The 102146-nt window shown below is 45.5% G+C and overlaps 3 protein-coding genes, 1 long non-coding RNA gene and 1 other non-coding gene across 16 annotated transcripts; 1 reads left to right on the forward strand and 4 right to left on the reverse strand.

The window, feature by feature from the left end:
* Nucleotides 1-1920: 1920 nt before the first annotated feature.
* Nucleotides 1921-54056, reverse strand: FBXW11 (F-box and WD repeat domain containing 11). 12 transcript variants are annotated; one of them, XM_085518954.1, is made up of 17 exons: nucleotides 53960-54056; nucleotides 47214-47287; nucleotides 44710-44818; nucleotides 41376-41529; nucleotides 40048-40149; nucleotides 24118-24180; nucleotides 22806-23031; nucleotides 16262-16448; nucleotides 15651-15741; nucleotides 9945-10082; nucleotides 9537-9655; nucleotides 8854-9103; nucleotides 7585-7703; nucleotides 6918-7028; nucleotides 6523-6601; nucleotides 5865-6053; nucleotides 1921-4355 (listed from the first exon to the last, which is right to left on the reverse strand). In XM_085518954.1, the coding sequence occupies exons 5-16, from the start codon at nucleotides 40096-40098 to the stop codon at nucleotides 5892-5894; spliced, it is 1596 nt and encodes a 531-aa protein (XP_085375080.1). In that variant the 5' UTR covers nucleotides 40099-40149; nucleotides 41376-41529; nucleotides 44710-44818; nucleotides 47214-47287; nucleotides 53960-54056; the 3' UTR covers nucleotides 1921-4355; nucleotides 5865-5891. The 12 variants fall into 12 exon arrangements, with proteins under 12 accessions (XP_085375080.1, XP_085375078.1, XP_085375077.1 ...); XM_085518952.1 differs by lacking the exon at nucleotides 44710-44818 and having other exon boundaries at nucleotides 41385-41529; XM_085518951.1 differs by lacking the exon at nucleotides 44710-44818.
* A 152-nt stretch (nucleotides 54057-54208) lies between these two features.
* LOC107320393 (uncharacterized) lies at nucleotides 54209-55886 on the forward strand. Its single transcript, XR_001558237.3, has 2 exons — nucleotides 54209-55346; nucleotides 55450-55886. It is a non-coding gene; the product is annotated as an uncharacterized LOC107320393 (long non-coding RNA).
* Nucleotides 55887-59550: 3664 nt separating this feature from the next.
* Nucleotides 59551-81064, reverse strand: ETF1 (eukaryotic translation termination factor 1). Its single transcript, XM_015876198.2, has 11 exons — nucleotides 80953-81064; nucleotides 80734-80857; nucleotides 70001-70176; nucleotides 69636-69775; nucleotides 66943-67081; nucleotides 65956-66146; nucleotides 65520-65649; nucleotides 64630-64785; nucleotides 64045-64109; nucleotides 62829-62976; nucleotides 59551-61668 (listed from the first exon to the last, which is right to left on the reverse strand). Exons 2-11 carry the CDS (start codon nucleotides 80817-80819, stop codon nucleotides 61586-61588), a joined length of 1314 nt encoding a protein of 437 aa, XP_015731684.1. The 5' UTR covers nucleotides 80820-80857; nucleotides 80953-81064; the 3' UTR covers nucleotides 59551-61585.
* Nucleotides 81065-81856: 792 nt separating this feature from the next.
* Nucleotides 81857-97769, reverse strand: HSPA9 (heat shock protein family A (Hsp70) member 9). Its single transcript, XM_015876197.3, has 17 exons — nucleotides 97633-97769; nucleotides 96875-96933; nucleotides 95538-95625; nucleotides 95258-95439; nucleotides 94599-94723; nucleotides 94076-94149; nucleotides 93883-93989; nucleotides 93215-93377; nucleotides 92114-92206; nucleotides 90916-91125; nucleotides 88479-88706; nucleotides 87657-87761; nucleotides 86716-86833; nucleotides 85958-86052; nucleotides 84773-84865; nucleotides 83282-83422; nucleotides 81857-82589 (listed from the first exon to the last, which is right to left on the reverse strand). Exons 1-17 carry the CDS (start codon nucleotides 97714-97716, stop codon nucleotides 82530-82532), a joined length of 2025 nt encoding a protein of 674 aa, XP_015731683.1. The 5' UTR covers nucleotides 97717-97769; the 3' UTR covers nucleotides 81857-82529.
* Nucleotides 88187-88250, reverse strand: LOC116654078 (small nucleolar RNA SNORD63). Its single transcript, XR_004308954.1, has one exon. It is a non-coding gene; the product is annotated as a small nucleolar RNA SNORD63 (small nucleolar RNA).
* Nucleotides 97770-102146: the final 4377 nt, after the last annotated feature.

The following is a 102146-nucleotide window of genomic DNA, read 5'->3' on the forward strand; positions in this document are numbered from 1 at the left end:
AGATCTTTCCCATATTTTCTTTTGGCATTTTATCTATGATCATCCTGATCCCAGGATTTCCTTCCAGGTGAAAGATTTAAACCCAACAGGCTCATCTAGTAAAGCCTGAGCCCCCATCCCAGCTCTGCTGCTCCTCCAGCAAAGAAGTGCCAGCCCGTCTCAGGGGAAAATATACAGAAAAGAAGTGATCTTTCCCTCCAAGCGTGTGTTTGGAAATTACAAATAAAACCTTCAAAGGATTCCTTCAAAGGAAAAAGGAGGAAAAGAAAACAGAAGATTTTAGACTGTGGCAAGAGAGTAGTCAAGAGATACAAACGCATCTCCCTTTATTTGTACTGAGCTGTGCCAAGGAAAAGATGAAATCGCAGCTCTTTAAGTTATTCAGACAAGTGAAGCTGTTTCTACTTCAGCCCAAGACCTGCCTGCAGATATTAGGAATAAAAAAAAGGAGAAGAAAAAAGGGCCACCCACGAGGGGCTGACTTACCACATTGGCCAGCAGGAGCTTTGGGTGCAATTTATGGTGCCTGGCAGCCCCAGCACCTTGTTTGTGCTCCTGGATGAAAGCAGAATGGTTCCTGCACTGACACATTTCACATGAGGATGTCATCTCTGAGCAGCAGCTCAATGTGGGGCATCCACAAACAGTGGGGACGTCTATCTGATGATCCATTCATTCCTAAAGCTGCTCTCAAATAACCCACTGACCCACACTGACCTCTCAGACTCTGGAAGGTGCAGCCCTCCATCCAGAATGTGGACTTATATCAGCAAACCCATGAATGTGAGCTCAAAAAGAGCAATAAGGGGGAATAACAGCTGTAAAAACCAGCCTGGGAAGCACAAGGCACTTGCACTGAGGGGAGCTCACCTCTGCACATTGAAGGTCATCTTCTGCTCCATGCTCATCAATCCGAGTCATTCTGCTCTCCTTAGGTCAGTTCCAGCCCCAGGAGCAAACAGGCTCATCCCTGCTCCCTAAAAGAGTAGAGGGATAACATCTGCTAATTCTTTGGACACACGAAGGTTTTGTAATGCTTCCTGCATGTGTTTGCACAATTTGCTATAAAGCTTCGGAAAGAAAGGCCAAAAAAACCCCATTCCAGATGCTCCCTTCATTCAGCCCAATAGATAAATGCTGCAGAAATGGTTATTCGTAGCAGGGCAAGAGCTCCAAGGGTCACCTCCGGGCTGGTAACCAACACCTGCTCTGTTAGAAAGCAGCTCCCAGCTCCAGACAAGCAAAGAGGTTTGGTGTCTGCCCAGCATACGCTGCAGGGCAGCATCGGGCAGCCCTGCCAGTGAGCAAGGAAAGAGCAAACACCTGAAACTCATCAGCTGTAATTGCTGCCATCCCTGGTAGGTGCTGACCCACAGCAGGAGATGTGGCACAAGCAGGTTCTGCAGAAATACAAGAGCTAAGCAGGACAGGACAGCAAGGTGTAACCCTGCATCCAAGTCCTCTCTGCACACACTGTTCCCCTCCAGTTATTCTATCTCCACAAGTGTTCCCAGCGGGTAACCACCACCCTCCCAAAGCCCAGGCCGTCCCGCTCACACTCCCCACTTGGATTTCTGCATCTCACAGCTGCTCAGAGACAGGAAAAAAACTATTAGAGCTTCTGGACATGGTGAGAAGCAGAGGTAAATGAAGAACAGACATCTGCAAAGGAAAAACACACTGCAGCAGAGGAGAGTCAGCAAGTCCAGACATAGAACCTGGAGCACTCAGCTCTAGAGCTGCCAAGGAGGAAGCTCGGGGCAGTTTGTAGCATCCAGCCCCACTGCTCAGTCAGACCTGGCAGCGATACTGCAGGTACATGTAGATGCCTCTCAGAGCTCTGAGGGCTTAACTGGGTAATGATCCCCAGCAAGGCATTCACAATGGCACATCACCCATCCATTTATCGGACAAGTTAAGTTCAAAGTCGTTTTGTTTTTTTATTAAGCACATTCCACAGTACAAAGCTTTAGATCATGAACGATATCTGTACAATTTAACAGTTTCAATAAGCTGTTCATACACCAACTTTCCAAACAGGTAATTGGCAAACATAATTACAAGTTAGAATTAGACTATCCCAGTGCTTTGAAACATTAATATAGCAGTAATGTACAGTTGCTCAATTATGTCAGCAAATCAAAGTCCAGAGTGCGGCCAGGATCTCTACCGTGAATCCCAGGAGCCGAGTTCCTTGGGTGCCAATCACAAAAGTCCACTGCTATGTTACACAAAGCACAAAGAAGTTCAGACCGCATGTTCAAATACCATCATCTCCCCAGGAAAAAACAGGAATTTCAATCTTACACATGCACCTAAAAAAAAAGAGGACTCCGTTCTTAGCTTTGTTGGTTGGTTGGTTGGTTGTCTTCAGGGCTGCAACAGATTTTAAACCATTTGATATTAAAGCTATCAGACAAGGAGGGGAAGGGAGATACCTTCACACAGCACTGCCACCATCAGGAGCCGTTTTTAGCCTTCTGTACTTCGTCACGTTGGGTTCATCTTGGGGAAGGGAAGACGTCGCAGTAACACGTGAATGGGAGTTTAACACTGACCCCAACACTTCTCAATGTGAAGAGGAGAGAACCTTACAGATGCTCTGCTGTACCACCCTGGCAATGTCTTGATTCACACTTTCTCTGAGCTGGTTTGACACAAAGTGATGCCTCCCTGCACTCAGGAACCTGACAGCCCTCAGCCTTCCTGATGGTCCGGAGGAGAAACTCCAACCCAACAGAGTGCAGCCAGGGGACACAAACACACAGCAATCCGTGGTGATCCATCCCTGTGCCAACACACGTCTTCACCAGGAAAACGGGAGCGCTCCATGCTGAGATTGACTGAAGCACTGAAGAAAAGCCAGCAGCAGAGTCACACACGGCTAACGAAGGTACGATATTCAAGTCTGCATCTGTCCACGGCTTACTCCAATGTAAGAGAAATGCAGTAGCGTTCATGTGAGCACATAAATTAGAGGGGAGGCTGAGACAACATAAAAAGGAACTACCGAGATTCCCAAATAAAAGCATGCTAACAAAGAGAAACCATGACCAGGACGCTGCAATATGGTTACAGCTGAGAGCTACGGGTAAGGAACCCTGCAGGGCGATCAGAGCATTGACCTGAAGGGTTCTCCACCATGAGGAAGGGTTACAAACTGAATATAAATAAACTTCGCTTTGGCCCATGGCACCTCCTCCACTGAGCAGCCAAACTAATGCTAAAGGACGTCAGCAGGCGGCCGTGAGAACCTACTGGTGGTAAAAGAAAGACAACTGTAAATACTGCGGCACAAAATATAAGATACAGAACATAAATTAAACTTCTTCTTGGTTTGTCTGTTTTTTTCGGTTTTTTTAATTTTTAAAAAGTTTAGAAATTACATTTTAAAATACGTAGTTCCCATTAAAAAAATCCTAACGAATACTGAAAACCTCCTTTTTGCAGAGAAAATGTCTAGGTAATTCATATTAACCCCTACAGTGCCAGTAGTTAGAACATCCTGCTGCCAAGTGCTACCACAGCTTGCGTTAGTGTGCAGTGCCAGGAAACCCTGACTCCCAGCACCCGGAGGTTACACTGTTATGTACATCATATCTACATGCTTATACAGTATTTGAAATGAGGCAAGCACACACGGAAAGGTTTTTACTATACCAAACATTAGGAAGCGCAGGACGGCTGTCGTACAGAGCACAGTTAAAAGGAAAAGACGGTGCTATACAACTAGTTTAGATAACCTAGCCTGAATTACAGGAAATCTTTAATTTAAAAGAAATTATCGGAGCAGAAACAAGTAAACTGTAATCCAAAAATATTACTGAGCAACTCAGAAATATTTCTAAGAGTCCAACGTACACTCCTATCAAACAAACCAGGCTCTGAATCTGCCATAAGAGCAAAGTCTAAAGGACAGCGATGACTTTGAAAGCAAAGCTCTGTACATTCTGGGTATGTGTTTGGCACCCAAATTTCATCGGAGAATGTTTTTTTTCTTTAAAGTCAGACAAAAGTGCAAAGCAATATAAATTAGGCCAAGTCCTTTCTTGACGTCTGATTTATTTCTGAAAAACAAGCCATCTGAGTTCAGGTTCTACGGACAATATACATGTGAAGCTTTGGATTTCTCACTGCAGGGAAGGGAAGGCTTCTGAAATTCATCTACTCGAAGTCAGTGAATTTGTAGTAAATTCAAAGACGACCACTGAGAGCAGGAAAGATTAAGAAATTTAGATATAGAATCGTGCTGCTTTGCATCTACACAGCATCTAGAACCAATTCTGACTTTAGCTGTCGATCAACATCTTCAGGCATGTAGGAGCCAAAATCCAGTAGTTCAAGACTGTGAAACCCTGAAAGAGACAAAAGACAAACTGAACTCACAGGACACGCAAGTCAAAAAGCACCTTTTGGAGACATACGGAGAAGGTTAAGCACCATCTTAGGCACTCCAGGCTGAAACTACAAAACACCTGTGAGGAGTACAGTGCTTATCATGTGAAGGAGGTACACAGCTTTAAACCATTCTGTGCTTTAAGTCCTTCCTCCAAGGATGGATGGATGGAACACGGGACACTGCCTTTGCTGCAGAATATGTTCTGAACATTTGAGCATCTTTCTTACATACCTTTGGGGGAACTAAAAGTTGAACCACCTGCTCATCTTGCTAAATGCTGAGTACTTAATTGAAGGAGTGACAACGGAACCTTCTTTCCCCCCATGCTGCAGAGGAACAAGCTTTGCTCAGGATATAAATTTCACTTCCAGTAAATGGGATTTTAAGAAAACACAACACACCAAAACTAGTTTTAGACTCCGTTTCCCCCATCCAGTCACATCATGTAAATATTTGGCATAATTAAACCCAAATTTCAGTCCTACTTGCCACTTTTCAAAATCACTTTTCTGGACTATGGTGAACCACCCCGTTCTGATATGAAATTGCCATCAAAGGTTAAAACATCTTTAGACCAATGGCTTCCCTTCCCCCTAGCACAAGACCTAGTGCTTAATATAAGAATATCAGACTATCATATGGTAACAATTTTTATCATGTTACAATAAACAACAGGAATTCAACAGAAAGCAATAAAACTCTCACAGCCAACTGCCAGGACTGTCAAAAATGATCTGCTTTGAAGAGGCACAACATTGCAAGCCTTGTAAAAAACCAAGGGCGCGGGGCTGTTTCAAAACACAGAAAACTATAATGTTTGAAAGCATATAAAACTGTTTCATTAAGTGTCATAATGAAATATTAGCTGTTTGACCATAATTGTATGTAGATTTATGCTTTGTGGATTCTGATTTCAGAAAAACCCTTCAGAAAATGATATCACAGCATCTCTCCTGTACAGGAAATATCATTAAGGGACAGTCATTTATCAACACTAGCAATTCCTTGGATCATATCCCTGCATGTTTTTAGTTGTGCATCACAGGACAAGTCAGACATAAGCTGCTCAAAATTGTCAAGTGTGCAGAATTTGAAAGGAAGAACACACCGCCAAAGGCTCTTCATATTTCACCCACTGATCTCCTTGACAGCAGATCTTGCAGGTCACAGGTGGCAGGAAAGAAGATAAGTCACCAACATATTCCTCTTGCGCTTAAGACAAACCACGTATAGCTTTTCCATAAATCAAAACTAGTAACCATTCAACTCCAACAAGCCTCGGAGTTTCCACAGTAAGAGTTCACCTAGGTATTGCTCCATGTGGCATAGCAGCCAACGGGAGCATCTCTGTCTATAGGGTATGGGGACACAACCAGTGATGGCACCAAGCTTTCCGCAACAAGAACACAACTATGCCACACAGGTGAAGTGATAAACTTATATATGTGAAGAGACAAAGACTTACCTTCTGAGGGTAGTAAAGTGCAGACTGTTATCTGGAGATGTAAGTGTATGTTCTAGATGGAGAGCGAGTCTCGTTTGGGGCACTGGGTGGCACATTTAAGAAATCCCAAATCAGAATTGTATCGTCATGGGAACTACTAATGATCTGAAATTCATCGAACTGGAGCCTAAAGACACGTCCTGAATGTTCCTGTGAGTAATGGACATCAGTTAGCAGGCCAAGAAGAGGATAACAATTCATTATGTTTGTACTCAGACCTGGATGCAGAATGGTGTATTAAAATTTCGGTGCTCTGTTTAAGAAGCCCTTAGTTATAATCACACTTGACTCTAAAGAAAAGCAGTTTTCATACATAAACGTTGTTCAGCATAACACACAGCTTTCAAATAAAGTACTCATAAGCCCTGCCTCTCCCCTGCAGGGGCCCACTGCACATGTTGAGAGTGACATTATTAAGACTAACACAGTCTATCAGGAAGCATCGATCTACAAAGACTGGCTGGCAATAACAGTCCACACCAGGGGTTCCATCTTACATAACATTTCACATTCAACACTGCTGCTAACCCAGTTTTTGTACAGCACTAACACACCACATCATGACTTCACCTAGGACACACTGCTCAAATCCTCAAATTAATTAATTAATTATACATACCACTAACGTACGCAAGCATAATGTACTTGCTGGGGCACGGGGGTCAAGAGCAGCTTGCAAGTCCCAAACTTTAATTTTGCTATAAAGAAAGATAAGAAGGTTAAAAGCATTGTTTCAAGTGTAAGCACAGAATCTTCTAAAAGCAATGGACAGAATATTCCAGATCTTCCCTTCAGCTGATTTATCAGCATCGAGCAAAATGTTATAATTTATCTTCACTAATTTACTAAAGCTGAATCTCGTAAAACACGGGCAGTTTTGTATTTCTTTTTAGCAGCAAATACAGTGATGTCTTTGTGATGGTCCAAGTGGGTTGTTTATACTCAAGACCAACTAACTACATTTGTATACACAAGTCAGTTTGGAATCTTTTGAAACAGCTCTTAGAAACATACCCATCATAGGCTCCACTAACAATCCTCTTATTGTCGAACCTGATGCATCGGACCAGTTCTTCATGGCCTTCTAATACCCTTAAACAGGCACCACATTCAATGTCCCATAACCTTAAAAGAACAGAAGAAAGCCTGAGCATTTCAGGTTCAGTGCCATCCCTTTACCTTACACACAGTGATTTCAGCATGCTACTGAATGGCTTCCTGCAGAAAATACCACAATTTGCTAAAAAGAGCAGCTGGTAGAACTAGATTTTCCTTGTATGCAATTCAGAGAAAACTGCATTGCAGCTGCAGTACATAAAAACTAATCTAGACATTCAAAATTACATATAAGTAAAGGTTGTACACTTGCTAGATTATTTTAAGAAACCTTAACATACTTTTCTGTCCTGCATAAATCAGTAATTACTAGAGGTTCAGAAAGCATGAAAACCAGTGACCAATGTCTCCATCTCTCAAGTAGAAAACAAAGTCATAAACTACAGGGATAGAGGGTTTTGTTTCCCTCCATCTGAACATCACAGTCTCACTTTTTCACATGGATGCGACATATTAACTAGTTGTACGGCATCTGCTTCAATGGCAAGACATACTGAAAATGGTTTGCATGAGTTATCATGTCTAAATGTACATAGGTACATACCGACAGCCTGCTGGCACCCACCTAATGGTATTGTCAGAAGATCCACTGACAACCAGTCGATCCCTGTACTGCAGGCATGCGATGCCACGCTTGTGCCCATTTAGCGTACGAACAAACTCGCACGTACTTGTACTCCAGACCTACGAAACATGAGAATCATGCTCAATAAAGGTTTCTGACTTCCAACAGAAGCTGTTACAAACTCATAAGCAGAAGCCTGAGGCTGACTTCTGCTGGACAGCAGAATGAAATCTTCCATAGTGTTTTTACAGGCAAAGAGGAGGCACGTGGTGTTAGTGAAGGATGGCATTACAGAGCCTAGCAATGACAAGAGCCATCAGCTCTGCTATTGTACATAGTGTCAATGAGAAAGACTGGGAGGCTGGAAGTAGAGGGCTTACATAAAATATTTTCAAGCGGCAGATGATACTGGTCCAAACGACCTTGAAAGGCTGATGACACTTAGATCTTGGTAAGTTAGTAATCCTTTAAAAGAGAGGATGTTACCTCATATGCAAAAATAAGCTGTAATTTTTACCAAATAAACTGCTAGCAATCTGCTTCTAAGAGAAGACCAAAGCCACGGCCTATTAAAGCCTGGTGGCTACTTCTTCTTTTAATGTTTTTGATGAAATTTGTTCACTTTTTAATGAACTGTTATTGAAGTTGTAACATAAAGGGCTCATGTAAAGTAGCTCCTTTTCCAAAAGAAGTGCAGTGGGTTTCTTGGCACATATTCAGACACGGAACTGCCAAGAGCTTTTTGGCACATTCCAGGGTAGCTCTGGTGGTAGAGAAGGAAGGGTGGAAACGCTTTTGTTATACTGATACACTCTGGGTAACTCAAATTTTCTGGTATGTAAATTTTTCAAAATACAGCATTTTAATTCTTTAAACACAGCAAAGTCTGGTTTAGCTGGGAAGGTGTGGAATGGAAAAGCAACTGCTGATAAATTTCATGTCTGGAACAGGACTGCCAATTGAAATAAAAAAGCTGACGTTTGGAAAAAGGCACAAAATGTGCCACATTTAACAAACAAATCCAACTTGAGATTAGAGTAGGCTTTACTTTTTTGGAGCTGTACAACAGTTACAACAAAAACGTTACAAGACTTGTTATGAGCAAGAAGACATTAACAACTAGTAGGAGGAAGCAGCCAGCTGAATGCTAAGGAGAAAGGCACAGAACTGTTTGCAAAAACCTTGGCTACTCCAATTTGAATTGTAACTTTCAGAAGCTTTTCTGGCTTAGTAGGCATTCAGACCCACAGGAGAGTTCAGCCAACTTACTTTAATGGTCCTGTCACCTGATGCTGACACAATATACTTGTCATCGAAGTCTACCACATTAACAGCAGCACGATGGCCAACCAAGACACGGCGCAGGGTGATGTCAGTAGGTGATGCCATATCCCAGACAGCAATGGATCTGTCCTTTGAGCATGTCACCATTAAGCCATTACTGAACCTCAAATGAAGCACTGCTTCATTGTGGTGAATCAACGTGTTCAGAACTTCACCTGTATTTACATCCCAAACCCTGCAAAAGAAAAGAATTTTATCCCAAATGAAGGAACTACATTATGCATATTTGAAGTCTTGTGTTTGTTGCTCCACATACAAAACGTCCTTTCATTATAGGTCATAACTAAAGTATGTCAGAAGTTGATGTAAGAAACCTAAATGAGGTATTCACCATGGAACTGATGCATCAGCCATTCTACTTCATGTTGTGCTTTGAATGACAGGGTCACATTCCTTCACAATGCTTAACACCACAAAGCATGAGACAGACTGGGGAAAAAAATGACTGAACATGATGCTTTCCCACGTGCAAACACCTTATTTTTGGAATAACGGTATCACACTCACACGAGGGATGTTTTCTGATATTTGGAGATTATTACAAATATTCCCAACCCCGATTTCACTTTTTTTTAGGTTTTTTTTTTGCCCCAAAACTTAACACTCACCTCACTGTAGAATCTGAAGATCCAGTTACAATGACCCTTTCATCATACTGCAGACAAAGAACTGAGCCAGTATGTCCTGTTAATACTTTCAAACATTCCAAGCTTGTTTTGTCCCAAATCTGTCAAAAAAATAAAAATAAAATCTATAAACATCTTGCCAAGAACACGGGTTCAAAAAACTTGAATACTGCTGCTACTGAGAGGAAATGAAGAAACCTGGACACAGCAGCAAGAACCCTTGGCTGCATGTCCAGACAGCAACTTTTGTCCTCTCTTCTAACTTGGGGAGTCTCCTTGATGGAAGCTTTTGGCATTACAGCAAAACCAAGGATCGTGAAAAGACAAAAACCTGTTTTACAAGAAGAAATGCTGGGGCACTTATAAAGGAAAGACCAAAAAAGCATTTACCTTAATGGAGTTATCTCGTAGGCCACTGATTATCTTTTCATCATCATACTGTAAACAGTAGACACCTTTGCTGTTTTCAGAGCGGCACTGAATCCTTTGCAAATTATGTCGCCCACATCGCCAGTTAGATTCTATAGTCTAACAAGAGGTGAAACAACGGGAGTTAGGCACAAGGCTGCATGATCCAGCATGATTACTCCAACAGAAGCCCAGCAAATCTATTCTCACTGTTACAGAGTTCACCCTTAAGATTTAAATGCAAAATTCACATACATTTTTCTTCCACCCACCCATAAAAGCACTTATGACACTGTGACTTTAGACCTCGATATTTTGCCATGACAAAAGCAGCGTTCAGTGCTGAAAATCACACTCAAGCAGCCTTCATCAGAGCATTCAGAGTAACCATCAGAAAGATACATTTCAGTTTCGCCTTGTATGTATGCAGTCATCTGATAGCAAAGAACTTGTATGGTGTGTGCTCAGCACCACTGAGTAACCAGCTTACAGATCAATCCCTGCACCTTCCTGCCCCTGCCCAGCCATTTCCTGCATTAGCTGTCATGCATCCAAGGGACTGAGATACGGAAGCTTCTGCTAACTTACTCTTTTTAATTCTCCTTTTAGGTAACAGACAGGACACCTTAAAAGGAGACAAACTATTTCATGGCAGAACAAGAATTAACTCCATCTTGTGATCAGCTTTTTCCTGCTTGTGAAAAGACCAATGTTGGCTTCAAAGACACATGAGATAAGGGATTTTGGTCAGAAGGTCTGCACGCAGCTCTGCAACAACACCAGCAGTACCCCACAGGCTGGAACACCTTTCATCTTCCAGCACGGGCACCGGAACAGTCCAGTTGCAGAACATTGCAACTACGACCTCCCAATTCCAAGAAAATATGCCTGTTTTAGCAGAAAACAGTGTATTGCTTTGTTTTCCATGTGCTTACTCCTTCAATTGTCTCCCATTACGCAACTCGGAGAGAATTATCCACAATTATAATACAAACCTGATGTATCACGGGAATTTGTCTAAATTAGAAGTACTAAAGGAAGCTTCTGGAAGAGCATGCTGACAAGTTATTCATCCCCACTCATTCTCTTCCAATTTGTTGGGGAAGCTAATGAAATTAAGATAGAAAGTCATCTCCCAGTTTGGGATCAGCTTTTCCAGACAGCTAGCACGACTGAACCAGGCTCAGGCTGTTCAGATCTGACATTGGCTCCACTTGGGCTCCTGCTCTGAAGGTACTAGACTGCTCATTTTGCTACTTCCTCAGCATGGGATGGATGTGTCAGGAAGGAAGGGCTCTCAAGCTTCAGCTGAAGATTTATCATCTGTGCTTGGAGGGCAGAACTGCAACTCGTTAATTCCTTCACTGTTATAGAGCTCATAGACCAGCCTTGGAAACAGCAGAGAATTTAAGACACTAATAGCACGAGCCATTCTAACTAGAGATCTGAAGGTAAGATATTTAACAGTGCAATAACTAACACTGAATACACTGGAGATAAAGTATCTCGGATCCAAGTCATCCAATTTAAATAGCTTCAGAAACCATTTATATTCAGTTCTAAGAAGTCGCCTAAGGGAGAGTTTCCCTACAGGAACGTTCTTGAAAAGGTCAGAAATGAGCAGTTTTATGTACCACGTGCTGGATTACTCAGACCTCCAGGCACTGCAACACCATTTGAGCACCTCCACAACTCAGGCTCCTGTGGCAGCCATTACCAATAGCTACAGAACACATTAAGAACAGCAGCAATCAGCTGTCTCTAGCAGTTTTCTAATCAGAGCAGCAGTCGGTAGCAGTGTGCTGACCAAACATTTTGGGACTAGTGTTGGCTTAACTCTTAGCAGCTCACTGTAGGAAGCGACATAATAAGCTTACCACAAGAAAAGGCTGGCGTCAGATAAAAGAAACGAAGGTATTGTTTAACATCTACACGAAGGCACCATAAAGCAGCAAGTCACATGCAGGTGCACATTTTAATTCTGCGAGTAGATATCATTTCATTTCTACGTTAAATACTGTGGCTACTGTGGGAAAATACTTCATGTTTTTCGAGAACTTGTAAAATCCCCTTACACTGTGTAAATTTTCAGTGTGCTGGGAAAGTAGCCACAATACACAGAGAACATACAGCAGCATTTAAATTAGCAACAGAGTGAAAACAGATGTGTACGTATAGAGGAATAACATTATTCTAGATGACTAAATGCAGCTGAGTGGGTGGGCAACCTGGAGGACCCTTTGAAAAGGAACATGTTTAATACAATACTGCCAACCACATAAAAGCTTCTGCTAGAGGAGATTCCTGGTTGTTACCAAATAGTGCAGTTAATAGGTTTTCAGCTGCAGCTCCTTCCAGGAGATATCTCAATACACTACGTACACATTCAGTAGGTATGCATGTGCAGAGAGGAAGAAACTACTCTGTTTTATAGACTGTTACAAGCACCATGGGGTCAATGTTGAGAGACTCCATTTATTTGCATGCTTACAGCAACAAACCTAACACCAATTCATGAAGCACTCTACTGCATTTTCTGTAGCAAGTCTCCAAGGTAACAGCCCCTCTACATGGGCTTCACAGCTAAAAGTGAGTAGTGCAGAACACTGTCTCCTTGGCTTACAGGCACGGCTGACAGTTTCACACACTTCACTAATGCTCACTTAGGGTGATAGCAGCAAGTATGCTACACAGCCAACAGTATGGACACAAGGGATAGGGAACAAATGTGAAGATAAAACCTCTGCTATGCGGAGAGCCAGTTTGCAGCTGAGGAACTGCAGAACTGGACAGAAAAGCACTTAGAAAAACTCCCAGAGAAGCCCAAAATACAGAGGAATAGCCAAGTCTTAACCACTCCAAGATAAGTCCACTGGTACAAGGACAATAAAAAAGATGCAATCCGTCTGAACTAGCAGTTGGAACATTTGCTATACTTCAGTTAAGGATAATCTATTAAGAGCAGGGTCTTTTTTCCCCATGCTTAATGATGTACTCTGTGTTCAGTTCCTTGGCTAAATATGGGACTTTTATCCTTGCAAATATTATTGCAAAGCAGGTTTATCTTTACCCCCAAAACCAAGGGGACTGCTCGCTGAACAATGTAAGTTGATGAAGTGTTGTCCTCCTGCATGCAACCAACCCGATACACAAGAAGCTGTTCAGTGGTCCACTAGGTAACACTATCCCCAAGTCTCACTGGAGCCTTGCAGAACCCATTTTAAAGCCACAGAAAGAACACATTGGATGTTGAGTGAGATAGATATGGACAACGGAATAGGCTCACTTGTTACAGAGGAAGAGAAGGAGGCCTGCAGAAACTGTATTAAAGGCCTTGGTTGCCTATTTATGGAAAGCAGGAGTAGTATAGACAAAGGGAATGAAAAAAGCCCAGCTGAGGACCTGCCCTGTAGCATGGAGACCCAAAAGCAGCTTTCTGCCCTTCTCAGCTATAAGTCAAGGCCTGTGCCAGTTACAATCTGCCTGTTTGCAGGCCAGTTTCACATTAAGATGTGCCTTTCGAGTGGCTCAAGTCTGAAAATGCAGAGCAAAAATCACACTTTAATTCTCATCTGAATAAGGTTGACCTACGTTTCCACGGAACCAAGATGAGAACTTGTTCCCCTTAACTTCGAGAACATGACATTTCTGAAACAGTCTTCTCAACTCATCACATGGATACTTGTGCTAGAACTGCAGGGAAAACCAAATAGTTGGCCGGGCTTCACAAATAATATGGAAAAAATCCAGGGACTTGGGGTTCTGCAATCAGCAGTATTAAGCTTCCCATCTTGTCACGCTGCCCATTAACACAACCCACTCCAAACAGCTGACCTTCATGCAGTGCTTCAGGACTGCACCCAGTCACAGGACACCTTGCAGCAAAAAAAATTCTGTAAACAAGTCTCACAAACCCAAATTCCATTTGCTAAGATATGCCCACAAATGGGTTTTCCCCTAAATATATATATATATTATCCTACAGGAGCTTGGCAATCCAACATGGAACTTGGAGACATTTAGCACTGCTGGACCACCTCTTGTGAAATGAAACCTTATTAAATATTTGGCTTCACAGTGGAGGGAGAGACCTCTTTCCAAGAATTTGGTTTCAGATCTCTAAATGTCCTCTTCTTTTCGAATCCGATGACTTCAGAAGTGACATTATGTTCCTAAAATGTGTTTGGCATGAAATAAATAGACACTGGCACTAATAAACCTTCAGAGAGGCAAGGGAGCCTCATCTGCTGAATCACAGCCTGTCCTACCTTGCAGTTAACGACACTTCATGGCTGCGTGGACTTTTGACCTAGAATGCAAATAGAGTCCGAGGAAAACAATTCACATTCGCTACGTATCGTTCCTCAGATTCCCTTCCAATCATTAATTCAAGCCTTGGATTACTTTTCAGTTCTCTCAGTCAACCAGAAGAATGGAGGACATTACTTGTAGAGCTCATCTCCACTCACAGAGCCAGTGCAGCATCAGCTTCTGTAAACTGGTACCTCCTCACATCAGTAACAGCATAGCAAAACGTATTCCATCTTTGCTCTCCACAGGTACAATACTGACTGATTAGATTTTCTGTCACATCAAATAGCTATTACTATATTAAAAATAAAGAAATTGGGCCCCTTGGATGCAAGATAATATAGATACTAAGTTGATCACACTGCAGTGCTAATACAGTAGCCTTGGTAGGAGGACAAATGGAGCGTCTGCATCACTGGCTCATCATGCCTAAGCTCTGACAGAAAATGAAGATCTCATTAAAGGCCCAGACAAATATTTAAAGAAAAAACATCTTGATATTCAGAGATAGAAACCTCTTCAACTCTGCTAAAATGAAAGTCTTATTCCGCATATTGCTTTGAAAAGTGAAGAAACTGGAGAAGTATGAAAGTAAGGGCAAGTGTAACTTTAGGCTTAAAAAGCCCAAACAGATGCAAAATCAAAACCAAGCAGAAGAAAGTTAGGAAGTGTTCCAAGCCTTACAGTTAGCTCTTGTTGCCATTGTTACCCACCTTTTTAAACAAAGTTAAAAGCTTCCTTTGACAGTTCTTTAGAGAAGCAATTTGTGAAAAAAGTTTTAAAAGGGTGATTTATAAGAAAAGAAAAATCTAATATACCCTTGGAAGCAGATGAATTATAGGGGACCCTGGGCTATTAGCAAAAACACCAACCCCACTCCAGGATGGAAACCTAAAAACAGCAGTGTTTCAAAAGCCTAAAGCACTGACATGGTACAACACCACCCATCACTTACCATCACTATATTGTCACTGCCCTTCCTTACACATACAACTCCTTTCAAATACTAAGATGTGCATTGTTCAGCTAGCAAGCATCAAATTTGATCTGTCTTCACCTGTGTGACATTTAACCCTTAGTTCTGCACCTTTAGATGTTCATTAATTGTGTAACAGGGGCTAAAAATATTTAAAAATTGGATTATATTCTGCAGCAGTTACGTTTTACAGGTAGACTAAGAGCTCTGAATGATTTTACAGAGTGCCAAGCAACACAGACTCACGTTTGCCATAGCGGAATGATTCCATTAGATCACATCTGCCTTAAACATCAGAACACATTTCCCCACTAATGAACTTCAGACCAAAACTTTATACCCATCACGTGGCTGAAATAAATATAAATTCTACTGCAGATATGACATGTCAGAAAACATACCTCTATGTCCTGTATTATCTTTGGGTATAAGGACCTGTAAAACGAATTTGGGGGGCCATCTGTTGGCCTGTTTTTAAACAGGTACTGATCCCTAGAAAGAACCAGAAACATATTTTTCAGTTAATCACAAAGAAACCAAACCGCAAAGGAATTTAAAATCTGCACAGAACAAGAACTTACAATACATTCTTACAGAATACTTGTCATAATTTGTAGTATTGAAATTATAACCCTTGTGACTTTACAATTTGACAGCTATATTTGAAAAGAAACAGGTGTTTTCCTTATGGCTTTCTGATTGAGGGTCCTCTGCTTCACAAGGCTTTGACCAGCAGGGTGTCCTCCTCTTGCACAGCTCCTTACAGCATGCCTTGCATTTTCTTAGGCACACCACTAGAGAGCACAGACAAACACATTTCTAAAGCAGAACACCTGATACCTTCAGTATCCTTGTGAAGGATGAAAAGCTTCTTTGCTGCTGCTGCCCCAGCAGTCCACAGGAGGGATAAGAGCTGCAGTGATACTATCAATTGCTCTTTGGTAATGCTCACGATTAGTTTAATTTATCAAGGGAAACACAGTAAGAGATGAATTATTGTCTGGGTACTTACCAACCCCTTCTTTCTGACAGTCCCTTCCACAGCGGATCTGTGCGTACCATTCTTTCAATCAATTTTTTCCATAGCATTCCCTCAGAGATGACTCTCTGCCACTCCTTGCATACCAGCTCTGCTGCACAGAGTGATCTGGCATCAAGATAGGAAAGGATGTTTTCTGCTATGTGATCTAAGCCTTGCTCTACAAAGAAATAAAAGCAATCAACACGTCAATCACTTCGCAGTAAACTACTAAACATGTTTTACAGTACAGAGAGCTAACACAGCTTTATATTTAAGGCACCGGAGCAAATGTGATTAATCATATCATACACAGAAGTATCAGTCACAAATAAATCCCACCAGATACACCAAAATACCTCTCTCCTTAGTCCTTTCCTACTACTAGGCTGTTCCATTTTCACAGAAAGAATGAGAGCAAACTAAGCTTCACTGCTGTGCATCAGCAGCAGAAGCACTTTCCTGCTTCTCAGCACAGAATGTTGGATGTTTTAAGCACATAATCCATGGGGCTACATGGCCCAAGAAGCAGGTATTCCTCAAGATCTGTAATACAAGGTTGTAATATTGATTCCTGCTGCCTTATGTGTAACATTAGATAACTTAGCAGAAGATAGACTCAACATCAAAGAATACAGACATCCCAGGTGCCAATGCCTCTCCTTAATTTCAGGTATGCTCCATGCCCTGAAGCCTGGTGTAAGCAGGAGAAAGCAGCAGGAATGCATCGGACAAATGCATTACATGAACGTGGTGCTTTAACAGCTCAGGCAGTTGTGCTGATTCACAGGTGGCTGCCACCAGTCTCCATGCTCAGGGAAGTTATTACTGAAGGACTACACCAGCAGCAGAGGGCAGCTGCAGCTTCTCTGAAGCTACAGAAAAATTCAAGAGGAATAATTCATTTTTAAATAACTTCAGGTTTAACACAGCCACATTCAATGCAGCACTTAATTTTGTATCCCGGCAATGTGATTGTTTCTAAGTGTAAGATTCAACTGAAGCCAGCTCAGGGTCCCCAGGAGTCAAGTACTTCTGAAATACTGACAGGTGGCGGCTCAGCTTCTGAACCATACATTCTAGTCCAAAGTAATGCTAGTTTAGCTTCAAAGATTTCACAACATATGTAAAACAGCCGTAATAACAGATGGTATCTTTGCATCTCCTCTTCACCTGCTGGGATAGGCTATGGATGCTCCATCCCTGAAGGCATTCAAGGCCAGGCTGGATGCGGCTCTGGGCACACTGTTCTGCTGGTTGGTGACCCTGCACATAGCAGGGGGGGTTGAAACTGGGTGATCATTGTGGTCCTTTTCAATCCAGGTTGAAACCTGTGATTCTACAATTCTCCCAGTGGGTCTCCAACCCAAGTAATCCCAAAGTCAAGGAACCCTCTCCCAACAATGGAGCATCTCAGTGCAGCTATGAGCAGCAGCACCTCCTGCACTAATAGCAGCTTGTATCTGTACACATTGTGAAAGCTGTCTTACAGTCTGCTCCACCCCAACCTTGCTAGTAACTATCAAGGATTCAAAGCGCTGTTTACTGAGGATACATTGAAGTTACTGTGATTTGGCAACTATCCCAAGGATTCTCTGGGCAATGTAATCACTGCAAGGTCCTTCCCCAATGTTAAAGGCACAAAACCACTGGGAATCAAGACGATAACTCCACTCACAGTGAAAAGCAGGACATATATTGTGAAAACAAGACAGCTCTGCTGAGTGAGCAGCTCTGTGATGCTGAAGGTTACAGGTGTTACCAACAGGGCACAGAACAGCTTTTGCTCTTCTTCAGGCACCACAGTGTGGGGCTGCTGGTGCATTATGATTTGCACAAGGATCCTTAGTCAAATCACTAGGCAATAAGACTAAGGAATGCTAGGAAATTACAGAATTGATAGCATGGCCAGGATCAGGCTGCTATGTTTCAAGCTTAAAAAGGGATGTAAACATTGATGCCAACAGAATGTCTGTAAAACAGCAGGACAAGAGCACTGACTTTCAGTGCTCTGCCAGCCCAGAGCTACAGGATGCTGTCCTGTCTCTGCCACGTGAAAAATGGGTTTAATCAGCTGCAGCCTGCCCGAAGAGCAGAGGCACACACAAAGCTAATCTTCTCAGATGACCTTAATTTCTCTTTATGTTAGAGGAATAACCCACTCTGGCTATGCCTGGGTTCCATAAAAACCAGCAGCATGTGAATGATGACAGGCAAATGTTTCATCATCTGCACCCTTAAGGTGTGAAAGAAATCCTTCACTTGAGCACCTGAAAGCCTGCAGCTGAACGAGCAAAAGAATCATGTGAAGTTCATCAAATAACCTAGCTGTGCCACCAAGGGAACAGCCGTCCTCAGCAGACACGCTCTGGTCAGAGTCTCACTGTGTATCTCTCATCACAAAGATGGGACAGCAGGATCCATGCTGAACAAACCCTCCTATTGGATGCTCCTGTAATTCCAGGCCTGAGAAGTGTAACGCTGCCAGACTGGCTAAACTTAAATGAAAAAAGCCACCACATGGGCAGACTAACACTCACAGATGGGGAAAGTTAAATGTTCTCAGCTAACTAGTTTCAAGCAAACCCTAACTCCGCAGTTTTTTCAACCACACCCTCAAAAATGAAGGGTATGGGACAAAGTCTCCTTGCTGGCATCCATCTGTTGCTAACACCTTGCTCATGGCTCTCAGCAGTCTCTGCAATGTAAAGTCCCAGTTCCTAAGGCAGAACGTGACAGATAACACAGGACATCCAAGCACTGTTCATATGCACTTATACTACTATAAAAGTTTATCTGTTACTGCCATCTCCTGGCAATGAACTAAATAATTACCCCACCACAAAGCAAGACAAGAATGCCAAGGGGCTGTGAAGTTACCAGTAGCTAATCCAATGAACAAGCCACACTGCAAAGCATCCTCTGAACTGAATAAATGCACACATTGGCTTCAGCCCTTGTTGTACCATACCTAGATCATCTTCAGATAACACCAAACAGACCTAGGTCTGCTCTAAGCAGAACTGAAATGCCTTTCAGAGTGAGGAAGGCAGTACCCCCTTGCTTTCCAGCAGCAGGTTAAGCATTATAGAATCAAGTACAAGCAGCAAACAGCACACTCCCTTATTGGAAATCCAGACGTGCTATTTGAAATCCTTTGTGTAAGAACTTCAGTGTCACTGAGGCAGTTTTGGCAGTTTGATTCCCATTGCTGTTTTGAGACCAATAAAGAGCATCAGGTTCCCAGCCATAACAGCAGGCAGCAAACACCATGCTGGCTCTCCATCTTATCTCTTGTGGTGCTAAGCAAATACAGGATTGTCAAAGCCCAAGGTTTTGTAATTCCCTATTTAAAAACGTGATCAAGTAATACAATGTGCTCATTCATCAGCTGCTCTAATCCAAGGGCTTTTACTTTTCTTTTCCTTGTGAAATACTATTTTTTCCAAATGATAGTTCTCCACATTAAACGCCATTGTGCAGAACTGACTAAGAAAAATGACAGGCAAAAGCAGAAATGCTTCATAATTGTTCAGTCTTCAAACAACTACATTTGAAAGGGCAGTAACACTCCTTTGAAAAGCAGCTGTGAAAACCTGGATCCAAATCCACCTCATGCTGCAAGTCCAGAAATGCAATCAAATTAAGAAGACAAATGCAACCTCATTAAATAAATATGATGGTTAACAGACAATAAAATCTACTTTAAGGTATTCAAAATACATGGCGTGCTTTCTAGCAGGCAATAAAGCCAGCCAAGATGAGGGCAAGGCAGCAACCATCTGCCAGCACATTGACCTCAAGCTGCAGCCTGAAGGCCCAACAGTCTCTCCAGAACCTGTGCTGACCTCCAGGGGGATGATGAGCTTTGCCACCAAGTCTATTCTTCCAATTCTTTCTGCTTGCAAAGACATACAGATTGACCTCACTCTCACCAAAGCCGTGTCAAGTGAAATATTTATGTGGAGCTGCACAATGGGACCTGCTAGTTACACTTCAGCTCAGATGGGCCTGTGATAATCCCATCAGACAACATGCAGGACTTCACTTTCTGACAACTTAAAGCCCAAAGTGGCTGCAAACGCCTGTTTTGTATTAAAAGTCTCTGAACATTTAGTGTGAAAAGCAGATTCTAAATTAGGGACTAAAACCTTTGAATTTTCTTCAGCAAAATGCATCCAGCAGTTATTGGTGTGCTTACTTAACAGCGAATCATGTTATTCCCCACCCTCACATCTCTTCCAGAGCCTTTGCAGTGTTATGGAAGATGGTGGAAAAAAAACCAGCTGTTGTTCATTATAGGTACCAGATGGTTGAATTTCAATAGTAAATTAAAAAAAAAAAAAAATTAAATCCACAGGAATTTGTAAACTCAATGAGCAAATATCACTTCGTATGTCAAGGGAACACAAAAATGGGATGTCAGCTCTATGAACCTGACCAGCACTAGACACAAAGCAGTCACTTGGCTCATGCAATTGCACTGACTTTGATCACTGCAGAGATCCGGGTGGGATCTGCAGGAACTGAGGCAGCAGGAAAGATCCTGAGCACAGCCTGACCTGTAGGGACAGAGTCATTCTACAATGGCATTGATTTCAATTGTGTCAAATTAAGCTCTTGGGTAAATCTACACAGTAACACCACACGTTCAAATCCACTTCTCCTTGCGCCTGATGGTAAGGGAAGAATTAATGAATCCTTTCTTCTGCTCTCACAGCAACTGATGTGTCCTAATGCAACCCAAGAAGTAACAAATCTGCACCGACAGCGCAGAGTTCCCATCTAAATGCTGGAGATTTGGGATAAAGACAAAAGGCAACAAACACCACTATTCTCTGCAGAGACACTTTGGACAGGTGCCTGCACAGGGCAGCTCCCTGCTCAGCAGCCCAGCCAGCAGCACTGCAGCACAGCATCACATGGAAACTTGGCTTCTATCGGCCATTCTGAGAAACTGCATTTTCTACCATGAGTATCTGCAGAAAAATAACTTTTCTAAATGAATAAAAACATCATAAAGCCCCTCATGACACGAGGCAGCTGCTGCTTCTCAGAGCGTTGTAGGTAGTGCCAAACATAAGCAAACCAATGCAAGGTAACTGAAAACAGCAAATCATCCCCAGCGAAGCATCTCTTTTTACAATATTACCTTTAAGAAAAGCTGACACAGGAAATAGGAACAGCTTCCAATATTCACATTTTCCAAACAACAAAAGTTGTCAAAATAAATATCTATTTGTTACATATATAAATGCAGTAAAAACAACTGTCAGCTACGAAGCTCCCAGAAACATCTCAGCAATACAAATGTAATACAAAAGAACTATGCATCTCCATTATATCCGCCTTGACATGTAACATAAAGGCAAACAAAAGTATAATTGAAGCTCATGCTTGCACATGATGACTGTGATGGTCTATTTCACTTTATTATTTTTTTGTTACATCTCAGATATTCCCCCAGAGAAATCAGGAAATCAAGAGCAAAGCGAGCTGAAAGAAACATCCACTACTGAAAGGAGTTAGAATGAGGAGCACCTTTCTATGCATGTGCCTTGATAAGCTAAGCCTACTTTTAAAAGAGATTCTATGAAATGGAGATGTGAGAGAAAAGGCAATTTCCTCCCTTTCATGGCCTCCATTCTTATTTCGAAGACTTTTTTTTTAATAAAAAGGAACGAGAGCACATGAGATTCTGTATTATTCTATGTCCTACCCCATACTCTTCATCCTCCTACTTCATCCCTCTGGCTACTAAGAATTTCATTTCAACCATGCTTGACAGATGAGTCAAAATCCCATCACTACTTCCAAAAGTTGAGTTCCTCCAGCCACAGACCACTCACTGCAGGTGTCAGTCTGTGCTATTTTACAGCCAGTGGCAAACAGAATATATTTGACTGCTTATGTGATGCATATTTCTCATTCTGAGAATGACACCCACGTATTTACCTTCCAGAAGAAATCCTTCCATAAATTAATGGGAAGAAAACCCCACAATTTTCCAGGAAATTTAAAAGTGAGTGATTTTGTGTACCTACTTATTAATGCTCCATATTTTCAAATATGAATACCTTAAGGGAAAGAATATATTTCATATTCAAACTGTTGACAAAGTTATACTCTGATCTGTGGCACTGGAGGTTCTGAACAAGTGAAGAAAGAAATCAAAGCTGGACAACACACAGAAATCCCCAATTGTTTCTGCTCTTGAGTCAGCAACAGGATCAGACAAACCAGATTCGTTTATCTGTGCAGGCAGCATTTCATTCAGGATTTGGAAAACCTGCTGCTCTTCAGGATATCCAACTCAAACTACTCTTCATGGAACAACACTGGCATCCAGTGGCCAATTCAAATAATCCCAGAATTGAATTACTCAGCTGTCCTCCTGAGTTTCCTTTGACCAGGAGACATCACATTATTTAAAGCAGCCAATCTACATCTAGAGGATGTTCACAAAGCCTGCATATATTCAGTGTACCAGAAAAACGCTTTCATAAACACGCTTCTTGTAAAATGAGTAATAATTTACCTGGTAATGCAGTGATGAAGTCCCGTTGTAACATGGGCTTCAAGTAAGAGTTAATATGTCCATGCTGATAGTGACACATTCGTGAAATAAGGTGTTCCACAAATTCAACTTGATCTGATTCAGACCACTGGTCAAAATATTTAATACACAAGTCTTTCTCCTTTTCGTAGTTTCCTTCTGATGGTCTTTTTCTTGAGACAATCACAGATGAAGTTCCATTACTTATCTGTTTATAGAAACAAAACGTCAGTACTTAAAATGAACAAAAGCAGCCTTCTAAGAACTCTCCAATGAAGAGAACATGAGAAGAAACAAAGACAATAACCAAGCTTTTAAACATTGTTCAAGCTACGAGCGATACATTGTTCAAGCTACAAGCAATGCTGTGCGCACCTCATCTTCCATAGATAAAGCCAAGCGAAAGGCTCTTCTTCCAAACCAGAAGTTATTAGCTAAGCTGAGACTTGAATTCGCCTACCTCTTACAATTTTAACTTCAAAAACTTAACCTGTTTTAGAACAAATTTTTCCAACTAAGTGGTTTCTTCTGCACACGCCAGTTTGCCTTTGCTGCACACTGCAGTCTGCCCCCACAAATGCTTTACAGAGGCTCTAGCACTTAAAATAATACACGCTCAGTTATGTACAAAAGCTGGCTACAACTTCCCCAATTAACATAAAAACCATCAAGACCATCCATGTCGCTGTCGCACTGTTTGCCCACAAATAAGGCCCAAGAATGATGTGATGTCAAGCAGCAATGCTTGTTTTGGTTCTGGAAAAACAGCTCATCTCAATGTTTGAGGCATCCACATAAAATAAACCCTAGGAGCTTTAGCGACAAATAAGGATGCTTCAGAACACCACCCCACGACTCACTACTTATCAGTAAAGAGAATCAAAGGCTCATGCCACGGTCTTCTGAGCAATTTATGACATCAAAAAGTGCTGCTGAGGCTCTCCTAAATATTCCCAAAATAGTCCAAAGCCAACTGGTTGCAGTTCCCTTCTATAAGCAAGTGCTGGATTTTTCCTTTTAAACAAAGGTGACCTGCTCTGAAAGGCTGCACCGTATTCACGCATATTCTTTGAAGCACAACTGTGTCATTTCAAGGTCAGCACAAACCACAGAACTTAAGATCCAATCATTTCTTAAGCATTGCTCATTGATGTCATCCTTCAGTTGAATACTGAGCTTATTTCAGGATGATAGTCAACCACATATAAGGATGATTATGTATCTGCGGACACAAGCATGTGGAAGCTTCCCAAAGAAAACCACAGCCTACCTCTCCCCATGCACACAGACCTACCTGCCATAGGGTATTTTTCTTTGGAGACTCATCTTCATTCTGATCCTCCATCACTGACGTGTTCTAGGAAAAACAGAATTCAGACTTTAATTTTCTGTTTTTCATACTATGGCAAATCCTCGCTATACAAGCATGATGGAAAAGCAAATTAATTGAACAGGTAAAATTAATTTTCCCTGTGAATGGAATTAGCAGAGATTTCTGGCCACAAAACCTGCATCTTGTAAATAAATTCCCCTTCTAACTGACAGGTTTATCAAACCCACTTACTGTAAAGACAACTCCCCAGCCCCTCTTCAATTTCTTTGAAGGGTTTTCATGCAGCCTTTCAACGCTTTTCTCAGTGGGAAACAAATTCACTTGCATCCTACTCAGGCCAAAGTAATTAAACCTGTCAAAGCAATCAAGTAGCACTTTCTGCCAAAGCAAAATTACACACATCCAGTTGAAAATAAAATAAAATAAAAAAAATCATGATATTCTGCTTGCATGCAACAGAGCATTAACTCCTCTTTGCAGACGTAGCTCAGCATGAGAGGAGGGATCGCTCTCTGCAGAACATCCTTGCAGCTTGCAGTCAGTTTGTGGTCATGGCCCCTTGGCAGTCAGCAGCTTCCTTCACCCCAATTTAACTTCAAGGCTCGCCCTCCTTCACCACTGCTCCTCATCTTCCCTTTTGCTCAGGAACAACAGATGGAAGAATTTCTAACAACATTCAGCCACAGATATTTCTTTTTAGAGGTCACTTGACTTCATAAGAATCTTTCCTTCTTTTAATTACCTGCTCATTTCTGCTGTCATTACCCCAGCTGCCATTTCTTTCTGCCTGCTCACTGGTGCTCCACACTTGAGCTTCCCACCAGTCTGCCCTCCCCACTGCAAGCTGAATAACTGCCAGATGGCCATCAAGAAAACCTGACATTGCCTTTAGTTTTTTTTCAATCTTTCTTCCCCTCTCTCAGCGGAAAGAGGAACAATACAGTCCAGTCAAACACATGATGAAATAAGTCACACATCTCCTTTACACTTGCCATTGCTGATTATGGATTAACTCCTTAACAGCTACATTCCCAAATCAAAACACTCCTCCACATCAATAAACATTTGGCACTTCGTCTCCCCATCCCTCTCTTATTAGGAGTGAACCACACCGAAATCAGCAAACTTGAAACCAAAAATTAGCAGCATTATCCCTACAGTCAAGCCCTGCTCCACCACTCGACTCCTGGGCTGGTCCTGAAGCCTACCCTGAGCCCCCTCCTGCCTTGCTGTTACATATGAAAATCACATCTCACACAGAGGCAAGATGTCATTATGAAAACTGTCTGCTGGGTGACAGAACACTCCAGTCTGTCTGGTTACGGCACAAACAGCAACACCAAATACGAGTTCAGGAGATGCAAGCAGGGAATCCAGAGTTGGACAAAGGCAGTAAAGGTACTTCTGCTACTCCCAACATAGGTGTGTTCCAGTGCTTCTGGACACACATGAACAGTAACATTAGAGAAGTACGTCCCACTTCCCATTTATGGTCTCTACAGAAGCACACCCCGGGCCCCAGCAGAGCTGTGCCCATGGGACTCTGTGCTGCACAGCCCATTGCAGCCCTCCTGGCACCCAGCAGGTCCACGCCAACTAGCCTGGCCCTAAAGGCAGGCACGGCTCCAGGGAATCACACCGGGCAAGTTTGTCAGTTTAAAATCATAAATATTAAAACACTACTTAGAAATTCCCACTTATTTCTGACAGTGCTTTCAGTTAGTACGCACCTACACGAGTAAGGAACATCACCATTTCTTCTGATGTTTAAGGTTAAAAACATGCACTGATTCTATGAGCTGCCATTACCTAAGAGCCACGAAGAAGAACTCTCAGAGTATCAAACCTTGAAGTTTCCCACTGCCATGCCTGGCTCGGGTACTGCAGAAATCCCAGCTTCTATCAGTTCAGCCCAACCTCACTTTCCTTCAGTATGTTACGCAGTGTCTGTCACTGCTTTCTTCTGTTTCTTCACTGGGAAAATTCTCAGCGGTCACCATTATCTTTTTCTGGGATGTAGGCTATGAATAAAGCTCTAAATGCAATGCTTTTCATTCCAGGAACACACAACAGAGCTAGAGCAGAGCAGAGCTCTAACATAAAGCACACAAGAAAAACTTGACCAAGATGTTCAGACTTCCACACTGTGCTGACTACAAAGCAAGCTCTTATTACACAAATTCTGCTCTGGCTCTGACGCTGCTCGGTTCAAGGGTAGCAGGCTTTCAGAGCAGTGCTGTGTCCTGTACAGCGCTGTACTGGAGCAATAGGAACGCTGCATTACTTCAACCCCTCTCCACTTGTCCCTCGTTCTTCAGGGGGTCAGCACAGTTCTGGCCCAGAACAGTTTCTTGGTTCCACAGCAACTACCTGGCACACACAGCAGTGCTGCTGACAGGCACATCCACGTCCTTTTGATGTCTGAGCTGCAGAGATGAGGGCAGACCGCACGGATCCACTTTTAGCTGGAAATTTAACTCTTTCTATGAGACTGTACTTAACACACAGCTACGTTAATTTGATGGTATCTACTACAGCGTTAATTGTGTCGTCTTCTCCTATCCCAAACTTGCTCCAAATTGCTCCCTATTATCTTCTCTTCCTGATACATCCTTTCTACTTCTGCCCTTTACCATACTGAACTTTTCTGGCTATTCCCAGATCACGTATGTCCCAGCTCACATGGGATTTTCACACTGTTCCCAGACTAACACATCAGAACACAAGATGCCAAGGCGGATCCTGTCCTGGTGCCTGGAAGAAGCAATCAGACAGCTCTAATTTGTCCTACACATCCACAGTGCCCATCAGAAGAATTCCAGAACCCATAACAGCTGGTGTCACCAGTCCATGCATGGGAAGGTCTCCAACTATTGAGCAAGAAGGCAGATAGGCATCTACAAGTTGGACACTCCTCCTTATCATGCCATTCATTCCCTGCTCTCCACCTGTGTCTTGCTGCCTACCCCACCCAGCCTCAACACCCAGCTTCCTGCTGCCCTCCTGCACAGCTTCCCGGCAGCTCCCAAGCACCAGGAACTTCACCCACACCCTGTTTCCCCACAACATGAACACAGGTACAGGCACTGAACTCCTTCCTGCTCAGCTGTGCAGCCCTGAGTCCCTACAATGGGGCTGAGCAGCGTTCACAGACAGAACAGGCGGGATGTGCTATTGCCAGGACCACAGAAGCCCATCAGCTCCTCACAATAGAAGCCGAGCTTCTGAATACTGTCAATTAATCCCGCTTGTAAGTTCATTTTTTTTTTCCAGAAATTCTTGTTAACTTACTCATAGCTCTTGCAAAATTAGAATGATATTTCAAACCAGCTGTCATTCCTTAATTAGTCAGCCTGGAACAAGCACTCTCCATCCCCTACCAGGAAAGGCAGCGACAGCGACACAGTAACAATGGCTCTGAACAGACATTTCATGCTGCCCTACGGTCACGCTCAGCTGAATAAAGTCACTCCATGAACAGCCCGTCTCCATTCCCACTAACAGTAAATCAGCAGCTGCAACAAAGTGCATGAGCTGCTTTCCATGCTGCAGCATCCCATGTTCTTCCAATAGCCCTGCAAGAACTCCAAGCTTCCTTCAACTTGAACTTTCTTTTCTGCATGCAGTGCTTCCAGCCCTTGGATTTCCACCCTTCTGTGGGATGCAGGTGGACGTGGCGAAAGTCTTTTGCGGTGAAGAAAGAGATGCTGACAAGGAACATCATTATGTAAAGCTCATTTCCTTCAGAAATCTGATTCCAAAAAGTTCAAAAAAAATAAAAGCAATCATCAACGTTTCCAAAAGGGAAAAATATTGCAGGTATCAAAGAAACATTATAAATCAGTGTCAATCAAGATCCTCACATACCTGGTAGCAACTAAACTCTGGCATCTCCCCAGGATTTACAGTTCCACAGCCATGTAAACGTACAGCACTTCCATTTCCCTGCCAGGTCTCACTCCCTGAACCCAAGAGAAGAGGTTCCCAGCACAAAGCTATTTCGTCTTCTACCAGCTGTGCCAGCTACAGGCAGGTAGAGCTGAGAGCTCTGCACCAAGCTACTGCATTTGGAAGTGCTTTTAGACACTTAATCGACTGAACAGCAGCAGCACGATGCAGCTTTGTTCTTTAACCCAGTTTTAGTTCCAGTGCCGACAGAGCAATTACAGAGGTGATAGCAATAACCCTGGGAACTGGGACGAGACTCACAATCAGCTGCAGCAGCTCCCAGCCAGGAAAACAACATTGCTGAGACTCTCCAGTAACTCCTCCCTGCTGAAGGATGGATCTGTTTAGCCAAAACTAGACAGGAGCTGTGCTACCTTGAGAAATGGAAGAGCAGTATTACGGTGAAATGGAAAGCGGTGACCAACAGGAGCTTTCATTGCCCCAACGTTAGATCAGCAATTTGAATCTGAGACCAAGTAAGCCAAGTATTTCAAGTTCTCATTTCTGACAAAGTTCCCATTCACTGAAGGAATATTAGTTAAACTACGAAATGAACAAAACCAATCAAAGCAGTTTAGCTCTGATTTCCTTCAGCAAATCATGCCTACGTTTAGCCTTAGAGAAGTTGAAGAAATGACAGCAGTAACTACATACATACTTGGATACTCAGAAGTTGAACACAGAGGCTGAAGTTGGCTCCCCGCAGACTCACACTGCCTTCTGAAACCAGCTCTGCCAGGCAGAGACTGCTGAAGGCACTAATTATCAGCACCCAGGGGAGGAGAGGCATCCACCACCCAGCACGACAATGGGACCACATCAGGAAGGGGATGAGGAAGAAAAGCAGCATGAAATTTCTAACATCTGAAAGTGATGGCTGTGTCTCTCATGGATTCCTGCTTTTGAAATAGCCAGGAAGCCCCAGATGGCTTAAGAGTACTTTAAAATGAACACAAGTCCATCTTTAGGAAGTGACTGATCACTAATTTCTGATCCAGGAATCTGTTAAATGATGTTTATTAGAAACACCTTGACACTTGACATCTTTTAACTACTGAGAGCCCAAGCACTAAGTGAAGCAGGAGAACCACATAAAACATGCAGCAGCTCTTCTCACATCAAGGACAAAATCTCTTCTCCAAATCTGCAGAGGAATGCAAAATACTCTGATGGCTCTGAATTCCAGCTCAGAAATAGGCAGCCACTGAAATAACGTGCCTATGTTAACAACTGGAAAGACTCAGAACCTCAAAAAGATCTCTGCAAGTATAGCCAAAGGCTATTAGGGAGGAAGCACATAAAAGATTCTTGTATCAACAGAGTAATAAAAGGTTAGGAACAGTTACTGAGAGCAGGGCAACAAAGATGTCTGGCTTCACAGAGGAGATGGCCAACACCGCAGCTCCAGGTCTCGGCTCAGGATACCTATAATAAATGGGGCCATGCACCATCTCTTTTTGTCATTCACTGTTGTTCATTCTGATTTTCAACTTAGTCAGACAACTAAGCCCTACCTGCATGAAAACAGTCCCCTGAGATGAAAAGCAGACAGTGGAGCCCACAGCCAAATAATGTGCCAAATAAAAGAGATTCAGAAAACACATGATGGCAGAGAAAACTCTTCATCCACAGCTCCGTCGCTATAAAGCACTATGAAAACAAAGCTCTAAGGGTCAGTGAGTTCAACTTGAAGGGTTTCAAGTAGATTGAAAGTTGGTTCTGCTGATCACGGTCATACCTGTATCTGAGATCTGTACTAATTTCTTCTTTCAGCTTAAACTGAACTGTTTATGTAAGCATTAAGTAACCATACAAATCATGCTCAGTTCCGTTCAGTCCTCCCCTAGCAGCCAGGCTCCCCAGTTGCCAGGTAGTGCAGTTATTGCTGGAAGTTCAACTGAAAATATACTTGAAATACTGAGAGCGTACCAAGATCTAACAGCTGAAGGCAAAATTAGAAGGAAATCCTCGCACTGGAAATAAAGCATCGCTTTTATTAGCCTCTGAGTAACCACAGAAAGGTTTGCAAGAAGACTCAGTACCAGCAGATACCTTAAACACCAACAGGGTAACAGGGTGAGAACAAACACTTGTGAGAACAAACCCTGCTCGGAGCACAGCTCACAGGCTGAACATTAGATAAGGATACTTGATGCTTTTATGCTGCCGTTTGTACATCTCCCAGGGGCCTGATTTCCAGGAAGCTCTGCCTGATCAATAAGAGCTCCCAGTACCCAGCTGTTCTATCGCTGCTCAGAGATAGAAAAACCTCAACTGTCTCTGCACTTCAAGCGCTCTAGAACAGTTATTCTGAAGGTGAGAACACAAATGGCTACTAACAACAGGTTATCCTGATTAATCATGAATGCTTTCAGGACTGCAATTAGTACCAGTATTCCAACTCGGCTTCTAAAGTATCATTCTTTGCCTTACATCACTGCAAAATTAATTTGCTGTTCTTCAGTCAATACATGGTTGTGCATCTCTTAATATTTAGCACGTCTGATCCAACATTAAGTTAACTTCAGAAGTCAGTGTGGGGCGCAGTCAGTTTAGGCTGGAACAAGAGAAAACCCTGCTACTTCTGTCCAAACTACCAGCTGTTTTCCAGCACGCGTGTATTTTCACTCAATAGATGTTACTAGAAAAAAAAACATATAATTACTGCGATCCCAGGAGACACCAGTGTTTCCAGCAGCAGGTGTAATTGCTAACATTAGACAGGGAGGAGAATGCTTTTGATCTGTCAGATGATTTAAATTGCCTGAGCACTCCCCTATTTTTTTTTAATAATATGCAACAGCTTTGCACTTCTTAGGGCAGCGTTTACCCCACCAGGTACTAAGGGGATGGTGCCTAAAATGTTCCTTGTGTAACTGTCCCAAACACACCCTGATCCCATTTAATTTTCTGAGTGTCTGGAGCAAAGACTCGGTAACCAAAAGCTGCCTGCATCCATCACATCTTAACACGCTGTATGCATAAGGACAGAGAGCACTGAGTTGTGTAATTGTGGCTCAGATGAGTCAGCCCTGCACTGTTCTGAGCACCATAATGCAGGCTTGCCCAACACAGACATCAGGCAAACTGCTTCCCTGCACATAAGGATGAGAGCCCTGCAGAAGGGCAGGTGAGAGCCCACAGCCCCCACCAAGCAGCTCCTGCCCTCCAAACCCACGCATTAATTTAGGGCTTTCGCTCTCACTTCTATAGCTTAACTTTGCTACGCACTGATCGCATTTTCCTTTCAGCTGAAAAGTGGCTTTATCTTCAACCAGCTGGACTGCGCAGCGCTCTGCCAGCCCACTCAGAGGCTGAATTATACCTTCAGCTCACAAGCCCTGCCTGTTTTTAGCCGGGCACCCAGCCCTCCTTGGCAGGCTCTGTGCTGCATGCAGCCGGCTGCATTCCTGCCCACAGCAAAAACATCTCAGTGCTTTGCAGTGTGCTACAGAGCTCCGGCTTATTGCCGACACTGCTGAAAATCCCTCGAACTGTGGATGCTGGGAATCTCTGAACTAACTGAATTAAAAGCAGCTGAAGTTGTCAGAGCTTCCACTACATCACAGGCACTTGTCCTGAGCGGCCAGAGAACAAACCACACGCTCTCCTACACAACTCCCATCCCTCCTATAAGTTTTTCAGATTACAGGTGGGATGAGGAGCGTCTCAGAAGCAAATTTCAGATCTAGTTGGTAAGCAGGTCACCCTCAGACGCCTTCAGATTCATCCAAAATAAATCAGCCTATGTACAGATTAAGCATGTTTGCAATTTGGTTGCCTGCTGCAAAGCTAAAATACTCTGAGGGTTATTCCTGGATGCCCAGAGGGAATTTAGGTTCAGACTTCTGCTTCTGGATCCACGTGAAACCCACTCTTACCCAAATTTAGTTACCTCAGTGTGCCAGACAGCAGCTGAGCCCAGCTCCCAGCACAAAGGTGCCTAAAAAGCCATACAAAGAACACAAGTGGGCATCAAAGACTTCAGTCTATTAAAAGAACCTCAATCACCAAGTCATTCTTAAAAATCCAATTCTCCTCCCATCCCCACTGTCATATATATATTTATTTTATATTAGAATCGCCTGGGTTGAAAAGGACCACAATGATCATTTCAACTCCCCTGCTGTGTGCAGGGTCACCAACCAGCAGCCCAGGCTGCCCAGAGCCACATCCAGCCTGGCCTTGAATGCCTGCAGGGATGGGGCATCCTCAGCCTCCTTGGGCAACCTGTTCCAGTGCGTCACCACCCTCTGAGTGAAAAACTTCCTCCTAAGATCCAACTTAAACCTCCCCTGTCTCAGTTTAAAACCATTCCCTATTCCACCCTCATAAATAGCCATTCCCCCTCCTGTTTATACGCTCCTTCAAGTACTGGATGCCCACAATGAGGTCTCCCTGGAGCCTTCTCTTCGCCAAGCTAAACAAGCCCAGTTCCCTCAACCTTTCCTCACAGGAGAGCTGCTACACACACACCAAAGCACACAGAGCAACTCCCAGGAACCACAAGGCCACAGGATCAAGTTTGTTATCATGAAAGACTGACAAATGAGAATTTAAGGATCAGAAGTACGAGCTTCAACTGAACAATCAATCCTCTAAGCTCGCCTGCGTCATTTCCCTGTTTTTTCTAGGAGCAGACCTGGCACTTTCTTCTCCATCCCTCTGTTTTTAGTGGCCATCAGGATGATGGCCAGAACTTGTTCTCTGGCTTTTGCTCCTCCCCAGGGAGCAGGAGAACTGCAGCCACATTCTGCAGAGGATCCTACAGAGGCTTTTTCTTTCTGTAAGTTATGAAAACGTTACTCAAAAACACGGAGGAGTCTGAAACAGCAAAATCACAGAATGTGTTCAGTAACCTCAAGTATTTGTCTTCTGCAAAATACAAGTGTGGGAAGAAGCATTCTTGCACACAAGAAATTATAGAAGCTAGCACAATACAAATACTCCATAAAAATAAAGCCTCAAACCAGCCAGCGGCTCCAAGAAAGATTCCAGTACCATTCAAGAGCCATTGTAAGACCATGTTTTTCCTCCAAAGATGCACAGCAATGTACTTCCAATTTGGCAGCTAACGAAGCCATATTAATCCACAAAATCCTAACCACTCATTAATTGTATGAAACAAGCCTTAGCTTAATACCCAATTTCAGCGCATTTTTGACATTCAACCAAAAGCCCTGAGAAAGGCTTTTCTTAGAAAAAGGCCTTGGACTAGCTCTGGTTAAGAAAGAAGCCTTCAGCAATGAGAGATGCTAAAATCAAATCCTCATTTTGGTCCAGATCTCCACCCAGCCTTGCCTGGGCTTAGCCAAACACTACACTGAAGTGCCAGTTGTATCCAGGTATTAAAAGGAATGTGCAATCGCCTAATTGGGGTTTCACATGATTTATATAATGGAGGTCTAAATGCTCTTGACCTCCGAGGTCAGAACCACTTCTCCCTGCAACTTCAACATGCAGTTAATTAATAGCAGAAAGTCTCTGGTTTGAAGGGTCCACAGAAAGGGATTTGAGAGCAGGGGAAGATGTGCCCAGTGTCTCACATTCCGTTTTCCGAGGGATTGTTTTTCATCCATCACTTCAGCAATTCACTTTGTGTTACAGCACAGCACAGTGCAACGCTCCCACTGAGAGCTGGTGAAGTTTTACAGGATCCAAAAGGCAGCGTCGCAGCCAAAAGGAGTGTGTTGGGCAATGAGGCCCTGAAACCAAAGCTGGGACTGCTGCAGCAGGCCAAAAATTATCTCCTCTCTTTCTGAAGACATTGGAGTTTCACATCACTTCAGTAGGAAAACTGCTGTATATTTCTGAACAAAAAGAGAGCAGAGCAAAACTCTGGTTTTCAAATCTGGCTTAATATCTGTATATCAAGGAGCATGCGTCAACCTGAAGAATGATAACACTCAAGAACTCAAAAGGAAAGAGTTCAGCTCCAAAAGGTAAGAGTCCCTAAAAGCACCAATACAATGCCAAGCGTCAATTCAGGACTTACAACACCTCTTTGTAGCGAAGGGTTGCAAAATAGTCACATTTGCGATAGAAACATCCTACAGAACACTACAAAGTTTTGGTTCCAGTTCCTCCTTTCTCTGCTATATCACTTCTCCTATATTTGATATGTGGGTGTCTGGAAGATTGGCTCGGTACTGTTGGGTTCGTCAACTGCTGGCACATCCGCAACTGTGATTTATGTCCATTCTACCCATGAAAACCAAACCATGTATTTTAAGACTTTCCTGCACTGCAGCCACTAAGACCCTCCAGCATAAAGATCAGACACAAACAGAGGAGGCCCAGAGAAACCAGGGAACACCCTGCCTGCTAATCCCACGGGTCCTCACATCCCTGCACAGCGATGACTCTCCATGGGCAGTACTATTCACACTGCCACAATCACGACTAATGCTGCTATCAACACCGCAGCTCAATTCCCCACCAGTTTCCTGGCTGTGACCCTGTGACCCAAAACCTACCAGCACTGGGTGAAGGAGCTGAACAAATTTAATTTCCACTTTAGCAGGAAATTATTATTTCCTGTTAATCTGCAAATTCTTTGAAGGGAGGCAGAGCAGACATCTTCAAGGACAAGGACTGCATCAGACATGCATGGAATAGACCGCCTTGCATATCCTCTTCCCTGCTATGGCAGACTCCACTCCCTCCCAGCACAAGCACGGCATTATTAGTAGGCAGGCTGAAGAACATGGCAGTTTACTTCACAGATTTCTTCTCGCCCTAACAGGGGCAGGGAGCAAAAAACCCCCACTTTCCCAACAGAGGCAGAGGAAGCATGCACACAAAGGCGTGCCCAGCATCTCTGTGCACCAAGATGCAGGCTTCTGTAAGGGCTATCAGGAACAACAACTCCCACCCACTGCTTGTGAAATGCATCAGCCTCAGCACAACTGTGTTAGCTTTTCCGAGGAACATAAATTGATGCTTGAAGTGATGCTTATCTGTGGCAGATAGAAGCCATGGCTCGGGATTTGCTGAAGCAAGGTCTAGCATCTTCGGCTGATAGGTGAATCCATCATCAAGAAGCGTGCTTGCCTCCTTAGGGATCCCTCCCAGCCTGAGAGAAGGAAGATTGGGATCTCTAACAGCACCACAGAGAAACACCAGCAAAGGCAAGTTAGCAAGTGACTGACGAGGAGTGCATTCCTAAGCTCCCATTTCTGGTCCTACATTCAGAATTCTGCAGTGCGCAGCTTAGTGAAATATCACAAAGAGGGTCAAGGAACTACACATTCCTTCTGATCTCTATCACAGCCATAAAGATTACAGATTAGGCAGCTGATTTTTGAATACTAAAAGCTTCTGAAGAAAAAAACAGAGGTGAGAGAACTGCCCTGTAATTAACAGTCACTAGTCAAGTAACTTGAAACGCCTGCATTACACAGAAATACTTCAAGATGGGGGATCAGGAATTAAAACTTACAGACATTCAGTGCAAGTGTGAGGCCTCTGACATCAGGGAACACTTCTGCTTCTTAAAGAGGCTACAGAGGAAGAGCCCTGGTTCATAGCTCGATCTGAGCTCACTGGCTAACATTCAAAGTCATCCAGCAAGTAACCATCCTCTTCTGCTTGAAAATAAACACCATGAATTGACCCAATAAAGTGAAGGTCTCTCTTCTTGCCCCGACGAAGCAGCAGGCTTAGTTAATAATTAAAGTCATAAAACTGAAAGCACTCTGATACACAAAGGATGACTGAAAAAAGAGCTTATCGCAACACTTTCCTCTGGATAATAAATCATTCTTGGGAAAGAAAAAAAATCTCCCAGCACTTCATGTTTCCTCATCCTATGGGTGTCCAGCCCCCATCAGGGCTGTGCAGCAGGAAAGAAATGGGCATTAACCATCAGGTTCACAGACCCAGCATCATCTGACTGTACAACAGGTGCACTGAGCCACTATCCACAGCTTGAATCACAGGACACCATGCAGTCATCGAGGCTGGAAAAGCCCACTGTGATCCTCAAGCCCAGCCATCACATGAGAGCCCTCCACAAAGGCTGGGCTTGGCTCTACAGCTTTGTGTCTCAGAAAGAAGCTGTTTAAAGCACAGGGGCAAGCAGAAATATTTCAGAGATCGGTGAGAACACCGTGTTCCTTCCAAAAACAAAATAAAAAGGAATCAAATCTGCATTTCTTTTTAATGGACCTGTTGGACTGTTTCCAAGAAGGAACGGTAACAGTCCGACTGTTTTGAGGCAAAATACCAGAAAACACGTCAAAGAAATATTTGTAAATGATTTCAAACCTAAGAGGAGAAGGAAAGCAGTTGTCTGGCTATTACAACTCATTTTAACAGCTGCGGGGAGGAATAACATTTTGAGAAGGAGGCAGGCAGCACAGTGACAGGCCATTCATCACTCTCCCATTTGTGATTTTGCACACCGTAGAAAAAGGCTTTAACAGGACGCACCTACTGCACGCATTGTGATTTCAAGAGCCCTGCTTCGAGTCCGTGTCTGAATCTGTGCTGTGAAAACAACAGCACGGCAATAAAAAAAAATAAGATGCTGAAAGTTTTCACATCGATAAATCAATTCTTAGTTTTCAGATACAATCTTCTCCGGTTCTGGTTTCCATTTTTATACTTCCATCTGGTATCTGAATAGAAACGCCAACCACCAGAAACTCAAAATTAGTGAAGAATAACAAATAGAAGTGTTGGCAAGTTCATGTTAAATTGTATCTTAGCAATAAATAAATTCCATTTTCTCCCTTGTGCCCTCGCTCAGCTGTGATAGCACTGAGATTCCTTATCGCTAGAGAATCGTTTCCTTTGCAGAATATGCCATCATAAGGAAAAGAACATTGAAGCCCTAACGCTTCATAACGCCACTAGCAAATTGTAAGTTCCTCCAAGCAGTAATAAATTATGAATCGGTCAATTCAAAAGGCTCTTAAGGCATTTTTGCAAAGACAGCTTCCAGTTATGGGGAGTAAATCAATGCATTGCTGTTGTAATGTGCAAGCAGGAAGGGCTCTGGCAAGAACCACACCAATGTCACCTCCCTGTGGTGCACAGCCCTGGGACAGTGCTAAGGAAGCACGGGACACTGCAGACAACAGAGCAATGCCTGACAGACAACAAATAAAAAGGAGCAGCAAGGAAACCACGTTGGAGGGGTGTGAGTGGGGGAAGCAAGAAAGGGCACATTGGTAGGAACACTCGTGTAAGACACCAGCCTGCTTGCAGTCTTGCAGTCAAATTTGTACCAAAGACAGGATGAGAACAGCAGCTATTTGAATCCAAGAATGGGAAGGCCAACACCTTGTTACTAAACTGCTATTAAAGACAATTCAGTAGTCACAAATAAGCCCTCAGATTTTACAGTATTTTCAACAGGTAACTGGCATTCAGGACGTGCTTTTCCATGCAGTAACACCAGCCATGTTGTGGGGTTTTTTTAATTACGTATCTGTCCATTCATTAACAGGTCACAGTAAAAGGGCAAATATTCACAGAATGGTTTGGGTTGGAAAGGACCTCAAGGATCATTGACTCCAACTCCCTGCCTCGGGCAGGGCATCTGTCCAGAAAATCCCACTAAATAAGCAGGAATTTCTCTGCAAGAGAAAAGCACAGAATACAAAGTGTGACTCAACCTAAAGAATTAGAACATGGCCATCCAACCCACTGGCACCAGAGGACATCTGCTTAAATGCTACAGTTTGATTTTTAGAAGCACAGTTAGGTTTTAACCCAGATTTAAGACTAGGATTTCTTCTTCCTTTGGACCATTCACTACCCAGCCTATACACATAACACACAGATAACTGATACAACACTCTGATAGCTTCATGCCACTGAAGAGCTTCTCTATTCACCCCCTTATACTCACTATTAATCATCATTACTCTAATATTACTGATCACGTACCTCCAGGCAGACATGTCCTACCCATTTCTATTATTTCATAAGCTATGGAACAACGAAAGGCAAGTCACGGTGCCAAAAACAGAAAAATGGGGAAAGCAACTGGTGCCACTTCCACTTCCAAGTTCCCCACGGGGCTCATGAGTCACATGCCTGAAATGAGAACTCTTTTTTTAAATCCCTCACAGCTGCTTCTAAAAGACTGAAGAACTCTTAACCTTGGTTGTAGTCCTACAAAACGTCACTGCTGCACACACACATATGGGCCTTTATTTTGGAACAACATTATGAGCAGTGATGGCTACAGCTGGCTTTGTGAGCAGCCTGCTGAGCACAGCTCACCTTACCAAAACACTGTGTACTCAGCAGTACATTCACCAACACAGTTCTGTACTTCATCCTACCATCAATAATACCAAGTGAAGTCTGGAATACAGTGTGTTCAGCATCAATTCATCTAATGCTCAGCCTGGTCTGAGCTTACACCTGCTACGCTTCCATCTAACTACTACATACCTGTTCAAACTGTTAAAAGGCGCTTTAAGAAAAGCTGCTCAGAATAACACAGTTTGCCATTATTTCAATTCAGCGCTACTAAACAGTCCTCCCAGTTCCCAGATTGCTATTTGCAGACATGCACACCCTGACTGAAATCCAGATCCCACCCAGCCCCACACACAGCCCAGCAGCTTACCCCCCACTCACGGCCTGCAGTCACAAAACCAAGACCCTCAACCACCACCCAGAATCCTGTTACTCACAGCAGAACTGCTGCTATCTAGTTCTCAGGCCATCCCACACAGCTGCACATAAACCACATGCCCAAACTCCAAGGGCAGCTCCAGCCCTGTGCCCCACACATGATTACAAACACCTGCTGTTATCAGGGTTTGGCCATAATGCAGTATCCCATCCTGTAAAACTATTGTCCATCTATACATTTACCTTAGAAACTTTATTCCCCATCACTTAAAAACCATAAACATAAAACATTCCAACAGAAAAAGCGTATTTTAACACAAATCCTGATGTCTAATTTTGAAACTTAGAGCTGCATTTCGCGTGCAGACTGTTAGTCCCTAAGGCCAAGCATTCACATTGCCCCGTGTCTGAGTGGAAACTGACTGCAAACAGAGCTCACTTTGCTTACGTTCCCATTCACAAAAGCAGCTTCTCTCAAATGCTCATTTTGTTCACATGAAAGACCAAACCACCGAACAACACCGCTGTGTTACAGAAGTTACCAATATCAAATCATCGATACATCTGCTAAAAACAATGCATTCCGAAACACTGGGGGAAGCGCCACATAGACAATACACGTGTCCTGCATTTACTTTCCAAAGTAAATATTTTGGGAGCTCAAAACTGAGCTGGTATCAAAAATCTCACTGTTGTTATTTATCTTTTCCAATCCCTCCCACACCAGTAAAGCAACAGCAGCAGTTCTCCACCCCTAAGAGCCACCCCCATCCCCTGCTCCTTGCTTTCAGAAGCTGAATTGCTAAGGGACTCTGTGAACTGCCAAAGCTGCAGGGCTCCATGCTAACTGCCCTGCCTTCAACCACGAGCAGTGATAAACGTAAGGCTGTAAAAGCAGGGCTGTTCTTAGTAGAAAAAAATTAAAAGCTTATCCTTTCTAAATTAAATCACAAAAACATTACAGGCTTTTCAGTTCATTGCAATATAAGAGAAACGACAAAGCTCAGGATGTGTTGTGGGTTTTTTGTTGATGTTGTTGTTTTTTCTTTTTAATTAAATGAGAAAGCAAAACGTAGCAGGCAACATGCACAACTATGCTACTTATATCACAACTTCATAAACAGGCAATAGAACACAAAAGCTCACCACCCCCCAGAGAACCTCCTGTACAGAAAGCACTCTTAAGGTTCACTCCTACAATGCAGTTAAGTAGAAGATTTCAGAAAAAAAAAGGATGCACAAAAAACATTTAGCAGACTTTAACAATTCGATTAAACAGAGTCCTATGAGTTTAACAAAGTTCAACAGCATACGCATAACATTTACAACAAGAAAGAAGAAAGGCACCTGGAGACATCTGACACTGGGCATGCTCTGCAGGCATCTCAGTGCGCACATGCTCTCTACCAGGTTGGAGCAGCCTAGCCACAAAGACCTTGGCACAGAACACTGCAGGGTGACAAAAAGGAAGGAAGAGAAGAAGCAGTTAGATGCCACAACAAATCACTCAACGCAGGCAACTCATTAGTACGTTCACATGGGTACTTATCTACAGCATTTCTACGTTCATTGCAAGGTTAGTGGCCAAGGGTAAAATAACGACTGAAGATCCTTTGCAGGAAATAAGCCATCCCTTTGCCCTAATAAGGATAACAAACTGATTTGCCTCACCTGCAGCTGCGTGGCTGTGGTGCCTAGGTGCCCACTGAGCTCCCTCCCAGCAGTGCTCCAGCTGCAGCAGCTCAGCCATGCAGGGTAGCTGCCTGCTCAGCACTGGGACTGCCAGGCACTGCCTCCCCCACCCCCTGCCCCAGGTAAGAGGAGCACAGGAGCCCTTCATTAGGTGGCAGCTCTTCAGAACGCAGCCCTGGGGAGTTGGTGATGAAGGTCTGGCACCCCACGCTGTCTCAGCTTTCCCCATTTGTGCTTATTTGTTCTGACAGCAAAGCCCGCATTGACTCGTGAGGTTACAGCCAAGGTGTGGGACACCAACACAACCAAAAATAGTCATTTTTTTAAAAAGAGGAGCTACGCCTAAGTTCAGACTGCCAGCCCAAGCTCTGCTTAGTCAACATGCATGGTATCCTGATTAAATGGGTCACTGGGGGAAGAGCTGGTGTTATCAGTTAAAGGCATCCTGGCAGCCAAATTATAGCCCAACAGTATTTATGGCTCATCTCAGCATCCAAGCTGGGAAGAATCATGCTTAACTACTCAGTGCCACACTGGTAATGCTGGAAGTTGGGGAATGTTTTCAAACATGTTTCTCCGAAGCTGGAGAAATTCAATGCAGACTGAATCTCCAGACCTTTTATAGCTCCGTGGTATTATTTCCCAGCTCCTTTTAAGGATACAATAGCACACTACACAACCATCAGATAAAGTTCGAGAAAAGGATTCAATTACTACCAAGCAGTCACAGACCCAGCTCTGAAACCTGCCTTCCTGTAACTTTCACGTGGGCTTCCAAATTAGTTGTAACAAACACCAAATCGTTAAAAGGAAAAGGCACAGATGTCGAAGCTGAGAGCAGAATACCCACAGGTGAAGGCTGGAGGAAAGGAGTTAATTTGCCAGTAATGAGGGGAAGGAGGGAACCCAGAGCAGCTGAGGAAGGCAAAACCTTTTTGCAAATTTGATTTCATATCTTATGAAGAAAGCACAAGAAAACCTACGATTTTCACCTCCGTGCTAAAGAGAAATGAAAGCACAACCAGGACGAGGATGATCCCATCAGCACCAAAACCCACTTGATTTCTCTCCTCCAGTCCTACATAGGAAGGGTGCAGCTCCAAACGGATGTTCTGCACTATTGCACAGTAATGAGATCTTATGGACAGAAGTAAAAATAAAATTAATGCTTTTTTGGATTTTTTTTTCTTCAATAGTTTGTATTATTAAAAGGTTCTTTAAAGCTTAGAGAAATGTGATTTTCCATTAAGCTGCCAATTAACCCAGTATCTACAGCTACTTGATGTGACGTATCCTCAAATGAACCCTTGGAATTCAGTTTCCAGAACTGCTGTAGACAATCAGTGATATCAGCGCAACTATCTGAATTTCAACAAGACAGCAAAAAAAGGTTTTTATACCTTTAAAGTTCAAAGCACTCATCAGGTGGGACAGAGCACAGACAGTCTACTGCACTGACTTAAAAATGAGGTGGTAATGAGACTGCATTTGGTATTAGGAATGGCTCACACTAAATGAGCTCATTATGAAGAACTGAAGAGCAACGTGGGTAACCTGAGAATAACTTTGTAATTTAGTTCTTAACACATTAAACAAAGAAGCCATTTCCACACCAAGTCGAAGCCACACCACAAACCTCTCCACGGTATTAGGAAATCCTGAATAAAAGGATTCATAAAGAACACTGGATGCTTCAGTGCAGCAATGACATTGCACAATGCTACAGATTCTACTTCACACTCAAACAGCAATGTGCAAATATTTGTGGGTTTCCCTGACGTGTTATTTTCTTGACCCTGTCTGTATCGGTGCCGTCAGTCAGAAATATGAGCACAGTGCTGTATGAAGACTCCTACTTTTCGAGTAACACCCACCTGAGCTTCTGCCCTCACTTTCCACTTGCCTTGCAGCAGGTTCCCAGTGAGCTGCAGCACTATAAATAAAGACTGGGAACGGGAAAAGGAAGAGAAATTGCATGACTAAGTCCTTGCACAAGGCTCTGGTTCCAGAGAGGCTGGCTCCTACCCCAGCTCATCCCAGACAAAAGGCGGGTGGAAAAACAACTTCTGATATATTGAACTGCAGTAACTTAAAGGATAAGGGGTAAAAACAACCTCCTCAACCCCAAACACCTCAAAGGTTTTTCTTCACACAGGACTTCCCATATGTGCAAAGTGCTGTTTCATCAATCAAGGTAACACGTCCAGAGCATTTTTCATTCTGGTGCCTCTAAAATTAGCGTTTAGTTCCCAACTGAAACATTGCTGATTTCTGTCTTATGTAAAAGAAAAATAAGTAAAGAAATATTCTGTCATGCTCACTAAGTTAACTCTAGAAACAAACGTGGACTTAAGCTTGTGCTCCCAATGGAACTAATTGATCCGGTGATGGCAATGCTGCAATGTTACAGTTAAGGCAGCATTAATGACTAACCCTTATTAGCACAACTTCTATAAAGTACTGGAATTGTGACATTTCAACATTTCTCATCAAAATCACACTCTATTTATTTATACAGAGATAACCTGAGGCAGGTTTACACACTGGGGGAGTCCACTCTGAAAGCAAAGTCAGCCCTGCCCCTGCAATGCTTCTAGACAGGTCAAAAAAAGCTTGGAGGGAGTTACATTTTAATTACAGATAGAAATACAAGAAACACATTTGTCAAGAAGCACAGCTAACCAGATGAATTCACTCCTCCTGCAGTGACCTCCTGATCACACAGTTTACTACAAAATCCAAATCACTTAGAAGCTCCTAACAAATCATTCGGGCTCCCACGTCCTTAAGTGCTTTTCCCAACTTCCTCATGAAAACCAATCAGCTCCTCAGTGCTTCAGCTCTTGTTCTGCATTTCCAAAGAGCAAAGATTCAGACTGGGAAGGCCAGGCACAGCCAACAAACCTCAATCTTCCCTCTGAATTCTCTTTGGGCGTTCAGTTGTAAGAGACTTACATGCTATTCAAGATTTTCAATTTACTTTTGATTTAAGCCTGGACTAGCAGAACTGATGCTTCTTTCTTTCCATTAGTGCTTAACATTGATAAATTCGGGGAGTAACAGCTGTTACTTGAAATGCTCTGTCTGCGAACACACGCAGTGGCAGCCCATTTTAAGTGCTGCTGAAGGGGGATTCTGACACAAACTCTGACTTTCAGATGGGATGACTATAGAATTTTAATGTTCCCAAGGCAAATTTAATATCAAGCCCAGAACCTTCTCAAAAATCAGCATGAACCACAATAAGAGAAAAAACAGAAAGCAGTTAAGACTGTTCAAAGGCCTTCAGTATTATTTTACACTCAGCAGGGAAGAGCTGGCGACCACCCCCAGCCCTTTGGCTTGCTGGGATGTCATCTAGAACTTACCTGGCAGCTTTACCTGAAGTGATTCATTCAAAATACTGATAAGCAAAACAGTGCTGAACCAACTGGATGTTGGAACAAGTACCCTGAGTATTTGCAAGTGGAAAAGTAGAAGTGTCAAGGTATATTCGTCATTGTGAATAATTAATTGGAAGTAAAGTGTGTGGGCATGCACATAACACAAATAAGCACGTTCCACAAGTGACAGCCTGGCTTGGCACAGTCGTACATTCACTACGTTGCACATTTTGGCACACTTAGTATTTTTGCTGAGGTACTGTGAACCAAAGAGAATTTGTCAGACCAATAGCAAGGCTTTGCACTCTTCCTATTTTCATTTCAAAACCAAGTTGTCCCTTGAGAGATGTGGCGTGTTCACATGCGTCATACGAGTATGAACCGGTGCCATCACATCACTACCTTTCCACATACAAAATGCAATCTCACATCCAGTCTTGAGCGGCTGCTTTGGAAGGCTGAGCACCATCCCCACAATGCACAGAGCGCAACTCCTGTGCTTATCTGTTCTGCTTTAATGGCCACACTCCCAGGTCAAGCAGGCAGTCTCCGTACAAGAGATCTGGCTTCCTCTTGCATTGCTGGCTTTTGAAGAGCTATGGAAGTAAAAGGGAGTTTCTCAAAAATTAATGAAAGAGTAGCGAACTCGCTCGAACTTATATAACAATTTTGATTTTTCCTTTACTGTCAGCAGACCATTAAAAAAAAAAAACAAAAAAACACCAAGAAACCAATAGCTGAGTCACAACTCCATCAGAAAAATCTATTTAGATAAATGATTGCCATTCCAAAACCATCTCTGCTCAGCCTCCCAGCTGTCATTCAAGACCTGCACGTAAGATTCTCGCATTTGGGGAGAACACTAAGTGAGAATTCAGGAAGCTCAAAGCAAGACAAATGAGGAGAATTGATCTGAAAAATTGTTTTCCATTACCACGCAGTTCTTCTACATAGGGCAATGAATTCACAGAAGCGTGATCAACAATGCAGTCCCGCTCTGCTCCTGAAGATCAAAGTATGCGTTCGCTACAACAAAACGAATGCTACAAAAGGAACATGGATTCAGTGGAGAAAAGATTAAATGCATTTTTTTGTATACAGCAACACAACCTTACTCCGTTATCATTTATTCATCAGGATAAGACTAGTGAAATGCAGTAGCTCCTTTTCAGGAGGACACGGAAGATTACAAAGAAAATCCTAATACATTTGCAACATAGTTATTCTACGGTGTTAACTGAAATCACTCCGAATCTTCTGAAATACAGTATTTAAGTTAATCTTTATGTCCTTCAGACAAGCCATCCCAGTTGCAACAGTTTCAAAAGCTCAGAATTGTAACAGTCCTTGCTGCACTAGCACATCCTATGTTACACACAGGCCACCTCAGAAGAAAACTGGCTTTCCTTCCCTTATGCTGAAGGAGCAGAGGTGCTCCAGACATTCAGACATCAGCACACCTGCTAACAGTAAATCAGAAGCAGAGGGAAAAAAGCAGCTGCACAGACCTAGTGCTGCCAACTGAAATAGTGAAATCTTACAGTGAGTAAGCTACACGCTTCAAAACCTGTACATGAGGCTTATTAAGTTGGCTCTGACTCGTTTCTGTATTAAGTTATTAAGGATAAGGACTAGTGCAACCTAACAAATATTAACCTGATTTTAAAAAATCACATATGGGCAAAGTAGAGCGCACTTTAACTTGGAAGTGTTGAAGTACATGTGAAATCCAACCTTAGTGTGTGAGAAAATGCTGCAGTCACGTTCAGAGTTTGTGTTCCTCATGTTGCAGGGGAGTATTTCAGCAGCCTTTGAAAGGTGACTTGCACTTTGCTTTTAAAAATGTAGGACTCAAAACCTGGATGAGACCTAAGCCTGCGATGTGTGTACACTTACATCTGTGCTCAGCTTAGCTTTCTGAATGGCTCTGACAGGACTGTTCCACGTTCCAAGCAGTTCAGCAGTTCCTATAATACTGAATACCAGCACACTGGGGATCTTAATCAGCAGGAGTACACATTACAGCTTCTCCTTCCCTCCCCCCAGCGCATGTTAATTATTTTCTCATTTCAGTTCTCATCGTTAGAGATGTCAACATCAGTCCTGTCTCCCAATTCTCTCATTTTAGAGAAGGGCACACACTCAGGGCAGCAAATGCTCCAGGAGGTTTTACTGCAGTGTAACTCTGAGGTGAGGGATGGCCTGATGGGGTAGGAGAGACTGCAAGAAATGTGTCAGATTGAGGATTAAACCTCAGAGTTTAATCAGGGTTTCTGTAGACTGAACTAAGAAGCACATCCAGGACTTCTTCACCCCAACCTAATTCAACTACTCAAAAACTCAAGCCTGGAAACAACAGTATCCCGTGCACAAGCAATTCATTATGTGTGCTTTCATCTACTAAATGCAAGTACAATTTTTGCAGAAAATACCATACCAGCAAAAGAAACACACAGCTAAAATAATAAGTATCAGCTGCACCTACAAGAGTTTCTCCTATGGTATATTAAATATTGAGGCCTTAACATTTGTTTTAATAGCTGTCTACAGAGGAGAGCACTCAAGCGGCTTAGTGTTATTGCTATTAATATCAAAAGGAATTGAGGTGTACCTGCTTCACATTAGCTTTAGAAATGAGTTGACAAGTTCATTAAAGCACTAATTCACAACAGAGCTGGGCCTTAGGAGAGGGGCTCACCTTCCCACCAGACATTCAAGGTACAACATCCTTCTCTATCAACCAGCAATCTCACTTTCCCTCTTAACACACGCAGATACCTCCCAAACTTATCTGAGACTCCACACTGCAGCCCTTCACAGTCTTTTCAAAGTCTCAGAGCAACAGGACTCATAACACACCCACAGTGCTACTCTGAAACAAACCTGCTGCGGCTCTGCAGCACCTCCTCAGAACTGCTTTGAGAACCATCAGTAACAGAACCTGAAGCTGAAACCTCCCTGAGGATTTAAAATGCTGATTCCAAGTGCTGCCCAGAACAGAACTTCAAATGGTATTTCAGCAGGACAAAGCTACTGAAATTCATCACACAAATGAGTGGAGAAGTCCTCTGCATTTCCAATGAACTCGTGAGAAAATACAGCCAGAAATCAAAGCAGATAGCTGCCACTTTCTGAACCGGTCATTGATGAGGCTGCCTCCTCCTTCCAGAAGCAAGATCTGGGAAGTGTTTGCTTAATGCCCCTTTATCTGTAGATACTGCTGTCTAGTATCTACCCCACGTTCCTAGGCCTGGCCTTCAGAGATCAGCAGCATCCTAACAATGCACAGCTGTCTGCTCTGAACACTAAGCTCACACCGGCAGCTAATTGCTGTGTTCTGCTATCTGAGGGACATCGAGCAGTTAAAGCGGGTACTGAATTTGCGGACAAACTCATCTAAGCAGAAGCAGCAGGATATAGTACAGGGTGACTGCTTACCTGAAACCTTGTTTCTGCGCTTCAGATCCACCAATCCAGAATGAAAGGGGATTCGAATGGGCTTTCCTTCTTTTCTGTTAAAAGAGAGCAGCCAATCATCTTCAGCTTGGTGTATCTATCCTTGCTTGAATGAAATCCCAATTATGCACTGCTAGCGCTGTTAGGGCCAATACACCTTACCGGTAACACCTGTGTTAGTGGGGCATTGGATTGGTGGATCTAAGACAAAGAAATGGACTCACAGACAACAAATTGCTCTTTCCCGTGTTATAAATGAATGAATCCTAAACAAACTGTTTTGGGGCAACAGCTCACTTTGCAAAGATCAAGACTGTGCTGCTAATGGTGATATAACCACCGTAGCTTCATCCACCTGCTTACACCTGACAAACACTGTGTGCACTGACAGGCTGGGAGTCCGTGGCTCCAGCAACAAGCTTACAGTAGGAAACATTGCCTCTGAAGTAGCTCTAACTGCAACCTAAGAGAAAACCAAGCCTGTGGAAGTTCCAGCTACACCCGTAACAGAATAATGAGAACCTACCCTAAGCAGACCAGGCTGTGTGACTCCCAGCCAGACCTTTCTACAAGTCTGAGACAGACAACAGAATGATTTCCTGTAACACCAGCCAGAAACAGCAGAAGCATTTTCTAGAACGCATCACTGCACTGCTCACAGAGCAATGTGCTACCACCATCTCCCATGGTGACCCTTCCAATCCAATCCTTGTACACCAGCAAAGGAGCATCTTCAGTGTGGGATGATTTTTTGCCTCGTGATCCTTTGTAAAGCAGGCAGCAACCACAGGGCAACATACACTTCAAAGGCAAAGCAGGGCTGTAAGTCTAATACCACATCCAATACATGAATACTGCCAAGTAAAGCAATAAGATGTCAAGGCACATGACTCAGAACTGTAAGAGTACAATATAGCTCAGCCAGCTATCAAAATTATATAAATGTACTGATTTGCTAAGTCACAACAGAGCCAGCAGGATGTCAGCAGCAGAAGCAGGAAGGCATTCCTTACAAGAATTGGAGTGTGACAGCACAGGTCTGATTTTCTCCTGGATGCTCCTCCCCATCAAGGAGTGATGGAGACAACATAAATATCGAGTTTCCCTGGCTAGTCCTTTGGTGCCAAGACAGAATCGCTTAAAAGATCTCCTATCAAATACAAGCTGTAATTGGAGCTTAAGTTTTGCAAACAGATTCTGAGTATAGGCTTTCCAAGAGCCGCATGCGTTATTGTCTGAAATGCTTCAATTGGTGTGACTTAAAAAGGCAGAAGATCGAAACAGCACATCAGTGTGCAAGCCATCCTGTACACACACCTCCCCAGGAGGCACACGGAGCAGGATGTACACGGCTTTTGTGCCAAAATTCCACACGCTGGAACCTCTCAGCAGCACAAAACAGAACACAGCCCGGCCAGACCACGCACAGCTCGCTGCCTTAGCCAGGCCAATGAAGGAAACAAAACCTGGCCACGTTGCACAGCCAAGAGTTGAGCCCAAAAGATTTATGCCAGTTTACACAGAAAGCACAATGGTTCCCTCCTATTCCTATACCAAGCAGGTACCTACCTACATCTTAGAAATCAGTCTACATTTGTACAGGAGTGAGCCCAGGATGTGGAACTACTCCACAATTACCTCTAAACACTTTGGGTTTGCAGGCCACAGGTACAGGGATGCAACTCCTATGGGGACCTGTTTCAGTAAAGCAATGAAGAAACATCGACCTCCCTCCAAGCAGTGCCATTACTTAGTTACCCTGTTTGAGAAATGAATTAATTTTCCAAAAGGAGACTCCCCTTTTTATTATTAAAGCACAACAAGTATTGCAATATTGCATTATTTGGTCTGGGTCATTCACCACTCGTACTGGGAAATGCATGGAAGTAGCACAGGAAAATGGAGCAGGCTGTCAGATGTCACCCCACTGAGCTCATAAATACACCAACAAACTGGAGAAGGAGGGGATTTTCCAGAAAAACTGGATTTGCTGTGAATAACGAAGTACTATCAGTACCATGGAAATCAAGCTGTGAAATCAGATTATGCAACAAACAGTGGCAGTAGGATAAAGAAAACATCACCAGAGAAAAAAAGCTAGAATGTAAGTAACTGTTATTAATCAGCATTAGTTTAAACAACTCAGTACAGATCCTCGTTTCCTTTCCATTTCTCCTCTCCCTGGCAATAGCAGCAGCTCATTGCAGAGCAGCCCTCTTACAGCCATGGCCTCTCATTCTCTCCCACACACCATTCCTGTCTCACTGGCCCATTCTCTGCACCATCCATTTCATGTGAAGCCCATCTCGCTTTTCACCCTGCTGCACAAGCACTCAAAGCAGCACAGGAAGATGAAACTGAAAATGCTAACGCTATGCTGACCTCTAAACTGCACAGCAATAAAACGTAACGCATCAAAAGCCATACATCAAGTTGATTTAACAAGCAGCGAAGGTGTTTCACAAAATCACACAAAATGAAAAGGTACATCCATCCTGCAGAGAAACGTCCCCGGGCCTCTCTCAGGGCACAGCTTGGAAGAAGACAGCTCCGTTTGTTTTGTTGAGATGATGGTGCAACGCTCATTGGTGAGCCAAACTTTAACACCCAACAACTCTCCCCAAGGGACAGACACAGCCTGCATGGCCTGAAATGCACCAATGCCATACGTGCACCCTAAGAGTTCCCATAGGAGCACCCATGAGCAGGTCAGGGGGCTGGGCTGGCACATGCCTGCATGTAGGTACCATCCCACACTGCCATTAACACACTGGGTTTCTCAGCATGATTCAGGGCCTGTGCAATTGCAGTGCAGTGCCCTGGAGCTCCCTGGGGATGCTCACAGGGGCTGGAGGTCACACGTGCTTCTCAGGCACCAAGGCAGCTCTGACTGCTGCTTCTTATGCACTCACTGCTATTGCAGAGGCTGGCAAATCGAGTCATGTTAGATAATTTAACTGAAATGAGGCAAAAATAATCCCAAATGAGATTTAAAAGGCTTTGGTGAAATGCCAGCATTGAGCTTCCTTAAAAAACTGCAAGCTTCCCTCAGAAAGAATTTAAAGATACTTAGGTTGAGAATTCTCCCTGCAAATGGAGCATCTGCAGTTCTCCTTTGCTCAAATAGACAGTAGCTGTTGCCATCCAAACCAGCACCTCAGCTGGCTTTTCTCGCTTCTACCTGCACTGAGCATCTTTGTACTCATCCAGGCCCTTCTTCCCTTGGTAACCAGTTCCCCACTCAGCCTATTGTTCCACTGAGCCCTTCCCAAAAGATACAGCTCTCCACACTTCTCTGGCTATTTCTCTCATTTCTCCATAGCTCTGCTGGCTTTAAATTCAGTTACCCAGCTCTAATTCATTTCCTTAAGCTCTTCCTTCCCGCTCTGTACTGTTGCCAAAGTCACATAAATCTATTCACTTTACGCTATCATCCCTCCTCTTACGGGCACTGTGAAACGTGACTGTCAGTCCGATGACCTCTGCAGCAGTGCAGATCTTACATCTGCTGCCCCAAAGGCTCTTCTGCAAGCAACCTCACCACGTCAGACACCTGCCCTCAACCATTTCCCTTTCTGCCCCCAACTGATGTGATGGCTGCACACTCACATGTCTGCCACGCAACTCAGAACGCTGCTCATTTAGCTAACAAATAAAGGGAACTGTAAGGCATAGCCTGCTATCCCAGAAAAGAAAGCACATTAACTAGTTAATAAACAGGTCTCCAAAGATCCTGCTGGCTCCCCAAGGGCTCCCAGGCTTTGATTAAGAGCAAAACAGCCACTGGAGCAAGAACAGTGCCTGCTTTGTTCCAGATGCAAATACAACCATCGCCCAGTCCATCACTATCTCTATCACAAGAGCAAACTCTCTGATGGATTCCTCCTTTAAGGATTCCTCCTTTAAGGATTCCTCCAAGAACATTTGGAAAAATCTGAACAAAATGCAACTGCCTGCTTGGCATGCACTGATTGAGGGAGGGGAGAAACAAAGCAGAACGTTATAGGCCTATGGAGACACATCCAGCTGTTGTATGTGTGTTTCCAACCAGAACGCTCAGGTTTGTTTTGCACTGTAAAGCTTCAGTTTGGGGGCATGTCCAGCCACAGTGAGCCAGGGAATCCTGTGTAGCACCAGCACCATCTACACAAGTTGCTGCTGATAATGGTCCTGTGAGAAACACTTTGCTCTGAGATGTTGTTACCTTGTGAGTATGAAGACCTGCAGCTCCCATCAAAGTTCTGCCAGGAGAAACTGAAAGACTTTTGGCAACATACTGAATGTTGAAGTTCTTCACTTCTATTATTTACGGAGGCACTTAAACACTGGACAACGTAATGAGAGAGACATTCTAGACAACAAAGGTGCCACATGAAGGAGAATATTTTCCATATATGTAACTTTAAGATACAAGTTCCAACGCAATGTAAACAAGCACATGGTGGTGGTGCTGCTGAGCACAGCGCCCCATCCCACACATTTCACAAATCATTTGTTGTCAGTATTTCACCTTCAGAAAGTCCAATCCTTTAGAAGAGCACAAAGGTAATTGTGATTTGATTTCACAGAGAAAACCAAAACCAGGCAAAGAACGAGCCCTTTCCATCCTTTTGGCATCCCTCCATCTGTTCTGGATTACCTCCTTACTCCTCATTGCCAATCGTTCACCCGCTCACACAGTGCATCCAATGGACACAGCACCCCCCGAGTGCCAGCACAGGGCCAAGTACCATATCCCATGTACAACTGAAAGCTATGGCAAGTCCTAACTACATCACCTGCTCATCGCTGTTAAAAGGCTAACGATGTGATTTCCAGAGCTAGAACATAATAGCTAAAGCCTCCAGCTGCCCTAAGATGGCAACTTCAGAACACGAGCTAGAACTTCATACAGCAAATAGAAGTTGTCACTCTGAAGCCTTAAGATATTTCTCTTAAATTTCAGCTTTAAAAATAGACCGGGGTTATTTCTATGACTGGTTTTTCCTTAAATAAATGCAAATGATCCATCCAGCGCAGGAAAAGTTGAGTGTTAGAACACCCTGTTCTCTGACTTTATGCAACTAACGTGTTGATACATTATCTCTGGTTTATCAGCTACTCAGAACTCCTGCATCATCCATCTGCACCTGCAGTACTGAGGACTCAGCCCTGGCAATGGAAGGCACTGAGCAAGCACCCAAAGGGCTGCAAATACAGCCTGCTGGATCAATGGGAGGCTGGAACAGTAAGCAAGCAGCCATTCTTCTTCCTGACAATAACACTCATGAACAGAGGAGCATCCCATCAGGTTTTGCACCTTCATCTCTGGCTTTGCAATGTTTAATGCTGCTATTAACAACGAGAGGCTGCACAGAACACTGTGATTGCTGGCTGAAAACTGCCAACACAACTTCTGCTCTCTTTGTTTCAAACCTTCCATGGAATCTCATCTGCCACCACAGCAGAGCACAGAACCCTTGTGGCAGGGCTTCATTTCAATGGGCTTTTGGTGACTCCAGGGAAGCATTTCTGCTCAGACACAAGTGGTTCTGCACAAGCCTTTGGAGGGATCAAAATTAAACTACCAGCTGTGCTTTATGGAATAGCGATTTCTATTGGGAATTAATTGTTCACCCTACTAAAATTTTATACTGTTTTGAAAAAGGAAAAAACTTGTTTCTTAAGCCTCCTATGTAATGAAAATCTTCATATCCCACCCATATTTGCCTTTCCCTTTGCACATTTCCAAGATGCAGCTGTAAAAGGGGACAGGGCCACTATCAGCACTGAGAAATTCCATTTGCTTCTACCCATTGGTAATTTGGCCAAAAGCAGGGAACGCTTCTCAAAGGGCAACCAAGAAACCTGAGTGAGGCCACGATGCCTTCCAGCCTCATCACTGCAGCTCACACACCCCAAGGCCGGGAGGTATTTGCAACCCACTGGCACAGTTAGGAAAGCACTGCTGGGATGCACTGCCTGTGTTGGAAATGCATTAGGCAGTTTTCTGTTGCTGGAACACACACCTGCACCGCAGCCACTCTGATGTCGCTGGCAATGAGTGAGCTCACCAAACCAGCTGGGACAGCGGGATCACCCAGAACGGCCTTTAAGCTTCTGGCCTCAGCGATGCACAGTGAGCACTGAAACGCCGTTTCCTTTTGACTTTCCATCTCTGCATCCCCACAGTAATACCAGAGGGCAGCTGGCATTTCGCAGAGCTGCTGGGTGAGCCCCGTTACACCCAGCTCCCCTTCAATGCGCAATAACAGCCCACTCCAGCTGCTTTTTACCATCCAACTCCATTGCGTTGTGCAGGATCCCATCAGCAGCATCACAGCACGCACACAGCGCTATGAAGCAGCGAACATGGCAGTGATTCTATTGGTGATTGTATTCCTCACAGCTTAGAGCTGCTCCCCCCATTAACAGCAATTCGGGGCCTTTCGCTTGGGCGGCCGGAAGGGCAGCTCCCCCCAGGCCCGGAATTCCGGACCTTCCCCCCCTTTATTTGGATACACGTTTATCCATCAGTTTCTCTATTCCTTCAATTACTCATTGTTTTTTATAACGTTTTTTTTTACCTCACGGCTCCCAATGGAGGATGAGGGAGAGGCGCGAGGCCGGGCCAGGCCCGCAGCCACCTCCGAGCAGCGCCGGGCCCCTCAGGCCCACACGGAGCGAGCTGGCCGGGCCCTACGGGAGGCTGAGGAAGAGGAGGAGGAGGAGAAGGGAGGGGGACTCACCATCAGCTCGATAGTCTTGTCCTCGATCACCGAGTCGGGCTCCATAGCGGCGGTAGCTCCGCGCGGTGCCCGCCCGCCCCGCCACCCGCCAGGCCCCGCCGCCGCTCGCCCACCCCCCCTCCAAGCGCGCGCACACGCACGCACGTACGTGACGTCACGACGCCCGGAAGAACATGGCGCCCGCTTCCTAGTAGCGGACCACAATTCCCAGCAGCCACCGCGGTGCCGAGCTCCTATTGGCTGCTGGGGGCTCCCCGGGAAGGCGGCCTGGGTGTGTGGAGAGAAAATGGCGCCGGGCTGGGAAACACCACAGGTGTACGGTGCCATCATTGTGATGGGAGAGCACACGGTGTCACCTCAGCCCTCACCACAATTAACATCACCATGGAACACATGTCACACAGCCCCTCCTGCTACAGCTGGGCTGGATTCCTCACACCTTCACACCGCGGCCTACAAGTAACGACTGGCAGGTGAAGCTGTTCCATGGTTGCTGTAGAGATCCTGAGCTGCACACTGTCATTGTTCGCTCCAGGGACCAAATGGAACAGCAGATATGAGACAGCAGAGCGAGCATAAAGTGCGTTAATTCATAATACAGGGGAGAGATGTGCTGATGGGGACAATGCTGTGTCACAGAGCTGCCTACAGAACTACACTGCACCTAGACACTGTGCTGGGTGTACGAGGCATTGAACACCACTGTGCTGTGTGGACAAGGCATTGAACATCACTGTACTGTGTGTGCAAGGCATTGAACATCACTGTGCTGTATGGACAAGGCATTGAACACCACTGTGCTGTGTGTGCAAGGCATTGAACATCACTGTGCTGTGTGGACAAGGCATTGAACACCACTGTGCTGTGTGTACAAGGCATTGAACACCACTGTGCTGTGTGGATGAGGCACTGAACACCACTGTGCTGTGTGGACAAGGCACTGAACATCATCACTGTGCTGTGTGTATGAGGCATTGAGCATCACTGTGCTGTGTGTGCAAGGCATTGAAGAACACTGTGCTGTATGGACGAGGCATTGAACACCACTGTGCTGTGTGTGCAAGGCATTGAACACTACTGTGCTGTGTATGCAAGGCATTGAACACCACTGTGCTGTGTGGACAAGGCACTGATGTGTTGTCCTCTGAAAGCACAAAGCATTGCTGAATGTGTAAGAAAAGAAACAGGCAAATGTTCCCCCAGAGGTTTGAAGGGAGGTGAATCCGTGGCCTGGCAGCCTGCATGGAGCTGTGGTTAATGCATGAAGAGCTACAGGAGCACTTGCAGGACTCAGAAGCTGTTGGAGGAAACCTGGGCAAAAAGGTGTAACTTGCATCAACGCTGGTAGAAAAATAACAACAAGAAAGAGGTGTTGGCAGGAATCAAGGTAAGCACTATAAAAATCAGATTATTGGGTTTTGTGCTGCGTACCTGGAAGGTTGAGACTACATGACATACAGCTTCTTATTTGTAACTTCAAATTGTTTCAGAGGCTCTTGGCGACCTTCTCAAAACAAAGAGGTTCCTCCAACCCAAGGCTTAACAAGGTGGATGAAGAACCAGAGCTTTGATTAGTCTGAGATACAAAGAATGTTCTGCTGAATCACTTGGCTTTGGTAGAGTCAAGCACTTTGCTCTGCTGAATCACTGCAACAATTTGAAGAGCACATTTTGGGGTGTGTGCTCTAAATCTCCATTAACTCGGCTGCTGAATAGGGGTGTCAGGCTGCTCAATGATAGTAATGCACTGCAGTGCAGGGAAGCAAAGGCAGATCCCATTCAAATGCCCCTGCTGGCAGAACAATATTACTTCACTTAGAGCTGGTAGGAGTGAGATACAAGCAAATGTTCTTCTTAGGGCAGGGACCAGCACACTACAACTATGAAAATGTTTCTTCCTCCTTCAATAAATATTTTGTATCTAAAATGGATGACACAAGGTTTGATTATTTATTCTACTTTAGATAAAGAGCTGGATGTGTAACAACTCCTGCACCTGCTTTATGGGGCTGGTCAGGACAGAGCCCTGAGCTCAGGCTGCAGGAAGGGCCTGCACAGCAGGACCTTGCAGGGCTGGAGTAACAAAGTCTGTGTGGTTGCTGGGCACCAAGATGCTGCACGACTGGACACAGGCAGCAGTGCTGCTGAATGGGCTTCCGAGCACCCACCTGCACCAGACACAGGCTGCTCCTCCCGTGGCCTTGTTTGTTGAATGTAGATGTGGAGATAATGGATCAGGGAAGGAAATGGAGATCAGGTGTGGGAAATGAGGCTGTGCCCAGCTGCGGTGCCCGGATCCCATGACTCATGGCTGGGTGGGGTGTGCTGGAGCAGCCTTGGGGTTGTTCCATCGCTGCACACACAGCTCCCACAGCCACTGCAATGAGGGGCAGTGAGAATCACCCCAAAGCTGCAGCAGAGCTGCCCTCATGCAGACCTATGGTCAGCCCTCATCAAACCAGCAGGAATGGGCTGTGACCCAGCTGTCCCAGCACTGTTGCTCTGCACCCTGCAGTGCTCAGGTAGGTCTCCAGCTCCACTACAGTCAAAACCATACACCCTCCTCATTATTTTCTAACTTGGATGCCTGGAATATATTTGTTTTCACACCTCTGTAGACGTGCTGTCACATCTTTCCAGACATGTCTTAGTTTTCTCCACAGGAGGCAGTCCCAGCTTCTAGCAGGAACCTGGAAATGGAGAGGTGGGCCTAAAGGAGTGCCATCCCTGCAACCCATGGCTTTACAAAGATCTGTGCAATCCCTGTGGGCTCTGTCACACCTGGGAGGCACAGAGCACATGGGAGGAAAGTGTTTAAAATTCATTAAGCTGCAAACAAAATCCACTCTGGTATTAAAAAATAAGAAGATTTAGTGGAGATAAGACATCATTGTGGAGAAAGAGGGAGGAAAAAAGTGACAAGGAAGAGATGGGGTCCTGACATTAAAAGAGAGAAACCATGGGTTAGCAACAGGTTTTGCCTTGCAGCTTTAGAGGCGATGGAGTTGAAAAGAATAATCCAACACTTGCCAAATAGTTCAGCAGCCCAGACTCACACACAGCATCCTTCAGGAGCTCTGCTCTCCACGTCCCCATTTCAGAGCTGCCACATCCATGGAGTGACCACAGCTGCTCCAGGAGCCGGCCAGCAGGCACAGCACCCCAGGAACTGAGGGAAATCTCCCTCTATTTGGAGAGTAGCCAAAGGGAAGCAGCCTGCAAAGAGGCACAGGGAGAAAGGCAAGAAGCCAGCAGCAACCTCAGCGTGGCAATAATCAGACAGCTCCATAGAGCAGCCCTGCAGCAAGGAGAGGGGCTCGTCCCTGCTGACCCCATGCAGGTGAGGTCACTGTGGTGTCTCTTTGTTAGTGAGAGGCCGGCATTTGCCCTTTCATTTATTTACGCATCGTCAGAGATTCAGAAGTGTTGGAAGTGCAGTTTTTTGCCACCGACTAAAAATAGCAGAGCGAAATTCCAGAGCTGCCTTCCAGCGCCGCCGGCTGCGCTCAGCTTACCAGGACAATGGCAGCTGTAGGCTGATGGTGACAACACGCAGGCCGGGCTCCAGCACCCTGAATAACGAGTTCTAAAGGGCAAAATTTGGTTGTAATTACAGCTTTGAAAAAATAAACAAAAAACTGTTTTAAAAACAGAAACTGTTTTAAAAGACTATGATCCAAATACCTGAACACACGTTGCCAACTTCACACCGGACAGGGGGATGCAATAAGAGTGGGACAGACTTAACTTTGCATAAAATAGAAATTCAGCCAGCAAAGCCTGAGCAGATCCCTTCCAGGAGGATGCTCAGTTAGCAGGGATGCTGGAGCCACACTGCATGGCTTTTAAGCACAAACCACCCACTCTGTGAGCTGCTGCGGTGACACGTGGTCACTTCTGAGCTCTACAGGGTGATGTCCTGTGCGCATGCCAGGCAGAATAGGTGCCTGTCACCACCCTGAGCCCGTGGCACTATTCAGGGCAGAAAAAAAGACTAAGTCAGTGCTTTCAAATGACACTGTCAGAGACTTTCAAACGTGCTAACGCTGACCCTTGCAACTCAAACAGAAGCGAGCCTGCAACAAAAGCAGTTTCCGAAGGGCTAAAGGGATGAGTGCCCATATGTCAGCAGCTACAAGCAATAGCTTCATCACTTTTCTCCTCAGCGGCCCCATCCTTCTGCTGACACATCCCTGGGTGATATTAGGGATCCAAGTGCCACTGCTATCTGCCAGCTGGAAGGTGCCAGACACACACAGTGAGGGGACCCAGCCCCGCTCACATGGCTGCTCCGCAAAGCAGACCAAGTTGTGTTTCCTCACTAAAACATGAAGGGGAAGAGATATGAGAAGCAACCATGTAGATTAGTAGAGGAGGTAAGAGCAGAGGTCTGGCATGCAGCTCCTGTGACAATGAACTAGACAGCTTTCAGGCATCCCTCCACAACAGCCAGGCTCTGCTGCTCCTCCTTCCCTTTTGGAATTCAGAACTGAACATCAGAAATCAGGTTTGCTGGTAGTGTCATTAAAAGGTTAACTGAGGAAACTGTGCTGTTCCAGAAAACAACACACATCCACAGCTCGGTTACAGCAAGCAGTGAGGCTGGGTGCACGTTTCCTGCTTCTCCCATGATGTGCCCTGACCGATGGGATGCCTCATTTCATGCTGATCTCAGCTCAACGCTTTGATCTGCACCACAAGCTGAATGCAGTCAGCTGTTTGTACCAGGGCTGCAGAGAGCATGGGATGCACACAGCAAGCATTCTGTGCATGGTTTTTATCTTATCAGCAGAAACGCCACAGCTCCACAGCCTCCAGCACCCAGGAACCCCAGAACCACCAGCCTATACAGCACAGACCAAGAAACAAGGCAGGGGGCTCAGAAGCTGAACTCCTTATCAAACTGCCCCAGAGAAGCAGCAAATCTTATTGCAGTATTAGCCTACATGGAAAGGAAGAGCAGCCCAGCAACCGCAGCACACATTCCTGCTGTCTCGGCACTGCAGCACAAGGGTGGGTGCTCAGCTTCAGACAATCGCTACCAGGTGAGAGCAGTGGGGGGCTAGAACTTAGGCTTAGAACTCCTGCTATTGATGGCATATTTTACATATTGCCCCTGGCAAAGCCATCAATGCATCTATTTTGGATATAGGAAAAAGCACAGCAGGTAGGCCAGAGTGCAGCAAGTACAGCTCTGATCTGGGTTAGTCCTGCATGAAGGGTTGGGTAACAGGGGCCTCTCAGCACTCAGGTGATTTGTGACGGGAGCACTAAGCATCAGTTTTTGCACCTGCAAAGTATTTTTTTCAGCTCCATAACAGTTCTAAAAGACCACGTTAGGTAATTAGGTAAGGTAATACACACAACAGCATCTCAACTTTTTATTGGTGTGGTGTGTTTTCTTTAATCCCCCTCTCAAGTCAAATTTCTGCCACAGCTTAATAGAGCAGCTCAGCACAAGGTGTTCTCAAGCTCAGTTACGTAGCAGCCACCTTAAAGCTCACATACGGATCTGAAGCCTTGCAGGCGTAAATAATACAGAGTAAAGCAGGCGTTCCATGGACTAAAGGAAATAAATCAGGAGTCCATACTATATTCTTAAATATGGTTTAATACTCTTCTCCATTTCTGTACATCACAACACCAAGATATCACTGCTTGGGATCTCTCTGCAGAGGCTATATAGTATGCGAAGGCTAGGATTTTTCACCCCCATTTAATGTGTTTGTATGTGTAAGTGTAATACATATCAGTATATATTGATATACACATCAATATATAATGCAATATATATCACTGAAGAGAACACATTGATTAAAGAAATACAAAAATTTGGCATCATTTCCAAACTTAAATAGTAAAAATAAAAACTACAAAAAGGAGCTGCATACCCTAATGTATCATGTGAAACAACAAGCAGTATATTCAAAAAATGGAAATTTACACCCAATTTTTTCTGGTCTTGTCATGTCACATTAGACCCATTTACAATGGCAAAATCCAGAACATACTGCTGTGAAGGCCGCAGGTGAGCTCAAAGCTGGGTTTGTGCACACCTACGGCAGACCCAGTCACACCTTCCGAGAGAGATTCCAGCTTTGATGTGAAAACAACAGCAAAGCCATCTGCCAGCTTATAAACCAGGGTTACAAGTTATATTGCTCACAATGACAGTAATTTTGGACCTCAAAGAACAGTGTGGCAGAAGTTTAAGACGAGCTCCTCCTCCATTCAAGTGAAACAGGATTATTGGAAAAAAAATAAAATAAAATAGGCAGGTATGCAACTATAGCAACAGAAGCTGCTTTTGATTGATGCATTCAGAGCGATCCCAGCAAAGAACAGAACTGCCAGGCATGAAGGTGTCACAGTGCCCAGCAGAGAACCCAATAACCCCCAAAAGAAGCAAGACATTCATCATCTTGCACCAGTGCTAACTCCACCTGCAGGACCACCTGAAAAAATCCTTGCCCATTCCTACCAGATCAAAACGCATCCTATATAGTAGGCATGACAAGAAAAGCTTCGGAGTCTCGATGCAACCAGAATTTTTAACCCGTTAAGGGCTCATTAGATTTCAGCATCAGATTTACAGGACACTTAAGAGCCACTACAGCGGAATTCCTTAGTGCTGGGAGATGGACACCTTGGTGGGTTATGCTGAAGCTCACCTTAGCACCATGCAGCCCAAATCACCAGCACTAAGGATTCAGCCAAGGACTCAGATTACTGATTATTTCTGGAAATCACCCGCTTCCATTGAAGAACTGTGGGTTCAATCAAATTCACATAATTAAGGAAACCTTACGCAGTCCTAAAGCAAAACCAAAACAAAATGACTGAGGAACAAAACAAAGTGTACCTTACTTCACTTAAATCATGTTTATTTTTGTCAACACTGGAAAAAAAAAATCCTGAAGGCTGCACTGCTCAAATCCAATTAAGCCCAAAGACCTCAGCAGCATTTTCATTGCAATCAGTGAAGTGCATTTCCTAGTCTGTAAGGGCAGTGCTTCTGCACGTAGGCAAAAGCACGTTTGGCTGGTAAGCCTCCCCAGACCATCTGAATTTGCAAGCCACACCTCATAAAGCTAGCACAGGTAAGTGCTTCCTCACTCTTTTGAAGAGAATGAATGGCTCCAATTTCATTACATTTCTTCTTCTGCAGTTTAAGCTGAGAATGCCATGTAAATGGGTCACGTTGCTGCAAAATGCAGCAATTGATTTCTCCAATCAAAGTAAGAAGAAACAAACCAGTAGGATCTTATTTCTATTAATTTTTGAAGGAAGAGGTTTACAGCAGTTAATGCATCATGAAGGTTAAAAAAATCATTCTCATAAAATACAAGAGCAACCAATTTCACCATTGAGTAAAAGTAAAAATTGGGATTCTTTTTAAATTAGTCCGAAGTGGCATATAGGAACTTAGTAGTTTGCTGCTGTACTGACACTATGACAAATCAAAGTGTAGGGTTTTGCTTTTTTTAAATCCAATGCTTGTGAATCAAGTTCTGGAAATGTTCCAATTCTAAGGCAGGGATCTGTCGTGTTTTCCACCATGAGTTTGCTCCTTGGGTTGGATGCTGGAGGGGCGAGGCACGTTTTTGCCGGACCCAGGTCGACTACCTAGTAGTCATCAAGGTCAAAAAATTCATCGTCTCCTCCTTGGTATTCCATTCCCTGGAAGTCCACTCGGTACCGCAAGATACCTGGTAAAAACAACACACTTTAGCTTCTTCCAAACTCAAAGAGCTCGGACAGCACTGACAGGTTTATTCCCTCCCTGTACATCAAGAGTTTCTCACCTGAATTTGCAGAAGCTAACTTTGCATTTGTATAGCAAGATAGGTTCAGGCTGGTGGCTGATAGCAGACACTACAGTAGTGAAAACGCCACGGCCACGTGTCACAGCTCAACATAATATACTGCCAAGAGAAATACCTACCTGCCCAGCACAGTTTCCTTATGGCAAAGCTGGTCCACTTCTAGGAGGACCGCACCTCCAAGAAGCACCAGATATAGCTCCATCTGCCCTAACACGACTGCTTTGACTAAGGCCTAGCAGTTATGTTCAGAGAGCAACTTTTACAATGGAGCATTATCTGAACTAAACAGTATCCCACCATGCAAAGAGCCTGGATCTGACAAGACCAGAAGACTCCTACAGTTACAAACCCTCAGAAGGTTAGAAGCCTGCTGTTTCATACACAGCCAAACTCCTCAAGCTTATTTCCTCTGAGTGCTGTTCTTCAAACCCTTCAACCCCTGACTTTTGTCAGACTGAAGACTGTTAACTACCTGCACCTCCAACAGACTACAAGCTAAGCTTCTTGGTGAGTTTAAGAGATAGACTGAATGACCGCAGAACTTTTATTTCTCCACAAAGTTGGTCTAATAATACCTTCTCTTGAAAAGAAGCTTCAGACTGGAGGGCAAAATACAGATAAGTTTTGAGAGAAAAGTAATATATCCATCTGCTTCAAAAATGAGACTTGTGTTTGTCACACACCGGTTCTACATAGTAGGGCATAGCGTTCCACAGTGCAGCTGTACATACAGATGGAAGCAGCTCACAGCCCTTCTGAAATTCAGCAGCTGGAAAGAAGGATCCCCCCCCCCCCATGCACCCTGAAGGACAAAACAATCTGAGGAATGGCTTGGAAGTGACAGCTGCCTAACATGCGCCATCATCTCACTGTTTGTGGAATGTACACTGGAGATCCCTGCTAAACACAGGTTTCTTAAACTGGTGTAATGATTATAAGAGTAGGACTCATCTCTTTAGTTCTCCATCTGTGCTGGAACCAAATTATCAGATCACCCACTACAGAAAAACAAAACACAGCAGCATTTTCCTTCTGTGGTTTACCTCCGATTCCTCCAAATCCTTTGACAAATTGGGATCCTTCCTGTGATTTGTCTGTAACAATTTCCAATGTTGCTCCAAATTTCTTGTAGTTGTTTGCAAACCACTCCAGAAGGGGCATACTTTCTATCAGTTCATGTTCTTGGCCAGTCTATGCAGACATTTGGGGAGGAGAAAAGAATAATGTTATAGTCATTGCATATTAACTGCCAATAACACTCACGTTGCAAATTGTCTTTGCCTTCTACATCAGTGTCTCGTCTGTCTTCAGATGGACACATTAGCCCTTCATGCTCTACAGGTCAGAGCAGCATGACATTTGCCAGGGTCTCAGTAGTAGAGATTGCTGGCACAAGCACAAGACTCCTGGTGCTAAGAGATTAAATACTGACGGCTCTTGTTTTGGGCTTCCATACCACGGAAGTCAGTGAGGAAGTGTTTATTCTTCCACTCTGCTGTCACCTCATACTGCACTTAGTTTTCACTGTTTCTTTAGATTTACTTTGTACCCAGCAAACAGCTTATTGGCACTCATCTAACCAGGCACTGTTTACTCTGGGAAATACTGGTCTATGCAAATACAGAGGCAAAAAGCATAGTGTTGTAAGTAGAAGGTCAAGTGATTATTGGCATAGAAACACTACATCACTTCAGATAATAACGTAAACCTTCTGCACACAGAAGGAACAGGCAGTTACCCCAAAAGGAGAAAAAACAGCTAAGAATGGCTGTGCTGGAGGTCCTAATGCAAGATAAAGATGACCACCATTTTTATATGGGACAGACTTTTGCCCAACTTGCACTGCTATCAAACAATACAGACCCACCTTCTTGAGGCTTTCCAGCCCGTAAAGGCATGAAACACATCGACAGTCAATGACAGATACATTTTTATATTGACTGAAGCAGTGAACAAAGGGACCTCGGACCATATGACACAGAGCAGCTACCAAACTCCTCTGATGAATGGGCTGATGGTGGTCAAAGACACTATCTTGCCTGCCACCTAACCTAATTTACACAGCCTCCAAACAAGCAGGATGAAAGACTAGACCGAAAAGCCCAAACCAGGGGTTATATTGAAGCTGAATTTGAGGAGCCACAGACTACCCTCCCCAGGTCTCCTCTGAGAGCATGAAAGGTCACCATCACACGCTTGTGACAAACTAAGTCAGACAATCAGTCTATCTTCACAGTACCACCTGCAAAGCCAAAGTACCTCTTTGTCTGTGAAGTGGGACTTATCCTTCTCTTGCTCTGGTGTCAAATACAGGATCTTCTCCTCTGAAAAGATAGAAAAAAAATAATAGGTTAGATGAGACTATCAGAAGCAGGTTGAAATCAGTAGGAGACCAGAAGAGCCATAACAGAGGGCTGACACTGCCTTCCTTCCTAGCAGATGCTCTGTGAGAAGCTAACAAGGTACACCAGTGTGTAAAGGGAAAAAACCCACCCAACAGCCACAAAAAAGCTAATGGCCAAAGAACTCAAGTCACTCTCCCTTCTGTGATGCACTGGTATCAGTGCACTTATACTTACACAAGCAAAAGACAGACAATGGCAGTGTTATGACAAATTGTCACCCTAGCACTGCAATTCTTTTCTCCACAATGGAAGTTTGTTAGTTTTAGACTTATTCCCTAGAACAGCAGGGAAGCTGCAAGTTAGATTTGGGCCTACACAACATTCCCTTAACCTGTTTAAGATCTATTTGAGGATCTTCTCCAGCAATGTTTACCCAAGTGAGGTGGCTTGGGTGTTAAACTCCTCATGCACCATCCAGTCCCACAGAAGCACCACCTACCCTCTGTGCCTTGGCAGTGCAGAACGTATCTCATTATATCCAGATTTTCATAAACTATCAGTATTTCTACTGCTCCCATCTCCAATGCTTTTAGTGTATCTTCAACGCCAAAGCAGTACTTCCCCGTGTCCTGACTGATCTCATCGAAGTATCGTCCTGCAGCCAAGTAATACAAAGAAATAGATTGTCAAGAACAAAGTTCACACCACCTGGATTTTTAACAAGCCTGATCTGATTGCAAGAAGAAACAGAACTGCAACGCTGCTGTAGAGAAATCAGGTATATGACAACTTAGCAGAGCATGCAACTCAGAAGATTCATCAGTAAATTGATTCTATCAAATCCTGCCCTGTCAGAAAACTCAATCCATTTGAAGGCTTACCTTAGCTAAGGAACAGCCAATTGGACTGATCCACCAGCAAACACTACTTAGATGTGTTCTCTCTAGTGTAAGGCAGCTACTGTTATGTTACTACTACCCTCTCATACTTTCAAACGAACACCATCTCTCTGCTGACAGTCAGACAAGAGATCACTTCTACTGCCACCTTAAAAACAAATCTTAATTCTTATGCTGCAGATGCGAGCAATCTGAGGAAATGTTTTCTTCCCTCTCATCCCAACGTCACCAAAACGCTTGAAACTAAGGCAGCTGCTGATTAAATGATAGACAGGAGGTCAGGGGAGCCCCGGTGGGGAAAACAGCAACAAAGCAAACACTTCTTAAAGTGACATTAAATCCTACAGCATTTAAGGAGTCTGGAGAACAGAAAGCATCACTGCCAGCTGCGCTTTTCTCAATTCAGGAAATGCATGCATTCAACCAGGCCTGAACAAGATCATTCAAAGTACATGTGGCTCAGGAAAACACTAAATACGTAGTCAGATACCTATTAGTTTTTTCTCTTGAATGAACTTCACATTGGAGAGGACCTCAGTTGATAATTCGATTGCTTGATTGAATCCATTTTCTCCTCCATAAGAAATGTCAACTAGTTTGAGCACTTTGGATTGCAACCGCTAAGCAAGAAAAAAAAAGAGACAAAAAGTATTAGACAGCTTTACCATAAATAGAACTACCTCATAACACCTTAAGAATAAATAGCTGGCAAGAGTCACATCATTCATTTATTTTGTTCACTTGTAAGCAGGGGTTGTTCTGAGTCAGAGGGACCTCAAAGCTTTCAGAGTGAGAAGAGGAAAATCATTTACGACATCAAGATTACTTGTTTCTGGGCATGCATCTCACACCAGAGCTACTGTGATACCACCACGTTACTACCAACAGCTTACACGCTTGAGCTTTACTCAGAGATGTCCACTCACCTGATCAAACATGTCAGATTGACTCAATTCAGTTTTGAAGTCGGCCGATCCAGCTAGAACGAGACCAGCCACATTCACCTTGTCACCAGAAATGAAGAGCTGCACAGCCGTCTCTGCTACCTTCCTTACATAGTTGTGTCGTTTTTCCATTCGCAAACGAGCGAAACGCAAGGCAGACTGACCTCCTCTACCTACACAAGAGAACAGATGTGAGGTAGAAATTTAGAAGACTTTTCATTTCAGGAAGGCTGTTAGTACATGGTCCCCACTGGGCCCTGAATAAGTGAAGGCAAGGGCAGACGCAGCCTTCCGAATGAGTCTGCCACAAGCCGAGCTAGGGGCATTCAGTTGGAACAGAAAGCAAATGGAGTTATTTGTTCACAGAAAGATTTTTCTCCGTGCATCTCACAGCAGGTTTATTTATTTAAGTACAGATTGCAACTCTATAGAAACGTTGCACATCTGCACACTCTACATCCTGTACCTTCAGTAAAAGCTATTTTCACTGCCTCACATACCGTCCTCGCTGACACACCATTACCCAGCATTTCTGTAGCAGAGAATATGTCTGTCTCCATAGCTATGGGGTTGGACAATAAGCCAAGAGTAGCTAACAGACAATTTGCTAAATTCACTAGTGACTTAGTGCAATACAGCACAACATAACGGAGCTACAATTGGAGCCTCTGTGCTTCTTGCAAGGAACAGACTTGTGCTTTTCATTGTTGCTTGAGATCCCCAAATGAAGTAAATGACCAGATGCATCAAAAAAATAACAAGTAGCCCTTTAAGGAGATCAGCTGCACATTACTGTGATTCATTAATTTTGACAGAAGGCTCCGACTAGAGGCTTCACTGTCAGATTTCAAGGGAGCAAAGAAAATGAGTTCAGCTATACACATCCAGGCTAAGTCTCCTGCTTCTACTTTCACATCCCCCTCCCAACACATCGGTATTTAGCAGTTTAGAGGTGAACCAGTACATTACCATGCTTCTTTGGGAGATCCACAGTGAATTTGTGCAGGACTTCTCTTGTGTTTCCTTGAAGAGTTCCAAAGAGTGCACCACTACCATCTATTACAATAAAGCCAAACTTGCTGTCATCAGAAAGCAGCGCTGTGAGAGCCTGGAACAGAGAAGTGCTGTCACCATGAAGAACTGGTTTGCTGCAGATCCTGGCTCAAGATGACTCCCAGGCACAACGTACCTCAGCTCAATACACAGTTACTAAGATTTTTACAAAGAAATCAAAGGGTGGCAGATTCAGAAGCTGGAACTACTCCTGGCTACACCTCCAATGATGAAGGATACAGAAAGAAACTAACACTTATGCTTGATAACTGTTTTCACAGTGTTACCAGCTCATCATATGTGGTCACAATCAAGTGTAACAGCAAAGCCTTACTGCCTGATTTCTTGCTTAGCCCTCGTTCTGCTGGTATGGGACATCTGCGGTTACCTCAGCTCTTTTTGCAGTGGAATCTGTCACCTGCTGTTCCCTCTTAAGGCAACCCAAACTGGCAGACACAGCACACAACTCTATTTGTCCAAGAAGAACAGAATGGGAATCTTGTTTCTTATGTTATATCGAATGCTGGCAGAAATACATTAGTCAGATGGAGAACTTGTGGAGTCCCAAATTGCTTTGTCACCAATTTAATAGAGAAAGAGTGATGGTGGTTTACTCCACTGGATCCCTAACTGCCTGCATGCCTGCCAGCTTGATCACTGGGCTGAGCAGCAAGAATAAAAACCAGTCATCTTTATCCAAAATCCACACAACCAAGTCTACGGGTTTCAGGCTTAAAAGAAACAGACACTAAGGTTTAATGGAATCTTCTGGCCAAAGTAAATATTCTGTATTAATTCCTCAGCAGAGGGATGAATGAGATGAGGAAGTGGCATATTACATTGCAATCTATTTAACTGGGACAGAGCCAAGCAAATCGTGTGACTGGAATGAATGCTCCAGCCAAGATATCAAAATAAGTCATTGTAAATCCTAGCCTTCAGAAACACATTAGGGTTCATATCCCTCTGGGGAAGTTACTTCAGTCTCACACAGGCAATAACATGTCTAGAGAAAATCTTATCAGATACCCTTGCCAGACAGCAAATGACTACGGTTCTGATGTTCTCGATTCCCTCTTATTCTTAAAGTATCCAATGATCAGCAATTCCCCCAATTTCCTCTTCATTAGTTCTGTCAGCAATTCCACCACCCAACTTACCAAGTACAAAAAAGGAATACGTGCTTTTATTCCATTCCCTCAGCCTGGGAAGTCTCCTTTTCCCACTTCAGCCTAACACTGAAGTTCGTGCCCTTTTTTCCACTCCTTGACCTGTCCTCACTTCCCTATGACACCCACGTGCCCTGGCAGATGCCTTGTCTGGAGTTCCAGCCACACACCAGGAACCAGTAGGTTAAAAGCATGGCTCAATGACCAGATCCAACAACCACAGACAGATCTGAATTCCAATGCTAACATCATCTCACTGCTTGAGGTAGCACGCAGTGGGCTTTCACAGCTAAATTTGACTCCGCAGTGCAGACAATACCAAGTAAAAATAAGCACATGCTCAAATAAGACACAGGAGAGCAAAGAGCCACCACAGAAAGATGCTGTTAGTAATCACGTCATCAGTAGTATCAATTATCAAAAATTCCTCTCAAGTTATTGGCACTCTCCTGCTGAGCAGTGCTACACACCAGCAAGAGCATTAACAGCTGCCTCCTGGGAACAGCCTGCTGGGCAGCAGCTACTTTTTTGTATTGAATCAGTGCCCTGAAGCAGGAGCTGTGGCCAAGACCAAATTAATCCCTTTCCTGATAGGGCAGAAGCAGCCTGTCACCATCCACCCACTGCCAACAACTGCAGGGACAAATATCTCCCCTGGCTTTCTGCCCCTGACTCTCACCTACCTCCTGGTTTCTGTCACCTATGGGACACACAAGTTCGACTTGAGCCCTTAAGAGCTGTACCCAGCTGCCACACCTCACAGGTCAAAGGTGGATCAGTTCACACATTATTTGTGTTGAACATCACGGGCATGAAGTGCCGTCACCTACTACTACACCTAGACTCTGAGACTGCCACTGCTAGAGCCAAAACATGCAGACACAAACGGACCTCACACAGTTAAAGCTACAGGAACCCACATTAATTTAAACATGCCTCAAACCATTCATTTGACTAAGATAAGTAGATGCGGGATGAAAATAATCCCACCTCACTCCTGATGCACATGCAGGTTTCTTCATCAGGGGTCTCGGGTAACACATCTATTATCAAGACTGGCAGCACTGAAGTTATCTTGGCATTACTTTAAGGCCTGACTTGGAATAAGATCTATGGGCCTCTAAGGTTTAAAAAAAAAAAAAAGACTGCTTCCAATTACAGTGAAGAGGTAATGTCTGCGGGTTACACAAACTCAGCAGCTGCTTAGTGGGACATAAAACCAGCTATAGCAAGAGGTGGACTCAGCTCTTCAACTCCTTCCAGCAAATATCACATATTTCTGCATTTTAGCCAGTCACGAGACGTTCAGTGCCATCAGCAGCAGGACACCTTAATCAATACAAACCATGGACTCACACACCAAGGATTGTTTGAGTGAATCTAGCAAAGCACTGACATCTTGTCCACTGGCTTTGCAGTAGACGAGAGGAAACTTCTTACCTCCGTGTGGAATTTGTTGTCGCACAAATACAAAGATGTATTGATTGGTTTGAAAGGTTCAAAGTCAATGTTGACTTTCTTCTCTTTTCCTTCTTCTGTCACAATTGTTCCACAGTAAACAACCAGACCATTTGGAGGTACTGCACAGAATATAACACCATTTTAGTTCAAAAGCAAGGGCCACTTTACTACCCATTTCCAAGGGCTACCCCTAAAGCCATCACCCAGCAGATCCAGAATACCAAAGCAGAACAGCAGCACAGGCTAACAGATCTGATTAGCAGAATTCTGCTTACGTATACAGGAACTTAAGACAGCTTCCAAGTGGGGGAAGTTTGCCAGCAGCCACAGACGCTAGGAGTTACCTTTGTTATAGAGTTTGAGTCTTTGCTGTACAGATGTAATGGCTCCCAGTACTGAAAGGCGATTCACTCGGGATTTAATGTTGGAGGCAGTGCCGAACTCATCCGCTAACATTTTTGCCACTCGTGATATCTGGTCTTTGGGGGGAATGATCAACGATATCATGCTGGTACCATTGCTGAAAAAGGAAAAAGACAGTTTGTGAGCAGCCACCAGCCAAAGTACCATTGTGCATTCATACCACATTCCACGCCAACAATTGTCTCCTCCCTCCTCCCGTGGCTTCCCCAGAATCAGAGGATGCTTCAACCCATTGCTAACAGGGCAGTTCATCTTCTGCTGGACAACAGTGAGAGGGAAAAGAAAATATAACAGGCTATTCAAAAGACTTGTCTCCATAACCAAGAATTCATGTTAGCCACTTACAGTCAAGTCCTCCAAAAGGTGCTTGTTTAACCTGGCATATGACTTGAGGAGAACAGAACAGAACTTCAGCTGAGGGCTGCTTGCAGTTATTTAAAACAATGCAGCCACATACTTTAAGGACATTTTGAAGCCCATTCCATTTGTTCTCAGACAGCTGGAGCACAAACCAGTCCAAGAGTTGCTTGAACACATTGTTCTCCTCAGATTAACGCAAAAAAACTGAACTGGAAGGTCATTTTGTTGCAGTCGTTCTTTTCTACTTCCCTGCTAACACTGCACCTCCAAGGGAAGCCCCCTGCTTTAAATGTGTACTTAAGAACAGCACTGCTGGCTCAGAAGCACCAGCCCCAGGCACAGAGTCAGGAGATAAGACCCCACAAATCACAGAGCTGGCTTAAGCTAAATGGAAAAAAAAGATTGATATTTGTTTCTCTCATGGCTTTGGGATGGAACCTGCAGAGGTTTTATTTCCAAAAGCAGCGCTGTGGTTCATTTCCACCCAAAGCCAAAATGAAAATGAGGGACATTCCTGTCTGCCTTCCAGCAGGTACCTCCCATTCGCCACTGAAGTATCCCAGATGTCTGAAGTGCTGCTTCTGCACCATCTCAAATTCAGCCCAGGCTTCATACTTCACATTTAGACTAATGTCATAAAAATCAAACACCTACCACGTCCTGTAGGCTTCTCAAGAGCAAAAGCTGCACTCATTGTGAACCAGATCACCAACAGTGATGAGCGTTTCTCAGCCACGAGAAAAACCAAAATACCTTCTGCTCTTTGGGATTTTCTTTCTATTAGGACAAGGTGCTGCAATGCTGTAACACAGCCCCTACATGAAGTGTTTGGGCTACAGAGGCAGCAGGGAAGCGCTTTAGGAAGCCTCACTTCATTGACCTCTTTACAGCAGTTGTACAGCTCTCCCAAAGATCTTCAATTCAGGCCAACTTGAATCAGATGCTGGTAGGTCAAGTAAGTCTCTGACCTTAAAGACAACTAATTGGGTTTAATATCCAAGATCCTCATACACACTAATCAAGAAAGTCGTAAAGAGACACTCGCATGCATTATTCCCAGGAGGAGCTCCGTGCTGCCTAACAGCTATCGCAGACTTCCAGGTCATGCCAGCCAAGAATACTGCATGTACCACTCAATTAAAGCAGCTCGCTCCCTGGTGAATGGCACACGCCTTGGGGACACTTAACGGCCTCCCTCTCCCAGCAGGCTCCTTTGAGTGAGGCCTATCTGAGAAAAGTAGAGTCACTTTCCTTCTAAGTAACACTCTTGAAGCAAGCTCATTTCTTCCTCTGAGAGCAGAGATGAGGAAGCTCAGCTCCTGCTCAGATTTATATCCAAAAGCACCTTCCATCATCAACTTCAAGTGCAGTTCTCAGGTTTGACGTGCCTTCATCACTATTTACTCAGCCAAAGCTATTCCAGGCAGTCACTGCTGCAGTGCCCCATAGAGCAGTGGGTGCTCAGCTCCCAGCACTGCCACCCACATCCCCACACTCTGAGGGGCAGCCCCAGCCAGTACACATCACAGCCAGCCTGCCCAGCTCATTAGAGGTAACAGCACCCACTGCTGCCTGCTCAGCTCCCCCTTCTTTACATGTGGGCATGGTTGAGGTCTGACCCCTACTTGAGAGCACGTCCCTGGACCAGTGGGACATCAGCTGAAGCAGATCTGCACACAGGTGATGAAGATTGCTGCAGAGCTGCCTTGTGCAGCACAGAGACCACATTCACCTGCCATAGAAATGGCTTTCCTCCTCCAAAGGAAGCTTGTACCTGCACGTGACCTTCCTGCAGGACAGCCAGGTCTGAAAATCTGCAGCTCCACCTCGTAAAAGTGCCTCAGAGACAAAATGCAGCAAAGAAATTCTAAGAAAACACTGGTTCAAAAACGCTTGGGGGATGGAAGTACTCTGCATCTCTGCATAGCGATACAGCCTCTGGGTTTCCTATTGGTCTTTGCAGCCAATGCCTCAGCAAAATGACAGGTACTTCTGTACCTCCCATGCCTCGTCCTCCTCCACAGCTGCTGAAGGAGTTTGAGTACATTCACTCTAGGAACACTGTATGGGAATCGTGCTGGTGCAGCCTCTGTGAGCAGCACTCTTTGAAACCAATGGGCTTTGCTACCCAGGAGCACATGGGTCATTTGTGCCTGGCAGGCTGCTGCCAACCGCGATTCACACAGCAAGCACAGCGCCAGGCAGAACTTCATTACTGAGCTCTTAGAAAGAACAATTAAATAATCAATCTGGATTAAGGGAAGCACTCACTCGCAGCTAGGGATCAAACACACAGCGAGCCGACTGCGCCCCACATCACCCCCAGCTTTCCCCCAAGGAGGGACCCGGGTCATTGCCCATTACGATCTGCTCAGCACTGCCAAGAGGTTCTCCCCCTGGTTCCAGTGCACCCAAGATAAATTCTGCTCCATCAGCTGGAAGCTAATGCTTGCAGACTGAACTGCGCCAGGAAGTTTTAAGCAGCTTCAGACAGTGGCTGTCTCTATTCCGGGCTCAGAGCGCCAGCACAGCAGCCAAATAGCTGCCACTGCAATGTAAGGATGTGTACCGAGATCCAAAATGCTGAGATGTTTGCTTTGTAAGAAACTGGCATCCTCGTCTGCAGGACAGCACAAAATGTGCCACCGCTCATAGAACTACAGAGGAGAAAACAATGGGAAGCAATGAGGGCACCTGCAAAGAAACTGGGAGGGTGGGGGCAATTAAGTGCCAACCTCTGGAAAAGTGGAAACACTTCACTGCTGGGTGCTATGGTTACTAAGCACACCGTGCCAGCCCTGCCAGGAATGGGCAATTAGCTCAGATTTAGCATGGCCTGGAGTTAGTGGGTATCTCCAGCCCTGATCCAGGCTCTGGATTTACCCCTACCATCCCAGAGAACCTCCAGCTTCACCCCTAAAACCCACCCGAGCTGTGTGGGAGAGGGAACTACAAACACCAGCAACTGATCACAGCGAGCAGCAGTGTGTGAGGTGTGAATCCATTCTGGTCTTGTCCAAAACCAAAGGGACAAGTTCTGCTGGTGCTCCTTTAAAGGGGTACCTTGGCCTCCAGAAGGTTTTTAGTGTGACATCTTCTTACACTTCCTAAGATGCACCATCCCAATGGTCTCACCGTGCCTCATAACAGCTGTAGGATCTAAAAGCAGGACACGTTGGGCTCTTCAGAAGCAAAGCAGAGACTTCAGACAGTGCTTCACCCAGTTGGTCAGCAATGCTGAGCCCCCAGCCATAGCCGGCCTCAGGAGCGGTGCTGTGTCTGCACTTCTGAGTTTAACACGAAGAAACCACCCTGACATAACAAGTGCACACAGCAAGAAGTGCATCACATCTGAAACAAGCAGCCAAACGCATCCCATGGATAGGTGTCATTACAGCTGAGCCTCCTGCTCTGGGCAGCCATCTCCATCTGCAGGAGTTCAGCTTTGCTGCTCAGACCAAAGAGCTCCAGCTGACACAGCAGAGACAGGCCCAGGAACCTCAAGGCAATGCCCACGTGAAGCACCAATGCAGCACCAATGCAGCAAGGCAATGCTGCCCCCTTGGCTCAGCTGTTCCCCCCTCTCCTCCCGAGGAGCAGCCGACCTCCTGGGACATGGGACAGCACTCATGTAACAGCCATGCAATATAAATAGCAGCTCCTGGCCCACCCCACGGCATCAGAGACTTGACCAACAACAGCTGAGCTGTGCTTCTTCCACAATGAAGCAGTTTACACTAATAGCACACTGCATAACATGGAGACACAGAGGCAAGGGAGGTCAGCCGTTCTCTGTGACTCGAGATGAGCTTATTTTTACAAGGCAGCAGCTTACAAATGCCTTGCTTTACTTGGGAACCAAGGGAGCAGCACAAGGCCTACATGCAACCACCAGAGCCCAGCAGAAGCGTGAAGCAGCTTTCAGATAACGTGCCCTTGCTCAGCAATGTATAAGAACAGCTGAGGACTTTTGTTTTTGATCCAGAGATGTTGAATGAAAGGCTATAAAAAGTAAATGTCCTTTGGTACAAGCAAGTATGAAATTGCTGGTTTGGACTCACACACAGAACACAGGCCACCAGACACTCCCTATTCATATAAGGCTGGGTGTAACAGCACTGACCTTGCCTAAGGGAAGTTCTACATTACACTCTCACAGATCATGAGTTATGGCTGGGAAGTGCACAGACAGGTCTTAGATGTGCCCTTTGAAGACTTTATGTCCACAAAGCCTCCTTCAAATAGGAAGTGGTATAAGTTCACTTGAGATGCCAAACCCACACAGATGACTGCAGATGCAAAAGCAATGCAGCTTTTCCTAGAAATCCTGTGAGCCAACGAGTATCATCTCAGAAGGAGAGAAGAAGCAGAAGATGAGGAGGAGAGCAGGCACAGGGGAGGGATTGTGGAGCTGGGAGACCAAACCATTCTTTCCTCAAGAGCACTTTTCAGTGTTAAGCTTTAAGTGGAGAAAGGGAAGCCCTTCAAGTCCAGGAAGCCAAGTGGTTAATTCCACAGTCAGCTCTGGAAACCACCTCTGCCCTGGACAGAAGGACATCCCTTAGCTGCACAGCACAAGGACATGCAGTTATTGCTGCCTCAGTCCACACAGCACCACGCTCTCATGCTGTAACCTTGACCCAGAGCCCTAGACAGGAATCTTCTATCCCATCTGCCAGAAGGTCCCATGTTACAGGAAGATGATATACAAAGCATTCTGTGTAACCAGAAACAACTTCAAGGCAGGCATTAGGAGTGCCCTGAGGAGATACTCTGTCCTCTCAGCCTAACCCACTGACCTCCTCAAAGAGGAAGCGAGGAAAAGCCCCCAGGTGCCATGCGAGCTGAGTGAGGGCTATGGAGCTCAGCAGCACGCCAGCACCCACCCTGGACATGGAGTGAGCTCCAGCAGCAGGGGAGAGCTTCCCACAGGGAGGCAGTAGGTGGCTGCTCCTGCCCAGGAGCAGAGGCAAAGCTACAAGCACATCCCAAGGGCTGGTAAGGTGGTGCAGCCCCCCCAGCAGACACCAGACCACAGCCAGCACCTGCCTCCTGAGCTCAGCACGCACCGATCCCCAGGGACAGAAGGGCAGCAACAGAAGAACTGGGTCACTGACTCCTTCACACGGCAGGACTTGGCCAGGTATCACTTGTCTGAAGGTAGCAGGTAACTGAGTCCGTGCCCATGGGCCCAGCACACACTGCTGTCAGAGCTCAGCACAAGCAGCACCCTGACCTCCTGCTCCAAGATCTTCCTCAGCTACAAGCAGCTCCTGTGCTTGGGCTGCTGCTGTGGCAACAGTGTGGGTCCCACGTGGGTCCTGGGGCTCCAGGAGGGAACCAGCCTTCATCCCACATCACTGGGGCACGTCTGATCAGCACCAGCAGATACTGTGCGCCCCATGGGGAAGGTGAAGCAACACCACATTGAAATCCTTGGATCAAAGGCAACACACGACACAAAGATAATTGCATAGCCACGTTCTGAATAGGCCTCACTGGCTGCATCTGACCTAATGCAGAAAGCCCGGACTTCCAATTACCAGTAAGTGGAACAGACATTTCTGCACTTCAGACACTTGTGACTCACTGGCAGGCCTGGTTCTGACACAGCTCCCCTGCTCTCCCTCCAATTATTAATGCTCCAAGTTTTAAAGACTTGTTGCATTATGCTAATGGGCCAGTTGGGTACAAGATGTACACTGAGGGACTGAAGCACAAATCCAGATTTGCTCGTTAAGATGTTAATGCCTCAGAGCTGCATGGGAATATGAAGCCAACAGGGGAAAAAAAGAACCGTTGCCACAAAGCCAAAAAAGACTGTCCTCTTTCGAGGTGTTCATTCCCATCTCCTACCACGTCATTTGTCTTCAGCACTCAGGGTCTCATTCATTAGCTCTTTGTGAATGATGATCTGTGCATGAATCATGCTGTTCAGCAATGATTCACGTGGTTGTAAAGGAGGGTATTGGGCTACCAAACTACCAAAGGCTATAAAACACTGACTGCAGCTCGTCTGACACGTAACAGTTCTCCCAGAGCAGGTAATTTCGTGCCACCTGCTAGAACGTATTCTCAAAACAGCACCTAATTGTTGCTATAATTCCAAAGGAACAGGTAGAGCAGGCAGGTGAGAAGGCCCAGGAAGTGCTGCACGCCAATGACACGCAGGCAGGGCATCAGCAGCTCTTCTGACACGGGGGCTGCCCTCCTGGCTGCCACAGACCAGCCATCATTGATGCTGATCCAGACACCCCCAAATACAAGCCCTGAAGTGTGTACACAGCTTGTCCCCATTGCAGGGCAGACCTCAGCAGGCAGCCACAATGTGCAAGACAACAACCAGCCCTCACTTACCCCCCTGCCATGGGCTACTTCCACACCAGCTTCTCTGCTGCTCCTCCTCATGCTATTGAGAGCAAAAGGCAGTATTAATATTCTGACTTTCCAACAGAAACATGCCCTTCTTTGGAAAAGGCCCTGAAGACAACTGGACTGAGAAAGCACTTTAGCTCGGATACAAACTTAAATCATAACCTCTTCCCTAAACACTCCACGCTTTAATGATGGCTCATAAAGCCCAAGCACAGAACTCGCTATCAGCAAAGATAAACCCTGTGTGCCACACCACCCAACCAGTCCTTTCCTCACATACCCCTCTCACATTCCCCACACAAGTGAAAGCTGCTGGAAACACCTGCAGTTCACAAGTCTTTGGGCTTTGAGGTGACCAAAGGCAAGGCCCACTGTGCTAACAGCAGAACAGACCACAATGTGTCATGCTCTCCAGGGCCATTGCATTGTCTCAGCCCTGCCAGCCTGAGTAACACCAGCACAAGGTGCAGAGATGCACAGCCCAACACCCACCTCCACACAAGCAGATTCCCATCACTGTCGCTCATGGCTGGAAGCAGCAGCAGACCAAAGCCAATTCCAAAGGTGGGCCCTTCCACCAGGACCAACAAGGCTCCAGATGGGCTGAGGGGATGCCCAGATGCTATTGCAGCTTTCTGCACCACACCACGGGTCAGCTTGCAGAACAATCATACATTTCATTTTGCAGGAATTCCTGTATATTTTCACACCTCTCTTTACTGGTTGCTTTTTATTTCCCTCCCATTTGGTTTCTCCCATAGAGCAGATGGAAGTTTCAACTCGACAAAATCCAAGCCCTAGTCAGGAACAGCCTCATTTCACTTCCCCATGGCTCCAAAGACATCACGACTGCCCTCTTCTCTTGCTGTTTCTCCATTTTCCTGCCTTACTGCACTTGGAGAAGTTTTTCAAACCTTATTCGAGTGCAACATCTCAGGCTTAAGCCTGCAAGGAGAGTGCTGGTCGCTGCTGCTACTTGATTCTGCCAAGCATTTACAGCTTACATGAGCAGAAAAACTGAACTCAGCCCTGCTAACCATTCTGAACCATGGAAGAACAAAGAGTGATTGTCAGTTTAATACTGACACTGGAAAACTGTGTGAAGCAATAACAGAAAAGCCCTGAGAAACAGGGTAAGGAAAAACACAGCAATGAACACCACTTCTGCTCAAGCTGCTGCAACATCCAAGTGCAGAAACAGCTGCAGCTACCGGGGGGGCACGGCCTTTCACTGCAACTGTGTGTTACACAAACCAACTGTGGACTGCTGACTGCTCAAAGCTGAACGCTGCTGTAAGGGAGAAGCTGAGCTGCTGGATGAGAATCTGAGCAGCTCGAGCTACCAGAGAGAAGGGCTGAACTTCTCACAAGGGCAGAACTTGCTCATCACTGGCCTCACACCCTCATCTGCTCCTGGCTGGAACGATTAATAGCCTGAAGCACAGAACTCAGACCCCACCTGCTCCCTCTCACACACATTCTGCAGACACCAGCTACTCCCTTTCCCTTATCACAATATCAGAAAGACCAATTCATTAACTTTGCACAGGGGCAGACAGTTCGCAGCTCCGCTTTGGAGGAGCACACAGAGACAACAGACATTTCTGTTTTCAGGAGCGAGACACTAAATTCATCTCCTTCTACCCCCTGCAAGCAGAGAGAGGGGCTTGGGGGTAGGTTTGGAGGAGTGTTGGGTTTTGTGTTTGGTTTTGTCAGGCTGTTGCTAACCAGAGATCATTGGTAACAGCAGCTCTCCAGAGAAGAGCACAGCTTGAAAAAGGTAACAAGACATTCTTGCTAGGATGCTCCCTTAATATTCAAGCAGCAGCTTTCCCCTCACTGCCCTCCAGCTGATGAGCTTCTGGTAAAGCTGAAGCTCTAATCTTCTCTCCTCATTTTCTGGCCACACGCTGCCACTTACCTCATTTATCCCAGGCATGATAAAAGCATTTCCTTGTTCTTGTGCTTCCTTAACATTCTGGGAATACTCCACAAATTTTATTGAGGTTTTATAGAAATGGCTGGAAAACAGCAGAAGTGCCCAGCTGTCACACACAGCCTGAATGCCCAGCTCCAGCTTCCTCTATTTCCCGTCCTTTGATCCACTGCAGGAACAACCAGTGCATGAAACTGGGACACGACTGCTGGGTCACTATTAGGAGTACATGAGTAAAGGAAGGTGGAGACACCAAGGAGTCCTGGCTTCCACGCCGTCCTATTTAAAGGCTTTGCCCCCTAACCCACCCCAGAACAGGTCTTCCTACTTGGCAGGAAGAGGAAGCGACTCTCCCAAAGGCAGGAAAAGCCTGTTTCACTGGCTCACACCTCTTGTGCCAATGAGCCTAATGCTTCTGGGTAGCAGCTACAGCATCTCTTCCCCTTACTGGACCCAAAGACAGAAGGATAATTTCAGCTGGGACTCCCTGAAAGCAGAACATGCATTTACATGTAACTGGCATAATCCTGCTTACAGCAAGGACTGCTGGCATCAGCAGCCTTTGCCAGGTGGTTTAGCAGCTAACACACACAACGAACACGAGTATCACAACATCTAGTAGATATGCCGGACCAGGGGGCTCACCTAAAAGTCCTACATGCATTTTATTGCACTTGCTTCATCTTGAACATGAAGTTCAGGTGTGCCAGGGAACACAGATGGGTGGGGGAGGACAAATGGGCAGCTGCCCCGGACCCAGGGGATCCCCCACACCCCAACCTCACTTTATTTCCAGGACTTCTCAGTTCTAACCTGGGCTTCTTCAACATCCACCTATTCCCAATGATGAGAAAAGAAAGAGCTGCTGTTCAATGCAGACATGCTTTCATTGCAGTTAGAATCAGAAAGAGAACACTTCCCAGACACAGCCCAGCCTCCCTCAGCACTATACAGGGAGCAGAAGGGTCTTCACGTGCTATAACAGATGCCTGTAGCTGCCTGAGCCCCCCCAGCTCCACAGCAAGAGCCGTCCTCCTATGACACCCCTGCCAGCACAACACGTGCTGTCAGCAATGCATGAAGGCACAGCTGAGTGATCAGCTCAGGCAGCCAAAGGCAGCTCTGAAGGAGACAAGGACAGCCCCAGCTCCACATTCCCCTCTCCCACACCCCAACCCTTACATGGCTACATCACAAATTAGATTAAAAATACAAACTCAAGGAGATCTGGCTCCGGTTCTCCTCTCCTTTCCCTCTTCCCTGTCTGAGCTCCCAGCTGGATGGCTCCCCAGCCCACTCCACCAGCACTAAGAGGGACATTGTGGCCTGGAGCTGCTCAGAGAGGCACCAACAGGAAGGGTGCACTGAGCAGGATGGCAGCAGCACCTCCATTGCTTTAACACCATTTAGAGCAGCCTATGGAACAGCAGCCATAAAGCTGGCTGAGGAGCTGCCCTTCATTTTTACTTTACTGAAACATATACTTTTCTCGATGCCTACAGCTCCTGCAATAAGCCTGAGCAATCCCTGACCCACACAGACAGGCCTGTACCCCCCTCTGACATGGGGGCAGGAGGAACACCATAGGAACAGCCCACACTTTTACTTCAGCTGAAGTAAAGTAATGGCCTTGCATTAAAACCCAAGGCCAACATTCCACTTTCATACGGCAGGAGAATGGGATCGAACAGCCCGAACAACCCGGCGGAACGTGGGCGAGAGCAGAGCGCCAACAAAGAGCGGCCGCCCGCCCCGTGAGGCCGCGGGGCCCTTCCGCCTCACCCGGACACACCGCTCCCGTTGGCGGCTGCGCTGCGGGGCCTCAACCCGCTTTATCCACCCGGCCACCTGCCGGCAGCACCGGGGGGGACATGAGGCCTCACTAGTGCCCGGTACGGCCGTTCATAGCGCCCGGCAGCGGGGCTGGGAGCAGCACTGTGTGCTGAGGGCTGTAGGGTTGAGGGCCCGGCCCCCCTCGCTCACCCTCGTGCCGCCTCCAGACTCTTGATGAGCTTCTTGATCTTCCAGATCTCCACGTTGCGGTCGGCAGCGCTGGGATCGTCCGCCATCTTCTCCCTCCTCCTCCTCCTCCTCCGGCTGTGGCGGCCTGTAGCGGCACATCACACACACACACATATATTAACCCCAGCTCGGCCCATCCCGGCTCGTTCCCATCCCGTTCCGTTCTGTCCCCGCTCTCACCTCAGTCCCGCTCCGTCCCGGCGTTGCTGCTGTTGGCGCTGACGTCGCTCTGCCGCTCGCGCTCCCCCTCACCGCGCTGCATGTGTTGCAATCGGCTTCACATGGGGACTGTGACATCACTTCCGGGGGAACCGCCCACCCCATCCACCCCGCGCGGGAGCGGAGCGACACGCTATTGGATGACGGGAGGGAACGCGCGGGGGGTTGTGGGATGTGTAGTTCGCGAGGCTTTCCGGTGAGGCGAGGTGTGGGGAAGTCTCGCGAGAACAGCGCGGGGGCTCTTAAAGGGGCCGCGCAGGGGGTAAGAGCTGGGGTCAGAGATGAGAGCAGGAGCTGAGTGTGATAGAACTGAATGGGCTGAAATGGACCATGATGTGTGCAGGGCCACATCCAGCCTGCAGGGATGGGGCACCCACAGCCTCCATGGCCACAACTGGAAGGAAAAGGGGGGTTATGTTATATCAGCACTTCCAGCCTCCTCTAATGGCTTCTGATGTGTTCCCTGTCAGGTACAGGGAGATACAGGCTTTGCTTTGTACTATTCCAGGTTACACACGCAGCCAGCAAAGAGCAACTGAGGTGACCAGGTGATGGGACAAGGGGATGGAGCACCGAGGTGAAGCTATGGCTGCATGGAGCTGCAATGGACAGCTGCTGTTTGCAGCCTATGGCCTGATACAGCACAGCAGGACAAGGTACAGCACAGAGCACAGCAGGACGTCCATGCATCCCCTGTGAGGGCAGCTGTGATCACACACAGGACAGACCAAACCTCACATCAGTCCATTCCTTCCCTGCTCAAGTCAAGCACAAATTGCAGCCACCCATTGCACTGCAGCTGTTTGATGCTCTCAAGCAGTTCACAGCCCCCTGTTTTCCACCATACGAACAACTCCACGTTAAATACTTTTCTGCTTTTATTTTAAAAAAGAAAAATCCAGAATGGATCCAATAACAGTTTTATTATCCAGGAAATTGTTTTGCCATAAGCAAAGAACAGACACAGGATGGTGCAGGAGGCCCACACAAGTACAACCCCCACGTGGCCTCTTCTTCTATCAGAAACGTTGTAACCACATTTGCAGTCACTCATCTCCTCCAGCATCAGCTGCTCACCCAGCTGCAGATCTGAGTATTCCCTACTAACACAGCCAGCCTCAGCATTGCACTGCTCACAGGCCTCGTTACCTGCTCACAAATACTCAGATCCACCAGAATTTCAGTCTCCACCTTCTGATTTAATAACATGGTTTCTAAACTCTCATCTCGGATTTAATACACCATTGTGCCAAGTATCAGAATTAAATGCTCAGCGAGTCCCAGTGAGCCTCAGTCAAATACCACAGGGCCAAACACTTAGAGCTTCATCTTGCATGAATTAACTTCCATCATGTGACAATTTATCTAGCGGACACATCACTAAGTTTATACATTGAAGAATTTTATATATAGAATACTGCAAAAACACAGTAAGTCTGAATTCTGCCCATTTCTGCTCAGGAAGGTCCCTTCTCTCCCAAGCATCAAGAATATCCACCTCTTCTTCGTGCTCTCATCGAGGTAAGACAGGCTTCTTCTTATTGCTTCTCTTCCTTCTGATCTCCTGAACTTCCAGAACTCTCTCGCTCCGAGGCCATCTGTGATAGAATCAGTTTATTAGTCACAGTAACAACAACGTGCTTCTCGAATCCATTTTTCCCATCTGGTTACTTATAGACCCACAAGGTTTCTTCACCTTTTCTTCAATTCAAAAGGTAACTGCTCATTGGAGAACAGAAGCCATCTTTATCACTGCATGACTGCTACTAACAGGAAGGAATTATCTGCTTACACTGCAGTCTGACAGCAGGAAGGACGGCTGAGCACCATCCAGGCTGCATGGATGAATCCAGATTTTCATGGCAATAAATATCCCTTGGACAGGTTAAGTACATCTGCCAAGAAGGGCTCCAACAGGTGGACCCTTCACTATGAAGGAGGCTGAGAGAAATATCCCAGTGGTCTTATTATGGGGATTTTAGGCAGGGTGAACAGGAAACCTGCCACGCAGTCATTTAAAATATTCCAAGCATCACTTTACTACTTCAAGTACCTTGTAGACATACAGAGGAAAGCCTGATCCATGTGTTACTGGTGTTCCTTATTAATAGGTTCCGGCATCTTCCCATACAATGCTATGCAGTAATGTAACACAATCTGAGGCAGCCTATCTACAGGATGGCCAGGAGCTGCACTGACGCAGCATTACCTGCAGCACAGCCCCTGTTTGGTGGCAGGGCTCACCCCTCCTCATCCCAGCACTATAAAACACAAATGCCCATGAACCTACCTTCTTGTACGCCATTTCAAAGAGCTTCAAGGAAGCCTGCTGCAGGTTGGTTGCTGCCTGCCTAATATTTTCTCCCGTTTCAGTGTCTTTACGAGCCAGAAGTTCTCTCATTTTAGCAATTTCTTCCTTCAATTTGTTGCACTGCAAAGAAATCAGAGAAAGATGATGCAGCACCGCTCTGTTCACCCACTATCCATCCCACCCACCCAGCGGCCACAGAAAAAGATACCTTTATATTGTCAGAAGCTGCGAAGTTAGTCTCAAATTGGAGCCATATGGTCTGCAGGGACCAGCACTGCGCTCAGTTCCCAATGGGCACCTGTCCACCTCACTAAATGCACCACGGCTGGCATTAATTGGTCCCTTGTTCGCAGTTTCAGTGGAGGTGCCAAGGACAGAAAGCACTGCTGGGACTGAGTAGCCCACCAAGGAGGAGCTTGCTCTCCCTGGCACTCCTTACCAGCCAATCAGTTGCCCCAGAGCCAGAGTAAAGGGAAAAGAAAACTGATTTTCACCTGTATTTATGGCTCTGTCGGAAAGCCAACAAGTAACGCTGCTCACAAACCTGTTTAATCCCTTTGTTACACGTGGGAGGAGCAGAGAGGCAAACAAAAGCAATACAGTCTCATCCCAGCCCCTGTAGCCATCTGTCAAACCCTCCACACAGTCTGGCATCTCACTGTCAGGCTGGCACGCTGCAGGCTTGGGAAGGGAGGTTACTGGGGGACAGCTGTGCCAGCAGCGCTTGCTCAGCACTGCTCACAGCGAGGACGTGGGCAGAGTTCTCCTCATTCAGACCCATGGGATTGAGAAGGCAACTGAGGTCTGTGCCAGGCTGCTATCTCTACCCAGATCACGCAGCGCTTCTTTCAAGCGCCGCTACTCGCTTTCCTTTGGTTTTCCCCCCCAAAAAACATCACTGGGAACAGTCCCCACAGGGAACACAGATCCACTTCACTCCAAAGACAGAGAAAAAAAAAATGGAGCTAAGTGAATACAAGAACTTTCATTGCCTTCCAGGTCTCAGCTGCTGCATTCACACTACTGAGATCACCAGGACTGCACAGCAGCTCTCCTTTGTCCCTCTGCAGAGCACAGGCAGGCACAGCTTTGAGCAATGCTCTCACACAGGCCACAGCAGCCCTTATAAAGCACCGCAAGGCCAGGCCAAGGACACGATTCACGCAGGAATCTTGGATTAACAGCTTCTCAGGCTCTTAGATCTTCACTTCCACTGAATTCACACTTTGAAACGAGATATTTGCTATCATTCAAACCACATCGATATGCTTTCACATCCTCCCAGTCACACCCATCCCACTCAAGTGGGAAACCCTGGAAGTCAGTGACTGTGCTGTATTCATGCAGACTGGCAACACACAGAGCTGGAGCTGCTGGTGAGAGTCAGCTATGAATTAAATGAGATTTTGAGCAAAGATGCTGTGAAAGTATCTTACCTCCTCTACTGTTAAGGTAACACAAGGTACCTACCTCATCTGCTGGCAGCTGATCCTTGAATTCCTCCATCTTAGACTCTGTATCATGGATGATGCCTTCAGCCAGGTTTACAGCTTCCACACGTTCCTGGGTAAGAGAACTCATAAGGGCCTACTGCACACAGCACTGGTGCTACAAACTACATACATATGAACTGGCTTTTAACATTTCTTTTCCAAGCTGCCTAACTCCATTTTAGCTCCCACCCACAGTCCTTCTTTACAGCAAGGTAGAGAAATGAATAGCAAATGAGCCTTTCCTAGGTGTATTCCAGCACCACCAATGCCCAATGGGCAGTCTAAACAAGGCAAGATAGCCACAGTTCTAACTCTGGTACCCAGCAAGTCCCACTTATAGAGCTTTTAAGGCATGGAAATGCTACTTCATGCGGATTTATTCCACTCATTTTCTCCTTTAGTTCTCTCCTGATCCCTTCGCTTACTGCAGGGAAGATTTATAGGGCTGTGGGAACATCTGAGACAGGTTTGTACAGAGCAGTACACAAGGCAGTAAATTCAGTGTGCCAGCTTCAGCACTCACTACACACACGCTGGTGCTGTACCTCTGGGCAGGCCTGCCTAAAAATCAATGCTCTGTATTCAGAAGTGTAATTCAGTAGTCCTGCTCTTCTTAAACCAATTAGTTCCAACCATTAATCCTATTAATATCCCTGGTTCAGCCACTCAGCAATGGCAAGTGTCAGTCAGCCAGTGCCAGTCTGTTCTGACACTGTCAGTGAGGCTTTCTAACATCTCCTCATGGCCTCATGTGCATCAACAAGGGCAAACACTGTGATTAGAAGAATTAACACCTTTAAGATGCCAGACAGCAAGACTTGAAGGACTACTGAAAACAACTTCCCACTTAAAAAGGGAGAGGATTTGGTGCAGCTTTCATTAGCAGGTTCTATAAGTTTATAACTTATGGAGTATATAACTCCATAATAAACTCAAAAGCATCCCAAGAACCACAGAATGTCCCTCCGTGCATCTTTTCTTGCAGCTTTGGAGTGTCCACAGAATATAAGCAAGCACACATCTACATAACTGTACAAGCAAACAGCTCAAGCCTGCAGATCAGTGCTTAGGGCTCCTTCAAGGTGGTGACATATGATAGCACGTAATGGCAATATCCAGTGGGTAAACTACTAACTGCAAGATACTGCAGCAATCACTTTACCTTTCTTCGTCTGTCCTCCTCTGCATATTTCTCTGCATTCTTCACCATGTTCTCAATTTCATCTTTGCTAAGGCCTCCAGAAGACTGGATAACGACTGCAGGAGAGAAGTAATGTTAATAAAGAACGCGCTCTCATCTTTGAGGAAAGGAGATTATTGTTTCCTGAACCCTCTCACTGGCAGCTGCCTTGCTATGGGACTCCGCCCCTGTGAAGGCTCCATGGGCAATACAAAAGCAGCCAGCCTTGGGAATGGCAGTGATACAAGCAACAGGATAAAACCCCATCAGCTTAGGATCCATGCTCCCCAGCTTTGCTAGACACCTCTTGACCAGCGGTTTGCATGTCACCTTGTCTGCTCACCAGTTATTACTTCTAAAAAGTAAATGTGTACAAGAAGGCTGCAGACTAAAGGGTGTTCTAGCAGGTTAAAAAACAAAACCCAAGGAAAAATAATGAAGAATATCTGCTGCTTCAATATGCCCAAATTTCAGCATATTACAACAAAACAATGAGAAACAAAACAGGGTCACAGGATGGCTTTAGTTTACCAGATTTCTCCCTTGAGAGCTGGCACCTCCACGTTGGCAGGCTCAGCAGCCTCTGTAAGCAGCCAATACTCTGGGAGGAGCAGCGCACCCTGCACAGCTCAGGAACAAGGTGCAGGATTCCCAAACCTCCAACTTCTGTCCCCCCAGGCCACAACACACTGCTCCACACCCCTCCTTCTCAGCCCTACAGAGCATCCCAGAGCACTTACTTTGTTGTTCACGTCCAGTGCCTTTGTCCTTGGCTGACACATGAACGATACCATTAGCATCAATGTCAAAAGTGACCTCAATCTGGGGTACCCCACGTGGTGCTGGAGGAATCCCAACCTGCAAAGGACAAATGCTTAGTCATGAGCTGCCCTGCAGACACAGGCTTAGGACATGAGGCTCCAGCACTGGGCACATCATCTTGGTGATTTGCCAGCTGAATTGAAGATTAACTAAGCCTCAAAGCTGAGCCCTTCAAACACCTGTTGGCATCAGTGTTGTGAATTAGCAGTATCTCAAATTCAAGATTATTTAGATTTCCTTTAGAAGTACAAAAGGAAGGCAATCCCTTTCTTTTTGGAAGGCTCTTCTAGCAACAAGTTCAGACAGTTGTACCTGATGGAACTTTGCTGTCACTGACTAATAGCTGAGCAATCCAATCCTGCAGGGAGCTGGTTAGTCAGCCACGTGCCACACATTCAAGTCAGTGGAGCACGACTGTCCTCCAGTAGGTTGGGCAGATCCTGATTTAATTCTCATCTTTGAAACACTGGGAGAAAGCTCAGCATTCAGATTATCTGCTGCACAGGTCTAACACTGCAGAGCTCATTAGTTCTTCATGCCCAGACATGGAGACAGCTCATCTAGTGTGACTGAACCTGGCCTTAAAGCTACAGCAGCCACTGCATCAAACAACAGCATTCAGAAACTCTGAGCTCCATTTTAAATACCAGCTGTTCCGCTGCCATAGAAAAGCTGGCCAGAATCAGGCTTCACTTTCAAATCACTGCCTTTATTTTTTTAATACCACAAATAGCATCAAAGGTCCTCGGTAGGATAAATCCCTCCTTACTGCCTTCAGGGGTAACCTGACACAGAGGAAGCTCTGACCTTCTCAAAGAAAGTCATGTCTAAGGTCATGAATATTGAGTAGCCAACGTACCAAGGTGAACTGGCCAAGAAGTTTGTTGTCACTGGCCATCTCTCTCTCCCCCTGGCACACTTTAATCTCCACTTGTGTCTGCCCATCCGCAGCAGTAGAAAACACCTGTGGAAGACAAATAAAGTAACTAGACAGCTACTAAACTGCAATATGTGAATTGATTCTTGCTTTCACATTCCTATTCCTTAAAGAGCTCTGACTAAACAATAGAGCACCAAGACCAGCAACAGCCAAGTTCACTGGCATTTCATCTTAAATGCATTTGAATGTGCAAAAGCTGCCAACTCCACACCAGCAGGGCTCCAGGGGCTGGCAGCCAGCCACACAACAGAACATTGTCTCCTGAAGCAGCAAGGCTCCTGTCCCAACCCCACACCCCAGAGAGAACAAGTGTTATCAGAAGTGCACACCAGTAACCCAGCCAAGGCAAAGTGAGAGAAAGGATCTCACCCAAGTCTATTAAGGGGCCAAAGCACAGGAAAATATCTGGGGAAAAAACACTAAGAAAGGTGGCTTAATTAAGCAGGTGCTGTGCTCAGTTACAGGTCTCTACACAATTCTTCAGAATGATGTGTTGACATTCCATCATAGCACACACACACTGCAGTCCTGAGCAGGACAAACATCCCGAGATAGCTTGGCACACATTAACTCAATTCAGTTGATTCTCCACTTTTGGGCATACTAATAAGTAACAGATATTTGATGGTCAACATTCAATTTTGACTTCTAAGTTTCTCCTCTGTGAGAAGACTGTCTGCCGAGGTGCTTTTGTTGGGTGCTGAGACCACTGCAAAACATGTGGCCACTGTGATTTTGTACCTGGCTCTTCTTGGTTGGTATGGTAGTATTCCTGTTGATGAGCTTCGTGAAGACACCCCCCAGTGTCTCGATCCCCAAGGAGAGGGGAGTCACATCCAGCAGCAGCACATCAGTAACATCACCAGCTAACACACCACCTTGAATAGCTGCACCAATAGCAACGGCTTCATCAGGATTAACTGCTTTGCTAGGAGCACGGCCAAACAAATCCTGCACAGTCTGTTGCACCTGAATGGGGAGAAAGCAAAGTTCGTGTAGAGAGTGAGCCATTACTGCAGTGCTGTGCTCACAAGAACACTCCAGCTCTGGCCAAGGGTTTATATCTTTATGTTCCTGCTGCCACATAGTCCAGTGGCATGAAAGAAAGACTAAGCTTTAGGCTTGTGATTGCCCCCTAACTCCCCATCTTTCAAGCACCCTGTTAAATATACTCAATTCAGTCTAAAAATCCTTTCCTCTGGAGGTTTTCTCACAGTCAACTTAGCCAACTACAAGTCAGTTTGAGCACACACTACACCGGCGCTCTCACAAAGGACAGCTATCCTCAGAAAGGATCACCCCGTGCTTATCAAGTGGGAGTTGAGAACTGCTCCTCCAGATCTTGTACAAGACAACAATGGGCAGCACAACTGTGCAAACAGCACAAGGAAGGTCAAACACCCAGACTGCAAGGACAGCTCGTCTTGTTTCTGTATTACAAAAATCAAAAAATAAATGAAATGAAAAAGCTCTTTACTTAATGGGCTGTTTCACAGAGAGGTAGATCAGCTATGTCAGCAGACAGTCTAAGCTGCATTATTAGCTTTTCACTGCTCTGTCCCTTTGGAATGACAGGTTCACAATCGCAACAGATTGAGTGCTGAAGCATCCACAGAAGGGAATGCAGTAATGTGTCACCAGCAGTGCCACAGCTCAGTAGTTCATTTCTCTCCCTTACAGAGAAAAGTGTGGGAGCTGGTTCCTGTTCACAGCTTCCCTCCTCCCTGAGAGGGCTCATCAGGCAGACACTGACACAGGTGAGCATCGCATGCCTGGGAAACTGCACCATAAGCAAATGTCTCTGCTGATGTGCAGCGGCACTGGGCATCTGCAGGCAGTGTTTGCTGAAGAGGAAGACACTTTATGCTCAACCATATAATTAACTGCAAGTCTCTCTCTCTCTGGAGGTAAATTTTACAGCAGCACAAAAGAACCATTACATCTAACCACCCATTTTGTGTTTCCTGGAGTGCTGGCCACGTGAGCACTCTGATGAAGGCAAGTTCTCTCCCAGCAGGGGTGAAGCAAACAAAAACATATATGAGGGAACACTGTGTACTATGCACAACATACAGGTACTGATCTCAGAGCCAGAGCTGTAACTCTGGCTTCAGACACTCAGGAAAGCTCTAAGTACAGGAGCTGTATATAAATGGGGGAAATAAAACTTGTAACTAAGAAGTATTTAATAGTGTCTCCTGCTCCCAAAGGGTACATAATGTCCCAGGAGGGTTTCCCCACTTCCAGAATTGCTTTTCTCACTTTATATGTGGTTATCCTCTTTCATTTCCTAGCTGGAACAGCCTGGGCTTTGGGAAGGTTACTCCAAGTTCAGCTTTGCTCACAGCAGCAGCTTTTGCTTATCTTCTCCCTCTGGTTCCCCTGCCTGTGTGACCTTCTGCACTTATTAACATACCAACTGCAGCCACTCCATTACAGGACGGGGAGAAAAAAAACAAACTTAAAAGCCCAACCAAACCCCGAATCATTGCCAACAGGATTGGTGGTTTTTTTGTTGTTCTTATGATCGCTGTAGAAAATGTTCACCTGTATCTGTGAAGACAGCAGCATGCACACATGTTCAGCACTGACTTCAGGGGAGCTAGACAGTAGTCTGCATTGCTCTGAACAAAAACGTTACCAGAAGGCAGTGCCTTATCTGCAAGACGGTGCATGTCAGCAGAACAAGCCTCTAAGTTACTTGGAGCTTATCACCGTAACACCAGGGCCAGGTGTTAGGTAATGAGTGTTCAGAACAGCCAAGTAAATGTACTTGACAACAGCCACGTGAAGAAAGCTACTAGAAAGCAAAGACTACCAAGCAGCCATTACTGAAGTGGAATTCAGTGTGTGATAAAGGTGGAAAGGAAAAAACATTCTGTACATCTCACCAATACCTCACATGTTCAGTCAACAACAGAAAATCAAGCTGAATTTTCAGTTCCCAATGCTTCCCCCACTCGTCTTTTTAAACTGCAACAAGATACAGCCCCCAGAACCATGCTGAGCAGCAGGAGCAGCGTGCCTCACCACCCCTTTCATGTGGCTACTTGGCACATCTGCTCCTGGGGTCTTCAACTACTGGAGCTATGAGGTTACCAGACACTCAGCTTTACTGCTACAGATCACCCTTAACAGCAAGGAGTTCCAGCTGTGTCAGGGCAAGGACAGCCCATACCTTTGGCATTCTGGTCATGCCACCCACGAGGATGACTTCACCGATGTCACTCTTGCTGACTTCAGCATCCTGCATGGCTTTCTGGCATGGTGCTACTGTCCTTTTGATCAGATCCGCCACAATGCCCTCAAACTGTGAGCGACTCAGTTTCATGTTCAAATGCTTTGGTCCAGAGGCATCCATAGTAAGGTATGGCAAGTTAATATCCGTCTGCAGCACAAAAACAGTGTGAAAAGCAGGAATGGAAAGAGAGGCAACTCCCCATAGATTTCAGATCAGGTTCTGTTCTACATCTACATCTTCTACATGCTATTTTACTTTACAAACAGCGTGCTCAGAAATAGGGAGGACAAGGCCGAAAGGAAGCTGCCTTCCCTTCAGCACTGAAGATGCTGTTTTTGTTTTTTTTTTCCTGGTGAGCACAGACTGTATTTGCCAGCTCTGGAGCCTGCTAACACAGAGCCTGCTATGTCTCTGGCAGAACTATGCAACCATTGTGACTGGCCTGAACCTCGAGCTATGAGCTTCCCAACAGCCAACAAATAAAGTTTATTCAAAACCTAGAAACTGGCAGAATCCCCATTTCAATTGCTATATAACTGACCTTAATTTCACTTCGAGAATATCACACCCTTAGCTTACTGCCTCTCCAGATTCTCACTCAGTAGCGAATAATGGATGTGCTTGAATATATTAAGATACAAAATGGGTGAAAAAGGCATACAGGCTGCTTATTCTCTAGATAAGGCCTCTGCTGGGGAATAAGATTCTTTATAGAAATTGGTTCTTGTTATTAGTTCAGTGGTGGGAATAGCATCACAAGATTTTGGAACTGCTCACACGAAGCCACAAGTACTTCCAGTAACAGAGCAGTACCAGCTGCAACTAAATTCTCATATTTCAGATGTAAGTTGGGAACAAGGTGACATTCCCTGCAAGATGAGAAAACACGGCATCAGAACAAAAGCAAAATCCAGCATCTGTGATCACTCCCTGCTTTCCAACAACTGATTTTGCTCCTAAGCACACTCTGTGAGGTTATCCCACTGAAGAACTTTCAGTTCAACTGATGCCACTTGACTGAAGTTTCTCCGTTAGCACAGGAGAAAAGCAGCTACTTCAGAGTTATGGGACCAGAAATAATGCAGAACAGTGCAGTAAAACGTTTTGATGGTCTGCTTTGAACCCAGCCACCTACCTGCACAGATGAAGAAAGCTCACACTTTGCTTTCTCTGATGCTTCTCTCACCCTTTGAAGGGCCATGTTGTCTTTAGTCAAGTCAACACCTGTCTAAGCAACAAAAAAAATTTAAGTTAGCAGTGAGTCACAAAGAGCTTTCCTTCATTGCAGTTCATATTTTTAATCAATCCTGACTGCAAAAATGTTTGTACAAATACACCCTGACATGTTCTGCTGGTATCTCTACTGGCAAACTCCTCTAGCATTTCAAAAATGTCTGCTAGCCCTCCCTGCTCTGGAAGAGATCATCTAGTAAGATACTGATAAAAGGCTACAAAAGCTGCTGTATCACAGAATACAAAGGCAAGGATTCACAATGGAGTTGGAATTACACTGAAATTTCCCCATAGCCAACAATGTACTGCATGCATCTGTGCTGACACATTCCATTAGTCCACAGGATCACATCAGTAAAAGTAAAGCAGATTAAACGCAGGATAATTAAAGAATCACAGAATCATAGGGGTTAAAAGGGACTTCTGGGCATCATCTAGACCAGCATTCCGATAAAGTAGGTTCCCTACAGTAAACTGCAGAAGAAAACATTCAGGTGGGTTTTAAGTATCTGCAGAGAAGGAGACTCCATAACCCCTCTGGGCCGTCTGTTCTGCTCCATCACCCTCACAGAAAACAAGTTTTCCCTCATGTTCAGATGGAACTTCCTGCATTCTGGCCTGTGCCAGTTGACCCAGCTCATCTCACTAGGAACCAGCAAAAAAACCCATGGCCCTATCCACTTGACACCTGCCCTTTAGATATTTATAAGCACTGATCGGATCCCTTCTCTATCTTCCCCAGGCTAAACAGTCCCGCCACGTCAGGAGGCAAAAAGCAGTAATCCTACTATTTAATCTATCTTCCAGGAGAGGAACATCCAGCCTCAAGAAAATAAATGTAAGAACAGGATGTCAGGTGTCTTCAACAGTTTGTAAATTTCGATTGTACCACAGATCCCAAATGAAGCTCTAAGATTTTATCAAAATTCCCATCTTTATGTACCACCTAAGTGATGTTAGAAGACAATGCAATGCAAGGTTGAATTCTGATGAGATGTCTTACCTCTCTCTTGAACTCTTTAACAATATACTGTAGCAAAGCCTGGTCGAAATCTTCTCCACCTAAGAAAGTGTCACCGTTGGTTGACTTCACCTCAAAGACTCCCTTCTGGATTTCCAAAATGGAAATATCAAAAGTGCCACCACCCAAGTCGTAAACTGCAATGCTACAAGAACAGACGGAGAAAAACATCACTATCTAAACAAAGTAGCGTGGCTCAGAAACCACTCCCACCAGGAGATGGAAGTGTGCAGAATTCATGCTGCTGTCCACAGAAGTTAAAAGCTTTTTTGTAAAGGTAACAATAAGCAGGTTACAGTGTGAACGTTCTTTGAGTGCAGTGAGCCTGGGTAGAAGTTTTTGCTGCAGAATGTGCTATGCAATGATGGCGCATAACCTTGCTGTCCCGAGCCACACTTATCAACCTCACCAGCAGGTAAAATAATTACACTGACACTCAGCTTTGTTATTAAGCTGTAGCTGCAAGTGATGAACTTCCTCAGTCTAATAGAGTCAGCATGGGATACAGGTGACATTACATAGCACAATTCACTTCTGAGAGTCTACTTTGGCTGAATTCCAACCAGCAATTAAGATAAAAATAAAGATGCATTTACAAAACAAATTACAGCATGCTGATTTAATTGAGGGTGTTACAAACAGGCACTTACATTTTGTCTTCAGACTTGTCCAGACCATAGGCAAGAGCAGCTGCTGTTGGTTCATTAATCACCCTTAAAACATTCAGGCCAGAGATCTGCCCAGCATCTTTCGTAGCCTAATGTGGGAAAGGAAGAAAAAAAGCACTGAGAACTGGTACTAAATACAGTTATAAGCCTGAAAATCTTAGGGCTTGCTGAATACCTGTCTCTGAGAATCATTGAAATAAGCAGGAACTGTAATCACAGCATTCTTTGCTGGGTGCCCCAGGTAGTTTTCTGGAGGGAAAAAAAAGAAAAAAAGACAAAACAAAGTTATCTGTAAAGTGAAAAGAATACCAACACTGCTGCTACTTAGTTTGAAATCATATTCCTGAGTTGCAGCCTGGGAGGCACAAAGACTAGAAGTCTGCATGGAAAAGGAGCTCCCCCTTCTGAAGCAAGGGTGCTACATTCAATCCAATTTAAAATAAAAACACTTCAATTGGAATTCTATTTTGATATAGATGTAAAGCATTAATATCTTCCAAAGACTGAAGCAGACACACTGAGCCGCCTTGAGGCCCACCACCAAACCCCTCCCACAGTCTGCTCCCCAGGACACCTCACTATGCAAGAATTCCCATGTCAAATAAAGTTTCCTTATGTTTGCAGCACAGCCAGTTACCAATTCACAGCACTGGGCTCACATTCGTATTTACACATAGCAAAGACAGAACTGTACCAACCTGCAGTCTCCTTCATCTTCATTAGTACAAAGGCACCAATTTGGCTTGGAGAATACAGCTTCCCATGGGCCTCTACCCAGGCATCACCATTGGAGGCACGGACAATTTTAAATGGAACGTTTTTACTAAAAATATAAAATATATAGAGAGAGTAAGGAAAAACAATAACGCCACATGGAATTTCTGTTTCAACAGAAAAAGCACAAAGCCACCACAATAAGCACCATCAGAACAACACATGCAAGTTCTAGACAAAGAATACTGAAGTATTCAGGTCCAGGGTGCCCCAGAAGTACCAATATACTTCTGTCCTTATTCAGCTACAGCATTTAATCAGAAGCCTTAGGCACAATCATAGACCACTGATTCTAAATACTCTCAGGAATGCAAAAAGTCTCCTTTGGCAGATGCTGACTGTTGAGCACAGTGCCTGAGGGAGAAAGTCCAAGTGCTGTTCCACTTGATTACTTCTCTAAAAACATTAAAATAAAAATATAGCACGGCCCCCAGAAAATAAGCAGTAAAGCTTTGAGACATGAGGGCATACCTCCCTTACCACCCAGCCACCACTCAAACTGCTTCACCCAAACAAGGGCAATGTCTGGTCACATTACACAGCACTGTATTTTCTTTTTCCTGCCACCCCCCCAATCACTTACATATCCTTCTTCACTTCAGAGTCATCAAAGCGCCTCCCAATGAGCCTCTTGGTAGCATAGAAGGTGTTATGAGGATTAGTTACTGCCTGCCGCTTGGCTGGCATTCCAACCAAGCGCTCACCATCAGCTGTGAAGGCAACAACCGAAGGCGTTGTCCTGGCACCTTCAGAGTTCTCCAGCACCTATGTAAAAACCACAAGAGGACACCATCAGAAAGCACTGCCTCTGAAAACACTAATTCAGCTGTAAAGATGGGGTTGATTTATCTGCTCTTACTTACTTTGGCTTGTTTACCTTCCATAACAGCCACACAGGAGTTGGTTGTACCCAAATCGATTCCAATAACAGCGCCCTTAATTGCTTCTGAGCTGTAAAGCACATGACAGGATAAATAACATTACTACTAAAGGAAGGCAGCTAACTAAATAACAACAACCTTTCTGTTGTGAAGGCAGGATGAACTCGTTTTTGACCAGACACTGAAGCAAACCCATGTTCTATCTCAGACCATGACATGCCCTCCAACTCTTACACTGGATTTTAAACTATGGGCTCTCTATTCAATCAGACCACTTACAGCACAATGTTTAAGTACAAAAAATGCTATTATTTCAACAAGTAAGTCTTGGCCATGTGAGTTCTCAACATCCATTAAGATTTCGATGTAAAGTAAGTTGTGTTTAATTCCAGCCCTTCTCACATGAAGTCTCCTGGACCTGTTTTGGGTTTCTTTTGATTTTCACACTCAAACTTGAATCTACCTGGACTCAAGATGCAAGTAAACTGGGTGAGTTCATTTATAATTGCTTAGCATGGAGTGAACAACACAACACATAAAGACAAAATGAGCTAAGCCTAAGCAGAATTCTCTGAGAAAGAGAGAAATAACCACCTTTTGATCCTAAAAAGCAATAAATTAATGATAGCGACTTTCACACAAGGCAAACTTGAACCTCCCTCTTCCTTCTAGGAAGGCTGTGTTACCACTTTCAAGGCTAGAAAGAACTCCTGACTCAACAGCTCTCCTTCATAAACAAAGCCACATTCTGGGACAAGAAGCACACAGCAGCAGGGCTGGTTATTACCAGGACATCACCTGCTTGCTCCCACAGTGTCTGTCTGCCCTAACCACACTCATACAACATAAAGTGATCTTGAAAACACACAACTGCTTGGTTTCTTTGTACTGAACAGAGCTGGGCAGTTTTCCTGACCTAAACAGCCTTCCCATTCTGTGTCCAGAGTCAGCACTGCCCAAGAGACACCTGACTGAGTTACACAACTGCTGTTCTTTACTCACTATCTTGTTAAAAAAGCAAGCAATTAACATGCACAAAGTGATGGAAGTGAGCTTGATGTGCAGTGAGATGGAGGCACACATCATCATCCTGCCTTCACAGGAGCGTAAAACAACTTGTTCCAGGTGTTACATCTCATTCATTCCATCAAATACATCTCAGCAACGTGCATCCTGTGAGTGCTGCAGCCTTAGAACTGCGGTAGTAACAGGTTCTGGTAGCACCACGCTGGTTTTGCTGCTTCAGCGCCTCAGTTCTGAGCTGAAAACAGTGAGAATTAACACTAAACACAGACATGGATAAACAGGGCGACACTTACGCGTATCTTCTGCTGGCCGCCGCTCTGAGGACATTCTGACTGAGGCCATTCCAGAAGGTCTATAAAACAAAGAGGGACGTTCAGAAACCAACACTGCAGGACTTCCAGGGGAGAACAACTCCTGCAGTAACGCAGCCCTATTGCAACAGCCCAGCTTCTTGTTTTAACATTAAACACAAGCAGAAACGTAAGGAATCACAGAATGATCAAGGTTGGAAAAGAGCTAGAAGATCATCTAGTCCATTACAAATACTTCCTGGCTAAATCATATTCATCAACACCACATCCAAGTGTTTCTTGAACACCCCCATGGTCAGTGACTCCACCAGCTCCCTGTGCAGTGCATCCCAATGCCTGACCACCCTTTCTGAGTAGTAATATATCCTAATATCCAGCTTGAATCTCCCCTGGTGCAGCTTAAACTCATTCCCTCTAGTTCTATCATGGGTTACACAAGAGAAGAGGCCAACACCAGCTCACCACAACCCCCCTTCAGGAATATAGAGAGCTATAGAGCCTCCTCTTCTCCATGCTGAACAACCCCAGCTCCCTCATCCTCTCCTTGTAAGGCCTGTGCTCCAGACCCCTCCCCAGCTTTATAACCCTCCTCTGAACGCGTTTCAGGGCCTCAATATCTTCCTTGCAGTGAGGCCCAGCCCTGTAGGCCGCGCTGTCCGCCATCACCCCCCCATACACACACACTCCCCCCCCAAGGCCAGGCCGTGCCGTTCCCGGTTCCCCTGACCCCCCTCACGTACCTGCGCGATGCCGGGCGCTGCGGGCACGGGGCCGCCCCTGGGTAGCAGCAGGGGCAGGCGGGCAGCTCGGCTGGCGGCCATCATGGCGGAGCGGGAAGGACGAGGAGCGCGGAACCGCTTCTGGAAGCCTCTACCACGTGGGTTGCGGGGGGGGGGGGGGGAAGAGATAGCAGAAGGACCCACGGTGTGGGCTGACTGAGAGGTTGCCTGCTGGCAGCGCTCACTCTCAGGGTGTTGTTATCAAGCTGCAGCCAGCACGAAGCTGTGTGGAGCTGGTGAGAGGATGGGAGAGAATAATCGAGCTCTTCCCGCACAGCTTGATGGAGGAACGAGAGCCGATGTGTCGCGCTGCACACAGGCACCGCCGCGGGCAGCCCGGGGCCTCAGAGCGGCCGCGCACTCAAGGTCGGACAGGATAAAGCGAGAGCGATTGCAGCGGCATTGCGTCAGGGGGCGGATGCGCATGCGCAGTTTTACCAAAGGAGCCGCATGCGCGCAGCGCCCTGTGCCTGTGCGGCCATACTGCGCATGCGCGGGGCTCCTGCGGGCATCTTAGTGCTGCATGGGGGGGAGTGATGGAGCCATGAGTGAGATCTGTACAGTGCTATGGGGGCACAGTGCTATGGGGGCACAGTGCTATGGGGGCTGCCAGGGGGCTGCAGCCCAAGGGGGAGATTAGGGGACACCCCCAGGCCCTGCAGGGTCAGCATCCCCATCCAACAGCCCACATAGCATACACTGGTTTAACATATGCCTGGCTAACAGCTCGCTGTGTGCTCCTGCAGGGCTCAGAGGGACTGACAGCATCCATGTGTTGTGCTGATGGGAAGCCGTGGTGCTGGGTGAGCAGTCAGACACATACAGCACTGCCAGGCCATGGGGCAGGGGCTGGGCTCACCCACATGGTCCCACATGCCATGCAGTGCTGTGTGTCACCCACTGCCATGTCATGTAGGGACCGGTATCACCCACTGCCTTACAAACATGGGTTTCAACCCGCTGCTATGCCAGGCAGGAATGTGTGTCACCCGCTGCTGTGCCAGGCAGGGGCAGCAGACAGCCATGGTAGCGCTGCTCACACACCGCTCCCTGCATCGTGATCCTGAGAGAGTGACAGCTTAATTCACATCACTGACAGCTCCCAAGCATTGGCAGGGCTGCAATTAAAACACAAGCGAGCTTATGTGCACTGCTCCAGGAGCTCTCTGCACTGCTGCTCCGTGCTGCCCGGTTATGCTGGGAAGAAGCTTCACCCTGGGCTTGGTGGGAAGTGAGCCCAAACTGCTCCCAGGGGAACTACAGGGGAATGTATTTCAGCAGCCACTGCAAGGGGTGGCAAAACAAAAGGAAATCCTCCTGCTCTGAAGGTGTAAGCGATGCCATTCCCCTTGGATGATCCACAGTGGGACCACTGCATCCACAGCGCAGAGCCACAGATGTGGTGCAAAGGAGCTGCCCATGGGGACCTGACTTGTTGCCTTCCTGCCATACCTGAGGTGGTTTAAGCACAGCCAGGGCTGGTCCCACGTCCTACAGGATCCTACATCCAGCAGGATCAGCAGCCCAGCATCACTTGGACTCTCCCAAGAGCGGAGCGGGGCTGTAACTGGTTTCCTTAAGAGAGCTTCGAGCTGCTTTGCCATATCTGTCAGCTCCACAGGCATCTGTCTGAAGGATGTCACTGTAAACGGTGAAACACAGGGAGGTCGCTCCCCTTCTCAAAGGGAGAAGCATGTCTGAGGCGTCTGTCAGCGCTGAGGCAGCCCGGAGCCTTCAGCATGACAAGGCCCACAGGGAATCCACGTTAGCATCCACATCCATTACTTCCCGTCAGCAGGGACTGAAGATGCTTCCTGCTCTCCTGCTCCTACATGAAGTCACCCTGAGTGGGGAAGGCATGGCTTGAGGTGCCTTGGTACAGGGAAGCCTGCGGAGGCAGCTGTCAGAAAGTGGCACTTCTGTTGCTTTCCTGTGCCCTGACATGGAGTCTGATGGAAAGAGCAGGGACTGGGCACAGCAGGAGGCCAAGCAGAGTCCCACCATGCTTGGTGTGCAAGAGAAGCTCATGTTTGAATTGGAGGTTATCTCATGTGCCTATGGTGCACAGGAGCAATGAGAAGAGGGCATAAATAAAGCCCCCCAGCTGCAGGGAGGTGTTTCTCCTTGGTTTGGGTATCTAGCAGTTCCTGTGCCCCACTGTAGTAATGAACTACACCAGATGCTTGGTTAGCTTGTTGTCTTGGGAGGACTGCAGCAAGAACATTAAGGGTTTGGGGTGGGCATTCAGCACTGAGCTGTTTGACACCACAGCATCCTTCCTGGTTTCCTCCTGTGGTGCCGATGGGACTGGCAACAGGCAGCAGCCTGTGGAGCATCATATAATGTGTCAGGAAGTAATGCAGAAGCAACAGAACCGGCTTGCAGACACAAAGGCTGCCCACAAGCCTGCCAGCAGCTCACCAGACCTTCTCCTTGCAGTGCTTGTGGCTGAGACCTGTCACTCAACCAAGGACGCAGCAACCAGAGGGAGCAGCAAACCGCATCTCACCCCTGCACGACTGCGGCTGCTGTAATAAGGATACGAGGTGCCTCCAGGAACCATAATAATGAGAGCAATTAGCATGTTACAAACGAAAACTTCCAAATGCAGTACTCTGCAGATTTTCTTTGCCCTGATCTGAAGCAGCTGAGGTACAAAGAGCAGTTCGAGGGGGGCAAAGCAATGCTGACAGCTGTCTGTCTGTCCTGCTGCTCTGAAGGTCACACCAAGCTGTGCCACACTGGTGTGGTGGGAGGCTGAGCCAGCAGGAGAGCCCTGGGGACCTTGACAAGGCTTTGCTTCGTGCTTGCCCTGGCTTAAGCCTGTCCTGTGCTGTGCTGGTGTGATTCACCTCTCGCCCTGCCTGATTCATGATGGGCTTCTCACCATCTCTCCCAGATATCCCACAGCTCCCAGCATGAGCCCAAGGGTCCACGTCCCTCCACACTCCCAAGTCTCTCCACTCCTTTTTCCCTCTCTGCTGTTTGCAGAGCCATGCTTTTAGATTTCTATCAGCTGTGGGAACACACAGTCCTCCCTACACCCTCTGGCCATCACGAGGCACAGAGGGCAGCCCCTCTGCACCCTCTTGTAACCACACTGTTCCCTCCTGCAGCAGTTCCCCCTCGCTGCCCTTTTACCATGCCAGTTTAACCTGCTCCCTGTGTTTGCATCCATCAGCCATCACTGCCCATCCCTGATGCAACCCAGAGGATGCAAAATCCCCAGCCAGCACGAGTCCTCATGTAGTGTCTTTATCCTTTAACAGTACAGGGTGTTTTTTTCTTATTGTTGTGTTGTGGGTTGTTTTTTCTTTTAATCTGAAAGTGTTATAAATCACTCCATTAATACATCCTTACCATTTCCATTGTCGTCTCCTAAATATGCCTCCTCTCCTTTGTAAGCTACGAGGCAGAAAGCTTCGTGCAGCTCTGCTTTGTGCTGGCTGCCTGCATGTGAGGCGGGGGGAGACGGCCCTTCCCCAGCTGCCAGGGCTGTGCTGGAAACTCCTGCTGGAGCAACCGAGGCCAGGTAGAGCCTCCCATTTATTTTATGCTCACAGTTACAACAATTTCATTTTGAAATCAGCCCCATGAGAGGCATGAAAAAAAATGAGGAACATTTGGAGGAGAAAAATTCCTGATTTGGGTTTAAGAGAGAATTCACTCATTCTCTGCTACCTTGGCAATAAGACAGTGAGAGGGGGGGAAGAAATAAGAAGCCATTCACATTCCTGACTCCCTCCTCTCCAGTAGCACCAAGGTTTGTTTCAAAGAGCTACAATGCTGGTTTTTACAGCATAAATAAACAGTGAATGTGTCTCCCCTGAAACAGCAGAACAAGGACATACCCAGGCAGCCTCCAGCCTCATCCCCTCTCCTCCCCCTGCCATACCAGCCTTGCTCAGCCCCTTTGTTCCTAACAGAGAACATGTCCCACAGCACCTTGGCTCCATCTTAAGGAGCTTCCCCAGCCCCTGCACCACTCCTCCCTGCCACCCCCATGGGACAGCCCCACTGCAGCCCCCAGAGCAGCAAAACCCATTGAGCCTTCACTGACCTGCATTTCTCAGCTCATGCCCCTTCATCCAGATGGAGATGGATCCAGCAAGGACAAAGGGGAGGTGCTTGTGACTGCCCCACTGTGCCATGGCAGGGGAGACTGCTGTGTGGCAGGGGACATGACACAGGTACAAGTCCAGGAGCATGGGGACAGCAGTGGGACTTCTGCCTGGCACATAGGACTGCTGCCCTTGGTGTCTGCACAAGCCAGGGCATCTTTCCAAAGCCTTTTTTTTTGTCCAAGGAAGTGGGTGTTTTTAGCCACTGTTCAGCAGCTTTGAACATACCCAACTCAAAGACCCAGATATTCTGCCTATTTTTCCCTTACAAACTTCAGCAGCCAGAGCACATAAATTGTGTGTCATAGCTGCCTTTTCATCTGTCCCGGGAGTTATAGACTGCACACATAAGAC

The sequence above is a fragment of the Coturnix japonica genome, chromosome 18, assembly GCF_054131305.1.
Source record: "Coturnix japonica strain WE chromosome 18, WE-NBRP24, whole genome shotgun sequence".
NCBI classification, from domain to species: Eukaryota; Metazoa; Chordata; class Aves; order Galliformes; family Phasianidae; genus Coturnix; species Coturnix japonica.

Bases quoted from the DNA above. Each gene is read 5' to 3' on its own strand.
- FBXW11 (XM_085518951.1), bottom strand. From the start codon at position 54,004: ATGGAGCCCGACTCGGTGATCGAGGACAAGACTATCGAGCTGATG. The intron at 16,449-22,805 runs GTAAATTATTAC...ATTTCTTTGTAG, and splicing joins CTTCATCACTGCATTACCAG to AGCAAGGCTTAGATCACATA. The intron at 9,656-9,944 runs GTAAATGCTTTT...TTTTTTTGACAG, and splicing joins TACGAGATAACTCCATTAAG to ATTTGGGACAAAACAAGCTT.
- ETF1 (XM_015876198.2), bottom strand. From the start codon at position 80,819: ATGGCGGACGATCCCAGCGCTGCCGACCGCAACGTGGAGATCTGGAAG. The intron at 69,776-70,000 runs GTAACTCCTAGC...TATTCTGTGCAG, and splicing joins ACTCAAACTCTATAACAAAG to TACCTCCAAATGGTCTGGTT. The intron at 67,082-69,635 runs GTAAGAAGTTTC...TCTCTGTTCCAG, and splicing joins ACAACAAATTCCACACGGAG to GCTCTCACAGCGCTGCTTTC.
- HSPA9 (XM_015876197.3), bottom strand. From the start codon at position 97,716: ATGATGGCCGCCAGCCGAGCTGCCCGCCTGCCCCTGCTGCTACCCAGG. The intron at 93,990-94,075 runs GTATTCAGCAAG...TTCCCACATTAG, and splicing joins TCAATGATTCTCAGAGACAG to GCTACGAAAGATGCTGGGCA. The intron at 87,762-88,478 runs GTACAAAATCAC...TGTCTTCCACAG, and splicing joins TACCAACCAAGAAGAGCCAG to GTGTTTTCTACTGCTGCGGA.